This window comes from Phoca vitulina, unplaced genomic scaffold, assembly GCF_004348235.1.
Source record: "Phoca vitulina isolate PV1807 unplaced genomic scaffold, GSC_HSeal_1.0 scaffold20, whole genome shotgun sequence".
Taxonomy (NCBI): domain Eukaryota; kingdom Metazoa; phylum Chordata; class Mammalia; order Carnivora; family Phocidae; genus Phoca; species Phoca vitulina.
In genome coordinates this window covers 16,643,548-16,787,726 of record NW_022589723.1, presented here as the reverse complement: position 1 = coordinate 16,787,726, position 144,179 = coordinate 16,643,548, and the positions used below count along the sequence as shown (strand labels likewise).

The window sequence follows — 144,179 nt, the reverse complement described above, 5'->3', positions numbered from 1 at the left end:
TCTGGGCTGGGAATAAATGGAGCCTAGGTTTCTTCAAGTCTTTTGTTTTAGATTGTGCAGCTGAGTTTACCAAGGCAGGAAGAATATTAGGGACATAGAGTAGGGTGGGGTTTTTTGCATATGTATGTAGATAACGGAAGTGGTAAGACATTTTTTTAATAGTCTTTTATATACTTGGAGAAAATAGCTTATTACATGATATTGTTTGGGTTCCTATGTAAAATGTCCTCATTTACTTTGTTTTTATCTGGCTATAGGTTTTACAAATTACTAGGTTTGTTTAAGGAAACTTTAATTTTAGCTGTAAAAAATAAGAATGATTTTATTTTAAGGGGACTAGGAATAGTTAGGAGATAAGAACTCTAAATTGGAACATGAAAAAATCAATTTCTTTCGTGCACTTGGGTGGCTCAGTTGGTTAAAGGTCCAATTCCTGATTTTGGCTCAGGTCTTGATCTCAGGGTCAAGTTCAGGCCTCGTGTTGGGCTCCATGCTAGGCATGGAACCTACTTCTAAAACAATATCATTTTCTTTTATTTATTTCTTTATTCTAGTATGTATTTGTTGAATTAAGTTGATTTTAGTTACGAAAGGAGATTTCTCTGTCTTTATTTCAAATGGTTTATTACTCAGCATTTGGCCACATTAACTAAAAGATGATTTGGCTAGAGATTCACTTCATAATACTTTAGAAAAATGTTTATAAAGTTAAATTGTTAAGCAACAGTTTAAACTTTTAAAACTCTTAAAGAAAAATTGAGGGAGAGTTTGCCCTAGACATTAATATTTCATCTAAATTAAATTGGTTAAATACATTAAAATGGACTAAAGGGCTGATTTATCAGACCTGTAAAAAGGTAATAGCTATATTTATGTATTTACTGTATCATACAGTTTACTCCAGTGAAACCTCTATATTGGAACTCAGTTTATTTTAATGATAAATTTTGATCCAAGCAAGTGGCTTGTGCTGTCCCACATTTTGTATAAGATTTTTTTAAGTCACTTAAATAGTGGAAGAATGTCTCTTGGTTAAAATATACACATGTGCAAGTGTTTCACTACTTGAATATATTCTCCTATAGTATATTTTGCAATAATGTATTTGGGGTAGGTGAGAAAGTAATGCTTCCTAATTTTATCTTCCTAGTCAGTTGCCAGCAGACTAGAGGAAAATAATTCCTGTTGAAGCACTTGAATCACCTGCCCCTAACATGAAGTTACATTGCGACCCAACAGATGGAAGCACAGCAGAGGGCGTGCAGAATGGCTGATGATATGTCTTACATATAAAGCAGACAGTGGTGCCATATCCAGAAGGTTGGCTTCTTCCTTCTCAGCACCTTTAGCAATCCCCATAGTGCCCTACAGAGTTATTTTAAGAGTAGATACTAGACACCTCAGAGAATTATGAACATAAATCAGCCTTTGGCCTTCTGCAGCAGGGTCCATCACTCTCTCCTTTGTGTGTGTGTCCCATTTGGCACTAATTACCTGCCACTGATATTTTTGCTATATAACTCAGTGGAATTTTAAGGCTAGAGAAAATTTAGAATCAAATGTTCCTTTGCAGAGTTTTAGCAGTTGCTGGTAGCTTTCTAGAAGATAAAAATTAGGAAGCTGCATTTCTGAATAATCTTCAGAGAGAATGTAGTGTCTTATTTCAAAGACAAGGCCATACTCCTCCATATAGTAGTATGCATGAAACCTCATTTCTTAGGGATTAAATGATAAATGCACAATTTAATTTGAAAGTAGCAAGCATTAAACAGTTTTTATATTTGTCAGTTTTTAACAGTGTTAAGATTTTGAGAAGATTTTAATGAACTATATATAAATATAGTATATGACCCCAAAAGAAGATTTATTTAATCTTTGTAAAACCAAAAGCATTAAAAAAGAAATTAATTTTATTTGCAGAAGGATGTGTGTGTTTAACTCTGATTTCTACAACAGAAACTATAATGTAACTTAGATTATTGCATATAAAAATTGAGAAACAGGCATTTTGGATTATCTGAGTTAATACATGACTTCTTCATGTTTGACAAGATTTATACTTTTTCTTTTAGTGCCTATCAGAATAATGACATCACTGAATTTGAAAAGATTCTGAAAACAAATCACAGCAACATCATGGATGACCCTTTCATTAGGGAACACATTGAAGGTATACTCTTTCTGCTGACTGGATTCAGTTACCTTCTGTGCCACCTCAAGCAGTGCTTCTGAATGGAGCTGCATGGAATTAAATCAGTTTTCCTCTGTGTATTGCCAAGTATAGAAATGTTTCTAAATGCTGTCATGGAGTAGGATATTATTTAAGATTATAAAGCTGTTTTAAAGAAATCATTCACCAGTTTCCTGCTATTTATTAACATAATCAAATTCTTATATGATGTCCATTTCATTTAAGGTGGCTGTCTGTCCCTTTTAACTTTTTATTCTAATTTCGATATTGTTGCGTGTTTATTATTGATACTTAGGTTCAAAGTTAATTTTTAGGATTTTGGACAAGTAACAAAAACTTTAAAAATAGTCTGCCCTAGATGACGTGGAGATGCATTACTTTGAAGGGTGGCTAATGTTGTACCAGGAAGTGTGTGAGATTTTTAATAAGTTCTGTTGGATTAACAAAGACAAAAATCATTCCTTGTTCTGGGGCCTCTTTTGTACCTCCAGTGTTCCCACCTGTTTATGGAGCTATTTGAGGGTTTTTAAATGACCATTTGGAACAACTCATTCAAATACTTAAATTCCAGATGCATCAGGAAAACCTGAAGAATACTTTGGAAGTAATGTTCTTCTTTCCCCACCTTCCTTTCTCTTTCATTCAGCAGACATTTTAAAAGTTCTTGTATGAAGCTAGAATGATGGATATAGAAAAATTTAGAAGTCTTATGCATGAACTCCAGTCTAGTTTTTTGTTGTTGTTTTTTATAAGATGCTTGTCTGTGAAGAAATTGGAGAAAATTGCAAGATCATTGTATAAAATATAATACTCTAGATTTTGAGAGAGCATAAAATAAGGGACTTGACTGGCATGAATCAGAGCTTCTTGAAAGATGTTAGCTATAGAGGAGATGATGAGCAGTGTGGAGTATTATTGAGAAGGCAAGAGGATATTTTAGGTAGCATCCCAACATATAAGCAAAATCAGGGAGGTGGGAACAAGAAAAAATTGTGATTAGCAGCCTCTAGTCTTACTGTGCGTCAGTTGGACCCAAATATTTTTAGATCCAGATACCTTATGTCTGGGGCACCTGGCTAGCTCAGTCAGTAGAGCATGTTACTCTTGATCTTGGGGCGATGAGTTCGAGCCCCATGTTGGGCATAGAGCTTACTTAAAAACAAACCAAAAAAACCAAACACGTTATGTCCTTGCCAGGTAGAAAGATTGTGAGAAAATAATTGATATGGTTAATTAATGTGATTTAGAAGTACATAATGTTTCATGCAGATACACAAACTGTTAAATTTATTTTCATTCTTATCTTTCAGAGCTTTTGCGAAACATCAGAACACAAGTGCTCATAAAATTAATTAAGCCTTACACAAGAATACATATTCCTTTTATTTCTAAGGTACTTATATTCATGGATCTTAATATTTATAATTTGTAGTTATAAATGCAGTGTATTTAAAAATTATTTTTGGTAACATTTTTATAATACATTTTCAAAATACAGCATAACTTAGGGCTTTCCTTTTAATGTAAATTATTCTGTGTTTTCTTGGCATAAATTGAGTTAACAGTAAAGAGAAATAAGGAATCATTACATTTCTTTTTAAAGATTCCTTCAGCCTCAAAGAACATTATAGAAGACAGAGTAGTGGCTAAAATATGTAATTGATGTAGTTTTTAACCCAACCACAATAAAATTGTGGTAGGAATATACTTTAAAGGGGCACCTGGGTGGCTCAGTCGTTAAGTGTGTCTGCCTTTGGCTCAGGTCATGATCCCAGGGTCCTGGGATCGAGCCATGCATCGGGCTCCCTGCTCAGCGGGAAACCTGCTTCTCCCTCTCCCACTCACCCTGCTTGTGTTCCTGCTCTCACTATCTCTCTCTCTCTCTCTCTCTCTCTATCAAATAAATAAATAAAATCTTAAAAAAAAAAAAGAGAATATACTTTAAACACTACAAAGTTAAATTTGGTCAGACCTGTGTTCTCAGAAATATTTTGAAGTGATAATGAAATTTGTCTTAAATTTTCTTTTCACTAAATTTCCTTTAAGTGGTGGGAATGAATTTAAAATCAGAATAATTATTCATTATCATAAAGTCTTTAAAGAAGTTAATTACTAGAATTATAATGAGTCTTTTGTCTTAGGAGTTAAACATAGATGTAGCTGATGTGGAGAGCTTGCTGGTGCAGTGCATATTGGATAAGTAAGTACTTGGCCGTTTCTTATCACAAAATGTTTAGTAGGACCATAACATTTGAATAATGGGAACAAAGGTAGCAGTGGAATTCTTGATTTTTCACAAAAAGCACCCTCTGGCTATAATTTTCTATTAAAAGAGATATATATATATGCATGGTGGCTTTTTGTGAATGAGTGAGCATATTAAGCCCTTCATTTCTGAAAAAGTTGTAAATGGTTGTCAGAAAGATTTCTAATTCTGTATGTGACCCATCCAGCTAGAGAATTATTTAATGAATAGTATTTTTTTTGTTTTTAAAGTATAAGGCATGATATGTAATAGTTTTGAAATTACATTTTTCTTAAAAGCTGTATGGTATTTAAAGCTTCACAAGCTTATTTGCTCTTGATTAATCAGGTAAGTCTGTGCCTGTTGATTCTTTTAGTGAAACTGATAAAAGGTAGCTGAAATCAGTTTATGTGTAGAGTTTTAATAAGGCAGTGAATGAAATAAGTAATCCTGAATTCAGTCGCTTAGTGAAGGCAGCAGTTTCTTCTTTTGCATATATTGATACTGTAAATATTTTATGAAACATTAGTCTAAAAGTTACACTCCGTGAAAATGGTTTGTAGACATGTCTTTTATTTATTTGTTTCTAGCACTATTCATGGCCGAATTGATCAAGTCAACCAACTCCTTGAATTGGATCATCAGAAGAGGGGTGGTGCCCGATATACTGCACTAGATAAATGGACCAACCAATTAAATTCTCTCAACCAGGCTGTAGTCAGTAAACTGGCTTAACAGAGAACAAGCTTTCACAGACGTACTTAATGCAACAGTGCAGAGATGTAATCCTTAAAAGAACTGGGAATGGCAAAACTACTGTCGGTTGATGTGTCCTGAAAATTATTGGAGTTATGGCAGAAGTGCTTTTTTTGATCAACTGGTTTGTGTTTTGCTGCTGCATTTATCCCAAGAAAAACAGCTTTAATCTCCAGAAGAAAACCAAAATGCCATGGGATTTATGCTGTATTGACATCTTGCCCTAAACATACAACATCATAGTAATTTGTCATGGGCAACATGACCAGAGAGAAGATTTTTGTCATGATTTTAAATACACTGACATGTTACCGTTGGTTAAATTTAAACATGTTTTACCTGCAGAAATTCTCTCACAAATAACCTGCAATAACTTGAAATGCATACCCTTTTGAACACTTCCTTTTCTCATGTATAAATTAAAATGTTTGCTGCATTTTGCAAAATGTCAATTCTCCAAAAATGTGTCCGTATATTTCTGTACCTGCAGTGTAGTAAAGGTTTAGATGAAACCCCATAATTATAGTGGCATACTGTCACTTAGGTTTCAAGCAGCAAAATAAACAGTGCAGCTCAGAAATTGTAGTTTGGTTCTTGATGTGTTTTTATTACATTTGGGGTTTTCGTTTTGTTTTTTAGTACCTTAGAAATTTCAGATTATTTTATCTTCGGTTAATGATTTTAAAAAGCATGGGAGCAAATAAGTTGGTTATTTGCTTTCAAGTTTTTTAAAGTAGTCTTTATTGATAAAGTAAGGAGAACTAGTTTCTAACAAAACAATTGCATAGTACGTACTTTAAAGTGATGCTTTAAAGGAATAAAATTCTTTTTTTTTTTTCTAAGAATGATATTCCTTTTTAAAAATACTAACTCTCAGAATGTTCACTTTAAACAAATATGCCAGAACATAGACAGCTAAATGAATGTTACCCTGTATAGTGATCATGCTGGAAAATTATTTCCTAATTCCAGCAATCTACCATTGCTCAAAACCTCTTGGGTTTTGCTCTTTTAGAATTGCATCCAAAGCTAATTTAAGTCATACACATTATTAACTTTATGACACACATTGTTTCAGAAAGTATTATCAAGCTTGATTTTTTTTATGGTTACCATCACTTGGCACCAAATGATACCAAGCTTGATTTTTTTATGGGTACCATCACTTGGCACCAAATGACTTTGGACAGTTTCCAAAAATTAATCTATCTTTGAGGTAATAGTAGAAAGTATGCAGCTGGCTTTGAAGGCGATCCCAAAAGAGTTTGAAAGGTATTTTGAGCAGTGGTAGCATAGTTAGGATAATGAACTGTGGCCTTCCAAGGTGACCACCTTAAAGGAGACACAGCTCATTTGAATGTATTGAGTTTTGGATGTATTTGTTTCATTTAAAAAAAAAAAATCACATTATTTTATAGTGTCAGAAGGAAGAACTAAGATTAAGATAATTTCTTTGGTTTTTCTATTGCTTGTTATTATGTAAAAAGAAGTGAGTGGCAGTTCAGAAGGAAGACTGTTGTAACTGAAGAATGACAACCAAGAATTTTTGATCATTAAATCAGATTTTATAAACAGTGGAAGGAGCATGGACTTAAAACAAGGCATGCTTATTCGGTTTTGTCAAAATTTTACAAAAATATGTGATATATATTTATACTAAAACTATATAATCCTTAGATTTAGGAAAGCAATCAGTTAATGTCTTTAGCAGATTAAAGCAGTATTAAATACAGGTGCAACTTGGAAATTGTAGAAAACTGAAAGAAAACGGAAGACAAAATGTCTCTGGTAGGGAATAAAAAAGTTTAAGATATTATAAAATTATGTGTATTTTCTTCTCTTTTACATAAATCATTTGTGAAAAATGTGCTAAATTTTTTTTACAGGAGTGATAATAATTAGGACTTATTTTTCAGTATAAATTGGAGACCCTTTGTTACCCAAATAAAAATGACAAGTTTCTGTGCCTGTATTCAAATATGTATGCATGTGATAACTGTGGGAAGAGGCCCTGCTTAACTCTGAGTTGATGGAATTAGAATTTAAAGGATTTGAATGATGTGATTTAACCTTTACATTCCAACCTTCACAATGTCCAGTTCACCTGTGGTATCTTTGCCCCATGGCAATAGTGCATCTTCCAGTTTCTAGAGGGAAGGCATGCACTTACTATTCTTTAGGAAACTGGGCTAAGCATATAACAGTATCCAAAGTTATACCATAATCTTTAATTTAATGTAACTGTATGTATCATATAGGCTTTGTTTAATATTCCCTAAATATAAGTTTTTTTTTAAAGTTACTTGCCACATTTGTTTTAGGACACAAGTTTTTGATACATCTTAACAGTCTGGTTAACTTAAAGCTATTTTTATTTTTTCCCATTAAACATGTTCTGTGTTCCTGTGCATCTTACAGAGTTGAAATCCTTTTTTGAGATTGCTCATCAAAATATAACTAAATTTAAGGGAAGTAAAAAGATAACTGGCAAATTCTTAGCATTTTGAATTACTGATTAAATCTTTCCTTCTGTGAAAACGATAGTACCAAATAGTGTACATCATATTGTGATGTGTTTATCTCCTTTTTCTTTTACCCCAATCCTGGAAAAACTCACTCCACAGCAAACTCAGCTGCTATTTGAGGGTAATAGATAAATGTCTGCTACAAGAGTTGGATTTCCACTACTCATTCTAGCTCTTAACGTTTTTTTTGTTTTTTGTTTTTAAGTAATGTGTGGGGCTAGAAATCATGACCCTTGAGATCAAGATTTGCATGCTCTACCAATTGAACCAGCCAGGCACCCCTAACATAACTTTTTTTTTTTTTTAAGATGAGATGAATATATATGTACTAAGAATTGTTTTCATTACATGAGTCCCTTTAACTAAAGATTGATAATGTGTCCTTCAAGACTATGGAGGATCTGATCTCACATTGGGGTATAGTTTTAGTGAAGCTTGTTTTAAATGGGCTACACTGTGGGGGGCATAGTACTTTTTTATTACTTTATAATGGTTTGTTACAGACTAAAAAAACAGCTTTTCTTGATATTTAAAGTATCTATGATGGTAAAAAATTTTTTTAATTTTCTCTTTTAATCAGTAGTCTTTATAATTCTTCAGTAAATACAGGTAAGTAAACTCCTTTTGAGGTGGGGATGGGGTGAGGGTATCTAATCAGTACATGAAGCCGATTATGTTGGTAAGAACAATGGTCAGTTTAGTCCATAGGATAAAAATATATTTGCCTAGTAGAGTCCCTCTTACCTTTTTTTTTTTTTTTTTAAGATTTTATTTATTTAATTGAGAGAGAGAGAGAGAGAGCAAGCAGGGGGAGTGGGAGAGAGAAGCAGGCTTCCCGCTGAGCAGGGAGCCCGATGCGGGGCTCGATCCCAGGACCCTGTGATCATGACCTGAGCCGAAGGCAGACATTCAACCGACTGAGCCACCCAGGCGCCCCCCCCTTTTTTTTTTTTTAAAGATTTCATTTGTTTATTTGAGAGAGAATGAGATCGAGAGAGAGAGCATGAGAGACAGCATGGCGGGGGGGGGGGGGGGGGTCAGAGGGAGAAGCAGACTCCCTGCTGAGCAGGGAGCCCGATGCGGGACTCGATCCCAGGACTCCAGGATCATGACCTGAGCCGAAGGCAGTCGCTCAACCAACTGAGCCACCCAGGCGCCCCCCCTCTTACCTGTTTTAAGGGACTCAGAGATAACCACTTTTATTTATTTACCAAGATACCTTTTTAAAAATAACCTGTTTTTAAAATATTTTAATGATTTATATTTAAATAAGTCTGAAAAGTTTTCATTTGATTCAGGTCTTTAATTGAAACTTGTGCTTAAAAAACTAGTAAAGCTAGGAGTTTCATTCTTTATATGGGATTTATAAAATACCCTTTTGAAAAACTGAGATACTTTAGCAAAACACAGAAGGAATTGACTTTTAGCTATTTTGTTTCAAAGAGTTAGTGAATATTATCCAAGTACTTAGAATAAGACACTGGGTGTCAGGTCTCAGAACTTGAAGCTCAAGGACTTCGGTCTTCATTTGTGTGACCAAAATCAAAACTTTCATTTTTTTGGAGGTTTTACTTGTGTTTGCATTAGGTTCCTCTGCACACATATAACAAGAGCATCTCATATTTTGATACAAGTAGGAATCATAAGAACTTCCTTAATGTAGACATCAGAGATTCTTAACTTTTTGAATGCAAGTATATCAGGTTCTATTAATTCAAGATTATTAGATTTTACTGTATCTTCTAGCTAACATGTGCCCTTAATAGAATGGATTAACCAATGATTTAAAAATTGTGTTTACTTCTCTCTTAATCATTCAATGAGATTTGAAAAGGTTTCACTTTGGGAATTCCAAGGTAAGGTAGAATAGTAATGGCATTTGGAGAATTGAAGTTTTATGAAGCTAAGCACCACAAAACTGTCAGTGGTTCTAAATCATTGATTCTGAATATTTCTCAAAAAGCTAAAATTCAGTATCACTTAATTTGCTTTTGAATCTTGAGAAGATTTATTTAATTTAGGTAATGTCCCAAAAGAAACAAATGTGTGGTTCTCTAAATTTTTGCTTCTTTTAGAGTCATGTTATTTTAAACCTGGAATAATTAAAAATTCTGTCAAATCATATGGCCTCAAAGGTAGATGCCAGCTGTACCATAAAACCCTGTGATAGGCAAGAAAAGAATAATCTCTTAGATACTTTCTACTGGAGACAACTTTATTTCCTCTTGGCCAGGTTTTTAAATTTAAACCTTGGTCATGATTTCCACGTTAATGGCTGGCCAGTATTAGTGTGTGCGTGTGTGTGTGTGTGTGTGTACACTTACACATGTGAGTGTATATATAAGTGGGAATACAAAATCTCCCAATCCATCACGATGATTTTTTTTTCCAGTTTCCATTACTTTATCACTTACTTCTGACCCAAACATATTCCATGAAAAGAATTGCCACTGTACCAATAACTTCTTTGTCATGAATGTTTCTCATGGAAGTCAGTGTCCAAGGTTACAAAATAATCTAGAAGAATTAGGTAGTTGGGTTTTTTTTAATTTCTGAAAAAGGGCATTTTAAAATCAATTGATAAGGGTTTTATTGGACATTATCTTAACATGAATTTAGAGATTATAAAAGTAATCTGGAAGTTTTAATCATCCCATTAAGGTTGTCAAAAGTTCTTACGTGCTTACATGATATGGAAAATGCAAAATCGTTTGGTTTTGCCACATTACATAGTTGGTTGCATTACAAGTCTTCTCTGTTCTTTTTTTTTTTTTAAGATTTTATTTGAGAGAAAGCGAGCATGAGCGGGGGTGGAAGGGGAGGGGGAGAAGCTGGCTTCCTGCTGAGCAGAGAGCTTAATGTGGGGCTCCATCCCAGGACCCTGGGATCATAACCTGAGCCAAAGGCAGACACTTAACTGACTGAGCTATCCAGGTGCCCGTGTTTTAACTAGTTCTTAACTAGCATTATAAATGACAAATTCCTTGAGCTCATACTAACTAGGTGATAGAAAACATGTTACTAGAAGTGTGGCAGAGGATGTCTAGCTGTAATTAGAAGTCCCACAAGTTAACGCTGAGAATCGACTATTATGTGCAGGATGGGTCACAAGATGCTTTAAGACTTAGGTACTCAAGGATTTTTGACTGGAAATACACATTCTTTATTGGTAATAAAAGTTACATATTCTACCTCTTAAATATTTACTGTGTAAATACTAGTCTCAGCACAAGACACAGTGGCTTCAAACAGTATATATATTTGAGTAAATAATGTATACTTCTCTGAAATCGCTTTTAAGTGTTTTAAGAATATTTCTCCAAAACTAGTACTGAAAATCTTGCTCACTTTGTTTGAAATTCAGGGTTTAAATATTTTCCACTTTTAAGATTACCTTCTTGTTCTTTGAAGCAGTCATGGAGGAGCTGACCTCTCCTGAACCCTGTTTAATGATCTATCCTGGAACAATTCATGTTGCAAACAAATGTCTCAGGAATTACTCCTTCAATATAAAATTAAACATTTCTAAGCAGGAAATTAAGCCAAGGAAGGAAGTGGAGGAAAAATGTACTCTCCCAAATCCTTGTTATGGTGCTTTAAAATGAACCCTTTAGGGCTGCAACATCTAAGAAAACACTTGTGGGGCGCTTGGGTGGCTCAGTTGTTAAGCCTCTGCCTTCGGCTCAGTTCATGATCCCAGGGTCCTGGGATCCAGCCCCGCGTCAGGCTCCCTGCTCAGCGGGAATCCTGCTTCTCCCTCTCCCACTCCCCCTGCTTGTGTTCCCTCTCTCACTGAGTCTCTCTCTGTCAAATATATAAATAAAATCTTAAAAAAAAACAAAAAACGTGAATTTATTATGTATCCAAAAAATAATGGTCTCAGGTGTAATCTTCAACCTAAGGGAATGGGCCAACCCTAATCTCAAAATATGATAAGGAAATCAGACAGCTTCTGAAAGTCAAAAGAATTTCCGGGCTAAGGCTTGTGGCCAAGGTTCCAATGTAAATTTATAAACCAATCTCCTTTGGCCTTCTAACTTGTGGGAGTCAAGGAAAGGAATTAGGCAGATGAAGTACTTCTCTTTGGGCTACATTTCTAACAGCAGTGGTAGTTGCTATGTTGATAGAATTAGCCCAGGAAGGAACTACCTAAGCAATATATACATCAAAATATCCTGAGTTGTATTTTTGTTTACTTAATAGTTTTATGGTCCAGGGTGCCTGGGTGGCTCAGTTGGTTAAGAGTCTGACTCTTGATCTCAGCTCAAGTCTTGATCTCAGGGTCATGAGTTCAAACCCCCACCCAGAGTGGATCTTACTTTAAAAAAAAAAAAAAGTTTTATGGTCCCAACTCAATTTTTAGAGTAATGAATGGAGGCTTATAGTTTTCTTTGTAGAAACCTATTTTTTTTATTTTTTTTTATTTTTTTTTTTTTTTTTTTTTTTTTTAAAGATTTTATTTATTTATTTGACAGAGAGAGAGATAGCGAGAGCAGGAACACAAGCAGGGGGAGTGGGAGAGGGAGAAGCAGGCTTCCCGCCGAGCAGGGAGCCCGATGTGGGACTCGATCCCAGGACCCTGGGATCATGACCTGAGCCGAAGGCAGACGCCCAACGACTGAGCCACCCAGGCTTTATTTATTTATTTGAGAGAGAGAGAGCATGAGCAGGGGGAGGGGCAGAGGGAGAGCAGACTCCCTGCTGAATAGGGAGCCTGATGCGGGTCGATCCTGACACTCCGGATCATGACCTGAGCTGAAGGTAGACACTTAACTGACTGAGCCACCCAGGTATGCCTGTAGAAACCTATTTTAAGTTTTTTTGTATAATTGATCCACTGTAGGTTACTGGCCTTCAACCAGAGAAGGGTTACCTATCTTAGACCTGTCAAAAGTGACTTCTGAACAAACATAGATTACAGACTGATGTACTTTATTGGATAGGGTAGGATTGATATTTAAAACCTGGTCTTTCCCCCTTCTCATTATTGTTGTCTTCACCAAGAGGCAGGAAATAAATCTGAAAGTGCTAGAATACTAAAAGACTTTCCCTAACCCCTTTATCTTTATTTAACAGGTATTTATTGTATGCCTGCTAAGTCCTAGGGACTATGTGCTATGTCCTAAAATTGAAGAATACCATAAGGCACAAATTATCCCTGTGCTAAAAGAGCTTAGTACCATGGGGAGAAGCAGATAAACAAGATAATTTTTGATAGAGAAAAATTCTGTCAAACAATAAATGAAGGTGGGAGAGGCACCTCTGAGTATGTGAAAGTTGACTTCACACATGAATGAGGAAAAGGAGCTAAAGAAAGAGTAGTCCAGTCAGACATTAAGTCCATCTGAGGTGGAATGGGTATATCAAATTCAGGCAAGGTAGAGTATGCTGTTCAGATGGGAAAGGTGGTCAGGGACTAGATTGTGGGTAGCCTTATATTTTTCAATAATGGGTTGAGATTTTATTCTCAAATTATTGGAAACCATTGGAAATTTAAATTCTGATAAAGTATTTTAAAAGATGATTCTGGCTATTGTGTGGAGAAATTATTATATGAGATAATAGTGTGACCAGGCAGAAGTAAGAACCCATTGCAGAAGTCTATGATAGGTAATAGAGGCTTTTAGATTGGATTTGGAAAAAATCTTTAAAAAAAAATAAAAAATAATAAAAAAATAAAATAGAGTGTTAGTGTTAATTAAAAAAAAAAAAAGAAGAAGTACACAGAATCAGGATAGGCCAACAAGACTTGCTTATGAATTGGAATTGAGGGTTATAAAGGAAAGAGAACAAGGTTCCTAGTTTCTTACTGAGCAACTCGTAGATAGGTGTATTATTAAAAAAAATGGGAAAACTAGGAAAGCCTAATTTTGGCAAAAGAGGCAGACAAAAGACAAAAGACACCAGAGTGGACTAGAAACTTGGAAATAAATAGTAGTATCACAGAAGCTAGGTTATTTTAAAACTGATCAACTGTGAATGTTGCTGAGAGGTTAAATAAGATAAGGGGTGAGACGGCCCTAGGATTTAGCAAGATAGTCTTTGGAGAGGCTAATGCGTGATGGCTATGTTCCAGCTCTTCTGGAGGAACTGTGAGGAACTTCTTTAAACAATCACTGTCCTTTATTTCTTATAAATTGAAGGTTTAAAAAAAGTCTATTTTTTACATCTTCTGAATGTTAAGCTGGAGAACTTAGGAAATTTTGAAAAGAAAAAGCAGACTTCTTACAAAATGTCTCTTCCTTATAAGATATTTAAAACCCATTTTCCCCTTTCCAACACTATATAAGCATTTAATTTAAGTTTTCTCTTTGACACCTATTAACTATGAAATTGTCTCAAATTATGTCCCTACAAAAGCTGTCAAACCTTTCTAGTGTTTATGAAGAATGTATTGGTAATATATGTAAAAAAAAAAAAAAGCCCTTTCAGCTTATCAATTTTCATTATATCTTGGGATAGCAGTATAACTGGATGTTAATGTCACCAAAATCATGAATTCTTGAAATGTTTGGATTTGTCTCCAAGGAACTTGTTCAAATATAAACAACACTGTGACAATTAAGGGTTGGTATTTGAGTAATCTCAAACCGTCAGTGGAACAATATACCTTATCCAGAAATTATTTTATCTGAAGGTTCACATTTGCTTATATACTTGAATGCTCATAAAGCAAGTAGAATAATCAAATTTACAGATTATCATATCTCAGAATTATGGTAGTCATTTTCCACAATTAAAAACCTGGCTGGCTCAGTTGGTAGAGCATGCAACTCTTGATCCAAGGTCATGAGTTCAAGCCCCACACTGGGCATGAAGCCAATTTTTTAAAAAAAATTTTTTAAATAAATAAAAACCAGGAAACAATTGGCAAGTAGGATTCTACTTCTGAGGATAAAATACCTGAACTCTAGGACAGAGGTTGCCATCTTAAAGATGTCTTTTGCAGCTTCCTAGCAGAGAGGAGTATGATAAAGTTGAAAGATCTGAGGAACAGGGGATCTGCATTCTTCAGTTGGCCTTGAATTGAGACCTTCTCACTTAACCTCTCTGAACTCCCAATTTATTTAGTTCAATGAGTCTTTTTAACCTCGGGTATTCAGAATTGAGAAAATCATAATCCGTGGCATATGGTACACTATCATGTCTTTTCGGTCTATTTTCCATGTATTTAGATATGCATATATCTTAAAAATAATTTGCATGTCTATTTTTAATTTCCATAAATGATATAAATTTCATTCTCTTTTATCTATGTTTTCAAATCTAGTTCATTACTACTGTTTTGTCTCTTCTATCTCAAATGTCACAATTTACCTACTCATTTCTCCAGTGATAGACATCTGTATTCCTTCCAAATCTTTACTACATAGATAATTCTATGATGGATATTTTATACCTATATCATTATGGACTTGTGCAAAAATTACTCTGGGTGTATTTCTGGAAATACTGGGTCTTCGGGCTTAATACTTAATTTTGCCAGGTACTGCTGGATTATTCATCAAAATGGCTGCACCACTTATGTTCTAACCAGTAGTACATGAGAGTTCTGGTTTTCTTCTCTCCTTGACAGCCCTTGATAATATCTAACTTTCTAGAATGACATTTTAAAAATCTCTTGATTTTAACTTACATTTTTTAAATTATTAATAAGCTTGAACATCTCTTCATACACTTATTAGCCACTCAGGTTTTCCTTCCTAAGAACTATTTACTCTTCACAATCTGTTATTGGCTTCCTATTTTTTAATGATTTTGGACGTCACTGTATATTCTAGATATTAACTCCTTATCTGTTTTATTTTAGACTTGCAAATATATTCTGAAGCTCTGTCTCTGGTTTCCTTCATTGAATAGAAATCTTTCATTCTGATGTTACATCTATTCATTCCCCATCCCCCCTTCAATCCTAATTTTTCGGATCTTAAGTCCTTTCTTACACTAGTATCACAAAAATTCTCTTTTATAGTTTTATAGTTTCCTCCTTTATATTTAGTTCTCTTTATGGAGCTTATTTTGGTGCATAGTTTGAGATAGGAATCAAGCTTTATTTTTTCTGTGTAATGAGCTAATTTTCCCAGTACCATCTACTAAATCATTATTCTATATTAATTTGTGATGCCACCTTTTTCAGCTACCAAATTTTTACATACACAAGGGTATATTTCTGGATTCTCCAATCTGCCAACTGTTTTATTTGTTTCTTCAACAGTGTCACCTTGTGTTTTTATCACTGAATTGAGTAATGTCTTAATTACAGGAGAATCCCCAACCAATTTGCTGCTCACTTTGAAATTAGTCTTTGTAGACCTTCGTTTTTCTATATCAATTTTGGAATACCTTCGTTGAGTCCCTTAAAGCCCTGTAGAGTTTTAATTGGAATTGCCTGGATTTGGAGATTAATTTAAGTCTCTTTTTATGTCATTTAAGAATGTCTTCAGTTTCCCTATAAAGATCTTGAGCATTCTTTGCTATATCAACTTCTGAATCTTTATAGTTTAATGCTATTTTATTTATAAAATATTTTCTAGTTGGTTATTGTTGGGGTAGAAGAATGATATTAATACTTGCATACTGATTTTTTTTTAATCTGCCAGCCTTATTTATTCTATCAATGGTTGGTCTGCTGATTCACCTGTGTTTTTATGTAGATAATTATATTATCAAGAAAATAATCATATTTTTGTGCATTTCCTTCTATCCCTATACCTCTTATTTCTGTCTTATCTTACTGCATTGCTCAGGCTCTCCAAAAATATATGGAACAGAAGGGATGACAGCTAACCTTCTCATCTCAAAGAAAAAGCGTCTTGAGTTTCTCCATTAGGTATGAGGTTTAGGTTCGGTTTGGGGGAGTCAGCTTTCATTAACTAAAGTTTCCTTCTATTTCTAGTCTCCTAAGAGGCATGTGTATTTTTTTTTTAAATCATAAATAGGTTTTGAGCTTTATTAAATGTTTCTGTACCTAGTAAGATGTACCTAAATCCAGGATTTTTCTCTTTTAGTCCATTCACGGAGTGAATTACACTCATAGGTTTTCTAAAATTAACTCATCCCTACGTTCTGGGATAGATGCCAACTGTAAATTGTATATTCTTTTTCAGTACAGTGTTGGATTTTCTAGCCAACATTTTTTTTTAAGATTTTATTTATTTATTTGACAGAGAGAAACACAGCGAGAGAGGGAACACAAGCAAGGGGAGTGGGAGAGGGAGAAGTAGGCTTCCCGCCAAGCAGGGAGCCCCATGTGGGGCTTGATCCCAGGACCCTGGGATCATGACCTGAGCCGAAGGCAGACGCTTAATGACTGAGCCACCCAGGCGCCCCTAGCCAACATTTTATTTAGAGGTTTTCCATCTATGTTCTGAAGTGAAATTAGCCTATAATTTTCTCTTCTTAGGATATCTTTAATCAGTTTAGTTATCAAGGTTATTTTATATCATAAAATGAATAGGCACATTTCAATTTATTTCTGTTTTTTTAAAACAATATGTATAATAGGATAATCTATTCCTTGGAAGAACTCACTTGCAATGCTGTTTGGACTGAGACTTTTAAGAAATAGTAAGATTTCTAAGTTACTTTTTCAATCTCTTTAATGATTATTCATCTTTTCAAATATGCTGATTCATCTAATCAAATGTTCTGCTTTATCTTATGCTATTTTAGCATTTCATTTGTTTTCAGAAATACATCTATTTTGTCTACATCTTCACATTTATTAGGATATACAGTGATCTTTGAACAACATGAGTTTGAACTGCATGGGCCCACCTATGTGCAGATTTTTTGTTTATAAATCCAGTACAGTATTGTAAATACATCTTCTCTTCCTTATGCTTTTCGTAATAACATTCTCTTCTTTAGCTTACTCTATTGCAAGAATACAGTATATAATACATATAACATACATGATATGTGTTAATTGATTGTTTATGTTATCAAAAAGGCTTCCAGTCAAGAGTAGAGTATTAGTAGTTAAGTTTTTAGGGAGTCAAAAGATATATGCAGATTTTTGACTGTGGTAGGTCAGGCTTGGCACCCTTAACTCCCACATGGCTCAAGGGTCAACTGTAGCTTGTAATTTTCTTTTTTAAATATCCATTATATTTAGCTTATTTTCTCCTTTTTATTCTAATATGTGTTTCTTTTGTCTATCTTATTAGCCTTTTCAAAGTACTAGCTTTTGGTTCATCTTTATTATTGTTTTTATTGTTCTCTCTTTGATGTCTGCCCCAGTATGTATTATTTCCTTTATTTTCTTTTCTTTAAATATCTATTATGACTCTCTTTTATAGCTTCTTGAGTTGAATCATTTTTAAACTTTGTTAAAATTTGCTCAAAACTGTTAACATATAAAGTTTTAGTTGCAAAAAAAAAAAAAAAGTTTTAGTTGCTATTCATTTCCTTTTTTAAGCCAAGAAACTTTAAGCCACACCCCATTCATCAGTGTAGGCTTTGTTTTTAGTTCCCAAACATGGAATATTTCCAACTACCATTTTAATACATTCTATTTAGAGAATATAATCTGGTGATATTGTTTTTCTGAACATACTGAAATTTACTTTGTAGCTTGGTAAAGACACTTTTTGTGATTTTTCCATTTATGCTTTAAAATAATGTATATTCTGGGGGCGCCTGGGTGTCTCAGTTGAGCATCCGACTTGATCTCGGCTTAGGTCTTGATCTCACAATAGTGGGTTTGAGCCCCAACTTGGGCTCCATGCTGGGCATGGGTGGAGTCTACTTTAAAAAAATAAATAACGTATATTCTGTAACATTCTTCTCAAACTATTTGGTCAAGTGTGTTGTTATTTGTTTGATGTATCCATTTCACAGAGGAATTTATTAAAATCTTCAATGATAACTGTTGATTATTTCTTCCTGTAATTCTGTCACTTGTTACTTTATATATTTTAATGCATAACTGTTAGCTGTATATATGTTCGTATAGTGATATCTTGTTGCTTTCACCAGTAAATATTTTTCTCTTTATCACTTACGATCTTTTTCTTTATGGTCTGTTTTGTCTTGTATTACAATCACTCCTTTAGCTTTTGCTGTTGTTGCTTATATTTGCCTGGTATATTTTTCTGTCTTTCATCTTCAACCTTTTCATATTCCTTTTTTTTTTCCTTTGGACAGGTGTTCTTGTAGACAACATATTAACATATTACTGGATTTTAATATCTTAAAATTGAATTGAGGGTCTCTTTTGATGTTTATTTAAAAAATTTTTAAATTAGAGTTATTTTAGACTTGTTTCTGTCATCTATTTTTTTGTATTTTTTTTCTTCAGTAGTTTTATTTTGAAATGATTTTAGATTTATAGAAGAGTTGCAAATATAGTATGGAGAATTCCTATGTCCTCTTCACCCAGCTTCCTCTAATATTAACTTCTTATATTATCATGGTACATTTATGAATTTTAAAAACTTATCTCAGTATCTATTTCTTTTGTCTTTTCATCAACAAAATAAAGTACCTTCACATTTTCCCCCACCTCCCTCTGGCTTATCCCCTTCTGCCCAACCATCATGTTGGAATCCTTTAGAATTTTAGTTTCAGAATACATTTGAACACATTGATCATTGCTTAAACAACAACAACAACAAAAAGTCTTCATTCATTTCTTGCTGAGTACATTTAGAGAGGATCTTGTGTGATAATTATTCCGAGTCCCTGATATGCCTGTGGATATCTTGACTCATTTTTATATATAAATGATAATTTAGCTAAAACGAGGTTCAATTTTTTTTCCCCCTCAAAACTTTAAACACATTATCCTGTTGTCTTTTTGCATCTAGTATTGCCAATAGAGAAATTTGATATGGTCTGACTTTTATTACTTCACAAGTAATCTGGTTATACCTTCTCAAAGTTTCTTTAATGTTATTTTATTTCATTTCAATATGTTTAGGTGAGAGGTTTTTGTCTGTTGTGTTTTTATTATCCATTCTGTTTGGTATTCTTTCAATATAAAGCTTATATCTGTATTTAATTCTAGAAAATTGTCATTACTTCTTGAAAGATCTCTTCCCTAGCATTACTCCTTTCTTTCATCCCTAGAAACCTATTAAATGTGTGTTGACATTTACACTCTTGTCTTTCATGTATTTAACTTTTTTTTTTTAAGACTCATTATTTATTTGAGAGAGAGATCACACGCATGTGCATACAAGCAGAAGGAAGGGGCAGGGGAGAGAGAGAATCTCAAGTAGACACTGCACTGAGTGCAGAGTCCAGTCTCAAAACCCAGAGATCATGACCTGAGCCAAAACCAAGACTCAGACGCTCAAACTATTGAGCCAGGCACCCTCATGCATTTAACTTATTTTCCATTCTTTCCAACTTTTTCTCCTTCCTGATCTATCTGCCTTTATGACCTATATTCAGTTCACTAATTTGTTCTTCAGGTATATTTATTCTATTATGTAACCCATTCACTAAATGCTTTGGACTTATTACTTCTCCTTAGTGTATTGTTTTCCTTTTATCTCTTTGGAAGTTATATACGCTTTTAACATTCTTTTAGTTGTTATTCTAGATTCTTGATTTATCAAATTTTAATGTCTCTATACATTGCAAAGAACTTTGTTGTCTTTTATATAGTCACTATTTTTATTTTCCTGCATATTTACTAATAGTCTTGCTCTTTATTCATTCTTGCATTTCTGACTTTCCATCTGGGATCATTTTTCCTTCAGTCTGCACAGCACTTATTGGTATTTTCTTACTAAAGAAGTAGGTCTAATACTAACTAGAACTGCTGATGATGAATTCTCTTGGTTTTTGTTTATCTGAAAATGTCTTTATTTCATCTTCATTTTTGAAGGATATTTTCACTGGGTATAGAAATCTAAGTTTGCTGTTATTTTCTAATTTTCCTTTCATTGCATTGATCATACTTCACTGTTTTGTGCTTTTTGTTATTTCTTCTCTTCCCAGTTTTATCAGATAAAATTGACATATAACATTATATTAATTTAAGGTGTACAACATAATTATTTGATACATATATATATTGCAAAATGATTACCACAATAACTTTAGTTAACATCTGTCACCTTGCTTAGTTACAATTTTTTTTTGTGATGAGAATTTTAAGATCCACTCTCTTAGCAACTTTCAAATATACAATACAGTATTATTAACTATAGTCACTATGTACGTTAATCCCCAGAATTTAATCATCATATAACTGGAAATTTGTAAATTTTGACCACCTTCCTCCATGTTTAGTGTTTCTACAGAAGAGCCAACTGTCAATTTAATTGTTTTGCCTTTGAAGATTATCAGTCATTTTTCCTTTGGCTGCTTTTATACTGTTCTCTTTGTCTTTGATTTTCTACAGTTTCACTATGATGTTTCTAGATGTAGACTTCTAAAAAAATTATTGCAATTAGCTTTTTTCAGGTCTCTTGTATCTGTGCATTGACATCTTTCACCAGTTTTAGCAGAATATTAACCATTGTCTTTTCAAGTATTTCTTGTACTCTGTTTTCCCTCTCCTTTCCTTCCGAGACTCAAAAAAACCCACAAAAAACAAAACAAAAAAACTATGTTAGACCTTCTCATCTATATCTCTTACCCTAATTTTAATTTGCTCCCCCCCCCCTTTTTTTTTGCCTTCCTACACTTTATTTTGGATATTCTTTTGCCCATTCTCCAAGGTTTTTATTCTCTCTTCAACTGTATGTAATCTATTATTAAAACTAATGTAGTGAGTTGAACAGTATCCTCCTAAAACTCAGGTACACATAGACTGCAGAATGTGACCTATTTGGAAGCAGAATGTAATTAATTAAAGATCTCAACATGAAAATATCCTGGATTTAGGATGGGCCCTAAACCTAATAACTGGGGTCTTTATAAGAGAATGGGGAAGGACATCTGGACACAGACACACAAATAAGAAGGCAATATGAAGACAGAGGCAGACATTGGAATTATGCTGCCACATGCCAAAGAATGCCAAGAGCCACCAAAGGCTAGGAGAAAGACAAAGAAGAATTTTCCCCTAAAGCCTACAGAAAAAGTGTGGCCTTGCTAATACTTTGATTTTGGACTTCTGGCTCCAGAACTATGAGAGAATAAATTTCTGTTGTAAGCTGCCAACTTTATGATAATTTGTTATAGCTGTTCTAGGAAAATAATACACCCATCCATTAAGTTATTCTCTAAGAAGAACTTGGAAGAAATATAGGGCTAGGTTCCTGTGAGCCAATTAATTAACTGATCAATACATTATCTTGTTATATGTGTATTTTGTTTAAAGACACCTTATTTATTCATATTAGTTCATTAGCATTGAACTCATGGCCAATAGCACTAATTCATGCCTGAACAATCCTTACCTAACATACATATTTCCTTGCAAGGCATATTACAGCCTTCTTGCACTTAGGAACACAAGAGAGTACTTCAGCACTGTGCTTCGGGATCATTTTAAATAGGGAAGTCACCATCCAAAAGCACCAAAAGACAAAAAACATGGGAATAAATACATCTCAAAAAGGACACGTTGTCAGGATGAGAGTTAAAACAAGAATGCAGAATATCACTTCATTTAAGCTCAGTTGGAAATGTGCATCTCATGACTCAAATTTTTCACCTCTCTATGCATGTGCGTGTCTAAGAATGACCGTGAAAGCTACAGATAAATTTTAGCAAGCAGGTGAATTCACAAATATGGATGGACTCTGCAAACAATGAGAATCAACTTTAGAACTAAATCCATGTATTCTTTAACCTTCCATTAGGGAACTCAAGGTAAGGAGGGATTTCATATAACTTCAAACGTGAAGCTACAGTACTATACAGGGTTTGAATATTAGTCATTGCAGATAACGGTCTAACATTCTCATCAAATTGACTAAACTTTCTGTGGTTCCTCATAGCCAACTGGTACCAGCAGCCTAAAGCTCCCACTGTAATGTGTCTTCCACATTATGCTGTTTAGACCCAAGTAAAAGGACATCTCTCATTCTTCCTCTGTTTGTTTTTCTCCCTTCCCTGGTAGGTTACTCCCTTACCTCTCCCCTCCCCCCTTTTTTATGCAGGGTCACCAGCTCTTCCTAGCATTCTGACTCTCCAGTGGTACAGACATGGGGCCTGCCATCCCCACCACCATTCTTGCTTGTCTGCTTATAATATGGGGAAAAAAGAAAAAAGCTGAGCAGAAAACCTGGCTTAAATTAAAGTGGAACACCTAATATCAGAATAGTCAAAAATGGAAACTAATCCAAACAGTTCAATCACTTTACTGTGAGTCTTCTACTTGTTTTTTTCTCCAGGTACTTATTGATAATGTATACTTTGTACTTGTGCTACGAGCAAAATCCCGCTAGTTTCATCTGTGTTGTTGACTCTGAATTAATATATTTAAGGGTTTGATATTTATAGTGCCACTATTCTGGGAAATCAGGCATAGAGGAATAGATTGCAAGATGGTTCTGTAAAATACAGAGAGGGTCAGATGAGACTTACAGGTTCACAATGACAGAAAGAAGAGAGATTTTTTTGCTATTTTCTTTTGAATCTCTTTTACAGGAAGTCTTGTCCTCATTCATCCCAAACCATCCTTATAGGAGAGGGTTTAACAGACTCTGTCCTGTGAAGTGAAAGCAGGGGGTTCATGTTGGCCATGTGGTCTCTTTCTGTTAATCTGAACAAAGCAAGGCTTTTTCCTCATAAACTCTTCTCACACTACCCATATATAGGCTCACTATCCATAGAGCAGTTAAAAATGATCACTGTGTGGGTAGAGGAGCTACAAGTTTCTGCTTCATTTTATTTTGTATACTTACTGAAGACATTTGCAGAGAAGATCATAGCTATCTGCTTACCTGAGAAGGATTCTACCAAAAACTGGCATTTTGTCATGTCTTAGCTAAGACTCCTGCTTTTTGGAAGGTTTTTCCCTAAGCTTTAAGAAAGCTTATTCTTACCTGAATTTGGATTTTGTTTGCCATTCAGTTTGGGGACATTTAGGAGGGAGCTTGTGACTTCATTCTCTGGTTTACCCCCCATATACTCTCCCATATCAATTTCTTACCAAGAAATGTAAATTTTTCATTAGTTCAATGTCCATCTTTATATAAAAATGCAGACAAATTAGGTTATAGAAGTCATTTGGCTTTTCTGTCATGATAGTTAAGAGATTGGGTGTGGGTGCAGGATAAAAAGCAAAATACCCAGGCAATGTAGGGACAGGGAATCCATTCCCCTTATGATACAGCTACAGCCCTTAGAATCATTATTCTGACTCAATGAAGGAAAAGTGTTGAGCAAGGCAACCAGGATATATCCAGATGGACAACCAGGTTGAGACAACCAGATGGTGATCCCTATCACCAAGAAGTATGGCTGGAATCTGTGTCAGAAGAGCTTCTTCTGGACTGAACTACGTTGGGTTGCCTCATTTTACTGAAAAAGCTGCAGGTCAGCCTCCCACGTTTAAAGGGTAATCATGGGAGTGCTTGGAGGTAATTCCTAATGGGAACTCCTCGTTCTCAACATGAATTAGGCTGTAAGCAATTGCTGTAATAGCATGGTTACGTGTACACATGCACACATGTACATTTATTTATCTTCATGTTTGTCTTTTATTTTGAAAGACAAATAATTTCAGATGACAATATTTTATCCCTTCTCCCTAAATTATACCTAGAGCATTGAAGCCTACTCTTAGTCTGGCAGCATAAAGTTTTTTCAGTATGCATTTTCATATGGCTCAGGAAATTATTCAGCAAATACTGTATGTTCATTTAAAAATTAAACTCAGGGGTACATAGGGGTATGTGATGAAAAGCAAGAAGATCCTGACCTTAGATATAATTGCTATCAACAGATTATGTTCTGTCCTTCCAGAAATTATCTGTGCATATAAAGGCATATAATTTTTACATAAGTGGGGTCCCAATAATGTTCCACTTGCTTTGTTCCTAATATGTAATTTTAAGCTGATATATAAAAGGCACAGCAAGACAGTGTCCACCACGCTACAGTATGACATTTCGCAGCATTATATTATTTTCTTTTGTTCTTGACTGTGACATAAAGTGCCTGTAAAGTGACCTTTTGTTTTGGTATGTATGGCAGGAACACAGGAGTTTTACAATAAACAATATCTCACAATAATGACTCATTATTTGGAGAAAAAAAAATCGAGCAAATAAATATCTTGGGAAAATGTCATCATGCATCTGGTGGTCAGCAAACTCGGAGTGGGATTCCTGTCTAGTTCTACTGCATTCCATATTCAGTTTCACAAAGAACAGGATTGTGAGAAAACTCATTCTACCAGTGGGATGTTTGATGAAAATTTTTTTGACAGAGATACTCCCACCATTCTAAAGACCTATAAGCTGGTTAGATTTTTTTAAAAAAAGCTCCACAGAAAGCTTAATGTTTATTATTTTTAGCACTGTGAAGGTTTTCTCTTTTGGATATTAAGGGAAAACTTCCACCACTTAATTATTTTAATGCCTACTGTATGCCACACTATGCTGAATGCTTTGTATACATTATTACATTTAATCTGCACAGCAACCTATGAACCTCCAGGCTCCTTTCACTTGGCGAAACATAGGCACATGAAGGCTAAATAATGTGTTCAAAGTCACACCGCCTAGTGGGGAAGCTGAGATTTAGACCTAGGTCAGTCTGACTCCAGAGGCCAGAAGCTAACCTTTATACTACCTGACTTCTCCTCCTCTGCAACACCTCTCACTTCTCTTTCCACACATTGCCCTTGAACTATGAGTACACCCCAGTCAGCATATCCACAGTATTAGCTTAAACAGCATATTGCCTGTTTTACTTTTTATTTATTTCCTTTGAGTCTCCCTTCTGGAAAGTCCTATCCACATTCAACCCAGGCCACTCTAATAGAACGGGGTCAGCAGACATTGTCCATCAAAGTAAAGGCCAGGAGTTCCCCTTGGCCAGATGACCTCTTCATGTAAACCTGAACAAAGATGATAACCTCTACTTTGTATGCCACATATGCCCGTTTATGCACCACTGGTTTTTAGTGTGATATATATCCATGGAGTAGTGGAAAATGTATGTAACTTGGTACCCACAATAGGATGAAGAGAAATTCATCGCATATAGTCATGGATCCTCCCCTGGGCTTCAGCAATCTTGACATTACCCTCTCTCTTAACTGTCACACTCTGGACTCTCCCTCCTACCTACCAGTCTTTTCTCTCACAAACTCATATTTTGCACTCATTCTTTTTCTTCTTCATTTGCATCCTTGAATTACTGTTTCATAGATGAATACAGGTATGTACAAGTGGGTGTGGGTGAGTGAGAATACATATAGTTGAATGTCTGGGTGTATGTGTGTGGATGGGTAAACGGAGTATCTGTATGCCTAGTATACTCTTTGGTATGTGCGCTGGTATATGTTCAATAATAAAATAAATGGGAATAAAGATGCAAAATTCCTTTTCTATAAAAAAATGTGGTAGTAGAACTAGGGAATTCCACTCAGACTCTCTCCTACTGGCCAGCTAACCTCTCTACCTCTTAGTCAAGGCTTGCAATATCCCTTGTCTTGATTCTCACAGTATAGCTTCTAAATTAGTCCCCTAGACTTTTCTCTTTCTGTTCATCCTGGTAGCCAATATCAGATTTGTCTCCCTAAAACTCTCTACTCAAGAACCACATTGCTATGGACTGGATGGTGTCCCTTGCAAATTCACAAGGTGAAGTCCTAATCCCTAATGTTACTGTATTTGGAGATATGACCTTTAAGGAGGTAATTAAAGTAAAATGAGATTATAAAGGTGGGGCCCTAATCCGATAGTACTGGTGTCCTAATAAGAAGAGGAAGAGAGACCTGACCTTTTTCTCTCCAGCCAGCACAGAGGAAAGGTTATGTGAGGCCATAGTAAGAAAATGGCTGCCTACAAGCCAGAAAGAGATTTCTCATCAAGAACCCAATTGGCCAGCACCTTGATATGGCACTTCTATCCTCCAGAAATATGAGAAAATAAATTTCTGTTGTTTAAGTCACCTAGTCTATGGTATTTAGTTATGGCAGCCCAAGCTGACTAATACACTAGGGTAAATCCCTATTTTTCTGACTCCAGTCTCCTTTACATACCCTACCAAATTCAATCCTACCATAATTACTCAGCCTCATCTCCAACCTCTCCCCATTTAGCATTCTCTGTACTAGTCAAATATGGTTCTTCAGTGTTCCCTGAACACCTCGGTCTTCCTCTCTTGCTCTCTCTCTGTCAAATAAATAAATAAAATCTTTAAAAAAAAAAATACAGTCATGTCAGGGGCACCTGGCTGGCTCAGTTGGTAGAACACACAGCTCTTGGTCTCAGGGTCATGAGGTCAAGCCCCAGTTGGTAGAACACACAGCTCTTGGTCTCAGGGTCATGAGGTCAAGCCCCACACTGGGCATAGAGCTTACTTAAAAAAAATTTTTTTTTAAATAAGATAAAACCAGAGAATATCCATTTACAGTCCAATAAAATATATTTTTTAAAAAAATACAACCATGCCAACCAACCACAGCTCACCACCTCCACTGCGACCATCCTGGTTCAAATCCCCATTGTCTCCTGAGAGATTATTCCAGCAGCCTCCTAACTGATCTCCATTCTTTCAGTTTATCCCCAGTCTACTCCTAGCACACTGCCACAGTGATTCTGTTAAAGCACGTCCATTATCTTACTCCTCTGCTCAAAGCCATTCATTAGATTCCCATCTCACTCAGGGCAGAAGACACATTCTTAAAATGGTATGCCAGGCCCTGCCCAGACTGTGCCCCCATTGCCTTTCTGACCTGATCACCTGTGTTCACTTCCTTGCTCACTTCACCCTAGCTGCACTGGTCTCTGCAGTTTCTCCAACTTGCCAGGCACATTCCTCCTCAGGCCACTGTGCTTGCTGTTTCCTGTGCCTGAAACACTCTTCCCTCTGGAAAGCCACACGACTGATGCCTTCCTCTCCTCAGCTCTTTTCTCATAGATACAGGTTCCTCCTGCCATCTGAGAATAGAGTGTTCCCGTGAAACTTCTCATAAGCTGAAATGGCATAATGTGAAGAGTATCCCCACTTCCCGAAACTTCGTTTTATGCCACTTTGTTTTCAAGAAAGACCATTAGTAAGGTAATGGCTCTTCTTTGTAAAAGCAAAAATTCTCTTTGGGGGGCACCTGGGTGCCTCAGTCGGTTGAGCATCTGCCTTCGGCTCAGGTCATGGTCCCAGGGTCCTGGGATCGAGCCCCACGTCAGGCTCCCTGCTCAGCAGGAAGCCTGCTTCTCCCTCTCCCCCGGCTCATGCTCTCTCTCTCTCTCAAGTGAATAAATAAAATCTTTTTTAAAAAATTCTCTTTGGATTTCTTTTGGTTAGTGAAAATAGGCACTAATGTAGGTTTTTTGTAAAAGCAAAGTGGTAGGATGCAAACTTTTGGAAAGTGGGGATACCTGTGTATACTCCCTTCTAAGATGTATGGTCCCTGACCACCCCATTTTATTTTATTTTTTTAAAGATTTTATTTATTTATATATAAAGAGAGAGAGAGCAGAGCATGAGCAAGGGTGGGGAGCAGAGGGAGAGAGAAGCAGACTCCCCACTGAGCATGGAGCCTGATGCAGGGCTCAATCCCAGGACCCCAGGATCATGACCTGAGCTGAAGTCAGACACTTAACCCACTGAACCACCCAGGCACCACCCTGACCACCCTATTTTAATTTGTACATATATACCCAACTCCCTATCCCACTTATTGTCATGTCCTCCCAGAATGTAAGTGCTCTAGAGTGTAGGAATTTTGTCTACTTTCTTCATTGCTATATATCCAGGAACTAGAAGAATGCCTGACACATAGTAAGTCCTCAACAGGAAAATAAATCCCAGAGCCTCTGCCTTCCTTTTCTTGTATGATTTGCTTTTTCTAGTTCATTATCCCAACTCAATTTGTTGAGTCCTCAATTATTCTCTAATATATATTTAGTGTTTTTTAAAGTTTTTATTTAAATTCCAGTTAGTTAACATACAGTATAATATTAGCTTCAGGCATACAATATAGGGATTCAACACTTTCATACAACACTGTGTGCTCATCACAAGTGCACTCCTTAATCCCCATCACCTATTTAACCCATCCTCCCACCCTCCTTCCCTCTAGTAACCATCAGTGTGTTCTCTATAGGTAAGAGTCTGTTTCTTGGTTTGTCTCTCTCTCTCTTTGTTTTCCCTTTGCCCATTTGTTTAAATTCCACATATGAGTGAGATCATATGGTATTTGTCTTTCTCTGACTTATTTCACTTAGCATTATACCCTCTAGATTCATCCATGTCATTGAAAATGGCAAGATTTCATTCTTTTTATTCATTCTTTATATATATATAAATATATATATATATATTTATATATATATATATATATATAGTAGCTCTATTTTTCACTTTTTGAGGAAACTCCATATTATTTTCCAGCAAGGCTGCACCAGTTTGCATTCCCACCAACAGTGTAAGAGGATTCCCCTTTCTCCAATATCTGTTTAGTTTCATCTTCACAGCTAAGTTGTTTTTTGAGGGGAAAGACAACCTAGTATTTCTTTTTTATAATCCACAGAACCTAGCAGAGTGTTGGGCATGTACTCAGCATTTGCACATTATTGATGATTAGATTCTATCTAGAGTGAACCAGAGTCTTTCAAGGTGAGGCTGCCTATTGGACAACCATAAAAAAATTTGCAAAGTGGCCATGCAACTGGGAAAAAGGTATACTTCCTTCTTGAATACACAAATTCTTTATGCTAGAAATTTCCACAGTTCAGAAAAGCCAAGTAGAAAGTTCATTGTTTATTGAGAGCTTAAGGAAATATGGAGGCTACATGAGAATCTTCAGTAATTTCTAAAGTGTATCATGGGAGGGGGGCACCTGGGTGGCTCAGATGGTTAAGTGTCTGCCTTCGGCTCAGGTCATGATCCCAGGGTCCTGGGTTCGAGCCCCAAATCTGGTTCCTGGCTCAGCAGAGAGCCTGCTTCTCCCTCTCCCTCTGCCTCTCTCCCTGCTCATGCTCCCTCTCTCTCTCTCTCTCTCCATATCTCTGTGTCTCAAATGAATAAATAAAATATTTTAAAAAATAAAATAAAATAAAATGTATCATGCGGCAATACAAGTATGGTTATAACTTTTATAATACTACCCCCTCAAGTCACCAGCTAGATCTGCTGAGGAGAATATGGAAGAGCCAAATCTAGGGGCACATCTAAATGCTGAGAGATGGACTTTAAATCCTGGGGTGGAGTTTATAAGAGTCAATGCAGCCACTTTGGAAAACACTTTAGCAGTTTCTCAAAAAGTTAAACATAAAGCTACCATGTGACCCAACATTTCACTCCTAGGTATCTGGAGAAATGAAAACATATGCCCACATAAAGACTTGCACATGAATGCTCATAGCAGCATTATTCATAATAACCTCAAACTGGAAACAACCTAAATGTCCATTAGTTGATGAATAAATAAACATAATATAACATATTTACATAATAAAATACTGAATAATAAAAGGGAACAAACTGATGCATGCTACATGGATGAGCCTCCAAAACATTCTGCTTAATGAAAGAAGCTAGACATGAGAAACAACATCTTGTATAATCCTATTTACATGAAAAGTCCAGGAAAGGCAAATTTATAGATACAAAAAGATTAGTGGATGCTTGGGGCAGAGGGTGGAAATGAGTATTAACTGTCATGGCATGAAGGATCTTATTGGATCTAAAACTGATTTTTGGTGATGACTGTGCCACTTGGTAAAGTTACTAAAAATCATTGAATCGTACACTTGCAATGAATAAATTTATATGTAAAATACACTTCAGTAAAGTTATTTTTAAAAAAGTTTATGTACCCTTTTTCTGATTATAAAAGGAATACAGGGGCGCCTGGATGGCTTAGTCTGTTAAGCATCTGACTTCAGTTCAGGTCATGATCTCAGGGTCCTGGGATGGAGCCTACATCGAGCCCCACATCAGTCTCCACACTCAGCAGGGAGTCTGCTTCTCCCTCTCCTTCTGCTCCTCCCCCCTCAAATAAATAAATAAAATCTTTTAAAAAGTAAAAATAAAAGGATTACATTCTCATTTTACAAAGTACAAAAAAAGTATAGAAAAGAATCAGTAACATTTTGCTTATTTCCCTATGTGTGTTTTACATAATTGAGATTCTTTATATGTAATTTTAAATCCTGATTTTCAACCAGACATTATATTATAAGCATTAACCTCATCATTAAAGGCTTTTAATAAATATCAATATCAATAGCTGAGTAATATTTCTTTTTTTTTTTTTAAAGATTTTTTATTTATTTATTTGAGAGAGAGAGAATGAGAGAGAGCAAGCACATGAGAGGGGGGGAGGGTCAGAGGGAGAAGCAGACTCCCTGCTGAGCAAGGAGCCCGATGCGGGACTCGATCTGGGGACTCCAGGATCATGACCTGAGCCGAAGGCAGTCGCTTAACCAACTGAGCCACCCAGGCGCCCAATAGCTGAGTAATATTTCATCTCGGAGATATATCTTAATTCATTCAACTACCCTCCATTGCTGGATATTTCAGTTTTATAATAACATATGTGAAACATCTTTGTACCAGAAAAGAATCACTAAGGCTTATTTTTTAATCTACTTTATCTCTGGTTCTTAGTAGATCTTACAATTCTTGAATTTGGAAGCAATGACCTTTGAAACACAGGCTTCTTTACCTTTAGTTGATGAGAGAGCCCAGCTTAAGTGCAGATAATCAATCACTCATGATTTCAAAATAGGGTGTGGGTGGCAACAGCTGAAACTTATCAGCTGGGGAGCAGGCCAAGCAGTGCCAGGGGCTGGGACCGGCACCGGGAGGGTGAGGACTCCAGTGGAGCTAGAGATCAGGAGAAAGTCCAAGAACCCCGGCCAGGAGGCCAAGGCACTAAGCAGACACCTAGGTGTCAATGGGTTACCTGGAGTCAGGAGTAAGCTGGGGTCTGGAAGCCAACAGAGACCCAAAGAGAAAGAAGTCATCTTGGGGTGCCTGGCTGGCTCCATTGGCAGAACATGCGGTTCTTGATCTTGGGGTCGTGAGTTTGAGCCACATGTCAAGCATGGACCCTATTTAAAAAAGAAGAAGGAGAAGGAGGAGGAGGAGGAGAAGGAGAAGGAGAAGAAGAAGAAGAAGAAGAAGAAGAAGAAGAAGAAAAGAAGAAGAAGAAGAAGAAAGAAGTCATCAGCTCTCCTGATTCCTGACAGAATTTAAGGTAGATTAAAACACACCACCAGCAATGGAAACCCAGAAGTAAGCCTGGCTCTAGGGCAAAGACTATTTGCTATCTGCTCTCTCACACTGGCCAAAAGTGTGTATGCCTCCGCACTGGAACCTGTTAACTCTCTCACCTGTCCATCATACTGGCCAAAAGGGTGTATGCCTCCACACTGAAACCTGTTAACCCTCCCACCTGTCCAGGGGTAGAAGCAATAGAGTTTCAGGGTATTACTAATGCACCATCTTTGTTTGAAAAACATTATTTTAAATAAATAATTGTAAAACTAATAAAACATGGGAACTCATTTCAAATGCCATGTGGAATAAAGGTATTTACTTTCTCGTCCCTCATAGAAATTGACCATTAATGTTCTAAAATTCACTATGGTGATGGTTACACAAACTCTGTGAATATACCAAAAATCTACTGTACACTTAAATAGGTAAATTCTATGGCATGTTAATTATATCACAGTAAAGTCTGAAATTAAACAAAAAAAGAAAAGGAAGTTGATTATAGTGGGCTCCCTTTAACATCTAGAAGATGGAGCCCATGAACTTTTACCCATTTCGAAATCTCTACCTCGTGTGCTTCCCAATGCACGTAAGGTCTTGCCACTGAGCAGTAATCCCTCTGTGTCATTCCATTGCTTTATCCAGCCCTCAAAGGACCTGGGAGCCCCAACTTGGAGGAATGGTTGTTAAGAAAACTGTCATTTGCTCCTGGGGGGGTTAGCACAGAGCCACCAAAGGCTATGTGAAAACAGAAAAACAAGATATGGAATCCAAATACTATATCATTATAACGACATAGGAAAAACCTATGCAAAGAGAGAAGGTTGAGAAGAAATTAAAATGCTAACAGCAGTGTGAAAGGAAGGTGAGAGTAAAAGTGATCTTTCTCTGATGATCTGCTTTCTGTTTTCTTGCCTATCAGGAGATAATATTCTGTGTTTTTTAATGATGAATTACTCTGGGAAAGACAACACCACCTCTAGTTCTGTTTAAAGAACTTACTCTATGAGACCTGCTTTTTTTTTCTGTGACAAAAGGAGTCCAGGGAAATATGGAAACTCAGAGTTTTGAGTGAGGGCTAAAAGAGGAGAAAAGATGTAAAGAGGGAAGGGGGAGGAAAGAGCACACAAAGTCATCCTTTTTTGTTCTTATTTGGAGTTTTTTTTGTTTTAACCATATGCAAAAATAAAATCAACTTGAGATTATAAACTACATAGGACAACCTGGTTTCTCTTTTCTCATCTTGGCTTCTTCTACTTCAAAATATTTTCTTTGTGAAGATCCCAAATACTGGCTGCTAGTCTCTTCTTAAAGAGATATTCTGTACCAGGTCAGCTGGTATGAATTCAACTGTGTCTTATCTGTCAGGAGAACAGCAAAATAATACAAATGCAAATAATATAAACACAAATAAAAGCCTTTACCCGGACACCATAACTAATTTGATGTGAAGACTGGTGTCACCTAATGCTCCATCTTGTTGGCCATTTGATCCACACTGGGAAAGGTATGGTATGGTGCAAGGTTGTTTATTTGGTTCTCAGGCTGACAGGTAGTTTCAGGTCTACTTAAAAAGAACAGGTGATGGAATGGAAGGGGTCTAGAAAATTACCTAGTTGACCTGTTATTTCTCAAACGAGAAAACTAATGCTCAGAGAAACAATAACCTATCCAAGGGCAGGTCAGTAGCAGATCTGGGATCAGATGTCATATCTCCTACCTTGTGACCCAGTGCCAAGCCTCTCTAAAGAAGGCTTTACAGTACCCTGTCTTCATCTCCCCTTCATGATTCCTTTGAAACAAACCTGATCCGAATCTGGATTTCTCTTCCTAGGGCTGCCTGGATTCAGAGAAGAGCCAGTTTCAGGCCAGATCTGAGCACTTGGGGTTGGATGCTAAGTGCTGGGGGAGTCAGTGCTCAGGTGGATCTGGCTAGTTAAGTAGTCACTGGTTCACTCTTCATTTTAGTCTTCAGGGGACACCACCACCAATTCTCCGCAAAAGTAGCAAATACGAAATGCTAGGTGGTAAGCATAACACTAGATGTTCCAAGGATCCTTGTCAGGTTTATTAATATACACAGACTGTTTATTTCAAAGTCAGGGATGGGGAAGACCCTGGCAAACTCTCTGACAGCTTTGTGTCAGGGTGTGATCCAAAGAAGGAAGCATTAGTCCAGGGAAGACAAAGAGGGCCCGTGTGGTAGCTCGAAGTAGGGTGGTGATGTGCCTGAGGAAGACCAGAAAGGCTCCTGAGAGCCAGGCTGGAAGGTGTGGCCAGGAGTACACTAGCGGAAGAGCCTTCGAAAGAGAAGGTGGCTGGTGCATTAGGAGTCTCCTCGTTCTACTTCCTGTATTCATCAAGCTCAGAGCTGCTAAGTGTTCTACAGCCTCAGCGGTATGTTTTCCAGCACATTTGAAGCGTGTCTTACAGAACATAATCAAAATCAAATTCCAACAACAGCCACAACACAAAAACAAATGTTTTCATTCTGAGAATCAGAAAGGTTGTATTATTCCACTGAAGAGTTTTGCAGATTCTTCCAATCTTTTGCTAAGGTGTAACTAAATATTCATAGATAACTGCTAAATTATGCATGTCTAAACAGAAATTGAAAATTGAAGAGTAATCGTTGAAAAGTATTTTTTTAAAGGGGGTACATGAAATCTCTACTGAAGGTAGAGTTCAAGGGATAAGAGAATATTTCTCTACTGGATTAAAAAAAAAAAACAACGAAGTAACCTTAGAAATTACTTAAGCTAACCCCCTTATTTTATCTTATTTATTTTTTAGTAATCTCTACACTCAACATGGAGTTTGAACTCACAACTCGAGTCACACGTTCTTCCGACTGAGTCAGCCAGGCATGCTAGCCCACTTATTTAAAAAATGCTTTTTTAAAATAAGATTTAGCTTAATCTATTCCTGCAAAAAGTATATTAGTATTGTTTGGTAAAACCCTAAAACATATTCTTCTCAACTTAAAGAAAGATGAAGGTCTAATATTAAAGCCATGATACAGCCTATTTAGAATTAAATGTGTGTCACTGGAAAATTGAATTTCTTTCATTATTCTGACTAACCAAAGTAGTGTTTATAAAGTTTCAAGAAATCATTTCTAATTCATGAGCTTAATCTGATTATTCAAAAATATTTCTGTACAGTATAACATCTGTCACTGTGTAAATTATATTATTAGAATGAAAAAATATGTTTCAGGTATTTTGAAACATGTATATGCAAATATATTTGACTATTTTATGTAATATTAAAAATAAAAATTAAACACTTCTAATGGGTCCACATGAGAAATTTTAAAGACAGATTCAGTAATTTTATCTTTACCATCCTCTTTTGATTATTCATAAACTGGAAAGTAAAGACGACTTCTGCTTTTATAATTCTTAAATGTTTTCCAGTGTATTTGAAAGGCAGGAAGACATAAACTTGGGAGAGGCATCTAATGTCCTGGATCCCAGAATAAATATCTGGATATCCTCACAGAGTGAACTAATTGATGAGAGTAATCCAGTGAAATTTAACAGGGATTGATATAAAATCTTACATTTGAGTTAAAAAAAAAAAAGTTGTATCACTTGGAATTCTTAGCTTAGACAAGATAAGACTTAGGGAGGAGGAAATAGCTGTTTTCAAATAATTTAACACCTATTCAGAGAAAGAGGGATTGGCCTTGTTCCAAAAGTTAGAACTAGACCAGTGGGAGGTGACATGGGGGCTATGATGAAAAATAATTTCTTTCAATTATAACTGAAGGCCAAGTAATGGCTGTCTCAAAATATTTTTGAGTAAGCAAACTCCTGAAAATGGTCTAAGGCTTATTGCTAACATATCACTAAAGTATAACAAACTAAAATCAAAGTATACAGTTAATCTGATAAAAGTCTTAGCCAAAAACCTGGCCAAGCATTTATAATCCTTTTTAAGGTTTTAAGCATTTCTTTTAATATTGAAAAAAATCTGATTTCTATTTATCCACAGTGCTTTGAACTTCAGGCTGTGTGTGGATTATTAAGTAAAAGCCTATATACAGGGAATGCCTGCTGGACTGCAAAAGAATATTTGTTTCACAGCAAAGCCATATTCAGTTTTCTGAATCGAAGAAACCCATGTAAGAAACCAATCAACCCAGAACAGCACATGACACGGTTTAAAATACTTTGTACTAGGGATGGTATTTTTACTGCTGGAAAAACATAACCATGTACATTATCTGTTTGAATTCTTTAAAAACAATGCTTTCCCTCCTGAACATACAGGAAAGAAAAAGTACTACAGTTTTCCTAATACATCCATCCATCTATACATGTGTACATACCTACCTACCTACACACATACATAAATGAAGGAAAAGTAAATTAAAATAAAAGATATAAAGAAGTGAAGTTCTGGAGTCCTTCCATCTAGAGCAATCAGAGATCATCACCACATATTTGTTTTTTTTGTTTTTTTTTTTTTAAAGATTTTTTATTTATTTATTTGACAGAGAGAGACACAGCGAGAGAGGGAACACAAGCAGGGGGAGTGGGAGAGGGAGAAGCAGGCTCCCCGCGGAGCAGGGAGCCCGATGTGGGGCTCGATCCCAGGACCCTGGGATCATGACCCGAGCCGAAGGCAGTCGCCCAACCGACTGAGCCACCCAGGCGCCCCATCACCACATATTTGTATACTCAAAACAAGCAAACAGGATAGAAATTCTGTTGTATATTCAATTATTCTCTTTTTACTTAATGTGATATATATATAATGATTATATATCATTTTTTATACATACATAATGTTATATTCTGGTTAGGCCTTTGACATTTTGTAAAAAGAAAAATTCTTTCCAGTTGCTTTTGGTCTTTACCCTATGGTATTAGGGCATTCCTGACTTAATTCCCATGAGCCACCACTTCAAACAACAAAACCTTAAAGGCATGTGTCCATCCTACTTGAATGCATTGTTTAAAATCACAGACTGAGGATTTTGCAAATTCCTTAAAGTGGAATTTAAGAAAATCTTCAACATTTCATAAGTCATATCCTATTCAATGTCCTATTTTCAGCCTTTTTTTTTTCCCAGAGCAGACAAATTCCCCAGAGTTATGCGGCGTTCCAGAGCATCCTCCTTTTTATTTAATTATTTTGGAGGAAGAAAAGCTTTTTCACAGCACCCCCACAAAATCTGTTACACCAAGCACCACACAGTCACAGAGCATTGAGCCCAACACAATGCCTGTGATTGTAATTCTCCTCAGTTTCTTGTCTCTCCCCATTCTTCAGGCCTGCAGTTTGTACACGTTCTCTCTTCTGAGTGCGGGTTTAACACTAACATACCCAGGAACCACATATTTCGAAGTATGGGAGCATTGTTCCTTCAGCACCCAACTATGGAAGCAGAAGATTAAGTCTTCTCTAATCCCATACGAACTGGCTCTGTTGTGTGAGAAGAAATGAAAGGGCCATGGAGCCAGTAACTGCCAACTACTCTTTAGCCAAAGCCATCGATGTTGGTAACAAACTCTTCAGACACAACTGGCTTAAACCTAGCTACATTCATCCAATGACTTCATTTAAATACCCACACAGGCACACCTGTGGTAAAAAACTTAATCCAGAAGGGACTGCTCCAAATTAGACTTCGTGTGGGGGTTTACAGAAAGTTGTTCTTTGTGTTTGTTTTTGTGGTTTTGGTGAAACACGCTTGAAATACGTTCCCCAGTTGTGCTACCATGGGCTCACGTTCCACCTCATTTCCAACTGCACCGCCATGACACAGAATGTTAGGCCTTGGACCGTCAGTTTGTCCCAGTGCTGACTGAGTGTGATCCCGTTGGTCAACCCGTCACATGTGTCTTGAAGTGAGGTGTCAGCCTCTCACACAGGTCTGAGTGGCTGTGCTTCACCTGAATGAAAGGCCAGTTTCTCACAGATTCAGTGAATCATGTTACTGACCATATCTCTTCACTGCCAGAAAGATCAGAAGCATGTTTGGGGCCCACCGCTAGCAAGTATGTAGAACTTGAAAGCATGTGCATTAACCTCATGGGTAGCTTGGTGTTTTTTTTTTTTTTTTTTACTATATGTCTTTGTTACAACTCTATCATGGGTATTTTTTTTTTTTTTTTAATTATTTGACAGAGAGAGAGAGAAGGCACAAGCAGGGGGAGCAGCAAGCAGAGGGAGAGGGAGAAGCAGACTCCCTGCTGAGCAGGGAGCCTGACACGTGACTCTATCCCAGGACCCCAGGATCATGACCCAAGCTGAAGGCAGACCCCCAACCGACTGAGCCACCCAGGCACCCCTATCATGGGTATTTTATGTTTTTGTCAGTTGCCTAAAATTCTTTCTGGAAGTATAAGTCAATAGATAATTTTAAATCGATTTGTCATTACATACAAAATAGTAAGAGTTCTGATTGATCTCAAAGAAGCATTCTTATTCATGGGCATTTATTTTAAAAATATATAGGCTGCTGCTTTCTGGGAGCTGACAATCTTTGAAAATCCATCATGAATGATCTCCCCCTGCTACCCCTTCTGTGTTTTTTTTGTAGAAGTAGGATTGTCGATAGAAAAGGCAATTGAGAGAGTCTGCATTAAAAGAAAAAAGAACAGTAGACATACAAACTCAAATTCATTTAATTTATTTATAAATATAAACTGTGTATATTTAAAAGAATATACATGTTATTTTATTAAAATAGGATTCTATTATTCTGGGTGAATTGCTAGAATTCTTACTCAAGTTGATAGGAACTAGATGCTAAATAGACTTGACCCGCTATCTAGTAAATAAATTAAAAGTATTAAAATATCTTAAATGCACAGGGGAAAGTAGGCTATGTCCTATATACAAAGTAATCTCAAGTAATTTTCTCTTTTAATTGTCTGGACCTCCATTAATTGTCTGGACTTTTAGAATGTTATTTTGTTTGGTGAGTGGTTTAAGAGTTTAGATTTCCTTTTCGTTAGGAGGTGACTGAGATAATTTAGTGGACAAAGGGGAAGAGAAACCAGGCATTGCTATTTTGATGGTGAAGAGTTCATCAAAATCAGACATTTTTATAACAGAAAAGGAATGTTTTTGAAAGATAATTTACTACAAAAAATATCATTGAAGAGAATGTTTTGTAACCAGATGAACAGAATAGCATTATTGAATATCATCTATAATATTATTTAGAATCTATAAATACTGCCTTGCACGCAAATGTATCCTTAGCCCGTCCTTACTTACATTGATAAGTGGGCTGCAAATTAAATAAATAGGATGACAGTTAGGTGGAGAATAAAATCTCAAGGCGAATCTCAATCTCTCTCCACCTCAGACCCTAGCTCTCTGCTCCTACCTTCAACCTTCTTACTGGCCACCTAGGATGATGAGGCCTGACGGGTTTGAATTTAGAATGAATTAAATGTTGATTCTCACCAGCTGCTTTGGCACTTACTAAAATCTTCTAACTCTTTGGCATCTGGGCTTTATTGGGCAGATGTAGCAGAGCCCAGACTAGAATTTTACTAATCTCAGTGTTTGTTGTTTTCTGTTATTATAACCGATTATTCTTCCGAAGGAAGCAAATCTTGATTTCCCACATTACTGTTCGTTGACAGATCTTGACTCTGGTTTTCTATGATTTCTCTGATCCAATTACTTTAGCTCTTTCCTTCACTTCTTGCTTAAAATCAAAAGCTTTAAATCATTGTGTAAATTGACGTTGTGCAATTTTTTTCCATTTCACAAAATAAATTCTGTTATCTTGTTATCTATTACAAAATTTGCTAAAGGTAAAACAAACATTTCAACAAAGTGCTTGAAAAGCAAAGCTCAGTCTCTTTCATGAATTTTAGTACAATCTAATTTTATTACCAACTATATTTCACTTAAAATCTCAACTGCTATTCCTTTCTCAAGAACCTCCAGCTGTTCTTTCATCTACAGACCCAGCGTTTACTTTTGATAAAAAGGCCACATTCTGTTGGCTCTAATTGCTTTGGCTCAACCCATTAGCTGCATTAACAATAGCCTGATTGTCAGTGAAATTAGCCTTTTATCTGTCACCCTCTCCCCTCCTCCACTTTCTAGCTAAGTATGATGGCAAAGACAGGTTCTGCTGACTTGAAACAAATTATTTCACCTTTTTGAGCCTCAGTTTTCTCCTTAGCAAAAAGAGCATGGTGACACACACATTTTGGGTTGTTGGGCAAAATGGGTCCAATTCCTCCTACAGAGTCAATGCTCAATAAATGTGAATTTCCTTGCTCTCCAGAAAGGAGCGCGTAGGAAACTACAAACACGTATTGGCACACAATGCATGTTTTAGAAGGTCACTCTTCCAAACAACTCCCAAAATTTTGAAGCAAAGAACTTAAGTCCAAATTGAAGCTTGGAAAAAAGTTTTAAATTTGTCCCCTCCTTTAAGGTTAACCTCAACTTAACATTCAAAGGATGATAAATTTATTCTTTTTTTTTTTTTAAAGATTTTATTTACTTATTCATGAGAGACAGAGAGAGAGAGGCAGAGGGAGAAGCAGGCTTCCCGCGGAGCAGGAAGCCTGATGCGGGACTGGATCCCAGGACCCTGGGATCATGACCTGAGCCGAAGACAGATGCTTAACCATCTGAGCCACCCAGGCGCCCCTATAAATTTATTCTTAAAGCATTTTGCATTTCTCCTTTATAGTATTCATTGCGATTGTAATTAAATGCCTTGGGCCCTGGTTGCTTTGGAGCTCAGTCTTGAAGAGAGGAATTGTGCCTGTCTTGGCTACCTCTTTACCCCAGCGGTCACGTTGTAGGTGATCTCAATAAATATTTTAGGAGTCAATGAGTGAGCATCATAGTTTGTGTTCCTTGTTTTTTTAAAATTTTTTAAAGATTTTATTTATTTAGTTGCGAGAGAGAGAGCGCGCACGCGCGTGCATGAGTGGGAGGGAGAGGGAGAAGCAGACTCCCTGTCCACTAGGGGCTCCATCCCAGGACGCAGAGACCACGACCTGACCTGAGCTGAAGGCAGAGGCTTAACCGACGGAGCCACCCAGGAGCCCCAACAGCTTGTTACTTTTAAAGCAGTGCTTCTGAAAGGCTTTGGTGAATCCACTTTGAATCCACTTTTTTCTTTTTCTGAAGACCTATGATGAAATTATCACTAATGCTTTCTCCCCATTTCAGATTGTTCATCACTTGGCACTATCTCATTAAAAGAATCCGTTTTTTGGGCGCCTGGGTGGTTCCGTTGGTTAAGCGACTGCCCTTCGGCTCAGGTCATGATCCCGGGGTCCTGGAATGGAGCCCCACATCGGGCTCCCTGCTCAGCGGGGAGTCTGCTTCTCCCTCTGACCCTCCCCCATCTTGTGCTCTCTCTCTCACTCGCTCGCTCTCAAATAAATAAATAAAATCTTTTTTTAAAAAAAGAATACTTTAAAAAATAAAAAATATTAAAAGAATCCGTTTTTCACTGATATTCTGCTCTCTAAATAAACGCTTTAAGGGTTGGAGGAAATAGACTAAAAGGCAAAGGCTTCTATTTGAAGAAAGGCTATTGTAAAATCATTGTATTAGAGTAAGAATTTTTTGACATGTGAAAAATTGGCCCTTATATTTTTGTAGAGTAATGTTAGATTTTCACCGGTTACAATTTCATAAAAAATGCGCATGGATGGGGGAGGGAGGGAAAAAATGTGCACTAATATTTCCTCAGGACACTCAGTAAGTGTTCTTAAAATATTTTCCTAACAGAGCAAAAAACATATTTTAGATAAATTCCATTCAGCTTCTCTCTTATTCTAAGCATAAAATCTACGCTTGCTACACTATACTTGACACTTTCCATTCATTATTTAACTAAAAATTCATTAGAAAATCTATCTTAAAATCTACCGGTAGAAAAAGGGAAGAATTTAATGAAGCTGGGGACAGAGAATAGAAAGAATGTATCATGGGTTGAATTCTTCAACTGCTTTTTTCCTGGAGGTGGGGGGGCCGAGGGGTGGGAGGCCTTTCTCTAAGAGTTACTGTGATAGGATCTTTTGACAAAAGCAGCTCTTTTTTATTGTTTTTCAGGCCCTTATGGCTTGGGAGGAGGACCTTAGGGATGGAACATACACAGACTAAGCACATGAGCTGGGACTTTTTATATTTCGAAGAAATTTCTGAAGATTCGTGAAACAGTTTGAAAAACACTCCTAAATCTGAATATGAGCAGTTCCCATCTTACCCCAGCCCTTAAAACAAGATTCTCTGGGGACACCTGGGTGGTTCAGTCGTTAAGCCTCTGCCTTCGGCTCAGATCACTCCCCCGGCTTGTGCTCCCTCTCTCACCTTGTCTCTCTGTGTCAAATAAATAAATAAAATCTTAAAAACAAAACAAAACAAAACAAGGTTCTCTGTGTACTTAAGAATTACCTTGGAGTTTGTGAAGGATATACACTCAGCAGGTGTAGGGCTGAGCTTGAGGACAGCATATTCACCACAGGTTATGGGATTCTTATGAAGATGTTCAATAAAGTATGCTTCAAGAAACAGTATTTTAGGAGAGAAGTGGGCAACTGGGTTTCAAATGAGCTCTCCACTCTTCCCGTTTTTCCTTCCCCGTTTTCAATCAGTATCTCAGATTACCTTCCCAGACATTCTCCATCTGCTTTTCACCAGGATCAGCCTATCCAAGGAAGGACCATGAAAGGACGTTGTCCCCAAATCCCATCCGTGTCCTCACCTCTCAGTCCCATCCTGCACTTTCTTTTGTTGCCGACCCACTTGCTTATGACGGTCTCTGAATGGTTCTCTATCCCATTCATTCCTTTGTGTCCACAGGCTCACCATTAATATTTGTCCAGGTATTTTGTCCTGGATGTCTATGGACCCCAATAACTATCTAAGAGTGAGGTCACCACCGAAACCATATCCGTGGAGAACAATGATAGGAAATGAGGTATTGAGCTCAGAGAGGATTTAGATGTGATTTGATAGTTATCACTGAGGGGATGGATGTCTTGGGGAAGTTAGCTTAGACTCATTGTGTGGAGTTCTGCAAGTCTAAGCTAGAAATACTGAGTAAAAGTCATACAAAAGTAGATGTGGGCTGCAGATAAAGAAAAACTTCCTAATAAAGTTGTAGCCGTGCAAAGTTATAAAAATCCAGCCACTGGGGCGCCTGGGTGGCTCAGTTGGTTAAGCGACTGCCTTCGGCTCAGGTCATGATCCTGGAGTCCCTGGATCGAGTCCCGCATCAGGCTCCCTGCTCGGCGAGGAGCCTGCTTCTCCCTCTAACCCTCCCCCCTCTCATGTACTCTCTCTCTCTCATTCTCGCTCTCTCAAATAAATAAATAAATCTTTAAAAAAAAAAAAAAAAAAAAATCCAGCCACTAAGAGTGTTCAAAGGGGGAATGGATAGGTAGTTTCCTACCAGGATTTGGTAAAGGAAAATATTCCATTAGTGAGGATCAGAATTCATTCATTTGTTCCTTTTCCATTTTTTTAAAAAGATTTTAAAAATTTACTTATTTTTGCAAGAGAGAGCGCGTGAGCGTGAGGAGGGGCAGAGGTTAGAAGCAGACTCCCTTCTGAGCAGGGAGCCCGATGCAGGACTCCATGCGGGACTCCATCCCAGGATCCCGGGATCATGACCTGAGCCAACGGCAGATGCTTAACCGACTGAGCCACCCCAGCACCCCGTTTGTTCCTTTTTCGATAAACTTTTATGGAGCACGCACCGTGGGAATGGCACCCCAAAAAGAGGTGATACAAAGAAAAATAAGACATGTTTTATGTTTGGAAGGAGCTCCGAGTCAGAGAATCGGACGTGTGAGCAGATGCACTGCAATATAGCAGACTGAGTGCGACAACACAAGAGTAGACATAGAGTTGCTGCACACAGGCGGGAGCCACTGCAGGCGCGGGAGGGAGCAGGCTTCAGAGATTCTGGCTCTCGCACTCTGAGGGCCCCAGTGGAGGAGTCACAGGCTTTCCCCAACCTGCAAGCCCTGCCCAATCCGCAGGTTTGGGAGCAAAATGTATATTGTAGTTGTTTTAAGCACTAAGTTTTAAGCTGATTTGTTACTAAGCAACAGATAACTAGAAAGAAGATGAAATGAATTAATATGTGTGTAAAGCGCCAGTTGCCTGGCACATACTAATTACTCAATAAATACCAGGTATAGGTCATTATGCTCTTATTACTTATCATTGGTATGGAAGCGATATTATTTAAAAGCATTCTATTTTATGTGTTCAGCTTTGTCATTCTGTTAACTCCCTGCTTACATTTCCTTCCTTTCCACATGCTTTTCCTCTTCTCCACTGCCTTCCCCCAATATCCATGCCCCTCATGGCCACACGGAGCATGACTGCAAGGAACTAAGTAGGTCACATTTGCTATAGGCTCATCCTCACTTGGACCACGACAGTACTCTCCTTTCTGGTCCAGTCACTTTTAGATTATCTCTTCTGATCCATTCTCCTATGCAGAAGCCAGAGAGATTTTTTTTTTCTCTTAAATTCCAATCTAATCATATCACTCTCCTATTTAAAATCTTTTGATGGCTTACCACTGCTCTTAGGACACAGCTCCTAACCCTAGTCATGGCTTTAAGCCCTATATGGTCTGCCCCCCTCTCACCTCCTCAGTCTCATCTTCTTAGCTCACCATGCTCCAGCTAGTCTGACCTGCCTGTACCCACTCTCCTCTCTGCCTTTTGGTCCTGGAACATGCTATTCATTTTGGTCCTTAGGCCCTTTGAATAGCCTTTTGGTTGCATTAACTCCTCCCCGTCTTCAGGTATCACCTTAAGTTGTACTTTCTCAGGGAAGACTCTGTGCTCCATAGCATTTCTTAAACAGTAAATAAATGAAAGTTTGCATAATCATGTTTGTTTAATGTCTGCTTCCACAAAAGCAGGGATGATTTAATTTCTTCACAGCGGCATCTCCAACACCAAGCATATAGGAGGCATGAGTGTCAAACTGACTCACTTCATGGGATATGCTCAGGCACCTCATGTGTGTGTGTGGGGGGTGTACTTTTTTTAAAGAGCAGTTTTAGATTCAGCAAAATTGAGCTGGAAAGTACAGAGTGTTCCCATGTATCTTCTTTCCACACACATGATAGCCTCCCCAGCTATCAACATCCTGTACCACAGCGTACATTCGTTTACAATTGATGAGTCTACATTGATACATCATTATCACCCAAAGTCCATAGTTTTCATTAAGGTCATTCTTGGTGTTGTATACTCTATGGGTTTCCAGAAATATATAATGACATGCATCCATCATACACTACGCACTAGAGTAGTTTCACTGCCCTAAAAATCCTCTGTGCTCTGTCTACTCATCCCTTCATCCTCTCAAATCAGTGGCAACTGCTGATCATTTTCCTGTTTCCATAGCTTTGTCTTTTCCGGAATGTCATTATTCGTTGGAATCCTACAGTATGTCAATCTCCTAGTTTTAACTAACACTTATCTCCTCCTGGGACTTCATGGCAGCAAACTTTTTTCAATGCTAAAGATATCATCTTTGCCTTCAAAAAGTTCATCATTAACTAGTGTGGATTCAGAAGCATAGTAATAATAATAATAATAGCCACAAAGTGTGATAAGCATCATGATAGAGTACTTCAGCAAGGTAAAGTAGCTGTTCTTTGGCAAGGAATATAAAAGAGTAGGTTAATCAAGAAACCTTTCCTGAGGGATGCCTGGATGGCTCAGTCGGGCGACTGTCTGCGGCTCAGGTCATGATCCCGGAGTCCCAGGATTGAGTCCCGCATCCGGCTCCTTGCTTTTGGCGTGGAGTCTGCTTCTCCCTCTGACCCTCCCCCATCTCATGCTCTCTCTCTCTCTCCCAAATAAATAAATAAAATCTTTAAAAAAAAAAGAAAGAAACCTTTCCTGAAGGAGCTGTCACCTCAACTGAAATTGAAACACAAGTAGGATTTAACTAGATATAGACATGTTCAGAAAAGATTTTCCAGTCTACGGCCATACCACCCTGAACGCGCCCGATCTCGTCTGATCTCGGAAGCTAAGCAGGGTCGGGCCTGGTTAGTACTTGGATGGGAGAGGAAAGGTTTTCCAAACAAACCAACCAACACGAGCAAATTACATGGATATTAAAAAATATATAATAAATATTTTTTGTAAAACCAGGAACTGTGCTAAATGCTCCACATTTTTTTAATTGCATTTAACCCTCATAACAATCTTGGCAGGAAAGTACTTTTAACTGAAGCACAGAGGAGTCACTAAGCTGGTAAGGAGCAAGCTGGGATTTGAACTTAGTGACTCCAGGAAAGATGTATTTAGCTGTTGTACTATGAGCAGAATGTTCAGAATCTGCACTAATCAGATACCAGTGTCCTGCTATAGCAGCAGAGTGGCAGACAGGTCAAGAGAAGTGGACAGATTTGAGCGCTACTGAGGACATGGGAGTAAAAGGACTTTGTGACTGACTGAAAGAAGTGAGAAAGAAGAGGAGGCTTTGAGCCGCAAGAGACAGAGGACTCAACCAAAAGTGACATAAACCAGAGGCCAGGCAGCTTGGGAAGGTTTGGAGCTCCAAGGTGTCATTAAGGATCATTCTCAACATGCTGGTGCTGTAGCCCTCATGGTCCCAGAATGTCTGCTGAACTTTCTAGTGTCACAGGCAGACCTGAGTATCCTACCTCTAACCTTTTCTGGGCAAGAGTTCAAGGGGAGCCTTCCCAAATCTCCCCACTACATACTGCATCTCTCACCATTAGAGACTTTACACATGTGGGTGTGGACACCTCAGAGCATCTCCTTCTGCAAATGGCCACCCCTGTTGGGGTCTAGGGATGAGCACTGTCTCATCAGGGGGCAGACAGAAAAGAGGCCCTCTAAAGCTGTGGAGGTGCTTGGGCTGATGAGGATAGGGAATTCAGGGTCCTGGGTACCCAGAGACTCATGCGGAAGGGGGCTGCAGGCTCGAGGGGGTGTGGCCCCTTGGTTCCCCGAACACTACCCCCTGTAGGAAGGGGTGTCGACACACAAGTGCCCAAGGATCTTTCTGTTACATCCTTATCCCACACCTCCAGTCGACTTCTGTTCAGGTCCCTGCACCCAGGTGGAGCCATGTGCTCAAATGTAGCTGCAAAGGGTGCTGGGAAAGAAACTGTTACCTTTCAGCCTCTGCCAATGAAAAGGCAATGAAGAGTAGGAAGCAGAGGGTGAGATGTTAGGAAGGTAGCCAACCATGTCTGCTACAGAAAGTCAGAAGTTTCTTTAAAAATTAAAATTAAAAAGTCCTCTCCTAGGAAAAAAAAATAATAATAATAAAATAAAATTAAATTAAATTAAAACAGACCTACCAGGGGTGCCTGGGTGGCTCAGTTGGTTGAGCGTCTGCCTTAGGCTCAGGTTGTGATCCAACGGTCCTGGGATCGAGCCCCGCATTGGGCTCCCTGCTCAGTGGGGAGCCTGCTTCTCCTTCTCTCCCTGCCCCTCTCCCCTGCTCATGCTCTCTCTCTCTTGCTTGCTCTCTCGATATCTCTCTCTCTCAGATAAATAAATGAAATCCTTAAAAAAATAAAAAAATAAAACCCAGACATGCCCCTCATAGAAACTGAACCAAGAAAAATGAAACCATATGTCCATATGTACATGAATGTTTATACCAGTTTTATTTATAATAGCCCCAAACTGAAAACAACCAAATGGCCATCAACAGGGGAATGAATAAACAAATTATGATCTATCCATAAAATGGCATGTTACTCCCTAATGAAAAGGAATGAACTCTTAATACACATAACACATGGATGAATTTCAAAATAGTTATGCTGAGTGCAAGAAGCCAGATAAAAGGGTCATGCTATATGACCCCATTTCCATAAGATCCTAAAAACCTCAAACTAACCCATAGTGACAGAAAAGCAGATCAGGTAAGTATGTGCATTTTTTGAGGTATGTCTCTTACACCTCAATGAAGCTGTTTTAAAAATAAAGAGACAAGGCTTACGTGTTTTTTTGTTTGGGTAATTATCGGTGGTTCTCACCAAAATGGAGGACCATAAGTTTGGAGGAAGACCGCAAGTTCTATTTGGAACATACTGAGTTTGGGGCAACCACAGAATATCTAAAGGGAGCTGTCACCAAAGTTTTGGAGATGGTCTCTCAGAAGAAGAAGAAGACTGTCTGGGCTGAAGCTGTTACTTTAATAGCTGAAACACGCACCTTGAATTTTGTGATATCAGCCACTCATGCTGAATGATGAAAGAGCCAGCCTAGAGTAGATTGAGAGGGAAGCAAGGAAATATAAAGAGAAAAATAGGCAACTCTTGATAAGTTTGGGTGTTCTGGAAAAGAGAAAAATAAGGCAATTACTAGAGGAGGTGTCTGAACTGAGGGGTATGTGTTTGTTTGATTTTTAATATGGGAGATATTTGAGTTGTGTTTAAAGGCAGAGGGCAAAAATCCAGAAAAGAGGTGCAGTTTGAAGATACAGGAGAGAGAAGAAATGTTTGATGGCATTAAGTGCATTAAAATGTAAGAAGGACTGGGACTCAGAGTGTGCTCTGCTGTACCAAAGGGAACAAGAGACATACATCCAGGAGTCGGTGTGTAGATGGGACAGCCAGCATGTGGCTACTGGGAGAACACCTGCTTATGACTTGAAGAACTTTTTTAAAAAGAGAGAATGATATAATCATCACACTATTCTTTATAAATATATATTCAATATATTCATTATGAGTCCCTATGTACTTACCACCCAGCTTCCATAATTATAAGCTGATGACCCATCTTGTTTTGTTTGTACCCCCACTCTTCAGCTTTCCCATCCTGATGATTTTGAAATACATTTATTTGATATATATAAATATCATATATGTTTTTTAATGTACACACACACACACACACACACATATATATATATACAGTTGACCCTTGAACAACATGGGTTTGAATTGCATGGGTCCACCTATACACGGGTTCTTTTCCTGATAGATATGGTACAACACTATAAATGTTTTTTCTTTTCCTTAGGATTTTCTTAATAACGTTTTCATTTTTCTAGCTTACTTTATTGTAAGTACACAGTATATAATACATAGCACATACAAAATATGTGTCAATCAACTGTTTATGTTATTGGTAAGGCTTCCGGTCAACAGTAACCTATTTAGAGGTAAGTTTTTAGGGACTCAAAAGTTATACACAGAATTTTGACTGTGCTGGGGGTTGGCACCCCTAACCTCCCACATTGTTCAAGGGTCAACCGTCATTACTACGCTATTATTCTTTCTTTGGCTCTTTTCAGTTTATTGAATGAAACTATACCATTATTAAAACTAAATAAGAAGTAACAATAATTCCTTAGTATCTTCCATGATTCAGTTGGTGTAGAACCGGACTGCTGAACCTGCCCACTGATGGGTCAAAGGTAAGGTCTTTCAGAAGAAAGGAACAAAGGAAGACTTGTGCTGACATGCACTCTTGGCTGCTCACTGCGGTATTATCTTGGGCATCTCCCCAAAGCAGACAAGCCCTGGGGCACAAAGTCGGGCCTCAGTTACAGTCCTGGATGGTCCAAAAGTTCAAGGCCCAGAGTTTGACCTATGACAAATCCAGACTCAGCAGCACTTGCTTAATCCTTTCATTCATTAGATACTTACTAAGCACCTACTCTGTGTCAGGCGCTGTTCAAGGCACTGGGCATATGAAAGTAAACAAATCAGACCTAGTCCCCAGCTTCACGGAGTTTCTCACCTACCATAGTGTGCTCCCTGTGCCCTTGGTGGACAATGCATAACTCCCTCCCTTTGTTAGCTTACCTAACATTGTTCTCTTCCGGTTTGTATTTCTTGTTAAACAATATTCTAACACTGAAGGAATTACAAAATTTTTTCATCTAAAATAGCTAGATCTTCTATAAGTATTTTAATTTTTTCATGTATTCTTCTAGTGTATTTTCATATATTAAAATTGGAAGCGACCTAAATGTCCAGGAATATGGAATCATGAAATCCATACAACCATTAAATATGATGAAGTATATTTGTACATGTGTACTTATTGTATATAGTCAAAGTTTGCTTCAGTCAAGGCTTCTCAAAGTTTAGCATGCATCAGAATGACCTGGGGGATCTGCATAATAATAAAATGGGAGAAAATCTGAATTCTGAGGGAAATTAGGGGAGAGAAAAAAGAGGTGGGGAAAAAATAGTGAGAGAAATGGCCGAAGGGACTTTGGAACCAACTAAAATATGCAATTTTAAGTTATTTGCTCTCCTGTCCTGCATTAGAACCTTTTCAATTGTCTCTAAGCATTTGGATATTGCTTTGATCAGTAGTATTTTGGGGAGTGGAGAGATCAGATGTGTCCAATATGGGATGATGTGGTGCAGAAAAGATTCAGTAAGTACGAAGTGTGAGACCCAGGGCAAGGATTGAGAATTCAGCAGAAGCAGGACATCAGAATCAGAAATGACTAGGAGAAACGGAAACCTAAAATTTCCGAGGACAAGGAGAGATGAGGATGGTAGTCACGCACTATTTTTATTTAAATATTATGAAAATGGGTGTGTTCATAATGCTACAGACAATGGTGATACCATCAGCTGCTATCCAGCTTGAGACTGATCTTGAGCAAAGACAACAAGGTCATGTGTGATAATGCATACATGTTGCAAATAATGGGGGCAGACTTATGATTGTAGCAGAGGGCTGAGACAGAACGTAATTAAGAGAACACACTTACTCTTAGAATAGAGTCCCCTCAAAGCTATGAAGAGTTTAAATTGTTAAAGAGTTTAAGAAGAAAATAACTCTTTAATACCAGCAAGGATTTCTGAGTTAATCAATAAATGTCTACTTCCGTACAATAAGGAATGTTATCCTAAGCTGCAATCTGTACCTTAATGCCTCTTGGCATCAATGGCTAAACAGAACACAAGTAATCTAAGGAGAAGTACCCGTGGTAGCAGCACTCTTTATGACAATAAGTTAAGACAGTCTCCAAAGTCAACAACCATTTAACATCCTGAAAAGTATTACCTCGTGTTGTATAAAATCTGCTTTTCCTCTAGCAATACAATGACTCGGCCTTTTGTGGAAGAAAGATGGAGTATAAGGAGTAGCCCTCCAACATCTCCTATGGGGAGAGATACTTTCACATGTGATCCCATGGTACCTTGTGCTTAATTGAGTCACAGCACTTACTACATTGTATTTTAATGTCTGATCATTTGTCTCCTTTTTTTTCTCCCGTGGATTATGGGAAGCTTGAAGTCAGAAAATATGTCTTTCATTAGGCTCTAGCATATTATACACTCTCCTCAGAGGAACTGTTTTTGTAATAAGTGCATCAAGGATTGTATGTACTGCATCATTGCCAAAATCTCCGGATGTTGAGGGCGTCATTTGTCTCAGATACTTGATATGTTAAAATGATTTAGAACTTCCTGAGGTTTTCCCAAGAATCCATTCACTGCTAATTCAAGCATTTCTTTAACAGAGGACAGAATTTGAAATCCTAGAGACCCAGGGTCTCCATCAAGCATTGGAAAATTTCCAAGCTATCAGAGATGATGGGATGATGGGATGGTGATTCTTCGGGGATCTGCAGTTTCATCTTCAATAATAAGTCACTCGAAGTGAAAGAAGCCAGACACAAAAGGCCACATATTATATGATCCCATTTATATGGACTATCCAGAATAGGTAAATCCACAGAGATAGAAAGCAGTTTAGTGGTCACCAGGGGCTGGGGCGGGAGGGAAGGGGAATGACTGCTTAATGGATAGTGGTATCCTTTGGAGGTGTTGAAAATGGTTTGGAACTAGATAGGGGTGATTGTTGCACCATATTGTGAATATACTAAGTGCCACTGAATTGTACTCTTTAATATGGTTAATTTTATGTTATGTAAATTGTACCTCAATTTAAAAAATGTAAGTCACTGGGAGCCTTGAGCGAGGTCAAGCCTTGTATCAAACTTCATTCTCTGAATTTGCAAATAACATGGTGTTAACTAACTGCAGAAACTTAATGAAGGTCTACTTCAATGTTTTCTTTGTATTGGATCTATAGTTCTGAAAAAAACCTCTTTGTCAACAGGTTTTAAAGCTAACGAGGTTACTAGTAATAGTAGCTAACATATATTGTGTGCTTGCTAAGTTCTAGGTACACTTCTAATCTCTTTAAGGGCTTTAACTCATCCAATCCTCACAGTAACACTATGACGTGAATACTGACATTATCCTGATCTGACACTTGTGCAAGTTCACCCACCAGAGCAATGAGTGGCAAATCTTCATTTAAAACTCTGACCTTGGGGCACCTGGGTGGCTCAGTCGGTTAAGCGTCTGCCTTCGGCTCAGGTCATGGTCCCAGGGCCCTGGGATTGAGTCCCACGTCAGGCTCCCTGCTCAGCTGCTCCCCCTGCTTGTGCTCGCTCTTTCTCTCTCTCTGTCAAATAAGTAAATAAAATCTTTTTAAAAATTATTTATTATAGCCTTAACAGGCTCTGCGTACCTCTGTGACTATGCTGCTCTCCTAAGTCTATTCTAATTTGACTGGCCTTCAAATTAGAACTAGTTATTCTTTAAGCTCATCGAGCTCGTTTCTATCTCAGGCCCTTTGCACGTGCTGTTCTTTCTCTCTGAAATATTCTTTCCCCAATGTTTGCATGGTTCACTCCCCTCCTTTCAGTGCTCTGCTTAAAGGTCACTTTTTCAGTGAGGTCTTCCCTGACCAACCTATCTAACATAGCCCTCCTACATATATTATCCTTTTACCAAACTTTAATTTTTTTTAGAGCAGGCATCACTGCTGACATATTTAACTATGTGTTGAGTGAATGAACGGTCTAGCCCTCTTACTGACAGCACTAGAGAGTGAATTTTACCACCTAATATCTAACTTTCTATATAGTAGCATTCCATCTTTTCCCTCTGAATATAGTAGATTTCCCTCAGAACAGACTTTCCTCTGGTGGTAAAACAAATATTTTAATGCTTTGAAACTAAGTCCAAACTTAATCACACCAACATACAATTTCAAGAACACAAAGGTACAAAAACACCAAACTAAGATCTCGGAAGGAGTAAGACTTAACTGCACTGAGTCACTGACTCCCATAGAAAGCAAACATCCTTCCCCTCCAGCAGTGGAATTGCAAGATGTTACACAAGACATACTTCAAAAGTGTCACAGGGTCCTGGGTGGAGTAGGCAGACTCAGAACCGAGTTACACCTTTGAAAGTGCTACGATGCTATCAGCTGCTAATCCTCAGGACCTGACCTCGGTGAGCACAGGAACACTGCATGCTTCGGGCTTAAATGTCCCCCTCACCTCATTTCCCAGGATAACAGCACAGTCATGCGTCACGCTCCAGAGCCAGGGCTAGCAGCTGTTTTAGCATTTTAGCACGGCATGCTTCTGAGCGGAGCATTTACAGAATGAGAAAATGGGCAGAGGAAAAGAAAGTAAAGCATGGAGAGGTGGAGAAGGGAAGGGATGGGGGAGAACGGGGGAGGAAGAGCAGGAGAGAAAACAAGGGAGACTTGATGAGCTGTGGTGGAGATGGGGGCAGGGCAGGTGTGTGTGGGATGCCCCCACCCGCCTCTGGTCCTGTCAACAGCCTTGGGCTTGGCTGGTGCTGCACTGGGGTTTGGTGATGGGCATGCTGAGAAACAGGAAGACTTCATACCATGCCCATCCGTGCGGCCTGAAGCCTCTTTCTGTCCCTGCTTTAGTTATTGCTCTGCTTTCTCCTGTCCTTTCTCTTTCCCTCGCTGCACATTTCCTGTCCCCCTCCTTTCCTCCTCATAAACACACTGGTTTCCCATCTTTTGGAACGGATACATTTACTGCCTGTGAAGGAGACAATAGCTTTTCGTGTGCCCTTGGCAAAATATGTTAACAGACATAAGGACGTCTGAGTTTCTGGAGCAGCCTTGCTGCACCAGCTGCTGTTCTTCTTTGATCCCAGCTGATTGGGTCATCCAAAACCACTTCCTTGTGCCTGATGCGTGAACCTGCCAGAAGGACCTTTCCCCTGAAGCTTCAGTTCCTCTTTCTGTCCCAGTCTGATTGCTCACTAGGTTCAAGGTTATTTTCTACCCCAGGGCATTTGCAGGCTGCAATGAGGACTCAACAGGATGACTCCAGTCACGGCCAGAGTCCAAGCACACATGATGAGATGCAGCATTTAGGAGGCCTTGCCCAGCTCTGCGCCTAAAAGGCCTGAGTTTCAAAGCAAGCTGTTAAGCATCCCCTGCATGCGTCTGTCTCATCAGCAGGAAAAAGTGGTCTCCTTATGTGCAAGCTCCTTTGCTTGCTGTGTTTAAATTCCAGGCCCGCCACGTTCTAATTGTACTGGCTCTTATGGAAGCTAACTAAGATATTATAAATCTCAGTTTCCCCTTCTGGGAAAAAAAAAAAAAAAGACAATAATTCCTACCTCATGTATTGTTGTGAAGATTAAATGAGATACTTTCTGGAAAGGACTCAGTATTGTTTCTGGCACAATCGATGTAGGCATATAGTTACTATTACTACTCCATAAGGGGCCATTGTGGACAGCCTTAACAGATCATTATTTTTGACTGCCAGGGGTTATAGTTCCTATTATTTCTCCTTCAGAGACCTTGACAGGTTCAAAGCCTGTGAAATGTAACCTGTCAGGGCTCAGCACAGCTGGGAATCCAGAGACCTCAAGGCCGGCTGGCAGGTGAATGGCTGGCCTATTACAAGTCCATGTGAAGAAACAGAGAGGGTCAGCCAGAGGCAACAAGACGAGGATTGCTACAATTGTCTTCCTTAAGAGTTGTGCCGGCTCAGATTGTGGAAGGACTAAGGAAGAGGCTAGGGTTTTATAAGCAAGTAAGAGAATAAAAACACTTTGTGTAGTTTCTTGTTGACTTTGGTGTTAATGGGTCTGGCGATGAAATCACTACAGGGACATATTGATGCTTTTAGGATTTTTATACCTCTTTTTTTTTTTTTTTTAAATATTATCACCTTTTTTTCTATCACTAATACTACCTTCCATCCACATGCTGAGATAACGCAGGACCACTATAGTTTGGCAAGGAGATATGGATTTGATATAATTGCCAACATGAAGATTCCAGCTATTTTTTAAAGGGATAGAAATGGTATTTGAGGTCTTATGGAGAAACCCTGTTGTGTTCTAGGGTCAGTGATGGGTCTCTGGACTTCCTAGGTGCATCAGGCTGAGTAAGGCCCCAGAGTGGGGGGTGGGAGGTGGGCAGTGATTTCTTCCTACCTCATTTCTAGAGAGTGGGCTGACACTTGAATGTGCAATAGGCCCGAGAGTCTCCAGGTTACATAAATAAAAACTGTCGTGTAGGTGTTTATGCATATAGATAAGCAGCAACTAGAAAAAAATCCTTCATTTGTTAGAAAGATGAGTTTGTGGGTGATTTTCTTTCTTTTCTATTCTGCTCTTATTGCTATGATGTAATTTATGTAAAATATTTAGAACTCAAGAAAAGGAAAAAAATCAAATTCTCTCCTCTACAACGTATGCTTTTTTTGATGGTTTTCTTTGGCACAGGAATTTTTTCATAGGCTTTACCTCTGCCAGCTTTAGTTATTTAATTCCAGCTTCTTATTTTCCCTTCTGAGACTCATGAGACATGTCTCGCTCAGTCACGCTGGTTGGAAGCCTTAAGGAGAACTGGTAACATATCCAAGGTAAGGAAGAGTTATACATTCATGGGTTGAGCTTCATAAATTCCTGGCTTCAAAAAATCAGGCCCTGCTGATGAAGTAAGCTTTTGCTGGTTCAGAAAGAACATTCCAGAAAGAACCTAGGTTTGGGGAGCTGAGGATATGAGTCACTGACCTGAGAAATCTAGATAGCTTGTTAACAAAAGTTTTTAAAAGCAGGGTGAACAAAACCATTGAGTTGAAGGAGATTTTTCAATTTCAGATTATATAGTACATCCAAATGAAGGGGAAGTGTCAGAGATTTATTGCTTTCACTATCATAAATGAGTATCCTCCGATAAAGATTGAGATTTGGAATAGTTCATGAAAATAATCTGAAGGACATCATAATAAATCTGGGAAGTTATTTCCTGTTTTTAGCCGGCTGAGGCTGAAGACCTGACTGCCATAAACATGAATGTCATGTCTAACTTTTTGTCTGGCTCTCAGAGTCCATTTGTGCAATAAAATCATTCCTCTTCAAGTCACTCTTACCTAAACTAGATTATCCACAAGGCAGTTCATAGTTGTTGATCTTTGGTATGATGGGTCTCCTCATTTGCGAATTAACTTTGGATGTTCTCATCTGTTTTTATTTTACTCATGTGCAACCTGTGTTCTTGTTGGAGCTAGGGGATTTGCCATTTAAATCTACCATTTAATTACCTCTCTTCTTCTGATAAATGTCTGAGTCAGCTACAAAAGCAAGCTCATTCGTTCATTCAACAAACACTGTTGAGTAACATGGTTCTCAAGGAGTGTACGTTCCAAGAAAGGAAATAATTATATAAATAATTACACATAGTACACAAATAATTTAAGGCAGGATGTGGCACAATAAGCTGGAGGAATTTTGAGGAGGATCCTTTTCATCCAGGAAATGGAGGAAATGAGTTTCAAGATGAGAAGGGCATGCTAAACAGGGAGAACCATGTGAGCAAAGTCAGAGAGGTAGGAAAGCACAGAATGTATTGTGGAGTGGGCAGTGAGTTTTCACGGAAGTTTTTAGGCTGAGTAAGGCACCTGCTCAGAGCGTCCATTTGGAATAGCAACCATAATTATTTATCGTGGCTTTGCTATGGGCTAGGCAGTGTTCTAAGCACTGGGACTACCCAGCAGTGGACAAAGCAATCAAACCAAATCCCTGCCCTCATGGAGCTTACATTCTAGTGGAAAACAATGGTCAATAAACAAACAAAACAAATAAAATATATAGCGCTTCAGATGGTGATGATAAATACTATGGAGAAAAAGGTGGAAGGAGGAAGGATTGTGTGCATGCACGCTGTGTTACAGACAGTGGGTGCTCAGGGAAGGCTTCACTCGAAGGTCACATTCCAGCAAAAGCCTGAAGAGAGGGCTTGAGCAGTATGGGGTAACCAGGAGAAGAGGCCCAGGCAGTAGCAGTAGCAAAGACAAAGGCTCCCGGATGGGAATGTGTTTGTAATGTCAGCGGAACAGAAAGGAGGCCAGTTTGTGGCTAGAGCCGAATGAGTAAGGGTGAAGAGTAGAAAATGAGGCCAGAGGTGGGGGCCTGAACACGAGGCTACTCTAAGGATTTTGGCTTTACTCTGAGATGGAAAGCTCCACTGGAGAGTTTGAAGAGAGAAGGGTACAATCTGACTTAAATTTTTATGGCTACTCTGGCTGGGATTATTTGCTTCAGAGACCCTGACTTAATCAGTCTAAGGAAAGGCCTGAGCATCTTAGTTTTAAAGGTGCCCTAGAGAGGCTCCTGGGTGGCTCTGTCGGTGGAGTGTCCGACTCTTGATCTCAGGTCTTGATCTCAGGACTGTGAGTTCAAGCCCCGTGCTGGGTGTGGAGTCTACTTAAAATAAAATAAAATAAAATAAAATAAAATAAAATAAAATAAAATAAAATAAATACAGTGCTCTAGAATGAGAACCTCTTTTAGAGCATGTGTGTTCACACATGCATTACCTTAACTTGAATCTCTCAACAGTCCTGTGCAATGTGTAGATGAGGAAACTGAGGCTCAGAGAGACTTGAAGTGACTTTCAAGGACACACAGCTTCTCAGGTGTACAGTTAAGATTTAAACCCAAGTTGATGATTCTTAGTCTTGTAGTCATCTTTCTGTCATACCACTGATATTATCAATGGGACCCTTTTTTCCTATCAGCTGGCCACTAATATGTAAGAATTTGGATGGGTTTACCTTCTATGCTGAAAACATGCAGATGTTACCTGTGGTGATTTTTCGTTAATACTATCTTTTTTTTTTTTTTTTAAGATTTTATTTATTTATTTGACAGAGAGAGAGATAGCGAGAGCAGGAACACAAGCAGGGGGAGTGGGAGAGGGAGAAGCAGGCTTCCCGCGGAGCAGGGAGCCCGATGTGGGGCTCGATCCCAGGACCCTGGGATCATGACCTGAGCCGAAGGCAGACGCTTAACGACTGAGCCACCCAGGTGCCCTCGTTAATACTATCTTTATGCAACTTTGATCCTATGGTCTGTCACCTTAACCACCTTCTTGCCATTAGAGCATGTTACTCTCTTGCAAAAAAGTGAGATATATACTCAACTTCAGCTGTGTTCTGACCGTGCTATTTGGCCAAAATCTGCTTTTCAGCTTCACCATCATTGCCATTGCTGTAGCCACCATGAAACACAGTATGGAGGCTCCTCAGAAACTTAAAAACAGGACTACATATGATCCAGCAATCCCATTTCTGGATATTCATCCAAAAGAAGTGAAATCATTATCTTGAAAAAAATAGCTACAACCTCATGTTCATTGCAGCATTATTTACAATAGCCAAGACATGGAAACAACCTAAGTGTCCACTGACAGGTGAATGGATTCAAAGGATGTGAGATATCTAGATCTAGATATAGAATGCAATATTATTCAGTCATTGAAAAGAAGGAACTTCTGCTATTTGCAGTAACATTGATGGACTTTTAATGCATTATGCCAAATGAAATAAGTCAGACAGAGAAAGACAAATACCATATGATTTCAATTATATGTGGAATCTAATAAAAACCCAAACTCCTAGATACAGAGAACAGATTGGTGGTTGCCAAAGGTAGAGGGAGGAAGGTGGGCAAAATGGGTAAAGGGGGCAAAAGGTACAAACTTCCAGTTATATGATAAATAAGTCCTGGGGAACGTCAGGGACAGCATGATGACTATAGTTAATAATACTATATTGTATATTTGAAAATTGCTAAGAGGCTAGATCTTAAAAGTGCTCATCGTAAGAAAAAAGTCTGTAACTGTGTGGTGATAAATCTTAACTTACTGTGGTAATCATTTCGCAATATATTTTACACATATCACAATATATCAAATCATTATGCTGTACAACTTAAACTATTACAATGTTATATGTCAATTATATCTTAATTTAAAAAATATTTGTCAAATCCCTATTTCACTTTCTGGCAACCCTAAACTTGATATGGCCACCCATCAAGTGATCTCAAGGGTAAGTATCATATCTAATCAGCATAACAGATAAGTTATAAGAACAAGGTATGCCAGTCAGAGTTATTGTTAACATATGAATATGCACTTTCAAATATAGGTAAGCATTTTGGATGAAATTTGAAATTCTATTAATAGTTTAAATATAGAGTTTAAATTGTAGTATAATAATGGTGGTTGTGAAAGTTAATTTCATATAAAAAGATTATTGAGAGCTTTCAAGGAGTTAAATAAGTAGGGAGATAATTGAAAGTTAATACAATATTTAGAAAGGTTGGCTAGATAAGTTAAGGAAGAAAATTGTCCTTTTGAGCCAAAAATATACATATAACTTAATAATGAAAGGCATGCAGAAATAAACATATGAGAAATTAAAACTCTAAATGAGAGTAACAGTCTTATGTCTACATCTGAAAATATTCACAAAGCATTTTCTTCAATCAGAGCACAAGCTTCAGTTTCTAGAGGGCTTCCATGAAATTGAATAATCTTCATTGGCCAATTCTAGTCCAGGAGTTAAAGCAGATAAAACTTTACCTTAGTTCCTATCAAAAAGGAAGAAAAGCTTAATAACATGTGGCAAAATCACTATTGGAAGTACCCTATACTAGCAGAGCTAGCCAAAAAATATCTTGCTCCTCATCTAAATTTAGTTGAAGTGAGTTTTTATTTAAAATCACAGTGTGCAATATTGCGACTGCAGGAACATGTAGGAAATACAATGCTGGAAAGTTGTGGCTGGATTAGTTCAAACTTCTAAAGTTTGACTGTAACATTTTTAGTAATAAAATTATAATAATTTAATTCTTTTTTTAAAAGATTTTATTTATTTATTTGTCAGAGAGAGAGAGAGAGAAAGAGTGAGAGCACAAGCAGGAGGAGCTGCAGGCAGAGGGAGAAGCAGTCTCCCCGCTGAGCAGGGAGCCCGATGGGGGACTCGATCCCAGGACCCTGGGACCATGACCTGAGCCGAAGGCAGACATTTAACCAACTGAGCCACCCAGCCATCCCTCAATTCTTTTTTTTTTTTTAGATTTTATTTATTTATTTGACAGAGAGAAAGAGAGTGCACAGACAGGGGGGAGTGGGAGAGGGAGAAGCAGGCTCTCTGCTGAGCCGGGATTCCCATGTGGGGCTCCATCCCAGGACACTGAGATCGTGACCTGAGCCGAAGGCAACCGCTTAACAGACTGAGCCACCCAGGCACCCCCTGTCCCTCAATTCTTAAATAAACATTCAAATTTGTCTTTATATCCCAGAAAGTATTAATTTTGACATTTGACTCTAGCATTTAGCCAAAACGTGAATTTGCGTGCACCTCTTCAAAATCCTCCAAATTGCTTTTGAATTTAAAATTACCTTAGCCTATAAATTCCTACATGATCTGGCTTGGTTCTACTCTCATGTTCAGTCCATTGTTCATACCATTCTTCCCCTTCTACCATTCTCTACTCACACCTGTCTTCTCCATTCTGTTACTCTGATGACAAGATTTTTCCCTCCAGGGCCTTGTTTTCCTTGGTATTTCCTTTTAGTACTCATCAGGTCTCAGGTAAGATATCCACATCTTAGAGGTCAACCTATGAAAGTAGTCTGCAATAATCACATTAGCATGTTTTACTTCCTTCACAGCATTCATCTCTACATGAAATTATCTTTTTTATATGCTTATTGTCTATCACCCAGACTAAATTGCAAATTCCACAAGAGCAGTGACTTTGTTCATTGTTGCATTCTCACTACCTAGACTAGTGCCTTGCATAGAACAGGTGCTCAAAAAATATTTGTTAAATCAATGAACATGTAACATGACATTCAATAAGGGCGCTGTTTTGACAGGTGCTCAAAGGACAATGGGTTAGGTGCCAAGTACCCCTACATCCTAAAGTCAGGTGTTAGACTACCATGCAAAATATGCTAAGAAATTGTGGCTTAGCATTATTCATCACTCGTGCCCAGCCCCGAGAGCATGGAGGTGGGGTAGGGGGCTGATGACTCAGGAAGAGTGTTGCTTTGGAGACACTTGACACTTCCCCACTCCGCCCACAGGGAAAAAAGAGATGCTCCCCCTAATCTCAAGCTATGTGAGAGGAGCTTTCAGGGAAACACTTGGAGAACTTGATACATGTTGCCTGGAGTCTGGGGGAATACAGGGACCTGGGATCTGATACTTTCCTAAGAAAACCAGAGGCTGACTAGAGAGAGAGAGAGAGAGAGAGAACACTGGAAACAAGCCACACTTTCACCAACTGTGGAAACATGAGTTTTCCCAGGGGAAAGTATACTGATGTAAGCAATTTACTTTGTTACACACCAAAAATAAGATGAATTAATGAGTTTATGGAGGGATGGATGTGTAGGGAGATTAAGTGATAAAAGAGTATAGCAAAAATGTTCCCAGGGATGGTGGGAGAGTATTATACTTGAAGCCAGTTTAAAAGGGAGTCCAGCTAAGAAGAGTACTTTGCTGAGCACCCAAGGGATCAAGAAGAGGGCTAAACCCCAAAAAGTCCCAAGAGCTGAGGCTAGGGTTGTAAGTGGTTGCCCGGAAGTGCCTTTGTGCATGTCATATATCTGAGACACCCGAGAAGCTCTGCTACCCTCCCTTGCACAATATAAACCTGGGGGAATTGGAAAGCTTAATCAGCGAGTAGTTAAGGTGGAGGAAGTGGAGATGCAAAAGGTAGAAAACAAAATAAAAGTGGCCCATACCACATAACCCACTGCAGTCCTGAAGCAGGACTGGGCTTGGGAAAAGGCAAAGCTTTAACTTGGAATGAAGTTTGTGTGACCTTCATGAGATATCATCCAGGGCAGAATAAAGAGCAGCCCTCAGAGAATTTGAAGACTTAGTGGAGCAAAAATGAAAGAATTTTGTTCTCCTACCCCACTGAATCCTGCTCATTCAGTGAAATGTATATGCCTAACAAAACCCACCCCTGAATTAAAAAATCCTGATTTAATATCATAGCACATGTTCATTTATTCAACAAATATCTAGCGAGCACCTGCTATGTGGCAGGCATTGGTATAGGTAGTAAGATGCAGCAGTGAAGAAGACAAACATCTGATATAAGTAGAGAAGCTTTAAAAACCACTGGGCTTCATGGTAACATTCCATATCTTGATAGAGATTTGGGTTATGTAAGAACATGAGTTTCTTAAAACTAGAGTTCAATATTTATAGTTTTTTCTTTTTGATGTAAAATTTATATGACATGCGTAGCTCTTAAATTATGTTTGCTGAGTTTTGACAAGTGCATGATCATCACAACTCTGCCTCCCTCCATGGTCAGCAGATAATCTTGGCCCCCTACCTCCCCAAGAAAATAGAAGCCATAGACAGGAATTCCTTCAACTTATAAATGTATCTGCAGTCATATCTACCCTTTTTCCCTTTCCTTCCGTTATCATGGACAACACGTACCTACTCCCATCTACGGCCAATTTCTTCTCCTGGTTTTACTTTGTCAGAGGCCTTGCTCTATTGGATTATCCCTCTCATCCTCAACTCTCAAGGAATGAGCTTGTTTAAGTACTGATGCTGGATACTTTTACCCCAGGGTCCTCACATCAGCCATTTTCTTGGAACCACTTTCTTACCTCTTTTCCTTAACTCCTACTCACCCTTCAGCCTTTGCTTAGATGCCATTTACTTACATATGACTTCCCTGACCTTCCATCCCACACTATGGCGGAACCTATTAAACTTCCTTTTTCACGACGTGCAGCTTACCTGTAATTACTTGTTCTATGTATGTCTTGCCCACAAGACAAACATGGTTTCTGCTTTCACAGCGTCGTGTTAACTGCTGTGCCTCCAGTACTTAGCATAGCACCTGGCACATTAAATATTTGTTGCTCAATGAAATGATTAATTAAATTCAATCATCTCATCCATACAAAGTAGTATTTTCAAATGTCTTTTTTTCTTCATATATTTTAATTTTTTACTCTAATTTCTATGTAATCTTTTCTAGGATTGTGTTAAATAAGAATGGCATTGTGACATTGTTGTTCATATAATTTCTTATAATTCTGATCTTAAAATTTAAATGAATATCTTCTACAATGAAGATTCTCAATGAGAACGATTTCATAGTCATAAAAATCCTGTAATTTGGAAAGATCCTTAGAGAGCCTCTATTTCAATTTTCTCAGATTACTCCTTAGAAGCAGGAAGGAGACCAAGAACTGTGATATTTTTATGACTACATTAGTACTGCATTATTATTATCTTTTTACTTAGATCCGGGTGTCTTATAGTTAGAGACCACCAGTGGGGAGACATTCTGAAAATTCAGAATTCTTTTTATCTTTCAATTGTGAAGGAGGATGATCATCTGTTAGTTTACATAACTACTTCATATAAATAGCTTAGCTTTTCTATGCAAACCTAAATTTATTCTGCATTCATTGATAGGGGCTACATTGCATGAATTCTTCATGTATGTAACATTCAGACATACATGTACAATTTAAACAAACACATACATACACACGCACACACATATGCACATAAACACATAAAATTCGAGAATAAAAATATTTTATTTAGTTAAAGCTAAATAAATGAAAGATCTCTGTGTACAAATATAAATGCTGCTCCTTATAAAGTTTCTACTGCCAGCTTTGATGTAAGTCTTGTTAACCCAATATAGCTCCTTTTACCAGGTCAAAGTACAGTATCAATATAAGTACAGTTAGAGGTTTCACAGACCGGCCTCTTCTTGGAATCCAATTCAAACAAAACCAGAATAACAACCTAGACTAAAAGGCAATTCAAGTCTTTACTGATGTCTTCTGAAGCATGACAAAGCAAACTTCTTAAAATTCTCTTTCCCAGCTGTAAATCTCCATTCCAGTCCCTCAAACAGGAGCCACCTCCATTCCCTTCCTTCACTTAAGTATAATTTAGCTTATATAGCTTTTTATTTTTCTTCTTCACCCTGGAGCTGACCAGCAAGCAAGAACTATTCTGGGAAGAGGTACCTGTTGGAAGGTTTGTCTGAGGAGATGCCCAGAGGGAATCAGCCATGCTTACCAAGCGCCCAGTCTCTTTCCTAGAGGAGCTAATGAACTGGATAATATATATAATATAATATATATAATATAATATAATAAAAGGAACAATCAATAAGCACAGGGAGGAAAGCCACATAGCAGAGTACGTAGTTACCTGTTGGTTGGTGTGATACAGACTGAGTTAAATCAGGGATTCTGAGATAGGCGAGATCAGCCTGGAGGTGAGGGTGGAGGTGAGCCTGCGCCTGGACAATGAATTACCTAATCCATAAGCCTTTGTGGAACCTCCTGACTCAGTTTCTCTCCAGTGGCCCTTCTGTGGTATTTTCCTTTATAAACATGACTTCCTTTAGCTAGATAACATAAGGAAGGATCGCTATGTACAGCGGGCAGCTAAAAGCTCTTCCAACATTACTAAGGGATGATTTGGAATAATGAAGTAGTCTCTGAGGTCCCTGAAGACTGGAACCCGGGTGTTCTGTGTCCCAAGTGGCCCGACACTCCTTAGTTTAACAGTCCAAAGGGACAGTTAAGTCCGGCTCAAAGCGCAGAGTGGCTTGGGGCACCTGCTTACAGGAATCTCCACTTGGCCTCAGCCTCCCGGTCAGCCAGCCGAGGCTCCCGCTACCACCTGCTCAGGACTTCTGCTGTCACTCCGCCCACGCCCCTTCTCGGCCCCTCCCCCCTTTCCCTTCCGCGAGCCGCCATTTTCCACTACTCCTGCCGCCTATTTGGGCCCTCCTCGGCTTCCGTCCCAGATGATCCCTCCCCGAGGCTGCCACCGCCTCCTCCTTCTCCCAGGGCTGGAGCCACCCCCTCGGCCAGTGGCGTAGCCGGACTCTGTGTCGGGGCCAGCCAGATAGGGGCGGAGGTCCTGAGCCCTGTCTCGACTCGAGCGGGGGGCCATGGAGAAAGCGGCCCGAGGCGCTTTCCACACCGACTAACGCAGGCCCGTTGCGGCTGCAGGCGCCATGGACCGAGCCCCCACTGACCAGGTACGCGGGCTCGGGCTGGGCCGGCTGGGCCGGCGGCTGGGGGTCGCCGCTTCCTCCGGAGCGGGCCCTGGTCTCTGAGTGTGGGCCTGAACTGTCGGAGCCCTTGGGTTCCTGCGGGAGCTGACTCCCCTCGCCTGAGAGCCTGGCGGCGCCCCACTCCTGCATTGTTCCAGTTGCTGCCTCGGGGGACGGGGGCTTTTCCATCCCTGGTTACCCCCCTCCCCCGGGCTGGGGATTTGTTTTTGCCCCTCCTCTGTGGTTTGGTGTTAGGGGCCAGAGGACTCCCAAGTTGTCAGTGCTTGCCTGAGAGGAGGGTTTATAACTTCCAGCGAGTAACCTCCCGCCCCCTCCCCCCTTTAGTTCTGGAATGTGTTTTCAAGGTGGCAAGGCTTTCGAAGGCTTCTCACCCAGAAAGACTGTCAGAGAATGTGTGATAACTACAGAGCAGGGGGGTTATGGGCTTTTTTGGATCAACGTTCCGTTGAGCAGAGCATGGTTTTTTGCAGTGGTTTTAGGGAGGTGTTTCCTTTAAGGTATGAAATACTATGGGTTTCCCCTGCCTTTCTGTCCAATTATTTTGCAAAAATTAATGTTTTTGAAAAATTGAGTTTATATTTTAAGAATGTGGATCCGAAGTATGAACGCATTTCCGAGACTGTTTTCATATTCAGAGTAGTTCCATTAGTATTCTATTTTGGTTTTAATTGTATTAAATTCTTTATTATCCACGCGAGTAGTTACTGGGAGGCAGGGATGATGAAAATGTAAATAATAATCCAAAATAATTGTTCCACCCCCCCCGCAAAGTGTTAGTATTTTCCATCCTTGAGCCCTCTATGAAACGACTTAAAATTTGATGAAATCGAAGTTTATTCACTATGCGTTCTCTTCAGTTGAAGGCTTTGCTCGGTGTTGAGCTAGGCAAATAGATGAAGGAGAAAAAGACTAGTGATTTGCCTATTTTACAAATAGATAATTAGTATCTGAGGAAATGAGACAAGATTTCAAAATTCCTGTATATATGTATATATGTAGCTAGTCAGAGGCAATTTTGATTTTGAAATCTGGCTCTTTTAGCAGGCAGATTCCTAGTTGTGTATATTTATTTTTTTACAAAAGCTTTAATTAAAAAAAATTATGAGAATATGAATTTGAAAACACAAATGAGTTTTATGAGATAATACGTGGATTTACCAAAGCAAAATTGATCAGAGCCTCTTGGCTTTCTAGTGACCCAGAGTATTCTATATACAGCCTATATCCAATTTAATGAAAAAAAAAATTTTAAGGCATCTATCAGAAATGCCTTTAATTTCAAAGTCTGACAATTGAATAGGAGATTTTCTTGAACAATTTTCTTGTATGTGTGTCACTAATAAAAAGGTTAAACTCAGGTCCTTCATGATGCCAAAACTATAACCAGTAATGCTACCATATGTATACTTATGGTTCCTTTCATCTTAGAGGAAATATAATTAACTATTTAGCATAGCTATTTGTGTGTGGTTATCTTAACAGCAAGTGCTGTGAGCAGATTATTTAAACTAGAGAACCTATTCCTCTTTCATCCTACATCTTTCCGAAGTCCACAACCTATTAAAACCTTGTAGAAATGTAAGGATTGGAAAGAAATCATGAATGTAGGTTTTCCGTTGAAGAATTACTTCCTTTTTTCATTCTGGTACCTCCTGCCTCTTCCTCAGCCTAACCTTAAGTAAGAGAATAATTCTGACCACCCTCTCTTCCCACCTGCTACATACTCACAGGAAACCGAGATACAGAAAAGTGGTGCTGCTTTGCCTTGTTCAGGCTGAAGGCAGTTAATTCAGGGGTCCATGGATGACCTGGAAGGAGTGTGCTTCGTTTTATATTAGCATTTTTCTGGGGCAAGACTCCATTATTTTCATCATATTCTCAAAGGAATCTATCACTGAAAAAAGGCTAAGAACCATTAATTTAATGGTAGATTAGGGGCCAGAACTGAGCTTTCTCCACTTTGTGAAGTTCTTCATTGTTTCCACTATACCACAGAGTAATGTAATGGCTTTTCCAGATTATTTGGAATACACTTTTATATATTTACTAATGAAGTGAATTTAGATAGGTAAAAGTCACTAAAAATATATGTGATATGTGGATTTCCATTTTCCCTCACAAAATGTTTGTTTTTTCATTTTAAATCAGTGTTGTCTTATATTCAGAATTTTGGGGAATGCCTACAGCATTAAAACTTACTCATAATATTGTAGTGATTAGCAATTTATAGAAATTTGATTTTTTTAGAAAACAGTACTTCATACAAACTGTACATTTCATGTTAACCTAATTGAAATCCTTGGAGTATTGCACAAGTGTAACTTAAAAAAAAAAAATCTAAGCATGTTTTGCCTGAAGGTATTCATATTGCTCTTTTAAAAAATAAAATCTTTGATAAAAGGATAAATTGTATGTATGTTGAATTGTATATATGTTGATCAAGATTATAAAAAGTAAGTTACTGGAATACATGCTAGATAATAGTCTTAATTGCAGTAGTGACTATTTGAAAGAATGTTATAACCAAAAGAGGATCTCAGGGGTATTCTCTTTTAGCAAGACTGTATTAAATCAAAACAAGTAATTTAATTTTAATTGCCAGAGTTAGATGTTCTAAGAACAGTTATTACTTGGTATAATGCCTTTTTTTTTGTCCTTGGGGGGGGGAAAGTTGGTGTAAAGGGATGTGAAAAATAAGTCATGGAGTTTATTTGTTCACAAAGGCTTAATGTTTCTATTTTTAGGAAATTTAAGACAGTGTTTTGAGACATTTTTTAAAAATGAACAATAGCCTTAGAAGTGACAAAACACTTGAAGTTTACAGTATCTTTTGTATTATCAACTAATTTAAACATTGGCTTAATTTTTAGAACGTTAACATTAGATAAGTTCATTTAAAGATTTTATTTGTCAGAGAGAGAGAGAGAGCACAGGCAGGGGGAGAAGCAGGCTCCCTGCTGAGCAAGAAGTGGGATGTGGTACTCAATCCCAGGACCCTGGGATCATGGCCTGAGCCGAAGGCAGACGCTTAACCGACTGAGCCACCCAGGCGTCCCTAGATAAGTTCTTTACTTGGCATCAGGGAAATACAAATCAAAACCACAATGTGATACCACCTCACACCAGTCAGAATCGCTAAAATTAACAAGTCAGGAAACAACAGATATTGGTGAGGATGTGGAGAAAGGAGAACCCTACTACAGTGTTGGTGGGAATGCAAGCTGGTGCAGCCTCTCTGGAAAACAGTATGGAGGTTCCTCAAAAAGTTGAAAGTAGAGCTACCCTATGACCCAGCAATTGCACTACTGGGTATTTAGCCCAAAGGTATAACTGTAGTGATCTGAAGAGGCACTTGCACCCCAGTGTTTATAGCAGCAATGTCCACAATAGCCAAACTATGGAAAGAGCCTACATGTCCACTGATAGATGAATGGATAAAGAAGATGTGTAATATGTATATTACACAGCAAAAAATGAAATCTTGGAGCACCTGGGTGGCTCAGTTGGTTAAGCGGCCGCCTTCGACTCAGGTCATGAGGTCATGATCCCGGGGTCCTGGGATCGAGCCCTGCATCGGGCTCCCTGCTCTGCAGGGAGCCTGCTTCTCCCTGTCCCTCTGCCTGCTCCCCCTTCTTGTGCTCTCGCTCTCTCTCTCTGTCAAATAAATAAATTAAATAAATAAAATTTTTAAAAAATGAAATCTTGCCATTTGCAATGACGTGGATGGAACTAGAGGGTTATTATGCTAAGCGAAATAAGTCAATCAGAGAAAGACAGTTATCATACGATCTCATGATATATGGAATTTTAGAAACAAAACAGAAGATCATAGGGGAAGAGAGGAAAAAATAAAACAAGACGAAACCAGAGAGGGAGACAAACTGTAAGAGACTCTTAATCATAGGAAACAAACTGAGGTTTGCTGGAGGGGAGGGGAGTGGAGGAATGGGGTAACTGGGTAGTGGACATTAAGGAGGGGCATGTGATCTAATGAGCACTGGGTATTGTATAAGACTGATGAATCATAGGCCTGTACCTCTGAAACCAATAATATTATATGTTAATTGAATTTAAATAAAAAATATTTATAAAAATAAAAAATATAAAAAAAAAATAAAATAAAAAATAAAATAAAACAATTTACAAAACTATTGATCCACCAGTGTCTTTAACTCTTAGAAAATCAAACATGGAACAAATACATATGACTTCATGCAAAGTGCTGTTCACCGATAAAGATACAAAATCATCTGGCTTATAATTCTTTCCTTTAAATAATTGATAAACTTCAAATGGTATTGCAAGCTAAATATATTCTGAATAAGTTACTATAAAACATTTATTATTCAATAATACTTGTAGTTGGCCTTAATGAATATAAGTAAATGGTTTATCTTAACAGGTTTTAAAAATAATACTTTTGTAATCAAAAAGAAAGTAAAATAACCTTTGGAATTTTGACTTTTTTTTTTTTTTTTTAGATCATTTGGTGGCGAGAGTGTGGGGGGCGGGGCAGAGGGAGAGAGAGGGGAAGCAGACTCCCTGCTGAGCGGGGAGCCCAATGTGGTGCTGGATCCCAGGACCCCAAGACCATGATCTGAGCCAAAACCAAGAGTTGGACGCTCAAGCAACTGAGCCACCCAGCCACCCCGACCTTTGGAAATTTAAAAAGACATTTTTCCTAAGCCCTTGATCAAGAGGAAATAAAAAAGTAGAATTATGGGTTATTGAAAAAGTAATACGTATGAAAACCTATGGGATGTGGCTGAAGCTATACTCTGAGGCAAATGCATAGTCATAAATACTTTCATTATTAAACATTTTAAAAGGTAAATAAAAATCAAGTGTCCAGGGCTAGAAGTTAGCAGGAAAACCCTATCAAAGCAAGAGAGGAAAAGAAATAGAAAACCCAAAATTAATAAATAAGATAATCCAAAAACCAGTATTAAGTTTTAGAAAAGTACCATCAGGTTTTAATAGGATTAGGTGTAATCTATTTTAAGAAAAGAGGAAGAGATTTGAATAGTAAATCAAGTGGGCAGTTTCAGTTAATTATTTTGATTTTTTTTCTCAGTATTTTCTGAAGTCTTGCAAAACTTATATATATAACTACTGCAATTGATTTGTCAAGTGTTTACTTTCAGTATAAGTCATTCCAATCAAAAACAATACAGCCAGCAAGTATCTTTTAAGCATTAGTCATTTTTTCCTTTGGAAGACATTTATTTTTCTTTGGCCATGAGATGTAAAATATCTTAATGTTTGATATATTGTATTATTACCTTAATATACAAAGGATGTAGAGGGTTTCCATGGTCATATTTTTTCTGTAGGTGTGTGGTACATACTGAAATTTCACTGTGGGAGAGTGCCTTATTATGTTCTACTTCAGTTTTGATTTTAAGTGGGTGTTTTTTTCTATTGCTTAATCTGGGAAAATTATTTGCACTCTTCTGGAGATTCTATCCCAGAAGAGTTTAGTGTGCATTTCCTGCTGTTGGGTGCTTCGTAGTAATGTTTGCCCATTTTCCCTAAACCAGTTTAGTACAGCACTCTTTCCAGAACATGTACTCAGTGCATATTTGTTGAATTTATATAGGCTCTCAGTGATCTGAGTGCATTTGTTCAATACGCTCTTTTAAAGAAGGCTTTTATATTTTCATGTTCTGATAAATTCTTGGGTTTTCTAGATTATTCACATCAAAGAAGTTTTATTATTGACATTTGTTTTAATATATGCTAAATTTAAAAGAATGTGAAACTGCTTATGTTTTCTCCCCCCTGGTACAGGTTTCTGGGATTATTATGATTTTTCATTATTTGGAAAATTCTGAAATAATTTCTGAAAGATAAAGATAATTTTACTATGTAGATAGTTTTTTTTAAGCAAATAGTAGTACAGGAATAGTTAGACTTTGTGTAGTTTAGACTTATTTTATATAAAATTTCTGATTCCAAAAAAATAGATATTGTCAAAAGTAGACTAAAAAATTCAAACTAAGGAATATCATTGTATGAAGTAAGTAGTGTAATTTTTTTTATTACGTTTTGTTGTCCACTATGTAGGACATTTTTCTTTGATTTCTATACTAATATAATTGAAATATTGCCAGAATTTGTTACTTAACATATTGTCTATATGGGATTTATTATGTGGAATTTTAAAAATAGTTTGGGATTTATCTTTAGTTTTTAGGCCTGAGAATAGCAGATGCTTCATTTTAATGTATGATACCGAAGGCCCCAAAGTCACAACAAACAACTTTTAAGACCATAGAGAGTTGTAACTGTAGGAGAAAGTTTGCCAGTCTGTTCCTACTAGTGACATCTTCTGTTTGTGCAGCTGTTGACTACAGCAGCTTCTCTTTTTTGCTAAAAACAAAGGATCACTTCAGTGTTTGTGAGTTTTATTGTTGAACTCTGATATCTAGAATTGCACTTAGAATAGAAGTCATTACAAACTTTTATATTTAAGGGCATATACTGTGTATATGTACAGATATCAATTATAAATTATGTATGACACTTTTTTGACAGTGGGCTGCCTAAGTTCATAAAACTCTTACAAAGTAAAATGAAACTAAGTATAAAAACTTGTTGCAACTTTTGACTTGAGCAAGAATTTGAATTTCTTACCAGAGTAATTTATGAGTTGGTACTATTTGGTGGGGAGGTATTAGGAAACTTACTATCTTTAAATTATCTTATTTCTTTATAATTATATTAGTATTGTTTCCTTTTCATATGGAAATTTGATATAATCATATTTCTTGCTAATGCCTTCTAATACAGATCTATAAAACTGTTCAGAGAGTTCTCATATGTTCAGAAGGACTTTTTAGATTTTTCAAAGATATCCTAAAAATTACATTTTCAGTGTAGTTAAAATGTGACTTAAATTTTTCCTCTTTTTATGCCTATGCATGAACTATATAAAGCAAGTTTCCATTATCTGTGCATTATTGTTGAAAATCAGCCTTTTCCCCTCATTTCCTCCTGAGGGAACATTTATTAGATTGATAATTTATATCTTACACAAATAATTTTTGAGTTCTGTTGACTATCGCAGTGAAAATTACTGACTTAGACTATTAGCATTTGAAGGAGGTTTTGCCTTCAGGGTTCAAATTCAAGAAACCAGTTTGAGTTCACAGATACTGTATTCATAAGTGCAAGTACTGTCTCTATTTCATATTCGGTTAATAGTATAAAAGTAGATTTCAAAGTTTAATCAGGTAGGAAGGATATTGAATTAATACTACTATAAATAGTTCAGATTTCTTCTCTCTCCCCACTTTTTTACAAGCATTCTGAATATTTCCAGTGGACTCTTTTTAGAGAATAATTTATCTGAATAAAGGCTATCCTATTGAGCATATCAAGTCTTTATAGATTTTGTCTTTAGATTTTCTTGCATTTGTTACTGATTACCCTTGTGAGAAACATGCCTGACATTTATTCTGGGAACTCTGCCTTGCTCAGAGCTTCCGATAAATGCCATCCTACTGGGTTTGTTGGGCAGAAGTTCTAGTTAGGACTATTGCTTTGAGGTAATTGATTTGAATGATTGAAACATTGGATTGCACTTCACTTACTGGTTTCTTAAAGAAGTGTTTAATATCTTTTTAGATTGTGGTATTTATGTGGTTTTTAACATTCTACCTTTGAAGAATGTGTCTATAGGTTTTTTCTTTTTATAATTAAATTTAAGAAATTTGTTGTTAAATACAGAAGGAAAACTGCATAAAAGCAATGTATAGCTAAATGAATTATGAGGTGAATGCCTTGTAATTATCGCCCAAGTTAGGATATAGAACGTTGTCAGGCACTCAGAAGCTCTCCAGGTACCTCCTCGTGATCACAACTCTCTTTCACATGAGTAATTTCATATGAGTAATTCCTGTCCTGACTTTTATCCCAGATCTTATTTACTTTTCTTTATAGTTTTGTCACCCACATGTGCATCCTAAAATATTTTAGTTTTTTAAATACATCTTTTAAATTTCTGTAGATATTTTGTAAGAAAAAATACAAAATAAACTAAAATGAGAGTACATACTCTGGATTACTTTAGTTTACTCAAGTTGTCTACTGGGAAACTGAAGTACTCCTTTCTTTCTCCTAGTTTAACTGTGAGGCAAAAGTTTCTTGCCCTTATGTTAAGTTTTTTTTTTTTCATTAATCTTGGACATTTTCCTTCCTTTTAACTAAACCATACTAATCTAATTTCCTGAAATGGATAGAAACAGACTATTTTTTAGACTAGTCAAACAAATATAAAGTGAGTATCCTTCAGAACTCTGTTTAATGATTTTCCCTCCTAACAAAATTAGTTAAAAGCATTGTTTTGTCTGAAGAGCTAGATTTCTTACTACCAGCTTTATTTTTGGTCTCAAGTCTGACTTCCTTGTACTCTTGATTGTTTTAACAGCTTTGGTTACGTAAGAAATGATTTCATTAAAATGCAATAACTTCTGATAAGCGTTTCCCTGTTTTATTTGATGGCTTTGCCTAAATAATCATATTTAGTTATTTTAATTTGACATTACTGCTCCTTTGGATGTTTTCTAATACTGAGGAGATCTAATTACTATTTGTAAACACCGACTCTTCCATTGTTAAATTGTGAATTTGTATTAAGTTTTTTGCTCCTTTATTAATAGTGTGTTTTACTATCTCTTTTAAGAATGTCAAGCTCTCAGCTGAGGTAGAGCCATTTATTCCCCAGAAGAAGAATCCTGATACATTTATGATCCCGATGGCACTCCCAAATGATAATGGAAATGTTTCTGGTGTAGAACCAACTCCAATTCCCAGCTACCTGATTACTTGTTATCCATTTGTGCAGGAAAACCAGTCCAATAGGTAATTTGTTTATTATTACTTTCTTTTTTGTGGGGGGTGAGTAGGAAAATACAGAAATTGGCAAGGCATACTTCTTCATTTTTTCCTTTTGTAACTTTTCCTTTTTTTAGGTTTATTTATTATTATTTTTTTGTAATCTCTACAGCCAACATGGGGTTTCAGTTTACAAGCTTGAGATTAAGAGTCCCATGCTCCACCAACTGAGCCAGCCAGGCGCCCCTTCATTTGTAACTTTTAAACATTAGCCATTTCCCTTTTTTAAGAGAAATAAATAAAACCAAATGAGGTAGAAATTTGAAAATTGTTAACGTGGGTTATTTTCTCATTCTTTCTAAGAGGAAATGGAGTTTTTTGGATGTATCTCCTACAATAAGTCATTAAACTTACTTTGAAATAAATTGATACAAGGGAGGAATGAATATTCAGAAAGTGGTGAACGGAAACCCTTTTAACTTCCAGGACAGTCAGGCATAAGAAGAAAATACCAAGGGATAGTTCTTAACATTGAAGTGTTTATGGTAAACATATATTTCGGGACTCTGATTCTAGTTTAAATTTAGCTTCTGTGCTGTAGTCACAGGGTGATTTAGCAAAATGCTTGCAGTTCAGATAATGTGTGACCTGGTGGTTAGGGTGTAACTTGTGATAATCATGATAGCCTTTTTAACCCTGCTTAGACTATCTGAGTGATTAGTACTTTGTTGGTGTAGTTCATGTTACTGCTTTATTAAAAGTACTTTCAGCCTTTTACAAGTAATATCACACATAGAAAATTATATTTCTCTAGCACTCTGGGACAAATGGATGAGGTAGCTGGACTCTAGCCTCTGCTCAACCACCCCGAAGGCAAAGGCAATCAATATTTCTGCACACCTATAAGCCATCATGTGGCACACTAGTGTGCCAAGGCACATTCTTTCAGATATTCTTGATGTAAGAGATATGAGGCCACTAAACTACTGTATGAAATATTAAATATTCAGGTTAATAATCTCTAAAACTCTATAGTTTTGGGGATTGGACAAAGAATAAGGGATCCTTCTCAGTTGAGGTTAGCATTATGTCAAACAATTTTGACCTGTATAGGGCTACATTTGAAGCGACTTAAAAACCAAATTTAATACTATTTTTTTGTATTTGACAAAATGGCCAAGTGTAAAGTACAGTCAATTTTTCTTACCATACTAAATAATCTTTGAGAATTCGCGAGTAAACCAGCCAGCGGATTAAAAGTATTTTTTTTAATTATGGCAGTGAACATTTTTCCATGGTGCTTTGTTATGGGAGTAGTGAGGAAAAGCTCGATGCTCCGGCTCCCCATGGCCACTCATTCTTCTGCAGCAGCCTTCTGTAAGGACTGCTGAGACAGGAAGAATCTCGCTGATGCTTTATAGGAAATGCACTAGAAAAGGCTCTAATGCCGTATTAGATAGGATGGCAATGGACAGGCTTACCTCTTTCTCTTCTTTCCCTTGGACCAGGAACCTGCTTCCATTGCCAAGGAGGGGAGCCAGGAAAAGAGCTTGACTTGGCCAAATGGTTCGGGGAGTATGGGAGAGGAGTAGGAGGCCCTGGGACTGAGCTGAAGAACGAGAGGTGGAGGAATCAAATCACCCATTGTAATGATCACCTTACACAGGGATCACCTTACGCTGCTTTTTGCAGAAGGCCGTCACAGTTGTTAGCATTGGATGGGAACTTTGGACTGCCTTTGTGTGCAGATCCAGCAGCTAGGTGTTTAACTTCTAGGCAGAAGTACCCTGAGGAGGTTGAGGAGAGAGTTGTAAATAAGAATGGTATGTACTTTTAAAATTTTGGAATGCAGTAGAACTATCAGGTTGAATTCCTTTATACTGTCATTTAAGTTGTTATTACATGTATATAATAATCTCTGATTACAGCAAAGAAATTTATAAGGTGATAATTTTATCTCCTTTTTATTATGAAGGCACGGTTCTGTACTTCTTTAAATTAAAATGAATTAAGAGGTTTTGCTTCAGCATTACTTTCAGACTTGTCAATAGATTTGTTCTTTTTTTATTTGATTTTAACAGACAATTTCCGTTATATAACAATGATATACGATGGCAACAGCCCAGTCCAAACCCCGCTGGACCATACCTTGCCTACCCCATTATATCTGCTCAGCCGCCTGTTTCTACAGAGTATACATATTATCAGCTGATGCCAGCACCATGTGCCCAAGTTATGGGATTCTATCATCCTTTTCCTACACCTTACTCCAACACCTTTCAGGCTGCGAATACTGTAAATACTATAACCACAGAGTGCACTGAGCGTCCAAATCAGCTTGGACAGGTCTTCCCATTGTCCAGTCATCGAAGCAGAAACAGTAACAGAGGACCAGTTGTACCAAAAGTAAGTGACTTATTTTGATTGGCTTTTATGTTTGATATTTCTGTTGTTATAATAGTGTAAGTAGTTTGTTACTTGTATTGATTAGCCTTGATGCTGAATTTACTGTAAAACATTTCATTCACTATTATAAAATAATCAAGGGTAGAGCATTTATAAAATAATTTTTCCTGTTTTTTATTGTGCCTTATTCTTAATCGATGATATGATTTACAGTCATATTCAGGTTCCTTCAGAGAGTTTTATTTAATTGTAATACACAAATATTTCCAGATTATTTTAATTTAGTGAAAAAAATCACATAGTGACACCAGTGTTTATAAGTGGTAGTTTGGATCCATGCCAGTGGTGTTGAATGACTAATGCACTTCATATATTTCAGTCTTCAGAAATCAGTAGGAGATATTATGGGGAACAACATCTGTGATTCATTCAATCCCTTCAACCTCATTGTTGCTATTTGTGAATTTTTAGTAGCAATAGCACTTTGTTACTCATGTATTGCTTTACTATATTATATGAACACAGGGTCTCCTAGGGCTGAAGAAAATGAAAGATAAATGTGTGAAACCACTCTTAAGACCAGTCTGTTGACTAAGTAAAAAAAAAAAGGAGACATGAAGGCCTTGAAAACACAAGAGATTTAAGGTTTATTCTACGTAACTATATCTTAACTAAAAGGTTACTTTTATATTGAGGCCTTAATATCAAAGCAAGTAAGAAGAAAAGCCATGTTTCTTCTCAGCACTTTTGAGCTAATGGAAGGTAGAATGATTTCTTAAATGCATCTATGGCTCTATCATCAAGGAGTTGATGATAGAGCCATAGATGATAGAGCCATAGATAGCTTTCCTAGATTCCATTAGCCCAGCTTCTTCAGTGAAAAGTCTTTGCTGTCTTTTGGCATACTTTTTACAAATTAAAATACAAACATGCAGCACAGTTTGCTTTAAAAAGCTATTAGTATTTGTTCATGAAAACACTGGGTCGAGGGAAATTGTTTTGGGACCGCTGGAGAACGTAAAGAAACAAGTATTGGAAGTAAGGTAGTAGTATATAACTTTCAGGTGGTGAAGAAACATGATTTCTCAGAGTGCATTTCCAGCACTTCAGTTTAGGAAGTTAAATTCAGAGTTCTGTTGTATAAATCGCTATTTAAGTGATGAATACTTCTGTTTTAAAAAATGAAGGAAAGGATCAGCTTTTTTATATTTTCTTTCCAAGCTCTAAAGCAGAATTGTTTTTGTACTTTCTTACTATCATGAAAGGAAAATTTATCCCTTGGATAAGCTACTACCCTTTTTGTTACCCTTCTAAATAAAAATTTACAGCCCCTTATATGACATGATTATACTTCTGTCATTTATTAATTATTGATTGAGAAAATATGAAATACAAGTAATAATTTAAAATGAATTAATATTTTATTAGTCATAGTAGTGTTAATAGTTATTTGAAAAATAGTATCAAAATGTGGGTGTATAATACATCATTTAACGTATAATTAAATGCAGATAATGTCATGAATTCCTAACACAGTAGCCCTCTTTCCCCATGGGTTGGAAGCCACTAATTTAGAGCATACATTTAGGTGTGTTTTATAGTAGATATGTATTTAGTACATTGAGTAGGATTTTAAATTATTATTATTATTATTATTTTTTGTGCTTAAATCAGCAACAGCTTTTACAACAGCACATAAAAAGCAAAAGGCCACTGGTGAAAAATGTAGCTACTCAGAAAGAGACAAATGCAGCAGGTCCTGATAATCGATCAAAGATTGTGCTTCTGGTAGATGCTTCACAGCAAACTGGTAAGCAAGAGTGTTTATGTATACATCACTGATTTTTATCTGTTTTCATGTATTGACTTTGTAATTGTAGACTATACCACTTTTCAGGATTCTAGACCTTCATTCTTTAATTTATCCTGCCACTTTGTGAAGTTCTCTAGGAAGGATAAAAGCAGTCCATGTCCATAATGTTCTTCCAACTTGTTTGCTGGCTAATGTGCAGTTTTGAGGAGGGTTTGAGGTGTCCTTATCCCCGTATAGTAGTGGAGCAGTTCAGAAATCAGAGATGGAATATTGCAGACATTGTAAGAATTTGAGGACTCATTTTGGCAGAAATTAAAATTGTATGTTTTTTATAACTAGTTTAAAACCCTTTATAAAATACTCTAATATTGTATAATATCTTTATAGAAAGAACTTGGCAAGTTTTCTGTGCCATATTTTAGCAAAGATCTGAACCAAACCTGTCAGTGGCACCTATATCCTGTCAAGCAAGAAAAATTTTGGACTAGTTGGATATCATTTTGTCCAGAATTTTTTAGAGGACTGTATAAACTTTAAATAAGTAAGCTTTATCCTGATAATAGATAAAAATTAATATTTTCCAGTTTATATCATTAAATTCCAGTTTGTATCTCTGATCTCAGCTTAATAGCTATAGAGTAAGTAACTGTCTCCTCACCCATTGTCATTGGTGCTAGTAAAAAAAATTTTTGTTAATGATCGAAGGCCAAGAATTACATCTGCTCAAACAAAGGCACATTTACTTTTTACCTAACCTCTGTAGTCTCCACTCTGGCTTAAAATAAATTTGATGGTGCAAACTTTCATTTGGGCTGTACCTTTTCTTTTGTGACATCAGTTCAGTTGTTTTTTTACAATTGCTTAGATCCATTAGGAGTAAGAAAGGATCTGGGAATCCGTTAAAAAACAATCTTCTTGCTAGTACAGTCATTGTGTGTAGTTTGTAGCCATAAAGCAGTGAGGTTAATGGACTAACAAATGCTTGGAGAGGCTATAGAAAGAATCTCAATGTAATATATTACAAAGTTTTCTGTTTTGGTTATTCCTAGTCCTAGTGACTTCTACATGCTTTTAAACCCTGGGACTGCTTTTAAAAATCCTTACTTCTTTAGTTTGCTCATTTAGTGACCACAAAGACAATCTTCTGAAGCATAAGAATTAGAAAATGAATAGATGATCCATTAGCAAAACAAAAAGGCAGCCTACTGAATGAGAGAAGATATTCGCAAATGATATATCCAATAGGGGTTAATATCTAAAATATTTACTCAATATCAAAAAACCCAGATAATCCAATTTAAATTGGCCAGAGGACCTGAAGAGACATTTTTCCAAAGAAGACCTACAAATGGCCAGCAGACACATGAAAAGATGCTCAACATCACTAATCATCAGGGAAATACAAATCAAAACCACAACAAAATAATCATCTTACACCTGTTAGTGTGGCTAGAATCAAAAAGACAAGAAATAACAAGTGTTGTGAGGATGGAGGAGAAAAAAGAACCCTCAGAGAGTGGGAATGTAAATTGATGCAGCCACTATGGAAAACAGTGTGGGCATTCCTCAAAAAACTAAAAATAGAAATACCAAATGATCCAATAATTCTACTACTGGGTGTTTTACCCCTCCCCCCCAAAAATGAAAACACTCATTCGAAAAGATATATTCACTCCTATGTTCATTGCGGCATTATTTACAGTAGCCCAGATAAGGAAGCAGTCCCAAGTGTCCATAGGTAAATGAATGGAGAATGGATAAGGAAGATATGCTATGTATATACAATGGAATATTACTCAACCATAAAAAGGATAAAAATCTTGCCATTGGCAACAACATGGATGGATCCAGAAGCTATAATGCTTAGTGAAATAAGTCAGATGGAGAAAGACAAAAAATGTATGATTTCACTTATATGTGGAATCTAAAAAAAAACAAACCCTGCAGAAATAGACCCATAAACACAGAGAACAAAAACTGATGGTTGTCAGAGGGTTGGGGGTAGCTGATGGTAGCTACACTTGTAAGCAAAGCATAATGTATAGGCTCTTTTAGCATCAGTGTGTCGTACACTTGAAACTAATGTAACGTTGTGTGTCAACTATGCTTTAATAGAAGTAAAAAGAAAATGAAAAGTGAAGGTAAAATTTGATTAGAAGATAATATCTTTTATCAGTATCCTTATTCTTTAGTTTGTTTTCAGATACTGAGGATTGTACATTCTATCAATATTTTTGTTTAATTTGTTTTTAATTTCTGAGGATTAATTGGTATCAGTCGCAGGTAGGATGAAATATTAGAACTTAAAGGAATTTGTAACACATTTTTATTCTTGAACACAAGCTTGTATTTAATGAGTTTAACAAGATGATTAGATATAATATACAAAAATTAAGTGCATTTCAGTGTGTTACGAACAAAATTTGAGAAAAGATGCCATTTATAATAGCAACAAAAATATAAGTTTCTGGGAATGAACTTTACAAAAGATGTACAAGACATTTATGCAGAAAATCTTAACTTTATGGTAGGATATTAAAAAAAAAAACAAAACCTAAATATCCTGTTCATATAGGATGATTTGATACTGCAAATGTCATTTTCCCCAAAGTCAGTCTGTAGATTCAGTGCAGTTCTAATCAAAATTTTAACAGGAATTTTATGGGAACTTGATAAACTAATTCTAAAAGGACCATTTGAGAAGAAAAGAGCTTTTTTCCTAAATATCAAGACCTATTAAACTATCTTACTTCCTATAGGCTTTTACAAAAAATGCAGTATATGAAAATTAGAACAGGGGACCCAGAAACAGATTCATATGTATGTGGAAACACATGTGGAAAATAACACAGATAGCATTACAGTTCCCTAATTTACAACCCATGCATTAAGGACAAATGGGAAAACCCGTTTGTAGAAGAAAATACAGGCAGATATCTTTATGACGGCAGGGAGGAAACTATTTCTGAAGTAAATTCTGTCTGTCAAAAGTGAGTGGAAGAATGAGCCAGAAACTTGGAAAAGATTTTTACTATGCCTATCACTGAAAAAGTTTTAGTATGAAGACATAAAAAATTCATACGAATGAATAAAAAAAATGATCCTACCTTGTTCTCAGGCTCTGGGACACACCAGGGGGCTGAAACAGTTTGGCAGGACTATAGGAATCCTTTGACCCAGTTGTCCTTCCCCTGTGAATGTATCTAAAATGGATATATTTCCCTAGAAAGAAAAAGGACTAATTGATGAAAGATCCGAATTGCAGTATCACACTGAAGCTTCCTAATGTTTAGTAACAGGTGACAAGTCAAGAGAAGTGTAGAACATCCACTCAGTGGAATAATATGGAGCCTTCTCACATTATAATTATGGAGAACATATACATAATATTAAATAGCCCGGGGTGCCTGGGTGGCTCAGTCATTAAACGTCTGCGTTCAGCTCAGGTCATGATCCCGGGGTCCTGGGATCGAGCCCCGCGTCGGGTTCCCTGCTCAGCGGGGAGCCTGCTTCTCCCTCTCCAGCTCCCCCTGCTTGTGTTCCCTCTCTCGCTGTCTCTCTCTGTCAAATAAATAAATAAAATCTTAAAAAAAAAAAATAGCCCAACTCAAAATTGTATTAATGCTGTGTAAAAATTATGGGCGGAAATACAGAAAAAGGAAAATTGTTATTTGTTAGGGTAGGAGGACATTATAAGAGTTTTTTTTAATGTCTTTTGATTATAATTTGTGAACTACAAAAATAAGAGACAACTCAGTAGAAAAACATTAGTGGCTAAAACCATCAGAAAAGATACCAAACCTCATTATTAGGCAAGAAAATACAAATTAAAACCCACAATGAGCTATCTTTTTATATCTAACAATTGGCAAAAATTATAGCCTAGCAGACAGTATCAAGTATTTGGTGAATATGTGGATCACTGTGGATATTTATATCTTGCTGTTGGGTTATAAACTGTTTTAAACAGTTTGACTGAAAATGATTTGACATTACCGAGTAAAGTCGACTATGTGTATGCCATAAGGCCAGCAGTATTTATCTTAAAGAAACTTCCACATGCACACATATATGTTCAAATGTCTGTGTAAGAGTGGTTACAGCAGTATTATTTAATAATGCAAAACCCTAGAACAGTCCAAGCATCCCATTAGTGGTACAAAGGATAAATACTGTGTGGTATGTTCATCATACACAGGCATTCTAGATTCCAGTGACATTAATGAATTACAGCTACATGCATCAGAATCTCAAAACTAATGTTGGGGGAATGGGGCAGACTAGGAAGCAAGTCACAAAAGAAAATGGACAGTATAAATTCATTTTTATAAAGCAAAAACTGCAAAATTACATGATTTATGTTTTAGGAATACAAAAATCCATGAAAAAACTATTTTAAAAAGTGAGGAAATGATAAACACAGAATTTCATATGGAGGTAACTTCTGGGGGAGGAAGAGGATGCAGTGGTGGACGGGGTATGCAGTGGACTTCAAAAGGATTAGTGATGTTATTTTTCTTAAATGGGTAATGGTGGTTTGTTTTAATATTTATACAAATATTTTATTCTCTTGTCATAATAAATACATGTCATAAACCAACTTGTCAGGAACATCTTACTTTTTGATGATCTCCAAAAAATTTTTACTTGTTTTCTCCATTTACGAAGTTAGATACCTTCATTTTCTTACGACCTTAATGATAATTTAACAAGAATTTATCAGTTTGGTCCTCACAAAGAGATGTCACACCTTCCTTGCTTTACAGATTTCCCATCAGATATTGCTAACAAATCTCTCTCGGAGAGCTCTGCCACAATGCTCTGGAAGTCCAAAGGCAGGAGGAGAAGAGCGTCCCACCCTACTGCTGAATCCTCTAGTGAGCAGGGGGCTAGTGAAGCCGACATTGACAGTGATAGTGGCTACTGCAGTCCCAAACACAGCAACAACCAGCCTGCAGCAGGGGCTTTGAGAAATCCCGATTCTAGCACCATGAATGTATGTAACGCTGCTTTGATTTCTTTATCGGTCATCTGTGTCAGTATTATTTTGTATCTTCTCTAAAGCTCAAGTATCTATTTTCATTAACAATTCCTATAGTAATAGAATGGATCAAAATGTATTTTGTATATTAATATGAAAAATATATATGGAAAAGTATTTTTCTAGGATTGTAAATAAGTATGCTTCACACTAGACTAAGTTATGAAACATTTTGCAAGGCATATGGTGTTGACTCTTAAGCAGAAAATAATTGTCTTTTTTGTTTTTATTTTTAGCATGTGGAATCATCTATATGTACAGGTACTTATTTTCTGCATAGTGTTTTTGCTATACTTTCTTCTTTGTCCATGTCAGAGTTTTGCTTTTAAGCATGAAGCTTGCTGATACTGCAAAAAAAATCAGAAATCTTCCAAGAGATTCACATTACATTGAAAGTACAGTTGGGCTGATAAAACTTAGAAAATTTCTCAAATGAGAAATTGGGGTATTCTGCAAGATGGCACTTCTATTACTAAGAACTGGAATACCACTTAAAGTCTGTAGAGAAATTTCCAGTTTTACGTGTATAGTGACTGACTTTCAATACACAAAGTTAAGGGATAATTTAGGTTTTGGCATCTTTCATAAATAAATCATATTTTTAAATCTCACTGGTTACAGGTAGTGTAAATTGGTCCAATGTAACTTGCCAGGCAACTCAGAAAAAACCTTGGATGGAAAAAAATCAGACGTTTTCTAGAGGTGGAAGACAGACTGAACAAAGAAATAATTCACAGGTAATTTGAATTAGGTTGGAGAAACTTGAATTATTGTAAATGGTATAGTGGTCTTGAAGGGCAGTGTCCTTAATTTTTAGATGCTGTGACTTTTTCTTATCCATATAAAAAATTTAAAAGCATTTTAATGCCATAAATATTGATTCTTTGAACTTTAGGACTGCGGCCTTGTTCGTGTGTCTTTACTAGACCATAAACACCACAAGCTACGCACTCTGTGCTTGTTGCAGGGCCATAGCGATTGCTGCCTCATGCTGTAACGTAGCCAGACTAGACGGCTTCCTGGTCTTGGGGAACAATATCTAGCTGCCGTACAGCAGAGCAGGTTAACATACTGCCACGGATTCTGAGTAACTCTCTTCCTGCATTGGTCATCTGTGAAATCAGGGAGTCGTTTGTTGATGAGCATTTTTCCTTTTTAGTTTTTAGATGGACTTCCTGGATTCCTTAAATCTAGTTAAGGTACTAAAAGTATCATATGGGGGCGCATGGGTGGCTCAGTTGTTAAGCGGCTGCCTTCGGCTCAGGTCATGATCCCGGGGTCCTGGGATCGAGCCCCGCGTCAGGCTCCCTGCTCAGGGGGGAGCCTGCTTCTCCCTCTCCCACTCCCCCTGCTTGTGTTCCCTCTCTCGCTGTGTCTCTCTCTGTCAAATAAATAATAATAAATAAATAAATAAATAAATAAATAAATAAATAATAAATTTATTTTACCCCCCCAAAAAAGTATCATATGAATAGATCTGTGGATGAACTGAAATAAGAGTAAGTTACTAATGGATTAAATAGACCAAATACTCGCCTGCTCATTTGCTTCCCTGAAATGAAGTATGTTAGATGCACCCTAACATTACTTAGACTGTCAAGAGAACAAGCAGAATAATGTCCTTTCCCCTATGGTTATTGCAAAAATGAGTCGTTGTTTGTGGCAGGCATGTGAGGCAGTCTAGCTTTATTTGATTAGAAACAAAAGAGCTAAAACAAGAATTGTTTATATAGATGAGATAAACAAAATCTACAAAATGTTTAGTTAAGTGCTGAAATTTTATGTTGAAATCATAACTTGTTAGACTTTTGGTATCCGTAGTCCACTGGAGAGGAAGTAATACAGCTAGCTATTGAGCCTCCAAACTGGTGAGGAATAGTAAAATAACAACCAAAAATTATGCAAATACATGTAGTATATTAGGTTTTGTTTATTTTGTATCTCTCTTCATTCCAAAAGAACTGGAGCCAGATGTTGAACAATGTCTTTTCAACTTTTGGTGTGTTGTTATACTTATTCTTAAGTATGTGTTTGATTTGTGATGTGCAGAATCTTTTTTTTTCCTGTTAAGTCAAAATATTTTACCCTTTGCAATTTCTGATTGTTTTTAGGCTTAAAAAGTATTTTAGAAATGAAATATTCACTTGTATTTTCCACTACCTTCTTTTTTTTTTTTTTTTTTTTAAGATTTTATGTATTTATTTGAGAGAGAGATGGGGAGAGAGAGAATGAGTGGGGTGAGGGGCAGAGGGAGAGGGAGAAGCAGGTTATCCGCTAAGCAGGGAGCCCGATGTGGGGCTCGATCCCAGGACCTGAGATCATGACCTGAGCCGAAGGCAGACGCCTAACCAGCTTAAGCCACCCAGGCACCCCTCCGCTACCTTTTTATAGCATAATGTTGCAAGAACTTTTTATCTGAGATTTATTTTGATGCATGATATAATAATGATGTAGATTTTCAGAGTAGTTAACCAGCTGTTCTAAAATTGTAATCCATTCCTTTCTCTCATTTGCTAATTTCTTATGTCTTAGGTGCTGTTTCTGGCCTGTTTTGTTCCATTTATCAGAATTTGGTATCTGTACCATGCTGTTTTACCTGTGATTTTTAATATTTTTACCAGTGTTTTAACACTTGGACAGGTTCTTTCTGTACTCTGTCATAACCTTAATTTTAAACAGTGGACAGAATCTAAAAATTTAAATTTTAAAAAATGGTTTTATTTTGTGAATTGGTTGAAAAATAGAAGGGACGAAAAAGATTATACGATGAAAAAAATCTCATTTTCACCCTGTCTCCCCTTGTCTTCTTTTCCCTATATCTGTCCCACTTTGAGTAGTTTCTTGTATATTTTCCCAGAGTTTCTTCATGTCGTTCTAAGTAAATACAATTATGCATCTTATGTTTTATCCACTCTGTTCTGTGCTCTGCTTTCATCACTTAACAATGTATCTTGGAAGCATTTTCATATTATTACAAGAGGGCTTCCACACTTTTTAAAAATAACTCTTAATGTTTGGAGTATGGATATACTTGTTGATTTCTGTAGTCTTCCTATTAATGGACATTTGAGTTGTTTGTAATTTGTTGCTGTTATAGACATGCTGCAATATCTTTTAGAAATGTGTGTGTATAGCAATAAAGTAAATTCCTAGATAAGGGACCACTGAGTGAAAAGGTAAAGCCACTTCTGTTATTTGATAATATTGGCAGACTATACCATTTAAGTCTCAACAATAATGTGGAGAGTGCCTTTTTCCATATAGCTTCAGAAATCATGTGTTTTCAGAATTTTGGATTTGTGCCAATTAGGTGAAAATGGTTGTTGATATTGTTGAGCATCTTTCCATATACTGTTGAGCATCTTTCCATGTATTTATGGGCTGTTTGTGGTTTTTTGTTAACTTGTCTGATCATATCTTTTGCCCTTTTTTTTTTTTTTTGGTATCTTGATATATTTTTTTTCTTTTTTTGGTGTATTTTTAAAATCAATTTCTCCATCAAGCGCTTACCAGATTTAAAAAAAAATTTAGGGGCCTTTAGTTTATAATATGAATTACAAATATTTTGTTAGACTTTCATTTTTATTTTTGTCTTTGCTCATTATTATTGCCATATACTAGTGCATGTTTTAAATAGCATTAAGTTTATAAGTTGAATTTATTGTTTTTTGTTTTTGTTTTTTAAAGTGGCTTCTGGGTTTTATTTTTTTTTTATTTTTATTTTTTTAAATATTTTATTTATTTATTTGACAGAGAGAGAGATAGCAAGAGCAGGAACACAAGCAGGGGGAGCAGGAGAGGAAGAAGCAGGCTTCCCGCTGAGCAGGGAGCCCGATGTGGGGCTCGATCCCAGCACCCTAGGATCACGACCTGAGCCGAAGGCAGACGCTTAACGACTGAGCCACCCAGGCGCCCCTATTTTTCTTATTTTTTTTATTTTTTTAAAGATTTTATTTATTTATTTGAGAGAGAGAGAGAGAGAATGAGAGAGAGAGAGCATGAGGAGAGGAGGGTCAGAGGGAGAAGCAGACTCCCCGCCGAGCAGGGAGCCTGATGTGGGACCCGATCCCGGGACTCCAGGATCATGACCTGAGCCGAAGGCAGTCGCTTAACCAACTGAGCCACCCAGGCGCCCGGCTTCTGGGTTTTAAATCATAGGAAAGCCCTGTCCTTACTCTAGAGTTACAAAGGATTTGCCTGTTTTCCACTAGGCTGTTTATGTTCTTGTTTTTTTACATTTAATCTTTATTCCATTTGGGTTTGTCTTATGCATGGTGTGAGATATAGTTCCACTTCGTATTTTCCAAGTGGGTACCCAAATCTCCAGCACCATTTATTGAAAAGTCTATCTTTTCACTGATTTGATATTAACCACCTTCATCATCTATTAAATTCCCAGGTATATTGAAATCTATTTTTGGAATTTCTCTTTTGTTCTGTATTAGTCATTAAATTAATCTATCAGTTTAGGGAGGATGGATTACCTTTGTGATGTGGCATCTTTCTATGTAAAAAAGTGTATGTCTTCCTATTTTTGAGTCATCTTTTTAGGAGATAATTGAAATACATGCAAATTTGGTTCTCATGAACTTCGTTGGGACCATTAGTTTGGGGGTTTTAATTTAATCCTGGAGCTTTATGTCTCCCAAGTATAAGAAATCAAGTTCCATTTGTTCTTTTTAATTGTATTAGTGTTTGTAGCAACATTAATGTATGTATAGGAAATGATTTACAACAGGGGTTTTTTTAGATATAATTTTAATGCCTTTGGAGAGCGGGTTTGCATTTACTTTTTTGTCATAGTGACTGTCCACAGAAATGAAGATGTATGCTCAGGAATTATTCTCTTGCTTTTTGGTCATCCCTGTCTTGGGGCTTGTACTCATTTTAGTATTAATAATTTATGTGAATTAAGTTGTTTTTTTTTAATTTACCTAGACATTATAAATTGCATTTGGTTTACCAGTCTTGTATGAGCTTCTTTTCATGAGCCAGTTTTTAAAATATTTTACAAAAATTGCTAAATAGTGAAGTTGAAGTAATTTTACAGAGAGCATTCATATAGCTACCAGTTAGATGCTAGCTAACATTTTACTGAGATTTGTTTCATCATGTGTGTATTCCTCTGTCCATATCACTATCCATGTTTTTGAGCCTATTTTAAAATGAAGTAAATATTTAAAATTAAGAAACTGTTGGGTATCTAGAAAGTTATCTAGTTATAGGAAGTAGCCCCGTTGTCACAGTGCATATTCTAAGGAAGAATTAAATTTGGTGTATGACCATCTTCTCTGGCTTATTGTTCTGCCATGCAGCCTACCTCCCAAAAGAGTATAAAAATTCTATTTCTTAAAAAAAAAAAATCCTGTTTCTTATCAGCAAGTCATTTTAGATCAGTTATTTAGTACGGGAATTGCTAGGTGGTTCCATGTCTTTGTGTGCATAATTTTGATTTCATCATCCAGAGCCTGTGTATCAGCACCTTCCGTTGTAGATCTACTTCAGGTTCTGTTTACTGTTAGAATTTGGTGGTAACTGGTAATGAAGATCATACTTTTCACATCTTCTGGGTGTCCTGGTTAAGAGAGGTGTTTCATGTTAGCTTCATTGGGTATTTAAGAAGAGGATCTTGAAATGTCTCAAGAATCTTGCCCTTATGACAGTCGAACATTTTACAGGTTTGTTAATGGGATAATAATTTACAGATTGGATGAAAATTTTGTTCTAAATCTATTTTCTTGGAAATAAGAGTTTTAATTTTTTACCTTTCTTAGGAGTTTTTTTTTTTTTAATAAAACCACAGATGTTAGAAGACTTATAATAGTTTAATAAAAAGGTAGGGTGCAGTTTCTCCCAGTGATAACATCTTGCAAAACTGCAGTCCAGTGTCACAGCCTAGATATTGACATTGATACAATCAAGATAAGAACAGATCCATCACTGCAGGGATCCCTCATGTTTCCTTTTTATAGCCACATTCTTTTCCTTTCCTGCCCAGCCTCTTGTTAACCCTAGAATCCACTGATCTGTTCCCCCCTTTATATAATTTGTCATTTCAAGAATGTTTTATAAGTGAACTCATACAGTCCTTTCAGGATTGGCTTTCTCACTTTCACGGTTCTCTGGGGATTCGTCCAGATTATTGAATACATCAGTAGTTTGTTCCATTGGGTGGCTGACTATTGTTCTGTAGTAGGGATGTACCGCAGTAAGTTTAACTGTTCTCCCAATCAAGGACATCTGGGTTGTTTCCAGTTTTTGGCTATTACGAGTAAAGCTGGTTAAACGTTCATGTATGAGGTGGGGGAAGGAGGGAAGTAACTTGCATTATCACATTTTTAATTTTCCTTAAAATGATCTTACTTGTCAAATGCTCTTTAACCTTTTATAATAAATTATGCACTTTATGAAAATTCATTGAGTTTTATACTTTTGTGTACTTTTCTGTAAGTATATTATATGTCAGTAAAATGTTCACTTAAATAATGTATTTTTTTCTTTTGGTGCTTACTTAGGTTGGATTCAGATGCCGAGGACATAGTACTTCCTCAGAAAGAAGACAGAATTTGCAAAAGAGACAAGATAATAAGCAATTAAATGCCAGTCAGTCTCATAGAGGCGACTCAAATTCTGAGTCTTTATATTTTGAGGTATTTTTTCAGATTCTATTTGTAAACTATTAGAGTAAATGTTCCCATTAAGAAATTAATTTTCTTACATTCTGATAAGTACTTTTTATGTCTTAACCTGTGACTCTGCTATTAGATTATAAATTATTTAGAAGTATTGATTCATTTTTCTCCTGGATATGTATAGTTAGTCTAATATTAACTTCATTAATGTCTATTTTTATAACTTCCGTCATGAGTATTCATTTTGAGGTAACATGTAGAGGTAGAACTTGATTTTATGTGGGTTTCTCCTAGTATGAAACTTTCTCCCTAATTTTTGTTATTATTGTTTAGTCTCTTTGTCAAGTTTTTTAGGTTTGAATGGTTCAGTCTAGGTAATTTGTGCTGCTAGCCAGGAGAATCTTGGAGAAGAAAAAAGCTATTTTATTTTCTCTAATAGGCAGAAAGTTTGTATACTGCTTGGAATATTTTTATTTATTCATCTAACTGGCTCTTTTTTTTTTTTGGAGGCCTGTTATATGTGTAAGATAAGGTGCTGTGAATGATACATTAAGTGAGTAAACACAGTAGCCTTAGGGAAGTTGCAGTATAGTAATGTAGATGCATACACACCTAGTACTTGCTTGGGTGTGGTTGGAGTTGAAAGGAGGGACAAGTCCCTTTGGGTTTGGAGTAGGGTAGAGGCAATCTTTGGAAAAGACTTTAAAGAATGAGTAGAATTTGGTTGTGTCAGGATAGTGAACATCCCAGGTAACTCATTTGAATAACTCTTTTTTGTTGGAGCATAGTTTCTATAAAATGGGTCAATAGATGGCAATTAAACTGGAAAATGTGCTTGAGGCCAGAGACTAGAGATGAATAATATGTTTGATAAGTTTAGTAATTGACCTAAAGGACTTATGAGTGCATCTCTAAATTATTGAGAACATGTGGCAGATTTATTATTTGCACTTAACCATATAATTGGTTCCCTCTGTATACTTAAAGATATTAGATATAATTTTCACTATAAAGGAGGATATTGGTTAATAAATTGAATAGGATTTTCTTTTAAATTTTTAAACTTTTAACCTTATTTACAGGTATGTGTAGTATTACAGGACAGGGAATATATTTATGAAATTCATATTAAACCATCTGTTGAAAATATTTTCCAGATTATCTGAAATACGATAAAAACCCTGTTATATTTCTTTTCAATTACCTATCCATTTTTAAAATAGAATTAATTAATTAAAATGGACACAAATCCAAAAAATGGACATGTATAGATATGCCACCATTGTTGAATAATGAAATTAACTATGTTGTAGCATGTGAGAAATGAGATTTCCTTTTTAAGGCTGACTTTAGTTTAATATTAGAATTTTAAAAATTATTTCCCCATTTTTCATTACTCTTAAGCATTATAAAACATTTTTCTGAAGAGTTTATTGCTTTGAACTGTTTTTACTTAAAATGTGAAATTATTTCAGGATGAAGATGGATTTCAAGAACTAAATGAGAATGGAAATGCTAAAGATGAGACTATTCAACAGAAACTTTCTTCAAAAGTAGTAAGTGACTCTTTTTAAAAAGATAAGCAAAATATTTGAACATCCTTTGAACTGTGGCTATGTTGAAAAGAAGTATTACAGGTTAGCATAAAGACATGTGGGGCACCATGGTAGAGAAGAAAACCATGTATTTGGTACTTAATATTTATTTGCAACATAGCCAGAGCAAAGACACTTTCCTATAAAATCCATGGTTCTGTTACAGACAGGAAAACACCATTAATTAAAGGATATCATATAGCATACAGTCCATTTCCCCTGTTGTTACAAAACTTTACTTGGGAGTTATTTTGTTTTGAGGCCAAGATCCAGACAAGCGTCACCAATTGCATTAAGCTGTTTGTCTCTCTATTTCCCAGGCTCGAAGGATCCCATCTCACTCTGTTCTTTATGACATTGAATCCTCAAAGATTCCAGTCCAGATACACTGTAAAACATCCCACATTCTGGATTGTCTTTCCTTATGGTTAGACCTTTATGGAATCACTAACAAATGTTTTTGTCTGGTTATCCTAGTTGGATGATTTACCTGAAAACTCACCAATCAATATAGTTCAGACTCCAATTCCCATTACCACCTCAGTTCCTAAACGTGCAAAAAGTCAGAAGAAGAAAGCTCTAGCAGCGGCCCTTGCCACAGCTCAAGAATATTCAGAAATAAGTATGGAGCAAAAAAAACTACAGGTATTTATTCATTTTTATGAACAGATGTAATTGGTAGGTTTGGGGGGGGATGGACAGAAGGAGTGACAAATAAAATCATCATAAATTGCTACATTTTAATGCTATCACAAAAAATAAACGTTCCATTTACCTTGCAGGAAGCTTTATCAAAGGCAGCTGGAAAAAAAAATAAAACCCCTGTGCAGCTAGATTTGGGGGATATGTTAGCAGCTCTGGAAAAACAACAACAAGCGATGAAAGCACGGCAGATTACTAATACCAGACCGCTGGCATATACAGGTGATCTCACTATCTGAGCAATTCGCTGTTTGGTTTTGGTAATAGTTTTTGAATATTGTTAATCTTAATTGCATCTATCGAGAAAATCCAGAGTCTACTCACCAGCTCCTCTCCTGTTACCCTTGTAGCTCGCATCCTTGTACTACACTGTGGTAGCCCACTGTTACCTACTGCAGGCTATCTTAAAAGGAGTATCTTTTAAAAATACAAACAGGATTATATCACTCCACTGCTCCGAACCCTCCAGTAGCTCTTGATCTCACTTGGAGTAAAGCCAGATTCCTAAGGCCAGATCTTAGCTGATCCTATGACCTTTTTGCCCCCATCACCATTCTCTCTGACACACACTGCTGTAGTCAGTCAGCCCCCTCACTGTTCCACAGACACAGCAAGCATGCTCCTAGCTCAGTATCTTTGTGCTTGCTATGTCTTTTCCCTGAAACTCTCTTTCCTCATATACCGGTGTGGATTGTTCTCGTACGTCCTTTAGGTCTCTGTTCACATGTCAGTTGGTGTACATTGTGAAGCAGCTAATGTTTTTCTTCTTCAGAGGTTGAAATAAGAATCACAAGTAATTTGGCTTTATAACTTTTAAATTGGATAATAGGAAACAAAGGAGTTTTGATCAAGAGGTGTGCGCACGTGTGTGTGTGTGTGTGTGAGAGAGAGAGAGAGAGAGAGAGAGAGAGAAAATGATTCGGCTTTCTACTGAAATGTTAATGTATATTTTAGTAAACCTTGTCAAATTTAGAGTTCAGCAGCTCTTATGTGCTCCCTCATTTCTTTCCATAGCCTTTGTTGTAGAGGGAGAGGAATAATATAAAGGAAAGGGAAAGGCACCAACAAAAAGCCCGATGTTAAAAGGCAGAATTGGATATTCTATTTCTTCTGTTTCTATGTAAAGGGTCTGTTGTTTTTAGACAAAAAGATAATTAGCAGTGTATAACTTTAATTCTGTCTGCAAAATGTTTAAATCTATAGCTAGTTACTTGTCCAGTATAAACCTTAGCTTTACTATTAGTAAAAATAATATTGAATGCATAATAAGCTTTTGAGTTGAATGTTGTTGAGTTGGGTTAGAGTGGCAGTTGCATCTCAGTGGAACTGAGAGTTAGCAGTGTTTTGGAGGCAGTATGGCTTCATGGCGACAAGCAGGAGCTTTGGAGTTGAGCTGCCTTGGTTTGAATCCTGTTCTTCCATGTAGTTCCTTGGCAACTTACTTAACTTTGCTGTGCTTCAATTTCCTGACATTAAGATGGAGGTAATGATAGTACCTGCTACAGGGTTATTTTGAGGAGTCAATGAGATGATGCATGTAACCTGGTTAGAAGATTAGAGTCACTCAATAAATGTTAACTCATTACTATGGAGAAGAGATTGTTAACCTGTGATACTTCAGATGGCTTCACTGTTATAACTTTGATTCATTGACTACATGTTGATATATACAATTATAGATATTTATATGGAAAGCATGGTGTGGAATTATAGATTAAGATATTCCTGTGGTCAAAGGTTTATAATCTAGTTGAGGGGAAAGACATACACAAATAACTAATAAAGACCTGTGCCTTAGGAAAGATACCAGCCGAAGTTTTATGAACTTGCAGAAGAAAAGAGTGATTAATGTCAACAGGGAGATTATGGGGAAGACGTTACAAATGCCTTCATGTATGATAACATTTGGACTGGGCTTTGAAAGGAGAGTAGGATTCTTATCAGATGGAAATGAGATTAACCTCTAAACTGCCACCAATGTTTAAGTTGGAAAGCATTGATTACAAAGAAATTGAATTTCTTGGGAAGTCCAAGAAAAGAATGAGACTATTGTAGATATGTGAAAGGATTGTGAGGAATTGATGGGGTTGTTGTTGTTGTTGTTTTTATTTAACTGATGGAATGTGGAAACAGGTCAAAGGTGACTCCATGACTCCAAACTCTCCTAGTTAGAGGATTGTGGTGATTTTGATGATATCAAACAAGGATTATGGAAGAAGAGTTTTGTTGGGAAGAACAGACTCCAGCCCTGTTGTATTTGAAATGCTAGTTAGGGAGATTCTGGTGGTTCCTACTTAACATGTAGTTATGTATGTACATTTTAGGTTAGAAGTCAGTGAGTTTTGTTTTGTTTTTTAAGATTTTTTTTTTTAATTTATTCATTTGAGAGAGAGAGTGCATGAGCAGGGGAGAGAGGCAGAGGGAGAGGGAGAAGCAGACTCCCCACTGAGCAAGGAGCCCGACGTGGGGCTCGATCCCAGGACCCTGGGATCATGACCTGAGCCAAAGGCAGATGCTCAACCGACTGAGCCACCCAGGCGCCCCGAAGTCAGTGAGTTTTAAATAGAATTGGATGTATAGCTGTGGAAGTACATAAGGTTGTCAGGGGAAAGAAAAGTTAGGAAAAATATATTCAGGGATAAAGCCTTGTCGAATGTTCAGACTTAAAGGACAGCAAGAGGAAGAACTAAAAAAATAGGTTTGAGAAAGAGTAAGAAAAATAGGAGAGTGTAATGTCATACAAGGTAAGGACAGAATTTTGAGGAAGAGGATGTGGTCTTTCTTATCAAATGCTGAAAAAAACTAGAATAGAGAATTAGATTTAGCGATTACAAGTTCACGTGTGATCTTGACAATAGTGGTTGTGAGTGCGTGGGTAGGGCAGAGGCCAGATTGTAATGATCTGGGACGTGATAATGAGAAAACAGATTATTTCAGGACCTCTGGGGAAGATGGCGGGGTAGGAGGATCCTAGGCTTACCTCGTTGCTTGGATACAGCTAGATAGCATCCACATCAGTATAAGTAACCAATAAAGCAGACTATTGAGAAGGAAAGGGGAGTGATAGTACCTTAGCTTGAGGGGAAGCCAGTCAGGGAAGGGTTTTGTTGGGTTGTCTGTTTTGGGGTTTTTTTGTTTTTCTTTCTTCTATATACAGGAGATTTTTAGCTTCTTATTGGGAGTTAGGGAAAAGAATCAGGGGTCAAGGAGGACCTTGAAAGATGCAAGGGGAAAGAGACAGAGCAAGATGCTTGAGGAATTAATCCAGAGATGGGATTAAGAGGAGAGGGGGTGATAAACCTTGGACAGGAATTAGGATGCCTACTGCCTCCTTTCAGGTGGCTTATATGTTTATATTGGATAGCGGCTCTCAGGGAAGTAGCAGGAAAGCTTTTTTGCTGCTAGAGTGAGAGGATTGAGATTAGTCTTTGGACCTGTTAAAGGATTGGGGTAGCCACTAGAGGGTGAGGGTATCAATCAGGTATAAAAGAACTACTAAGGTATAAAAGAACTACTAAGAGTGCAGCCAAAGAGGAAAATCATTCTTCACTGGCAGGCTGGAATGAGGGGAGGAGTGACAGACTATGTGTTTTATATAAGGGTGATTCTTATGTAAGATTCAGTAGGAATTAAGGACAGGTGCAAAATTTTGAAATTTCAGAGGTTGAGTGGTTCTGCTTGGAGACCAGTTGCAAGGAATTGCATGCTTGAGGGTTGCTGTGGTGGAGTAGAACTAATAATTTATTTGTCCCTGCTTTGGATTGCTAAATTAGTTAATTGCATTTGGCTTTGTCGTCTTTATCTTATGGAGGCTAAATGGATGCATAAAAGCTGTATCTGATAAACACTGCATGGCCCTGTACTACTCCTACTATTACGATGTCTGTTTTTCCCCACAAGAAGAGGATGTTCTTGTAGGTTTATCATTGGAAATTTTCATAATATGTGGTGTTGGTAATAATAGTAAAACTAATGTTCTTGTTTGTTTTTAGTGGTTACTGCAGCTTCTTTTCACACTAAAGACTCTACTAACAGAAAACCTTTAACCAAAAGTCAGCCCTGTTTGACATCCTTTAGTTCTTTGGACATTACTTCCTCTAAAGCAAAGAAAGGAAAAGAGAAGGAAATTGCAAAACTAAAACGGCCCACAGCACTTAAAAAGGTAAACCAACATCTGGGGATGTTTATCTTACAAGGTAAATAAGGATTTAAATCTGTTTTGCAAAAGTAGTTGTGTTTGAGCCAACAGATTATTATGAGATAGTCATAGGCGTATATCTTTATGATGACTAGTTAATTGGAGGTTGGGGATATCATCAGCATCACGATTCTCTTTCTGTATTGAACAAGGCCCTGGACGATGAATTTCTGTAAGGTTAAAAAAAAAAAAAGTTAAACATTTAGCATCCAAAAAATTGGACCGTAGGAATCAGAAGCCCTGGATTCTGGTACTAAATTATATAGTTTTAGGCAAACCTTTCTTACCCTTATCTTCTTCATCTGTAAGTCGGGATAATATCTGCTCTATTTAATTTAGTATTGTTAGGAGCAGAGTGAGATAATCCATGTCCAAATAATTAAAAACTATAAAATGTAAATTTATTGTAACTGTATGACCTGTTTTTCACACTTTTTAGTTTATCCATTTTTGTGGAAACTCTGTAGTTTGTCAATCAGGATTTAAAGAGGGAAACAGATGTGGTTTGGTATCTGTAGCATTATTAGCATAATTGCCTTCCTTTATTTTGGATATAGTACTTCTTTCAACTACAGTGTCTAAAATTACATTTACTTTTTTGCCAGTCAGTTTCATTGTAGCCAGCTAAACATGTAGCCAACCAAACTCCTCATGTCCATTTGTAAGTGAACTATATCTGTGTAATAGTGAACATTTTTCATCATTCAGTACATCAAAGAGTGATCAGTAATTAAAGACCGGTAATGACTTTTAGGTTATTTTGAAAGAAAGAGAGGAAAAGAAGGGCCGTTTAACTGTGGACCACAGCCTTTTGGGATCTGAGGAACCAGTAGAAATGCACTTAGATTTTATTGATGATTTGCCACAGGAGACTGTTTCCCAGGAAGGTAAGATCACCCCTTTCTCCCTTATCATGGAATGGTCCAGAGTATTTTAATTGATAAGCCATCACTAGTTATTATCCTAATTGCAGGATATGCTCCATATTTTATCTACATTTCTTTATTTTTGAGAGTGGTTTCTTTTGAAGATGCTTTTGTAGGGAGATATTTAAAAGGGGGAAGGAGCAGGTGTTATATAGCAGGTTTGTGACATTTTTGAGGCTTAAGGCCTGGATTTGTGGTAAATACTAATAATTATGGTCTCATCATGCATCCTCTATAACTCATAGTTCTTTTCATTTTGTCTTCCTTTGTATTTAGAATACTACTGGCTATTTTCTTCACAGGACTATTTTTCAATGGATTGCTTTTGTTGATTTTCTTTCTTGCTTTCATGAATTAATACACATACCACAGTGAGTGAGTAGAGAATTACAAAGCCTCTTGTAGTGCAGAATTCATTTGGTCAATAAGCTTCAGTCCCATACAATTTTAGGTAGGACCTCAAGCAAACCTGCACATTCCTTCTGATACTTTTACTACTGTGGAAGAGAGATTTTAAGAGATACCTGCTAGGTCCCTTTTTCTGCTGATATATGTGTATTCCGTTCTGCAACACATTTAGGTCTGTTTTACACATATTAACTGGCACTGTTCCATTGTGTTTAGAAAAGAGTTTGTTTCTAAAGATTGTTCAGTTAGGACATACTTAGTTGGGATTCCCCTTTACTCTCAATTAAATATCCTTTCCTTTGTATTTAGGTTTATCCATTCATTCAGAAATGGATAAATTTCAGCATTCATTCAGGTGTTTATTGAACACCTATCATGTGTACTTTAGTAACTGGGTTGGGGGTGGGAAAGTCAGGAAATGTAACTGGGTTGGGGGTGGGAAGGTCAGGAAATGTAATAAATGTAATAAAGATAAAGAGTGGATTCGTCCTGCTACAAAAAGCTTATCCCGGTAGGGAGACAAGAAGATACATGTGTAACTTTGCTAATTAGTGGACTGGAATACAAATAATAACTCATTTCCTGAGTTTAGCCATTTAGGAAAGAAGCAGCAAATGAAGGAAGTAGTCTGGTCAAGAGATGGTATCTAAAAAATGAGGCTGCCTGAGCACAGAAGCAAAGACCAAATACGAGAGAAACTGGGGTGGTATCTGAAGAAATCAGGAGGGGTGTGGAGAGAATGAGTGAGGTAGAATTCATCATTGCCAGCAGCAATGGGAATTTTTAGACAGTTAAAAGTGAAAAAATAGAGATAAAGGAGTTGGATGATATGATCTGGAAAGAGGTTCAGAAGTTATTACCTTTGTTCTTCAATTTAAATCCTCTAGAATACGTGTTTTATATCGTCTCTTGTGTAGAGACTTATAGACTGTGCTTGTTTTTTAAGAGTATGTTTTAAGAGATAATAGGAAGACTTCATTTTTATAGAATGTGAGAGATGTTTGTGATATAAACAATGCCCAACTTGTTAGCTTCTGGAGAATTTGAAAGTTATACAAAAGACAACTGCCATTCTAAGTAGTGTTATTCAATATATAGTCTTTCAGCATTTGAAGTTTGTAAATTTTTTCCCCTCACCCCACATCTCTACAGATGCTGGACTGAGCATGCCCAGTGATACTTCACTTTCTCCAGCAAGTCAGAACTCTCCATACTGTATGACACCTGTGTCACAAGGCTCTCCGGCTAGTTCTGGGATAGGCAGTCCGATGGCATCTTCAACAATAACCAAAATCCACAGCAAAAGATTTAGAGAGTAAGTTTTAGTCTCATTATCCGAGGTTGAATAGTTTAAGTATCTTGATTGTAGCTCTGAATGCAGTATTGTCATTACATGGTGGGTTGAGCATACGAAACTTCAAAGATACTTAAGTTCTTTCCAATTTTTTTAATACCTAGTTTTATTTAAAGCATTTGGCTTCTGTCAGCTATCAGTGTTCATGTGAAAGTGCTTTATTTTTAAATGAAATCTCTATTTTATTTTTTTTGTTCTGTTTTTTTGGGTTCTTTTGTTTTGTTTATTATTAACATATAATGTATTATTTATTTCAGGGGTACCGGTCTGTGATTCATCAGTCTTACACAGTTCACAGCACTCACCGTAGTACTTTCCCTCCCCAATGTCCATCACCCAGCCACCCCATCCCTCCCACCCCCCTCCACTCCAGCAACCCTCAGTTTGTTTCCTGAGATTAATAAGAGTCTATTATGGTTTGTCACCCTCTCTGGTTTTGTCTTGTTTCATTTTTCCCTCCCTTCCCCTATGATCCTGTCTTGGTTCTCAAATTCCTCATATCAGTGAGATCATATGAAACTTGTCTTTCTCTGATTGACTTACTTTGCTTAGCATAATACCCTCTAGTTCTGTCCACGTCGTTGCAAATGGCAAGATTTCATTCCTTTTGATGGCTGCATAATATTCCATTGTGTATATATATATATATATATATCTATATATATATATATATATATATATACCACATCTTCTTTATCCATTCATCTGTCAGTGGACATCTAGGCTCTTTCCATAGTTTGGCTATTGTGGACATTGCTGCTATAAACATTGGGTTGCATGTGCCCCTTTGGATCACTACATTTGTATCTTTGGAGTAAATACCCAGTAGTGCATTTGCTGGGTCGTAGAGTAGCTCTATTTTCAACTTTTTGAGGAACCTCCATACTGTTTTCCAGAGTGGCTGCACCAGCTTGCATTCCCACCAACAGTGTAGGAGGGCTCCCCTTTCTCCGCATCCTCGCCAACATCTATTGTTTCCTGAGTTGTTAATTTTAGCCATTCTGACTGGTGTGAGGTGATATCTCATTGAGGTTTTTGATTTGTATTTCCCTGATGCCGAATGATGTTGAGCACCTTTTCATGTGTCTGTTGGCCATTTGGATGTCTTCTTTGCAGAAATGTCTGTTCATGTCTTCTGCCCATTTCTTGAATGAATTATTTGTTCTTTGGGTGTTGAGTTTGGTAAGTTCTTTATAGATTTTGGATCTATAGGGATTTTGGATCCCTTTATCTGATATGTCATTTGCAAATATCTTCTCCCATTCTGTTGGTTATCTTTTGGTTTTGTTGACTGTTTCCTTTGCTGTGCAAAAGCTTTTTATCTTGATGAAGTCCCAATAGTTCATTTTTGCCCTTGCTTCCCTTGCCTTTGGCGATGTTTCTAGGAAGAAGTTGCTGTGGCTGAGGTCAAAGAGGTTGCTGCTTGTGTTCTCCTTTAGGATTTTGATGGATTCCTGTCTCACATTTAGGTCTTTCATCTGTTTTGGGTCTATTTTTGTGTGTGGTGTAAGGAAATGGTCCAGCTTCATTCTTCTGCATGTGGCTGTCCAATTTTCCCAACACCATTTGTTGAAGAGACTGTCTTTTTTCCATTGGATATTCTTTTCTGCTTTGTTGAAGGTTAGTTGACCGTAGAGTTGAGGGTCCATTTCTGGGCTCTCTATTCTGTTCCACTGATCTATGTGTCTGTTTTTGTGCCAGTACCATACTGTCTTGATGATGACAGCTTTGTAATAGAGCTTGAAGTCCGGAATTGTGATGCCGCCGGCTTTGCTTTTCTTTTTCAACATTCCTCTGGCTATTCGGGGTGTTTTCTGGTTCCATACAAATTTTTCTTTGAAAAAAGTTGATGGTATTTTGATAGGGATTGCATTAAATGTGTAGATTGTTCTAGGTAGCATAGACATTTTCACAATATTTGTTCTTCCAATCCACGAGCATGGAGCGTTTTTCCATTTCTTTGTGTCTTCCTCAATTTCTTTCATGAGTATTCTATAGTTTTCTGAGTATAGATCCTTTGCCTCTTTGGTTAAATTTATTCCTAGGTATCTTACGGTTTTGGGTGCAATTGTAAATGGGATCGACTCCTTAATTTCTCTTTCTTCTGTCTTGTTGGTGTATAGAAATGCAACTGATTTCTGTGCATTGACTTTATATCCTGCCACTTTACTGAATTCCTTATGAGTTCTAGCAGTTTTGGGGTGGAGTCTTTTGGGTTTTCCACATAAAGTATCATATCATCTGCAAGAAGTGAGAGTTTGACTTCTTCTTTGCTGATTCGGATGCCTTTTATTTCTTTTTGTTGTCTGATTGCTGAGGCTAGGACTTCTAGTACTATGTTGAACAGCAGTGGTGATAGTGGACATCCCTGCCATGTTCCTGACCTTAGGGAAAAGCTCTCAGTTTTTCCCCCTTGAGTATGATATTCGCTGTGGGTTTTTCATAGATGGCTTTTATGATATTGAGGTATGTACCCTCTATCCCTACACTGTGAAGAGTTTTAATCAAGAAAGGATGTCGTACTTTGTCAAATGCTTTTTCTGCGTCTATTGAGAGGATTATATGGCTCTTGTTCTTTCTTTTATTAACGTATTGTATCACATTGATTGATTTGTGGATGTTGAACCAGCCTTGCAGCCCAGGAATAAATCCCATTTGGTTGTGGTGAATAATCCTTTTAATGTATTGTTGGATCCTGTTGGCTAGTATTTTGGTGAGAATTTTTGCATCCATGTTCATCAGGGATATTGGTCTGTAAATCTCCTTTTTGATGGGGTCTTTGTCTGGTTTTGGGATCAAGGTAATGCTGGCCTCATAAAATGAGTTTGGAAGTTTTCCTTCCATTTCTATTTTTTGGAATAGCTTCAGAAGAATAGGTATTAATTCTTCCTTAAATGTTTGGTAGAATTCCCCTGGAAAGCCATCTGGCCCTGGGCTCTTGTTTGTTGGGAGATTTTTGATTACTGCTTCAATTTCCTTAGTGGTTATGGATCTGCTCAGGTTTTCTGTTTCTTCTTGGCTCAGTTTTGGTAGTTCATAGGTCTCTAGGAATGCATCCATTTCTTCCAGATTATCTAATTTGATGGCATATAGTTGCTCATAATATGTTCTTATAATTGTTTGTATTTCTTTGGTGTTGGTTGTGATCATTCATGTTTTATTTATTTGGGTCCTTTTTTCTTTTTGATAAGTCTGGCCAGGGGTTTATCAATCTTATTAATTCTTTCAAAGAACCATCTCCTAGTTTCATTGATCTGTTCTACTGTTCTTTTAGTTTCTATTTCATTGATTTCTGCTCTGATCTTTATTATTTCTCTTCTCCTGCTGGGTTTAGGCTTTATTTGCTGTTCTTTCTCCAGCTCCTTTAGGTGTAGGGTTAGGTTGTATATTTGAGACGAAAGTGCTTTGACTGTAAATACATTCTTTTTATATCAGATGATGTTTATAACTAAATTTGGGATTTGGCCTTACATCCTACATGCACAGTGCCTTAATAAGGGGTTTTTCCTCCTCAAATGCTTTTGCTTTTTTGTTTATATTACTGGCCTTTCAGAAAAAAAAACCCTCTCTAACCAATCTAAAACCCTGTTACATGAAGTGAACCTATTACATAAACCTGCTTGTTTTTCAGCAAGTATTTCTAAGTTTTAAAATGCCTGTCAGTGAATAATACTGAACTAACAGTTATTGCTATGAAGGATTTTAGGATTTTAACATTTGTGCAGATGTTACATTTAAAAATGACACATGAAAGAATCCTGGGGTGAAAGTAAAATTGGTAGGAATCCAAACCATCTTGGTTTGTTCTGTTCCTTTTTTTAATTGAAGTGTAGTGATACACAATATTATATTAGTTTTAGGTGTACTGTGTAGTGATTTGACATTCATATACATTATGAAATGATAATCACGGTAAGTTTTAGTTACCATCTGTCACCATACAAAGTTATTAAAATATTTTTGACTTACTTATTTTATAACTGGAAGTTTATACCTCTTAATCCCCTTCACCTATTTCACCTGTAACCCCACTCCTTCCCATCTGGCAACCACCATTTTTTTCTCTCCATTTATGAGTCTGTTTCTGTTTTGTTCACTTACTTTGTTTTTTAGATTCCACATGTAAGTGAAATCATACGATACTTGTTTTTCTCAGATATATTTCACTTAGCATAATACCCTCTGCGCCCACCCATGTTGTTGCAAATGGCAAGATTTCATTCTTCTTTGTGGCTGAGTAATATGCCACACGCAGTATATAATATTCCACACATAGCCACACCCCCATCTTCTTTATTTATTCATTTATCTGTGGACATTTAGGTTGCTTCCATATCTTGATTTATTATAAACAGTGCTGCAGCGAACATAGTGGTGCATATATCTTTCTGAATTCATGTTTTTGTTTTCTTCAGGTAAATACCAGGAAATGGAATTGCTAGATTGTATGGTAGTTCTATTTTCAGTTTTTTGAGGAACCTCTGTAGTGTTTTCCGTAGTGGCTACACCAGTTTACATTCTCATCAGTAGTACATGAGGGTTCCCTTTTCTCCATGTCCTTGTCAACACTATGTTGAATAAAAGTGGCAAGACTGAACATCTTTGTCTTGTTTCTCTAGTTGAGTATGGTATTAACTGTGGGTTTGTCATATATGGCCATTATTATGTTGAGTTATGTTCCCTGTGTACCTACTTTGTTGAGAATTTTTACGATAAATGGATGTTGAATTTTGTCAAATGTTTTTTCTGCATCTGTTGAGAAGATCATATGATTTTTATCCTTCATTTTGTTAATGTGTATGACGATTAATTTGTGGATATTGAATTATCTCTGCATCCCTGGAATAAATGCCATTTTGATAATGGTGTGTGATCTTTTAACGTATTATTGAATTTAGTTTGCTAATATTTTGTTGAGGATTTTTGCATCTATGTTCATCAGGAATATTGGCCTATAACTTTCTTTTTTTGTAGTGTCTTTGTCTGGTTTTGGTATGAGGGTCTCATAGAATGAATTTGGTAGTGTTCCTTACTTTTATTTTTTGGAATAGTTTGAGAAGAATAGGTATTAACTCTTCTTTAAATGTGTGATAGAGAGGCACCTGGGTGGCTCAGTTGGTTAGGCGTCTGCTTTCAGCTCAGGTCATGATCCCAGGGTCCTGGGATCGATTCCTGCATCGGGCTCCCTGCTCAGCGGGGAGTCTGCTTCTACCTCTCCCTCTCCGCCCAGCTTGTATGCTGTCTCTCTCGTTCACTCTCTCTCTCTCTCAAAGAAATAAAATCTTTAAAAAGAAATTAAAAAAAAATAAATGTGTGATAGATTCATTTGTGAAGCTGTCTGGTCCTGGACTTTTGTTGGGATTTTTTGGATTATTGATTCTATTTTATTACTAGTAAACAGTGTTCAGACTTTCTATTTCTTAATGATTCAGTTTTGGAAGATTGTGTATTTCTAAGAATTTAACCATTTCTTCTCAGTTATCCAGTTTATGGATGTACAATTTTTCGTAGTAGTCTTTTATGGTTCTTTGTATTTCTGTGGTGTCAGTTGTAACTTCTCTTTTATTTCTGATTTTGTTTATTTGGGTCCTCCTTTTTTTTCTTGATGAATCTGGCTTAAAGACTCATTATTGTCCTTTTTTTTTTTTTTTAATTGAAGTATAGTTGACACACAACATTACATTAGTTTCGGGTGTATAACATAATGATTTGACAAATCTGTATGTTACGTTTACCACAAGTATAGCTACCATCTGTCACCATACAATGCTATTACAATATCATTGATTATATTTCCTATTATATTTCCTTTTATCCCCATGACTTATTCATTCCATTACTGAAAGCTTATATTTCCTCTCCTCTTCACCCATTGTGCCCATCTTCCCACCCTTTACCCCTTGGTACCCATCAGTTCATTCTTATGGTTGTTTCTTTCTTTTTTTTTTTAATTTGTTCACTTGTTTTGTTTTATAGATTATACATGTAAGTGAATTTGTATGGTAGTTTTTCTCTGTCTGACTTACTTAGCAAAATACCATCTAGGTCCATATAAATATTATTTATCAGAGTCCGGTTCTTGGTTTCATTGATCTTTTCTGTTGTTTCTTTTTCAGTCTCTATTTTATTTAGTTCCTCTCTGACCTTTATTATTTACTTCCTTCTGCTCCCTTTGGGCCTTCTTCTTTTTTTAGTTCCTTTATGTGTAAGGTTAGATTGTTTATTGGAGATTTTTCTTGTTTCTTAGAGTAGGCCAGTATCACTTTAAACTTCTCTCTTAGAACTGTTTTTGCTGTGTCCCACGGATTTTGGAGGTTGTGTTTCCATTTTCATTTGTCTCAAGATATTTTTTAATTCCTTCTTTGATTTCTTTGACCCATTGGTTGCTTATTTGCATGTTGTTTGGCCTCCTCATGTTTGTGTTTTTTCCAGTTTTTTTTCCCCTTGTAATTGATTTCTGGTTTCATCCCATTGTAGTTGAAAAGATGCTTGATATGATTTCAGTCTTCTTAAATGTATTGAGACTTGTTTGGTGGCCTAACATGTGATCAACCCTGGAGAAGGTTCCATGTGCACTTGAAAGGAATGTGTTTTCTGCTGTTTTGGATGGAGTGTTCTTTTTATTTGTATTATGTCTGTCTGGTCTAGTCTGTTGTTTAAGGCCACTGTTTCCTTACTGATTTTCTCTTTGGATGATCTCTCTATTGATGTAGGTGGGGTGTTATTATGTTACTATCAGTTTCTACCTTTGTGTCTATCAATATTGCTTTGTATATTTAGGTGCTCCTATGTTGGGTATATAGATATTTATAATTGTTATATCCTCTTGTTAGATTGATCCCTTTATCATTATTTAATGTCCTTCTTTGTCTCTTGTACAGTCTTTGTTTTAAAGTCCATTTTGTCTGATGTAACTATTCCTACCCCAGCTTTCTTTTCGTTTCTGTGTGCATGGAATCTTCTTCCACTCTGTATGTGTCTTAGGTCTGAATTTAGTTTTGTTTTTTTTTTTTTTTCTTAGAGAGCATAAGCAGTGGGTGTGTGGTTGGGGGGATGGGGGGAAGCAGAGGGAGAGACGCAGAGATCATGACCTCAGCTGAATCAAGAGGTGGATGCCTAACTGACTGAGCCACCTAGGCACCCCTGAATTGAGTCTCTGATAAGCAGCATTTTGATAGGTCTTGCTTTTTTATCCATTCAACCACCCTGAGTCTTTGATTATAATATTCCTTCCATTTACACTTAAAGTAATTATTGGTAGGTAGTACTTATTGCCATTTGTTTGTTTTCTATTTTTGTAGTTCTCTTTTTTGGTGTTTTTTTCCTTGATCTCTTCCCTTGGGATTTGATGACTTTGTTTAGTGTTATGTTTGGATTCCTTTCTCTTTATTTCCTTTGTATCTATTTAGGTTTTTGGTTTCCTTATCACGAAGTTCATGTATAATATCCTATGTATGTAAGTTAATTTAAGTTGATGATTTCTTAAGTTCACATTCTAAAAGCACTACATTTTTCCCTGCCCTGCAGTGTTTTATGTTTTGACATCCTGCTTTATATCTTTATCTTTGTATCCCTTAACAAAATATTGTAGACATGATTGATTTTACTGTTTTTGTTTTTAACCTTCATACTAACTTTATAAGTGGTTGATCTACACTACCTTTGCAGTATGTTTGCTTTTACCAGTGAGATTTTTTTCCTTTATAATTTTCGTCTAGTTGTGGCTTTTTCTCTTCCACTTAAAGAAGTCCCTTTAACATTTCTTATAAGGCCAGTTTAGTGTTGATGAGCTCCTTTAACTTTTGTCTTTAAACTCTTCATCTCTTCTTCAATTCTGAATGATGATCTTGCCAGGTAAATTTCTTGGTTGTCGGTTTTTTCCTTTCAGTACTTATATGGTGACATTCTCTTCTGCCTGCAAAGTTTCTGTTGAAAGATCAGCTGATAATTTTATGTATGTTCTCTTGTATGTAACTAGTTGCTTTTCTCTTGCTGCTTCTAAGATTATCTCCTTATCTTTAATTTTTGACATCTTAGTTATTACATGTCTTAGTGTAAATCTCTTTGCATTAATCTTGTTTTTGGCTCCCTGTGCTTCCTGGAACTGGATGTCTGTTTTCTTCCCCAGCTTAGGGAAGTTTTCTGCCATTATTTCCTCAAATAAGCTTTCTACTTGTTTCTCTCTTTTTTTCCCCTTATGGGACCCCTATAATGTAAATGTTAGTCTGCTTGATGTTGTCTAAGAGGTCTCTTAAACTATCCTCATTTTTTAAAGTTTTGTCCCCTTGCTATTCAACTTGGGTGACACTCACTACCCTGTCTTCCAGATCACTGATCATTGTTCTGCATCATCTAATGTGCTTTTGATTCCCTCTAGTGTATTATTTTATCTTCTGCTCTGATGAGTTCTTTTTGATAGTTTGTATCTGTTTGTTGCAGTTCTCACTGTGTTCATCCATTCTGCTTGAGTTTGGTCAACATCTTTATGACCATTACTTTGAACTCTTTATTAGGTAGTTTACTTATCTCCATTTCATTTCATTCTTTTCTCAGGTTTTGTCTTGTTCTTTCCTTCAAAACCTATTTCTCTGTCTTCTCATTTTCCCCGACTCTCTTTGTTTTTATGTGTTAGATAGATTAGCTATGTCTCAGAGTCTTGATGGAGTGACCTAATGTAGAAGGCATCCTGTGGGGCCTTGAAGCACAGTCTCCCCTGGTCCCCAGACCCAGGCACTTTGGGGGTGTCCCCCATGTGGACTACATGTGTCCTTCTGTTATGGCTGGGCTGTGACTGCTGGGTTTGCACTGGTGGGTGGGTTTGGCCTCAGATGCAGCTGGCTGAAAGACCCTGCTGTAATGGTTGGGGGCATTTTGGTGGTCGGGGCTGTAGCTGCTTTGGGAGGTATCAGTCTGAGGCTCCCTGCTGCATGGCAGGGCAGGAGCTGCTTTGCAGGGATGCCGATCCCACTCAGGGTCACTTGCTGAGTGTGGTGGGATGGGACTTGTTTTAGAGGGGGCCCTTAAACCTGGCCTGGGCTGCCCACCAAGTCTGGTGGACTGGGAGCTGCTTTGGGGGACTATGGGATCTGGCTGAGACTACCTGCCAGGTGCAGTGGGGTGGGAGCCACTTTGAGGGGGATGCGTACGGGGGCCAGCATTGTTAAGTAGAGTGGGTCTGCGGGGGCATGCTGAGGCAGGGCAAGCGGTATTAGCAAGGTAGAAGAAGAGTGTCAGAAATGGCTCCCACCAGTGCTTCTGTTCCAGGAAAATGTTCCCATAGATCCCTGCCCCTTCTGCACATGCCCTAAAGTTAGCAAATCTTCATGTGTGGCCCAGGCGCTTTTCAAAATGCTGCCTCTATGCTGGGTCTCAGAGCCAGTGAGTTTGTGCCTGTGCCCTTTAAGAGTAGAGTCTCAGTTTCTTTTAGCCCTCTAGCTCTCCTGGAGTTAAGCCCCATAGATTTTCAAAGCCAGCGTTTATGGGGCCTCATCTTCCTGATGCAGGTCCCCAGGGTGGGCATGCTTGATACAGGGTTTGAACCCTTTGCTCCTTAGGAAGGATGGCCTCTGCGTTTGTAATATCCCTCCTGTTTGGGAGTCACTGAGCAGGGGATGTGGGTCCTGACTAGAGCCCTTTTCTGCCTTTCCTACTTGTCTGGTATGGCTTTTTCTATCTTGCGTTGTGGAAGAGCTGTTTTTGCTATTTGTCACATCATTCTCAGAGAGTTGTTCTGTATGATGTTGTAATTTTGGTGTGTCTCTGGGAGATGAGCTTGGGATCTTCCTGTTCTGCCATCTTGATCCTTCTGTCCTGTTCCTTTTCTTTAATACTATTGTTTTTGAGCTAATTCTTTTTGTCTGGATTTGGGAAGTTAATTAAATGTCAGATAATAGATGTGGAGCAAAGGAAACACTTGGGGAGTAACATGTTACATATGTATGAAATAAACAGCTTGAAAGAAAAACAGAATGAAGAAAACTGCATTTTTTATTTTCTATTTTCTAAGTGCAGTCTTTAATTTTGCATACTTTGATAATTTTTCCTCAGTCTTTATCTTTTCTTCTGAAGTAGTGTCACACTTATTTACTTATTTAAACACTACTTATTTAAATATTTTTCACATAAAGAAAAAAATTTTCCAAAACAGTTTTTTTCCACTAAAGAAGGGCAGGCCTAGTATTTTTCTACTATATAATATAATTCAGAAGTGGAAATTTACTTGCCTGGTTAGTCTTAGATTAGAAATTATACCAATTCTCCCTGTTAAGTACCTGTTTATAGTAGAGGTTAAGGATGAGAACTTGAAAAAGAGTATATAGGGAGAAAGTAAACTTGGATGACTTCCTTATCCCTGCAATTAAGTACTTTAGTGGCCTCACTCACTGCCTGTCTGTTGCTCACATTATAGCCATACATGATCTCACAAAGAGCCTCATTCATTTGCTTTGCTTGCTATAAGAGCATGTGACTTTTACCTCAAGGCTTCTTTGATTTTGGCTTTAATTTGATTACTGAGTTCATCCTTCACAGCCATAGATTTTCATTGTTAGAGGAGCCGTTGAGGCCATCTTACCTAACTCCTTATTTTTGTGGTCGAGGAAGCCAATTTCCCAGAGATTGTGACTTGAGTGTGGAGGATGACTTGGTTGGTATGAGGGCATTCAGTTAGCTTCTGGGAAATTATATTTCTTTCCTACGAGAAGGATCATTGGTATTTACTGGAATGAAATAACTTTATATCTTTTTACCAGAAACATTATATCTCTTTTTATCAAATAACAGGCTCACATTTGATTTATATCCTTAATAATTTAATAATTGGGAGTTTGGATAGTACTTATCTGAGGATAATCCAACCTTTCCATAAAAGCCAATCTGTTGTAATTCAGCAAAACTTCTCTTTTTCTAATTCTCAGTAGGATTTAAGAGATTTTAAAGAGTTGATTTTTCAATGAAAACCTCTTATTGGATATTTTTTTTCCCTAACATAATCTTATAATTACAGGAAAGTAAATTAGGTTGGACTTACCTGTTTTGGGTTTCCTTTACAGGTATTGTAATCAGGTTCTTTGTAAAGAGATTGATGAATGTGTGACTCTTCTTCTTCAAGAGCTTGTCAGTTTTCAGGAACGCATCTACCAAAAAGATCCTGTGAGAGCAAAAGCAAGGAGACGGCTGGTTATGGGCCTAAGGGAGGTTACTAAACATATGAAGTTAAATAAGATCAAGTGTGTTATAATTTCTCCAAACTGTGAAAAAATCCAGTCAAAAGGTATGAACATTTTACTTTTGAAGTGTTTTGATATTTATTTAGTATAATTGTGAGATACACAATGAATTTTAAAGTGAAAGCCATATGTCTTTCTTTGCAGAGTTTAGGTATAAAACATAATATTGAACATGAGGAAAGAAAGTGAAATCTTTCATTACCTCAAATTAAGTAATAAAATTGAGATTGGACTGTAAAGAAGTCCTAATCTATGAACACTAGTGAAGGATTTAAGTTGGGCCAACCAAGTGAGCCACTTTGGGTAATTGGAGTAGGCAGATGCAGAGGTATTAGTAGTAGGCATATTCTCCACAGGGGAGAAATACCAATAAAAATAGTAGTATATATCTGTGTTATTGCCACTTGGGCTGAGAGAATAAATATATCAGCCACTATTAGCAATTTTAATTTCTTTTTTAGTGAATGTATTGAAATTTGACCCCCACTATACCAATCCCTATGGAGAGACAAAAACTGGTGTTGAAAAATTTTAAAATTTATTGGGAAGAAAGAAAATACATACATGTGTGTGTGTATATATATATATATCCATACATCATATAAATTCCAATAGGAAAATAAGTAGAATAGCAAAAGTGCCACAAGCATTCATAGAATCCTTTGCTGCTGTGTTTTACGCTTTAGCTGTTGGATGCTAAAATACCTCCATTTATATAAATAAATTAAGACCTCAGCATGTGTTGACTTTCTCAGGTGGCCTGGATGAGGCTCTCTATAATGTTATAGCCATGGCACGGGAACAAGAAATTCCTTTTGTGTTTGCCCTTGGAAGAAAAGCTCTAGGACGCTGTGTGAACAAGCTGGTTCCTGTTAGCGTAGTGGGAATCTTCAACTACTTTGGTGCTGAGGTAAGACCTAAGAGGATACACTCCTTCACTCCCTCTTGTCCTCACCCCCCCGCCAGTACGTTTTCTGTTAACATGTGCCAGTGTTCTTTTAAAGCATTTGAAGAAATGAGATGACTCTCCCAAGAATGAGTGGAAAATTTTTGAGTATTACATTTCCTTTTTTTAGTGCTAAAAACATTTACACAAGTTAATCCTACAGTATTTTGGCTGTAAAGATTTCAGCTCCTGTTTTTCCCACAGTGCTTTTTTCTTCTGGGTTCAATTTTGTAATATATGATAATTATTTAACTGCTAGGTAAAGATACTCGATATTATATGATATAAAATAATTTTCTTCAGTGTATATATTGGCTATATTTTATGCTACTTGGAGTCAAGAGAGAAAAAGATCCTTTAATTAGAGAGGATTTTCTTTTTGAAAATGGAATTCCTAACCAATTGTCAAAATAATTCTGCACTCATGATACCTTTATCTTCCTCTCCTGGTCTGCTAATACAAAGCTTTGCCCATAGGAGCTGATGATAATAAGTAATAATAATAACAATAGGCTGGTAATTAATAATTAGAATAAAAGTTATTTATCTCCAGTAATGCTTAGTAACTCATAACATTTTAAGACTCTTTTATGAAGTTGACTCTGAAGTATTTTGTGACACCATTCATGGACCATTTTACCTCTTCCTAGCCATACTATTTTTATTTATTTAAGTGTGTGTCCTTTCTTATCCAGTTACCATGTTTGCATACCCCCATTTCCATTCAGGTTCTCTCCCAGTACCCATGAAGTTATCTACCCACCTACTTTATGAGTATATACTCAATATTTCTGCTCCCACAGTAGCCTGTGCTGCTTTTCTTGGTTATAGGTATCATACTGCCTTGCTGTAGATTATGTGTTTCTTTCCCTTTAACTATGAATTCCTTGAGGGCAGACCTCTTGTCTTTGTGTCCCTGACACCTTTCACATTACTTGAGCATGAGCAGGTGATAAATGTTTGTTCAGTAAACTGTGTGGTATATGTATACCTGCTTGCTATGTTAAACTATATGTGCGAATTTGGGTGATAAGTACCTCTGTGGGAAAAAAGGGTCATATATAAAGACACCTAATAAAAATTACTCCTTTTTTGTTCACTGTTAGTTTATGGAATAGGAGTGAGATTGAGGTCAGGAAAAGTGGACATGTTTGTTTTTCATTGTATTGACTTCTTACTGAATTATATATACTGGATTATTTGTATGGCTTTATAAAATGCTTGCCAGTTTTGTTTGTCATTGTTTCACTTGTCCTCTACTACTTTGAGATAGGTAAGTTATTGTTTAAACCAAAATATACTCTTAAAATGGGGGTAAAGGAAATAGTGGTATATTATCAAGTGTACCCATTTGCAGTAATGTGGTAGTACACCTAAGTTATTTTTACCATCTGCTAAAAGTAACCTTTGAATTAAACTTTCTCTCCTTACCCTGACATTCAAGGTTTTTATTTCCTGATAGCTTTTCTCTTAAATTTTCTTTTTTTCTCTTCTTACTTATTTTTTTATTCCCAACTATTTCTGTGTTTTATTTATATTGTAAAATGATTGTTAATCTCAATATCACACATCCATATGCCTATTTTCTTTTTGTTGGCTTCACTTAAGTGCATAGTTCGTTAAACGTTGCAAACAAATATTTAGGAAGTCTGTTACATGTAACACATAGAAGCTGTTTTTACCAGAATCCATTATTCCTTCTTTTTAAAAATAAGTAAATCCTGAGTATATTTTGATACTACTAGTAGTGTTAGCATGCTTAAAATCATTGCAGTTGGCAACAGATTTATTGTACCTACTACCTTAATCAGTTTAAACTGAAGCTGGCTAAAGCATGCTACTTATGTTTTTCCTTCTTAAGGACGTATTTTCAGGGACATATTCCATAGCAATATGACACTTTTTGCCATGCTTTCATCCAGTTATGGTTTAAAGTTAAATGAAAGTGCCTTGGTAGGAGGAAAAAAGTTGTACTGTACTTTTCTTCCCATTGTCTGAAAGCATAATTTAATATATAATATTAAACATATTCTTAGGAATGTTCAGGTCTGACATCTGACATTTTTTATTTAATGTGTGGGTGTGTTGCATTGTGATACTAAATTAAGACATTAAACGGAAGTAGAAGGTTGTTCAATTATGATGTAAGAATCACAACAAGTTATTATTTGATTGTCTTTTCTAGTGGCTATGGAAACTTCAGTTTTCTTCGGAGTTTTTTAGAGGTCATAATTGTTGAAGTCCAACTTCAATGCTATATGAATTTTGCCATTTTATTAACATGTGTATAGTCCACCCACCATTTTGCTGGAATTATTAATTGCCATTCATGTTCATTTTGTTTCACTGATGGAGGAACTTCTGATTATTTAGCTCTACATTCTTCGTCAGGCTCTTTATTCTGTTTTTGTAATTTGCATTTGTCCCAATATCTTTGGTTTGTCCTTCTTATAAGTGTCATATTTTCAGCTAGCCATCCCATCACTGACTTCTTTTGATCTTCTTCAAGCTCTTCCAATAAGCGCACATCCAGGGAACTTTTAATTCTTGTGGAGGCTGCCATCTTCTTCTATAAACTTCGATATCACACTGCATACGCTCATTCCCTTATATTCTAATCCATATAAGGATTCTTCACTGCTCCCCAGACAAGCCTTGTACTTTCTTAAGTCTATACCTGTATTTATTGTTTTGCATGTTTGGCTAAGAATGTAGGATCTCCACCCTTCAAAATTGTATCTATTTTTCAAGGCCTATGTCAGAGGTAATAGTACTTTGGAAATTCTTCAGCGATGCTCAGCAGTTAGATTTGATGTTTCTTCCAAAAGCCAAAACATTTTGTACATCTCAAGGCATTTAAAATAAGGTACCTTGAATCATTGGTGTCTCCTATCTTTCAGCCACATGGAAATCTCCTTAAGAGCAGAGTGGTGTTCCAGTGGTCTCTGTACTTGCTGTAGTGCCAGAGACTGAAGGGGGCAGTTGTTGAATTGATAAACTTGGCAGGAACTTTCAGTATATCACAGTTAATGACTAGTATTGAATCAGGAAATTTCCTCAGACTTGTGAGAATTACATAAACAATATCTGTAAGTTACAGAGTATTTTATAATGTTCTGCAGTGTGCATACCATTTGGATTTTGTGCTGATTGAAAGTGTGTCTGATCCTGAAACAGTAGAGAGACTTATTGTCAGTTATAGGAATAAAAAGTATAGCCCCAAAATGGACTAATCAGAATCTCTTTTTAGAGCCTGTTTAATCAGTTGGTAGAGCTCACTGAGGAAGCCAGGAAAGCATATAAAGAGATGGTTGCAGCAATGGAACAAGAGCAGGCGGAGGAAGCCTTGAAGAACGTGAAAAAGGCGCCACACCACATGGGGCACTCTCGGAACCCCTCTGCGGCAAGCGCCATTTCTTTCTGCAGTGTCATTTCTGAACCCATTTCTGAAGTAAATGAAAAGGAATATGGTAAGTTGGTGTATATGGTATATGGTATATATCAGATGTTTTAAACGTTGAAACCATTTAAGTGATTAAAATCATTTTGAAAAGGTACAATACTTGTGACCTATAACTAAGTAAATTCTAGGAAGTTTCATTTTAATACTTTATACTGAATTGTTTAAGTTTTGATTTACTAAGTAAACAAAAGACCTGAATATTATGGAATATAAGCTTATAAAATCTAGACATATGACATTTAAGTTAAATTTGATAGTAGTCAAAAAGAAACAGACTAAAACCCAGCATTTGTGTGTGTTAAAGAACAAAAATTCACCTGAGTAAATGTAAAGATCTAATTGGCTTTCTTAGGTATTTATGCACCGGCGCAACATCCCTTCTAGCAAGTAGTGGGGAGCTCTGAGGAATTGCACAAAATGGAAGGCTTATATAGGAGAGAGGGTGGGGCAAGGAAATTATTAGCAAAAGAAAAGAAAGGATGGTTCCTGGCCAGGTCACCTTCCTTTAGGGAGACAGGCAAGGGGTCTTATTAGTGGATTGTCTCATCTTCCTTTTGGGGGTGGAAAGGGCCCTTGTGACAGATTACCTCATTAGTGCTGACCAGATAGATTTCTGAGGGAGGTTGAAACTGTGATTAGGTTAGATCTTAAGCTCTGGTTTGGTGATTTGGCCTCAGTGATGCCGTTTTGGGCCTGTGGTTTTCTTTTTAACATGTGTAATGTTTAAAATAACATTATTTACTGCACTCTATGTCTTAGGAGTGTCCTTGCCTTTTTTCTACAATACTTTGAACTCTTAAGTTCTCCAGTTTTCATGATGTTTCTGGTTCGCTTCCCCTATTTTTTCTTTTTAAAAATAGGATAGCCACCTCCTTCAGCTTAGCTCCAGTTTCTTCCTTCTTCTTCTTTTTTTTAAAGCTATCTGGGAGTTTATTGAATAGCTTGTTGCCAACTAAAATTTAACATGTAGAAAAATGAGTCCTCATGTTTTCCCTTTTTTTCCTCACACTCCCTTTCCTAGTCTCCCTATCTGTGATTGTAGTTAAATGTTTGGAATGCTTCGACAAAGCTCTAGGACAGAGACAATGAACAAGTTACTCTGGGACTTTAGGAAACTGCAGATCAAGGATAAGTGGTTTTTCTTATTACGATTTTATTTATTTATTTGACAGAGACATAGCGAGAGAGGGAACACAAGCAAGAGGAGTGGGAGAGGGAGAAACAGGCTTCCCGCTGAGCAGGGAGCCTCATGTGGGGCTCGATCCCAGGACCCTGGGGCCATGACCTGAGCCGAAGGCTGACGCTTAACGACTGAGCCACCCAGGCGCCCCAAGGATAAGTGTTACTGGCTTAGAGGCAGACGTTTTTTTGGCTGAAGTGCCACTAGTTGAAAATAAGATAAAGTGCCAACTTTGTAAATGAGATCAGTTCTCTCTATATAATGATAATGCAGATCTCAAAAGCAAACTTCAAGGTAAATTCATAAAGCTGTGGGTTTGAGCACATGAAAAGAAAAGTTATGAAAAGAACCTCTCAAAGACTTAGGAGATGTTTTCAAAAGGCACCAAATATAGTGTTCAAAGATTGAAGCTTTAGCTTTCTCACACACTCTGCGTGGGGGACTGAGAAATAATTGATTAAGTTCTGGGCCTCAGATTTCTCTTTAGTGAAATGAGGAGGGTTCATCTAGGTCATCTATAAGGTTCCACTCAAAGCTAAAATTCTATGAGCTGTTAAATAACAAAATTCAACCAAGTGTATTTGATGATCTAGTTAGCTTTATTGAATGATTCATGAATTGGGCAGCCACCATCTAGCAAGTAGAGAGGCAGTCTGAAGACTTTTACAAAGTGGAAAGTTTTTATGGGGGGGGGTGGCAAGGCAGGCAAGAAAGTTACTAGGAAAAGAAAAAGATTGTTCCAGAGGAGACTGTTGCTAAGGGAAAAACCAAGGGGTCTTATGCAGATTACCTCACCTATCTTTGGAGGATGGAGAGGACCCAGGTGACAGACTCATTGGTGCTGATGGAAAGAAAAATTTCCTGACTGACCAATTAAGGCAGCATTTCTAGGGGAGTTTGAAACTGCAATTGGATTGGGAATTAAGCTCCAGTTTGGGAACTCAGTCTAAGTGACACCATTTTGGACCTGTGGTTGTCTTTTTTTTTTTTTTTTTTAATCTGGTAGAGCTAATGGTTGAATCCTAAGGAAGGATTTAGATGGAATCTTTAAGATTCTGACATGATGAGCTGATTTATGAGGACACCAACAAAATGAGTGGAAGGAATCACAAATAACACTGAGAAGAAAGCATGAAGTCATTCTTTGTGTATCGGATGCATTCAGCAACAAACATAAAACCACTAATGTGGCCTAAGAAATCAGGATATTTAATTATTTCACAATATCCTCAAAGTCCCTAGCTCTTTCCTTCTTTCTGTTCTTCCATTTGCAGTCTGTGGCTTTCTATTCTTGTGCCATCATCTCATGTTCATAAGTAGCTGCTGTGGCTCTGGCATTAGTAGTCAAAAGCAGGAGGTTCAGGCAGTGAGTTCCTTTTATCAGTGAAAGAAACAATTTTCAGAAGACTTCTCCTTTTGTTTCATTTAGCCAGAACTGATCTTGTGACTCCTTTTAGCTGCAAGGGAGACGGGCAAGGGACTATTTGGCAAAGGAGGAATGGGATAACCATTATAGTCTAAGAACTATTTTAATTCATCCTCCAGGACTGGACTCAAGTTCATTCCAAGTTTGGGGGTTCTGTTATCCAGGAAGAAAATGGGGAATGACTGTTGGATAGATAACAAACAGCATCTTCCATGTCATCCTGATGCAGGATTCCTAAAATGTTTTTCTCCCCATAGTTTAAAGGAAAAGCAAAGCTGGGAAAAGAATGCTAATCATTGGCAGAATAGAAAACCTCCTATGATAGTCCAGTCTTACTGTCTTTTATATACCCCTTGTTTTCTTTGCTTATGTTTTCCTTCCACCTGTGCTGAGTCTCAGTTCTATTATACTTATTACATGAAACAAATAGTTTTGAACATAAATTCCAACTAAGTTGTAAGTTCTTTAAGGTAGGAACTTGGCACATAATGGGCACTTGATACATAATAATAGTATCTCACTGAATTCATACTATGTGCTAGGCACTTCTCTAAGCATTTCACATTTATTAATACATTCGATTATGTGAGCAACCCTATGAGATAAGAAATATTGTACTGCAGGGGCACCTGGGTGGCTCAGTTGGTTAAGCATCCTATTCGATTTCAGCTCAGGTCATGATCTCAGGGTCCTGAGATCGAGCCACAGGGCAGGCTCCGTGCTGAATGGGGAGTCTGCTTGAGATTCTCTGTCTCCCTCTCCCCCTCCCACGCCCGCTCTCTCTCTCAAATAAATAAATCTTTTTTAAAAATTAAAAAAAATACTGGGCGCCTGGGTGGCTCAGTCGTTAAGCGTCTGCCTTCAGCTCAGGTCATGATCCCAGGGTCCTGGGATCGAGCCCCGCATCAGGCTCTCTGCTCGGAGGGAAGCCTGCTTCTCCCTCTCCCACTCCCCCTGCTTGTGTTCCCTCTTTCACTGTGTTTCTCTCTGTCAAATAAATAAAATCTTTAAAAAAAAAAAAAATTAAAAAAAATACTGTACTGCATTTCATAGATGAGGAGCCTAAGATGAAGAGAGGTAATTAACTTGTCAGTGCACACACCTGGTAAATCTGACTCTAGAATCTGCATTCTTAGCCAGTGTGATTGTGTTCCCTGTCTGTTGATTGAGTTCTTAATAGGACAGTATAGTAGCTTTTCAGTAATCACTTACGAGGGGAGGACAACCTCATTATGTAGTCCATCCATCCTGAATTTCCTGCTCATTTTCTGCCACTAGTTTGTTCTGTAGTTTCTTGAACTCATTTGCTTGTTCTAAGTATAACTAAAGATAGACAGCTTCTCTGTTTGTACTGACTGAAAGGAGAAATACACATACCTCATCCTCTAAGAAATCTTCTAGTGATTTGAAAGTTTAAAAGACAATTTCACAAAGACCCAATAAACAAGAGAGGAAAGCATAGAAGGGATTAACAAGCAAAGAAGAGCTCTATTGAATAAATTACGCTACAATAAAAATTCAGAAGCAGGGTAGGTTTGAATCAGTACCATTTCTAGGTTTGTTGAGATCTTTGATTCTTCCTTTAACTTGCTTCCTGGTTCCTTCATCAGAAGTGGACTTCTAGAGGTTCTGTTTGGGATTTAGACTGTCCTCCTCCCCATCCCAATCAGATTTCTCCTGTCCCCTAGAGAAAGATGGCACTTTCGTACTCTTCTGTTTCTCCATGTTGTATGCATGTGTTTGTGTGCTCATCAGCTGTTGATCAAGCTTCATCTATTACTTTAAAGTGGGAGCCTAGACCCTCCCTCCCCAGTAGATACGTGACCTTGGTGACTTTTTGATTATTGTGACAAGTCTCTTGATGGCTAATAGCAGAGTCCTTTGCTTCTGCTTTTGAAGTCATATCTCCCTTTACTTTCCCAAGGACCCATGTGGGCTTTTCAGCTCACCTACCCAAGTAGATGAAGGCCTAAGGTTGATTCTGGAGAGAGATCAGCCTGACCTAGTATCCTGACCTCCTTCCTCTTTCCTGTTCGTTGACTCATTGACAAGGGGGAGGTGGAACTCCAAGTGAATTCTTATACTTTTGAAGGAGGATAAAAACTGTTGGAAGGAAATATAAATGTGCGCATAAAATTTAAAAAAAATATATGCCCTTTTAAAGTTTTTTTAGGGGGGGCATAATTAAATATACGTGTGGTATTTTTCATTTAATAGGCTTTTTTGCCTCCAGCACTTACTCTATGCCAACCATAGGGACACAGATGAGCAGGAATGAGGATAAGGAGGGAAGAAGGGGCAGCACAGCAAACACAAAACAAGTGCTTTTGAACTATATATGCCAGAAGTGCTATGGGAATTCACGTGAGTGGAAAGTCAGGAAAGACTTCATAAGGAATTGACATTTAAGGATGGTCATCCAGGATGGGTGGGAGTCTGAAGGGTGAAGGAGGAAAACACATCTCATATGGAAAGAACAGCTTATGCAAAGCAAGGAATTGTAAATAGAAAGGTTATGACTTCTGGGAGCAATGAGAATTCAGACTGACCCCAAGCATAGAGTGCATGGCTGGGGGTTGTAATGAATGGGATGGGAAAGATAGGTGAGGGTCAGATCACAGAGGGCTTTGGCTATGCCAAGCTGAGGTGTTTGGATCTTGTCATAGGGTAATAGAAAGCCCGTTAGACAGTGATGTGACCAATTCACAAAACCAATTAGGAATATATATAGATGTATAGCAAGATAAAGAAGGCTTGAGCTAAGACAGTAGTGACCAAATTTAATAGTTTTTGAGCTAGAAGTGACATATAAGTTCAGTTGAATAAAGTAAGGGAGAAATATAAGGTCAATGAGTACTATAAGTTTTCTTTTGCTTTGAGACTACAAAAATGATAATGTTATTAACTAAGAATGAAAATATAGGAGGAGGAGTAGATTTTTTTTTTCATGAGTAGGAGACTGGAAACAACTTACTTCAAACTTGAAGTAACTGCAGGAAAGAAAGGTTTTTTCCAAACCATGTGCCCTGACTTCAAGTGCCCAAAATATGGTTTTTATCAGTGAATAGTTGATAGGTGACATTCAAGTTGATATATTAGTATGAGTAGACTTGCTTTATCACTACAGCTTGATCATGATACTTACAAACTGTAGGTAGCAGCTATAATGCAAATAGAAGGGGGTGTTATTTTTTTTAAAAGGCAAAAATAAATAAATGGGACTACATCAAACTAAGAAGTTTCTGCACAGCAGAGGGAATCAACAAAATGAAAAGGCAACCTACTGAATGGGAGAAAATACTTGCAAATCATCTGTCTGATAAGGGGTTAATATCCAAAATAGATAAAGAACTCATACAACTGAAAAAAACCAACAATCCAATTAAAAGAGCAGAGGATCCGAATATACATTTTTTCCAAAGAAGACATATAGATGGCCAATATAAAAAGATGTTCAACATCACTAATCATCAGGGAAATGCAAATTGAAACTACAAGATACACCACCTGACACCTGTTAAAATGGCTATTATCAAAAAGACAAAAAATAACAAATGTTAGCAAGGATGTAGAGAAAATGAAATCCTTGTACACTGTGACAGTGTAAATTTGTGCAGGCACTACAGAAAACAGTATGGAGGTTCCTCAAAAAATTAAAAATAGAAATACCATATGATCCAGCAATCCATCTTCTGGGTATATACCCAAAGGACATGAAATTATTACCTCAAAGAAATATCTCTACTCCCATGTTCATTTCATCATCATTCACAGTAGCCAAATTATGGAAACAACCTAAGTGTCCATCAAATGGATGAATGGATAAAGAAGACATAGTGTGTGTGCACACACACGTGTGTGTTGCCAGAGTCTTGGGGAGTGGGTGAAATGAGTGAAGGGTGTCAAAAAGTAGAGACTTGGCTGTTATAAAATAAATAAGTCATGGGGATATAACGTACAACATGGCAATTATAATTAATAATACTGTATTGCATATTTGAAAGTTGCTATGGAGTAGATCTTAAAATCCTCATCAGAAGAAAAAAATTTTTTGGTAACTGTATGCTGACAGATTATTAACTTGATTTATTAAGGCAATCATTTTGCAGTATTTACAAATACCAAATCATTATGTTGTACGCCTGAAACTAGTATAATGTCATATGTCCATTATACCTCAATAATAAAAAAATGAAAAATGAAAGAAAAATACATGAAAAATGAGGGGTAAGAGAGCTGTCCTTTGTCTCCTCATTCCCAGTTTTTTTGTTTTAAACTGACTTTCTGTCATTAAAAATAATTTAGATTATCACCACTGTATTATATAATAACACTTCTTTTTTTGGCTACCAAATTCAGTTGGTGAGCCCAGCTACATGTATTATTAAACAGATTTTCACAAATGTTAGAAATGCATGGATGGCTTCTTTGCTTATTATAAGTGGAAACAAGTCCCATTATAGGCTAAGACAGTTCTCAGATAACTTGCTGTGGGAGCATGAAACAAACACGTCAAATTAGAAGTATTTCTGCTGGACATCTTGGCTCTGCCATCTGTGACTCGTGGATCCTTGGGCCCAGTACACCTCTAGGCCAAAAAAAAAAAAAAGGCAATTCATTGATTCTCATGAATATGGATTTTATGTAAAAGCATTAATGAGCTCCTGTTGTTACAAGATCTTGTGCATTCTGAGGCATAAATACGCTTACTTTTGCCTCCTTGTTTCTTTATCTTAAATGCACATTTTTGAGAATTGTTTTCCTTTTGTAACATTTAAACCAGTACTAGAATAAGTTTTTAGTTTCTCCAACCAGTTGGTGAGCCAACAAATTTCTGTAGTTTGTTCTTCCCTCTTTTAAGAGTTGTATGATTCTGGAACTGTTCTGGTTTTTAAAAAATCTGTTTGATATTTGCAGAAACAAATTGGAGAAACATGGTGGAAACCTCAGATGGGCTGGAAACATCAGAAAATGAGAGAGAGGTTTCCAGTAAGCATAGCACATCTGAAAAGCCCAGGAAACTTCCGTCTGATGCAGCCCCTGTTGGTAAGCAGCCATCATTACTGGCTGCAAGCAGTACTACCTCAGCTGCAAACCCTGGGAGATCAACAGTGAGCGATAAAGAGGAAGTGAAGCCCGATGACCTGGAATGGGCCTCCCAGCAGAGTACAGAGACTGGTTCTTTGGATGGCAGTTGCCGAGATCTGTTAAATTCCTCCATCACCAGCACCACCAGCACTCTTGTCCCTGGCATGCTCGAAGAAGAGGATGATGAAGATGAGGAAGAGGAGGAAGATTATACTCATGAACCCATATCTGTAGAAGTACAGCTCAATAGTAGAATTGAGTCGTGGGTCTCTGAGACCCAGAGAACAATGGAGACTCTTCAGCTTGGAAAAACCCTTAATGGTTCTGAGGAAGACCATGCAGAGCAGAGTGGAGAAGAGGAGGCAGAAGCGCCTGAAGTGCTAGAACCAGGTATAGATGGGGAGGCCTGGACTACTGACCACCAAGGAAGTCAGGAGCAGCAGAAGCCTAGCAGCTGCAGCTCGCTGAACAACGAGCCCTCTGATCTTAGTTATCCGCCCCCAGGTCTGTAACTCAGGAAATGTCCACTGTCTGTCTCCAACTGTGTAAGGGTTGCAGCCATTCTCTTTTATGCTTCATCTCAATGTTTTGCATTGTCCAGTATTTAATATATATATTTAATTTCTGACAAATATTTTTTGTAGCTGTCTTTTACTTGTTTTACTATAATCTGTAGCTTAGCTTTTAATTAGCATCTAAGTGTCTTTCTAAGAGCTGTGTGGAAATTCAGTTGTTTGAGCTTATTTTGTTATGGAAAATAATGATTAAAATAGAAGAAGACTAGGTTTAAAAAAGAAAATAAATTTAAAATGCCTATTTAGAGTCATTTTGAAAGTTAAAGATCGATAGGAGCACTTACCAATGTTTCAAGACTATGCCTCCTTCACTCTAATTTGATCAAAAGTTGTTTGGGCTTCTTTAAAAAAGAACTGGAGGTAGATTTGGAAAACTGAAAAAAAGGCTGAGGGTAGCTAAGCCCACAATTGTTTTGTTTTAAAAATTGATGCGACTTTTCTTTGGTCCAAAAATGTTTATTTTAGAAGCCATTGATCATTGTAATCGATTAAAGTTGGGATAGGCTAAAACAGAGCCTCCAAAACTTAGGCTAGCAAAGCAGTCACCACGGTGTAGTAGAGCTGGCCTTACTTGTGTAAAGTGATAGATGTTGTCTTTAATAGTGAAAAGTCACCCATGATAGGACCTAACAGGTTCTGTCTCATATTTACTTCTTACTTACCTCAGGAATGCTCTTGTACATATTCGTATTTACATAAAGTTAGGCAAATTGTGGCAGGTGATTAACTGTAACCAATTATATGACTGCAGCACTTAACGTGTAAACTATTCCGAAACAGAGTCTTCTACTGGTGTGTTCTCTTGCATGCTTTTGATTTGGGACCCTCTGGATTTGCTATCTGAACTTGATTAGGTATCCGAACTTGTCCTGAGTGAAAAACCATTTCACCTTTTTAAAAAAATACCTATTTTGTCCCTAGCCTTGAGCACCTGCCACATAACACCAACCGTAGTTACTGATAGGAGGTCAGGGAGAAGAACTTTACACAGCTTATAATGTGTATCCTGATAATCAAAAGGCTGGAAAAGGAAGTTTTGAAGAAGCGAGAAAGTTGTTCTAATTGTGCTGAAATTATTAGATGATTTAGAGTACACAGATCTAGGCAGGTATTACTTCTTGATCACTATTTATCCCTGCCCTTCTCTAAGATAATGTATGTACCTGCTTGGGAGAATTTAAACTTACTCAGCTAGAAGTTTTATTTGCTGGTCAATCACCTGGTAGTGATGTCTACAAGTTTATGTAATGTTGGGAGACTTACAGATGACCTGTTTTTCTCTCATCCCTCCAACTCCCCGCCGCCCCCCCCATCCCCAGCCTCCAGTGGACCACACACATGCACCCGCGGCTCCAGCCTTAAGCTCTCAAGCTCCCACAAGCAGGCACAGAACTGAGGAGGGAGGGGTACTTTCCCTGCTCTGGTTTCATGGGGCAGGGCTTTGCCTCACAGAGGCAGGAGAGAAGAATTGGGCAGGTTTTTTACTGAACTCATTGGGACTACTGTGCTAGTTTTGATGTTTTATAATGCTGGCATTTAATACTGGAGAATGAGATTTCTTGGGTGATGATTTAGTTATTTGTGCATAATGGAAGTTTAGGAGCATTGCTGTATAGAAAATGTCAGTCTATCAACTTTATTAGTGTGCTAAAGGGGGACATTATTATCCTGTCCTGTCTAAACTGTTCTCCAGTATAGACTTCTTAGGCACAACGTATTTAGTCTAGTACTTAAAGGAACACAGCATGTAAGGAATGAAGCCTCTGAAATAGTAATCATGGATGTATATGTGGCAGACCTTACTGTGTCTACACATTTGGAAGTGTTAATTGGTTTAAGGAAATGATAGAGATTTTGAACTACTGACAATCTTAAAAGTGAGTTTAAAAACTTTTCATACTTTTTATGGTGTAAATTTCCTTTGCTTGGTGTCAGTGATTCAGATAACTCTTGATCTTGAGGTATTGGCTTTTCAAAGGTTTCTTATATTTTATATCTCTTCTGAATGAGAATTGTCATTTTACATTTTTGACATTTGTATCAAAAGAGAAGTTGAGGAAATCTTCAGAACACCAGTAACTTTTAAATTTATTACTATAGACTTCAGAAGTGTTCGATTATGTGTTCGATAAATGCTCTTGCACGTGCAGGATCTTCTGCCAGCAAACCCAAGGGACCACAGCCTTTTTTATATGAGACAGGTCACTCTAGAGGACTATCCAAAATTTATTAAAGGAAATGCTACTGTGTCGAAAGTATGCTTAAATAAGTATTAATAATGTCCTTATAATTTGTTTCCTTTAGATAAATTCTGGAATTTGTATATTCTATACAGGAGGAGGTGTGAAAATTGGGAAAGTGGTTTTTTTTTTGGTTTTTGTTTTTTGTTTTTTGTTTGGAACTGGGAGTGGGTGGCTCTTCAGAGACCTAATGGTAAGAGTAGGGGTTCATTATCACAAGAAATAAAAACCATAGATATTTTTTTCTTAGTGTGTAGAGGTTGTTTTATGGCAATAATTAATATTAGATTTCTATTTCAGTACATAAGTATATGAATTATATAATATGAATTGCACTCCCAGAACTAGATTTCTGCTTTAGTAGGTTTGTTTGCTGTGAAGATCACTTCTCAAAAGACAAATGTTCATACTAGCTTAATTTTTGGTTTAAATATGTTTGTAAATGATGTAATATATTTCTTTTGACTAAACATGGGAAAAATAATGTGTGTTATACATTGAAAAGTTTTTAAAGGCTTTGATTGGAGGTCATTTTTGCAGAGAGGGTATTTTATATGCTTCCAGTATTTGGAAAAGAATTAGTCAAAAGGAATTCACATAGTTTAAATATTGAAAAATTAATATCCAAATAATGTACTTGTCTGATTTCTTAATAAGCTGGGGGAGGGGGGCTGGGGTGGGGATTGTAATGTGCAAATGAGTAGTGAACTCTACATTCATTTTTCAACTCTTTAACATAAAACTGTTAAATCTTAACACATTGTTACTTTAATATATGTATAAAGAAGTATTACTGTTTGTAAAGCTGCTGTTTGCTTTAAAAAAAAAAAACCTCTGTCATTTAAGTATTTTCTGTACGTTGTGCCAGCAGGTTAAAATATTAACTTATACCATTTAAAAATGTAATCATTTTTTGCTTTTAAAATTTTTCTGTGACATAATTTATTTAAAGACATCTTCCTCCTCCCTTGCCCTTTCCAGCCTTTATACACATCACAGAATAAGCCAAACTGTCTACCTAATCTGAAATCTGAATCCCAATTAATGATAAAAATTTAAACTTTGTTGGCACAACACACCTTAAAAGTATTTGTGTTATTTTGTAATTTAATTTCTAAGTATACCACATGAATTTATAATTTAATGTCTTAATTGTAATGCTCTAATAAAAAACTAGCAAAATTAGTGAATTATATAACATGAAAAGATTTTCATCTTGTTCTTTTGTTGTATGAAGGATAATTGTTATTTCACACTTTAGGAGTAGTAACAGCTTTTTTTGCACTTTGTAAATACTAGTGGAGATTCTTCTGTAACTAATAAAATGATTATTGAAATGTAGTCTATCATTTCAGAATAGGTACTTAAGGGATTCATGACCTGCCCAACATGTAGGATAGGGAAAAAAAGAGAAGTCTAGCTCATCTCATTGCTTAGTGCCCTGATGGGTTTGCCAGAGAAGGTTGTAAAATCTGCAGGAGGAAATTACTAGTAAAAATTTCCATTTGGAAGGGTTGGTGTAATCTGTGGCACAGGCCAAGGCATCTACAGAGACCATCCTGGTGTTAGGAGAAAGCCCCTACAGATTTCTTCTCCTTTTTATGCTAGTTATTCTGTGCCAGGCACTGTTCTAAGCCCTTTCCCAATATTAACTCATTTAATCCTCACTACAGACCTCTGAGGAAATGCTATTTTTCACTTTTAAGGGATGAAACGGTCATGGAGATGTTCAGTAACTTGCCCAAGATCTCACAGCTGGTAAATGGCAGAACTGGGATTCAGACTTAGTCCCACATCAAAGGTCATGCCTGTACTCACTATGCTTTGTTGTGTCTTAGCACAAAATTCTCAGAGTTGCAAACAAAACTGTGTTTCCCTCACCTTCCTCAGGTGTCTTCTGGAATGTGAAGTGTGCCAGGACTGAACTGATTTTCGCAGGGACTGGATTTTATTGAGTCTCACTTAGAGTGGTCCCTTGTCACTATGTCGCAGGGGAATGCAGGGAATCTGAAGAGTAGGCTCATCTGTTAGAAAATAGGATCACTAATTTTCATAATGAAATGGATTTTTGCTGATCACAAAAAGAAAGAAGGAAAAAAAAAAAAGGGAAGCCTCATCAGTTGTATCAGAATATTCCCCTTTTTTGACCACCATTTGTATCATTCCCAATAGTTCTTTTCCTAACAGCGATCAGTTTTTCTTTAACTGACCAGAAGAGGGTGTGCATGACACCTGAAAAGTCAAAGGCTACCCGGTAAAATTAATAAGTATTTAAAATGGGGGGAGAAGGGAGAGAAGTATCCTAAGCAGTGGGCCTTGCCATAAAAGGTGCTTAGTTCTAAGGCTAAGCTCAGAACTCCAGAACCATACATTTCATTTTAGAAAGAGAAGAGAACACAGTCAAGACATTTAGCTCATGTGTTAAGCTGTTAGGTCTTTTGACATTTCTAAATTATCTTGGCAATTCAATATTTTAGCTTGGCTTGGGTTCTTATGTTGCATATGTGAAATAAGGCATGTGGCTAATTGTGTAATAGGTATCTAGGGCAGCCTTGTGGATTGCAGGGCCAAAGCATGCTCAACTAGAGCTTCCGCAGTGCAAGGTTTGGAAAAATCAGACGATGCTTCCATTTTGGACCCAGGCTTGATCCCTGTATTTCTCCTTACCCTACTCCTCCCATTACACTGAGTAATTAGTTGGCAACTCTGTGGCAAGGAGACATTCACTCTTGCAGAAATGGGCTGGATAACTGGCTACAACTCAACTGCTGGTATCCAAGGTTTGGGTCTGGAAGCAGGGTTGGAGCAAGTAAGATACTGAGTTGCATGAAATTTGGAGCTTCTACCTGAGCATCATGTTCTTTGTTCGGTTACTGAGGGACCAAAGATGGTGGAATTGTGAGTTGGTGAGCTGTGGGTTGGAGCCTGGAGTGGTATAGGTTTGAGGAATGAGTGCTTTGTCTCCTTGGCGGTGTCAAGGCTTGGTCGTGGCTTTGGAGGGAAGAGGTTAATAATCACAGCCTTCCTATGGTGGGACTCCGATTTAGGGCAGTGTTGGTTGCAGTCTTACTTACTTGGGTAACAGAGATATGAGTAAAAGTGGTACCTGCTTAGGCGTGCACAGATTCCCTAGGTTGTCTTTGCTTCTCCGTCTCCTCTGTTTACCTGAGTTGGAGCACTTGCATTGTTTTACAAACCCTCAGCTTGAGAATAGGATAATGAATTGATATTTAAGCAGTTATTTTGTTACCTCTGGTTAAAAATGAGAGAAAAGTGTGAAAATTACTGGTTTCTCAATTATAGGAGAAATGTTAGAGGTCATCCTCCCTGTCATTGTTCGTCCGTGCTTTCCCCTTCCTAAAACCAGTGTTGTAAGGCATAGGGTGAATTTCTGACAAATGCACGTTCATCGTGAAGCCTCGGGGGAATCAGGGACAACCCTATCTGAAATTATAACCTCTTCATCATTTTCTTCCTCAAACCTGCTTTTTTTTTTTTTTTCCATTTCCATTTCAACTTCTATAGATTTTATTCATCTTGTCTCTGTCCCCTACTAAGCTCTGTGTGGGCTGAGTCTTTGCATTATTTTCCTGCTTTATCTTCAGTGCCTAGCACAATGCCTGGCACAAAATAGGCACTCGATATATCTTTGTTGAATGAATGAATGAGGAAAGGAAATCAGCATTGGCAATTCAGTCATGCTCAGCAGCATTTACACTCCTACATACTGACTCCTGACTACACCTGTTTTTTTCACATTTGTTCAGAGTTGGGGTTGGAGGAAAAACTAACCTGAATCCCAAATAGAAAAGCCTCACCCTAGACTAGGGGGCTGCTTGAGTTACTCTGTATTTAATGTTCTTTATTGCTTATAGTTGAAAACATGGTAAGTTTAGTAACTACAATTTCCATATAGAGAGAAGTGACACATACACGAGACATTTCTATGAGATTAACCAGGAAGGGGGCAAAAATGCACAAGCAACTGAGTGTATCTATAATGTTTTATTTTTAAGCTGTGTAATCAGTACATGACAGTATGGCATATTATTCTTTATACTCTTATATGCTTATAATTTTATAAGAATAACCAAAAGGGGCGGGTGCCTGGGTGGCTCAGTTGGCTGAACGTCCAACTCGTGATTTCAGCTCAGGTCATGATATCAGGGTCCTGAGATTGAGCCCCATGTCAGGCTCCGCGCTGGCCGTGGAGATTCTCTCTCTCCCTCTCCCCCTCCCCGCCCCCCCCACCTGCTCTCTCTCTCTCCCTCTCTCTCTCAAAAATAAAAATAAAAAATTAAAAAAATTAAAAAAAAAATAACCAAAAGGAATAGGCCAACTAAAACACATCTGTAACTGACTTCCAAACTTGGCACCAAATCTCACTTCAATTCTTGACAAAGAAAATTTAGTGGTAGAAATGGAACTAGAAGTCAGGCTTAAACCCCTATCTTGATTGATGTAGCAAAGAGTTAAGATTTGTTAAGTAGCCAGTAACTACAAATTTTATCTTCTTCCCATGAACTAGAAACTGTCTCCTTTCATCCTTCACCTGGCCTAACCCTCCCCCAGTAATAAGAAATACGTCTCGCACCTGTGCCTCTTCCATCTGCTCTCTAGTTGGAGCAAGGTGCTTTAATCTTCATAGGAAGATTGAAGATTGTGTTGGCAACCCACTTATCTGGTTTCCTTAGCAACCAGAACACAGTGTTTAAAGTGATAGCATCCCTTGCTCAGAATAGAAATTGAGTAAGCCTGATCATGATGCCCTGGTCTGCTCAGGGCTGCTTTACCTCTTCAAAGGCTCTTCTTCATCTGGCTATTCATGGTAGCCAACTTTTAAAAGGATAACTACCTGGAATGTAATCAGTAAGAGCTCTAGATCTATATACATACCTGACTTCACCCTTGCCAGTCACAGTGACCCTTATCTCCAATCCCTGGAAATATTGAGCAACCTGTCTCTTTTAATTCAAGAATTTAAGAAAATTTTTTCATGTCCTTGTAACTTTTGCCGCAATTTAGATATGCTGCCACCAATTTCCATGAAATCTGAGCAGGAATCAAGACGATGAAGTTGCTTAGGCATTTAGGGAAAGCACAAAGCAAAAAAAAAAAAAAAAAAAAGTTTTAAAGGAAATCGTTGTTAAAGAACTATGCTCGGCATCTATTATTTTGTCTGCTTAGTATATCCCTTCTTTGGGGAATGGCTCCACACCCACCCTATTCCACCCTCACCAGGGATATAATCTCTAATTGCAACAGAAGCAGACAGTTAACTGATCCTGAGACCATTGACTGGTCTGGGAATCTTGAGACAGTGAGTCTACCGCTAGGCCAATGGGTCTCTTGGGATTTTTGGATTTGGGACTGAGAGTGGCTCAGTGGTTTCGTGTGCTCGGATGTTAAGATTGGAATCTCCGACCCGCTTGGTGGCCATGAAAAAAAAGTGTTGAACAGGTTTCCTGACTGTCAGATGTTTTAGAACCTCTAATATCCCAATACATTTTGACTCTCCGTAAGGGGAAAGATTTTTTCTATATCAGGCAGCATTTCCCCAATATTTTGTACCATGGAACATGGAGTTCTCCAAATTTACCTGGCCCCAGAGTACTATCTCTGTGCAAAAACTATGAACATCCTGGGGAACTAGTTTTTCATGTAACATGCATTAAACTCTGTTGCTTAGACTGAAGCTTCCATGAGGTTGCGACACACAAGGGATGTGTGGTCTGCTCTGATTTCGACGTTTTCAACTGGGGGTGATTTTCTCCCCAGGGGATATTTGGCAATGCCTGGAAACTTTTTTTTTTTTTTTTGTCATAACTGGAGAGAGTGCTACTCTAGTAAGTCAAGACCAGAGATGCTGCTAAGCATCCTACAATGCCCAGGACGGCACCCCCTCCCACCCCACAGCAAAGGAATTATCTGGCCAAAAATGTCAATAATGCAGAGGTGGAGAAACTGTATGCACTCGATGACAGGATGCTGGATTAAGCCCGTATGGGTTCAGGGCCCCAAGTCGGTGGGCATGTACTCACACAGTGCATTCAAATGCTCTTGACCTCTGTTTCTGGCACCTGTTTAGCTATTCTCTAATGTTCCAGAGTAGACTTAGCCAGACTCATCCAGATCTTTGGGATAAAACAGGCCTTTCCCACCCCCCCTCACTTCCTGGGGAAGAGGCTAAGGAGAATTCACCCACAGCTTCTGATCACATGCCAGTGCTTCCTCCCACGTAGCCCACTTACTTTCTCCCATCACATGAGGAGGCGTGCGAGGAGCAAAAGGGCAGGGAGGCACCTCTGCGAGAGCTGCTGAGTAAATGGTCCAAGAAAAGCCGGAGTCACGTGCTAGCAGAAGGCCTGGAGAATGAGCTGGGCTGGCCCTCACCGTGCAGTTGGCTCAAGCAAGATGGGTGAAGACTGTGTGTTCTACGACACTGGGAAGTGGACTCCAGCTGCCTGCCCTCATGAGCAGTATCCGTGAGGCTGACGCACTGAAGCCTCTGCATGTTCCTCCGGCCACGTCTCAGGGAACAGTCGCCCACAACCAGGATCACTGGACAGGGGCTTAGAAATACTTGCCTGAGTAGCCTCTGTGTTCCTGGGAAGGAGAATGGAGCACAAAGCCCCTGCCTACAATGGATTCACTCTCTTCCTAAAGACATCATCACATCCTGGTTTGCCTGAGGAGTGAGGGGTTCCCCAGATGTGGTACTTCATTTTAAAAACCCAGACAGTCCCAGGTAATCCGGGGAGAGTTGGTCACCCTACTGTTCAAACACATAAGTAAGTCATGAAATGAGGACCCTTGTTATATTTTATTTGAATTAATTGATTGTTGCTGATTATGTGCCCATGGTTGAGTTAGGTACCGTGGCAGAGTTGTGAGAAGTACGTGCAGTCCCCATTCACACATGTTGTGTGCTGAGAATGTATAAACTGCTTGGGACTCAGAACATTTTCCCAAAGAAACCATGTTAAGTGCTGATAATACTTCCAAACTAAACCCCAGGAGCCCTCAAAGATAACTCATGCGGGAGGTGAAATGATAGAAACTGCCCTATACCCATAGGAAACAGTGCTGTTGCAAATGTAGTGTTTCAGCCACACGGGTTGGACACTGCTGTTGTGATCCCCCCTTGTTTCTAGGAGGAAGTGTCTACAACTCAGCATGATAGCTATACGGTCACACTTTCCTGGCCCCTCCTACTAATGCATGCAAATGAACATATACAGATGCATGCATGAGAATACACACACACGCGCGCGCGCGCGCGTGCATGGTCCATTTCTTACCCATGGTCCTACTCCAGAGGGGAAGTGTGAGATTCAAGGTTTCCTTGGTGTCCATCAGGTGGCCCTTTCCCCTCCTGGGGTGTTCACGTCTCAGGAGAGATAGACACCCCCCTATCTGTGGGCTCCAGATGCTGATGACAGGGATGAGGAAACACAGCAGATGCCTCAGTCTCTGAGAGACACAGGGCTGGTGGCGGCATGGGGGTAAGGACAACATAAGCTGAACCCAAGGCAGAGTTTCTAGGACATACGGTCTTTGGTATGGAGAGAACCAAAGAGATGATTCAGTTCAATCCCCTCTTTTACAGATGAGAAAACAGACCCAGGGAAGTGAAGAGACCTGGCCAAGGTCACTTAGACTTCGGGATTGGAAATTTTCCAATCCCCAGGCTCTTGCCCCCTCCACCCTGTGCCTCAGAAACTAGAAAATCCCCTGGAGTTCTCCCCCACCCCAATTCTACTTTTGAAAAGAAGATTCGATAAGGAAAGCTTTGTTATCTGGACAAAAAAAAAAAAACAACTGTGCTTGCTGAGTTGGGGTCATGGAACTCCTGAGGCAGAGATCGCCCAAGTCTGCAGGCCCCCTTACACCACAGATGCTACAGTTTCTCTGCGCCTGGAATCTTCCTCTAACCGAGCAGAAAACAGCAACAGGGCAGTACCACCCACCACCACCAACTTCTACCATCATCACCATGCTTCCCTCCGCCAGCTGGGGAAGGGCTGCCTTGTTCCTGGCCGTCTTCTCGTCTCTGGGGATGTTCTTAAACCCCAAGAGCAAAGAGACCACTCCCTGTGGGGGCGTTACGGTGACTGAAGGGGGAATACAAATGCTTTGCTTAAAGATTTCATCCTGGAGCTTCATGCTGCTCTGGCCACAGGATGTCGGCGAAGCGCCTAAAACTCTTTCCTAAGCAGTTATATCTGCCAAGGCCATGCTGCTCCTTACGAGGTCCCCGGGCTTCCAGAGTGGGTGGATGTGCTCTGGACATACAACTATGACATCCTGAATCCTGATGTATTGCAGGTGCAGGGTTGTACACACCTCATGAAACGCGTCCGCGCTGCTGATCTCATTTGACCCTGTGGGGGACATGGGGCCGCTATTCCTCTACCCACTTTATGGATGAAGAAACTGAAAATAAATCTGATTATTCTTCAGACTTAGTCAGTGGCAAAGATGAGATTAGAGTCCAGGTCTCCTGGATCCAGTATGTTTTCCACCAAAAACATAGCAGTCTTTTTAAAAAACGTCTGATTGTTTTTAAATAGACAATACCTACACATTGTTCAAAATTCAAAAGCTACAAAAAGGCATACAGTGAACCCTAAGTCTCCTCCCTGCTTATAAGCTCCCCTGCTTCCCGAAGCAATGTTCTGTAGACACAGCCTTTCAGAGCTAATCTATGCACATACCGACACTTCATGCATGTATATAAAGAGTATAGATGTGTATGTATGCGTGTGTGTACAATAAGTAAGAGATAGCTTTTATTTGCTTAAGTAGATGTATTTTCTGTGTCTGCATGTGGCGTTGCCTTCCAAGGATCCAGTGATGCTCATGGGGTTAGGAGGAGTGCAGTCTATCTTACAATTAAGCACGTGCTCCCCCAAATCAGGCAGATCTAGGGCAGAGCTGGCTCTGATCACATACATGTCACATAACCTCTCTGAGCTCCCATTTTCTCATCTGACAAATGAACGTACTGGTTCCTAACACATACACGAGGTAGTGTCCGTGACATGTTTAGTATATGACACATGTGTTCGGTAAATGGTGGCTCTTTCCTATGTGCCCTACTTATGTGCCAGATGCTGTCCTGGGTAAAAGAGGAAGGAAGTGAGTGAAACAAGGTGCTTATGACTTAAACCAGGAGAAGGATTCCTTAGCAAACAAATGGCAGTACCTTGGAATGGGCGGGAAGCAGTTTATATAGAGGCTGAGAGCATAGACTCTGGATTCCGATGTTCTGGCTTCAAATCCCGTCTTGAAAGAGTTACTTAACTTGCGCTGAGCTGCCTCATGCATAAAACAGGAATAATAATGTAGACTTATGAGGATTGAGTGTACTTAAAACAGTGCCTGGCACATGATAGACATTCAGTCAAGACTGATTTTGCTAAGTATAATATTGAATTCTGTATCTGAACAAATGCCACAGTAGGAATGCGGAGCCGGTGCCCAGGCAGCTGGGGGAGGGGGTGGAGGGTGAGCATTCCAACAACAGGAGCGCCCTGACTGCACCCCTCTTTGGGATGACCACGTGCCCAGCTCAGTCGTTGGCATTTCACCTGCGCCCTGTCACGGAGTGCTCACGGCCTCCCTGTGAGGGGGGTATCACTCCCTTTGCCCCGAAAGAAACCAAGCCTTAGAGGACTTCTCCCAAGGCAGAGGCAGGAATGGTAACTTCCTTCTCATTCTCCTCTTACCGTCTGGCTCCCCAGAGAGTGGGCTTCCCAGGCCTCATTCACTCCCTGCTCTTCAGCCTGCACTGAGCCCCGCTGTGTCTGAGCCACTGGGCTAGGCCCGGGAAAGAGCAGCAAGATGGCAGCCCCAGCCCCCCGGAGCCTCCATTGCTGTGAGGAGACAGACGGCCAAGCCTAATGTGTATCCCCAGATTCACTCACAGTCATGATAGTGGAAAGAAGGGGAGCATGCCCACCCCAGGCCCAACCTGGTTTGGGAGGATTTGGGGCTTCATCTCTGCTTGCTCTTGCCTCCCCAACATCTAAGTTTTGGCCAGGGTGGCGGGTGGAGGGAAGGGAGGGAGAGACCAGAAGCAGAGGGGGGAGTAATTGGGCACATTATTGAAGGATGGGGGGGACAGTTCCTTTGGCCATCACGGGACGGTCCCCTCGCGGGGCCTTTCACCTCCACCACTGTAATGAGCGCTGGCCGAGGCTGTACCTCTCACACCCAGGCGGCCACGTGGGTGTTGGATTGACAAAATGCCCGAGTACAGCTTCTGCGGCTGTCCCCGTCACTGTTGTTGATACCATCCTTTATATCGTTGATATGGCACCTTCTAGCTTACCCAGCACCTCTACTTACACCCACCATTTCCTTTTAGTTCACAGTAGATTACAATGCGTATGTGCAGTTGGGAGCGTGTGGGGGTAGGGAGGTTGAGAATTGTTCTTCCCTACTGCTCCTCCTCACCCGACCTCCATTTTCTACCTTCTGCAGGAAACGGGGTAGTTACGATTAGCCTTGTTTGATAAGGAAACAGAGGCTGTGAGCATTCAAGCAACTGGCCCAAGGTCGCAGAGCTCATATGCGGCCGAGCCAGGAGTTTGGTTTGTAGGATTCTCCAACTCACTAACGTGGCTGTGAGGCCACACGTTGATCCTTTGTGAGAACCGGCACGGGTTCTGCCCTGCACCCGAAAGCTCTATGTCCTTTACCGGGTAGAACTAGCCTCTGTCCCGGAGCCCAGTAGGCCTGAGGAGATCGTTCTCATTGGCAAGTCTAGATTTTCTCCTTAACTATGTTCTGGGGGCCCTCCACCCACCCCACCTTTGATTCCTGTTCTGAACTGAATTGTGTTCTTATGTTGAAGCCCTAACCCTCAATGTGACTGTATTTGGAGATGGGGCCTTTAAGGAGGTAGTGAAGCTTTAATGAGGCCAGAGGGTGGGGCCCTAGTCTAATAGGATTGGCATCCTTTTAAGAAGAGGAGGAGACACCAGCACATCTTCTCTCTCCACACAAGCAAAAAAGAAAGGCTGCGTGAGGACAGCTGAGAAGGCAGCCATCTGCAAGGCAGGAAGATAGGTCTCCCCAGAAACCAACACTGTCAGCACCTTGATCTTGGACTTCTAGCATCCAGAACTGTGAGAAGATAAAAGTCTGTTGTTTAAAACAGGCCACCCAGTTTGTGGAATTTTGTTATGGCCGTCCAAGTAGAGGACAACAGCTCTCGTGACCTACATCTCTACCCTCCACCTCCACCTTCAGGCCTTGAGTCTGGGCATTTACCCAAGCAGTTCTCTCCAGCACTCTCCCCACTGCCACGGAACTCATTCTCTCTTCCTTCTCAGCTTCTCTGCTCAAATCCTCCCCTTTCAAGTTAACTTGACTCACTTAGCTGCCCTCCGTTATTCTGTTCCTCATTGCTTTTCTCTGGCCCATGAGATAAGAGAATAGTTCTCTTTATAAGAGAAGAGGTGTCTTGGGGCGCCTGCGTGGCTCAGTCAATTAAGCATCTGCCTTTGGCTCAGGTCATGATCCTGGAGTCCTGGGATCAAGCCCCGCGTCAGGCTCCCTGCTCGGTGGGGAGGCTGCTTCTCCTCGTGCTCTCTCTCTCAAATAAATCTTTTTAAAAAAGAGAGAGAAGAGGTGTCTTTACTTCTCTGATTCTCTTACAGTTGCCCATGAGTTATTCAATGTTGGTGGAGCCAAGTGCACATGTGTAGAAGCTGCTGGTTTGGATTCTCGGCTCCATCATCTTCTGGCAGGGGCCTTGATTAAGCCACAGGATTGTTGGAGAGTCAATGAGCATTGCTGTTGTAGGTGATGGTGGTGGTGAAGGTGTTGTTTAAGCAGGCTGCTCGGAGCAGTGCCCTCACTGAGTTGCACCTTGACATCAGGCCGTCGTTGAAGAGCATTATGAAAAACAACCCTACTATCAAACCCACCGTGCTCTTAAAGAGTTGGTGTTCACAAAAGTATGGTGTTTCGTTTTGCAAAATTTCAAAGATTTTTTTAGGTTTTTTTTTTTTTTTTTTAGAGAGAGAACAACACCATAAGGCAGATTACCCTACACCCATTTTACAGATAAGGCAATTGAATAGGGTTAATTGTCCAAAGTCATAGATAGTAGTGGCAAAGTTAGAAATGAAACTCAGGTCTAGGATTCAAAGTTTGCATGTTAGCTCTTTCATTTGCTCGTCTTTCTTAACTATCTCACCTCTCTATGGCAAAAAGTAGGATTACAAAATTTATGTGCAACTCGGGTGTGGCGGGGGGCGGCGCTTGTGAATTGCCTGTCATTACAGCTACTCCTCACTGCTTCAAGCCACTGTAATTATTTAGGTAACTCAGCCAAGAGCAGGTTTTTTTCTGCGTGCCGGCAGAGACCTGGCCCAAGACGGCTGATTGCGTGCCAACTCTAAGAGAAGACGCAGCAAGGCTCCCGGCCAAGAAAGGTAGCCTTTGACCTTCCGCCATTGACCTTGCCTGGGGATCCGTGGGCTGCCGCTGCCAGGCCAGAACACCACGTGGCCTTTCTCTTTTGGGGAAGACGCAGCAGCGTCTGTACTGCGCCGGAGCTGGCTAGGGTCTGGCGGAAAGAAATCTGCTCACCTCCGATCTCTTGTCCCGTTCTCTCCCCCACTCCCAAACAAAGGCAGATTCTTTATTGCATGTGACATGTTTGCCTGTGTCCCCTTCAGGGCCACCGGTTCCAGTAATCTGTACTGGCTCCACCCCCCCCCCCCCCCCCCCCCCCGTTGGCCCTAGCCAGAGGACACAGCTATTGACATAAACACCCCGCCGCCGTCCCAGCTAGCAGGCAAGCACGTTTCTATTTTCATCTGAATTCCCAGCATCTTGGGGAATGAACTTGGCCATTCCTATCGACCAGACCCCCTGAGGAGGGAGGAGAGCCTGCAGGCTCCTCCGTAACCTTCCTTTGACTTGGACTCAGAAGACAAAGGTGAACTTGAGTGCTGCGGGGACACAGCTTCCCTTCATGCTGCCCCCAAGCCCTGGGGCTGCCTCCTCTCCAGCACTGAGGCCCTTTTGTCCCGGCGGGGCACCCACAGCCTGACTGCCCACTCTGTTAAAGCGCGGTCTCGGCTCCCTCTCCCCCTCCCCCCGGGAGTCGCTGTGCCTGGAGAAGAGCTTTGGAGTTTCGCGAATGCACACTGGCCCTTTTCTTCCTCCAGCGCCTGCAGCTTTGATGCTGCGCGCCTGGCAGACTGGCCCTCCGCTGTCTTTTCCAGGGAGGCCGTGCGAAAGCGCAGACGGGGCGCGCTCCGGCGGCCTCCGGGCTGCCCGGGAGAGGGCGAGGCGCGCAGCCCCGGGCGGCTGCTCCCGCTGCTCGGCTCCGAGGGGGGCGCTGCGCCGGCCGCGGAGGATCCCGCCCGTGCCGCCGTTCATCCAGAGAACTGATCACCCAGCTCTCATTGCAGACCTTGAAAACTGGCATCTTCTTTGATCCAGCCATGCTACTTACAGGAACTCATTATGTATTTGCGGATACCCCAAATTTTCCACTCTAATCTTATTATAAAAAATTTCAAACATGCAGAAAAGTTGAAGGAATGGTACAGTGGATACTCATATGCTCATTATCTGGAGCCTGCAATTAGCATTTTGTATGGGAGGATTTAGCTACAAGAACTATCACCGCCCTATAGTGTGTGTGTGTGTGTGTGTGTGTGTGTAGACAGAACCTAAATGCCCCCACCCACTGTTTGTTAAATTATGGAACATTTGCACAGTGGTGCTACATAGCAATTAAAATGACATGGTACGTTTAGGGGCATGGAAAAATGTTGGGTCTTTTGTTTAATGAAAAAAAGGTAGAAAACTGTATGCACAATAACGTGTTATTTTTCGTTTAGAAAAAAGTCTGCCTAGGGAAAAAAGACACGGAGGTTATATATTAAAATGTTAACAGGACTGTGTCTAAATTCGGGTATGAGTGAATTTGATTTTTATCTCTGGCTTCTTTTTATTTCTTTCAATGAAGTACATCTACGTAAAATGAAAAAAGGAATTTAAAATATGCATGGTCAGCTCAAAGAGGCCAATAGGACCCCCTGGGATTATTCCAGCACCCTTTATCCTGACAAAAGTCATGGGGCTGTCCTAGGTCCTCTGCAAACATTGCTGCATAACCCATCCTGGCCAGTTGGAACTCCACCAGTTCCCCCCAGTTTCCCAAATATGAGCACCATGCCCTCCTTTCCTTCTCTGTCCCTGCTGTCCTGCAGCAAACTGGATTCTTCCCTCTCATCACTGACTTTTGGGCCTGGGAGTTTCCCTAGCCACCAAAGAGTTAGGGTCCTATCATGCTATTCACTACCCCTCCCCAACCTGCCTCCCAGAAGTAAAAGTCCCCGGGGGGGGGGGGGGGTGTAATTCCTCTTCTTAAAGAGAAGGCCAGGGCTTAACCCAGAGGTTCCATGCTGCCCATGGGCCCCAAGTTCTTTCTCTGTGAGACGCCCGGCCCCAGTTAGACTCTCAGGGGAGCCACTGTCTTAGTGTGGGTTCTTCAGGAACCTTGAGGACCAGCTGGATCATATTTCCATCACCCTACAAGCAGTGACACTGTATACTACAGTAATAAGAGCTCCCTGTATACATACTTTTAGTTCCCAAAGTAAATCCACACGTTCTCTTACAGTGGTTCCCAGAGCAGGATCAAAAAAATCATTTGGAGAGGGACATAGGGCTGCCAACTTCTATTTTGCCATGTAAAACCACTTAAAAAACTACTTCATAACAAAAAAGACATTTTACCACACACAAAAAATAAGAAGGACAATCTCGAAATTTAAAAAACAACAGTATTGACATTTAACTCTCAAATCTTACTGTGTGGTCCACGTCTCCCATTACATATTTATAAAATTATTATTATTTCTATATAACCTGGAAAATGCCTTTTCACAGACAAACCCTGGTTTGGGAACCATTTCTCCATTGGTTGTGATACTTATAATCTGGTAGGTGAGGAAACTAAGTTGCAGAGACCATCAGCTAAGTAGGTTGAATTAGGATTCAGATTCGAGTCTACCTGTTCCAGAACCCTTGTTCCGGGTTGCATCTGCATCACCAGGTTGCGCTGGTGGGTTTTCCAGGAAATGGTAGACAGAAAATAGGCCCGGTTTGCTTTTTAAAGTCTCGGCTAGACTTGGGTCACCAGAGTAAATCCCGGTGGATCAAATTTTATCTTTCATCCAGAAATCACTGAGCTCATCAGATGGTATTAGGCATGCAGAGCAGTACCACCCTCGTTTCATGATTTGCTCTACTAGCAAAGCTGTATTTATAGCTGGCATCAAAGGGAGGCTCACATATTAGAACTCGGGTCTGCCCTTATACATCTACTGACTGATGCCAGAAATTCCTCCAGTTTGATTGCCTCCACTGATGGGTTTGAAAAAAATCGTTAAACACTTGGGAATAAGGTACAAAGGTGGACAATTTATCCTTTCAGTATTATACCGAAGCATTCAGTAACGGGCTCAATGGGGAATTATTGAATTATCTGGAGGAATGTGGCTCTGTCTGACTCGGCTTTTTACTATTAATTCAGGGCTCAGACTCTGAAGTTACATGTTAACTTGTAGACCTTGTCTAGAATAGAGGCACATAATTTTTGTCCAGTAGAAAAGATAACCCCAAAGGTTATGGTTTTATTGCCTTGTAGAACATTAACCAATTTTGTCTCCAATTTGGCAAACTTACATCATAACACCTTTCCTGGTGGGCTGTACAAAAACCCCTGTTCTTCTAATCCACATTTGAACCAAACTTACCACACTGCTGGTTTGGTCCGTCTTTCATGAGCTGATAAGATCTATTTAAAGGCAGTCAGCACCAACACCACTTTAAAATGTTATCAATCATTTGCCTCAGTGTGAATGAAGAATCTGAGAACAGATTTTGAGAAGTTGAAAGATGTAGTACTTAGGATCTGAGGAAGATGAGGGAGAGGGTGTATCAGGGGAGGGGAAATTAGCCAAACTTCTTAGGACAGTTGTATCAGAATACTTCCATTTTCTCACATATTTCCTTTGTCTTCAAGCAGTGACCAGTAGCATGGCTTGCTAGAAATAGGATTTTCAAGGAATAATGGTGGGGGAAGGGGTTGAAAAGCTAGTTGGGGCTAGCCATGGTAAAGGATTCGAATTTTATCCTGTAAATCATAGGAGTCATTAAAGATTTTAATCCAGGAACTGATACGATCATATGTTTGAATTAGAAAGAAAGATAATCCTGACAAGAGTGTATTGGAGTGTGTGAAGGGAGAGTCTCAGTGAGAGGTGACCAGGGTGTGACCTTTTTGTGAACACATGTGAATGGAAAGTTGAGTATAAAGTCAAAAGGCAATTCAAAGGTAGGATGGACAGATTTGATGAGTGGTCAGATATGGGCTGTGAAGGGAGGGAGGCATCTGAGATGACGGAAAGATGGTGATGGTGACCAAGGGAGCAGTCTGTTATTGACCTGTTGAGTTTGAAGATCAACTAAAATTTTACTCTGGAACTTATAAGCTTGAACTAGAAAGAAAATCTGAGGTTCAGTATTGGTTATGAATAGAAGCCATGGACCTATGTATGATTGTTGAAGAAAATATCGTTGGAGAACGTCTTTACTACCTCACTGGCTAGGGCATGGTGGTGTGGCTCTGCAGAAGGCGTAGCACAGAATGCGTACTCCCTGTTCCCATTTTACTTTGTAAAAATGAAGGCTCAGAACCACAAAGCAGATTTCTTAAGTGTATGCTTCAGAAATGGAAGATTAGACTGGAAAGCCCTCCTAGAGTTAATCCTGCACTTCTGACGAGCACAAATGAAGATATCATTTCTCTGGGGGACTAGAATTAGATGGGGCAAAACTTTTTTCTCATTTATTTACTTATTTATTGAGGTGGCTGTTGTTGTTTTTTTTAATCTCATGGTGCAAAATGCGTCTTTCCCCCAACTCATCGTAAAGGTGTCTGTATTAGTACTGTTGGTTGTGTTGCTGCCATAAAGGAATTTACCACGAATTTAGCTGCTTGAACAACGCAAATTTGTTCTTCTAACTTCCCTTAGATAATTCCATCCTCCGGCTGCCGAAGCTTACATCTGCCCCACATGCAAAATACATTCACCTCCATCCAGGTTCCCCAAAGTCTCAACCTAGGATAGCATCAACTCAAAGTCCCAAATCTCATCGGCTCACAAGGCCCAAGTTTTATCATCTAAATCAGGTATGGGGGAAGCTCTGGGAATGATCCATTCTGGGGCACGATTTCTTTGCATTTGTGGACCCATGACACTAAAAACACAAATTATCTTCTCTCAAAATACAATGGTCGGACAGACTTAGGTTAGCAGTCACAGGCATTCCTGTTCAAAAAGGGAGAAAACTGAAAGCGAAAAAGAGTTATTGGTCTTAAGTCATTTCTAAATCCAGCTGAGACAATTCCGTTAGGTGTCAAGGTGTGGGAATAACCCTTTGTGGCCGTGGCTCCGTCCCCTGGGCTCATGGCTGTCTTCTGAATCATCCTTCCTTTTTCATGAGGGGTAGCATGGATTTGCAGCAGAGCAGTTTTTATAAGCCTGTTTCCTGTGGATAGAATTTTGCTGGTTTGACAGCCTTCTTTCATTTTGGATTTTGTCCATTTCAGTTCAAGCTGGCAGGGTTCTGCTGGTGTGACATTCTCAAGAAACCTCTGGGTCTCCCCGGTGTGTCATGGGGATTTACTCCATTAGACAGAGGCTTATTCATAGACCTTTCCAGGATAATCTCATCTCTATTTTTGGCTTTTGTTGATATGGCTGGGAGAACACACCTTAAGCTCTCTAGTTTGGGGATATTTATGAGGCACACTCTTAATCTAAGAGCCTTTGTGTGACTTTATACTCTGACCAGAATCTTCTGAGGTGTCATACCTTTGGCTTTTTCTGTAGAGCACACATTTCTGACAGTGAATTTTGTGAATATTAGAACCTTTTGATATCCAGATAGTCTGAGGGTTTTCAAAACTACCAAATCCTGGCGGCGGGGAGGGGGTTTAACATTTCTTCCTTCAATTTATTACATTCCTCTCTCATTTTACTAAAAGCAACAAGAAGAAACTAGACCTCACTTTTAATACTTAGCTTGGAAATCTCCGCTAAGTGTTCAATTTTATTATTATTATTATTATTTTATTTTTTATTTTTTATTTTTTTTTTACAAATTCTGCTTTTCACACGACTGCAGGACACAATTCCACTGAGTTTTCTGTCACTGTTTAACAAGGATTATCTTCCCTCCCATTTCCATTTTCCAATAACATGTTTTTCAGTTTGTTCTGTGACCTCCTCCGTAGGACCTTTAATGTCCGTATTTCTACTAAGAGTGCTCTCAGAGAAATTTAGGCTTTTTTGATCAGAATTTGTCCAGCCCCTCCCCATTGCCCAGTCTCTAAGCCCCTCCACATTCTGTACTAGTAGCGCCCTACCCTTGGTGTCAAAATCCATATTAGTTTTCTCTTGCTGCCATAACAGATTACCACCAACTTAGCTTACACGATAGACAGTAGAAATTTATTACCTTACTTCTCTGTATGTTAGAGTAGAAGTCTCACATGGCTCTCACCAGGCTAAAATAAAAGTGTTGGCAGGACTGCATTCTTCTCTGGAGGCTTTAGGGAAGCATCTCTCTCTCTGTCTCTCTGTCTCTCTCTCCTCCTCCTCCTCCTCCTCCCTCCCTCCCTTTCTTCCTTCCTTCCTCCCTGAGCTCTTAACCTATAATCCACAGAAGGAGTCAGTGGAACCTCTGATATGTAGTCAGTTAGTCAGAAGCACAGATGAGAACCCGGGCTTGTTATTGGCGTCAGGAGTGGAGGGAAATCATAACCTGTGGGATCTGATGC

General features: G+C 38.2%; 2 protein-coding genes across 3 annotated transcripts in view; both read left to right on the top strand.

Moving 5' to 3' along the window:
- Positions 1-7,686, top strand: part of COPS2 (COP9 signalosome subunit 2) — a 33,884-nt gene extending 26,198 nt beyond the window's left edge. For both annotated transcript variants that reach the window (XM_032417955.1, XM_032417956.1), the window contains exons 10-13: positions 2,073-2,170; positions 3,502-3,584; positions 4,333-4,391; positions 5,027-7,686. In XM_032417955.1, coding sequence (XP_032273846.1) covers positions 2,073-2,170; positions 3,502-3,584; positions 4,333-4,391; positions 5,027-5,171 — 385 coding nt within the window. In that variant the 3' untranslated portion in view covers positions 5,172-7,686. The remainder of the gene's footprint in view (positions 1-2,072; positions 2,171-3,501; positions 3,585-4,332; positions 4,392-5,026) is intronic.
- Positions 7,687-64,927: 57,241 nt separating this feature from the next.
- Positions 64,928-126,631, top strand: SECISBP2L (SECIS binding protein 2 like). Its single transcript, XM_032417038.1, has 18 exons — positions 64,928-65,198; positions 73,921-74,099; positions 76,154-76,478; positions 78,153-78,288; positions 83,058-83,287; positions 83,569-83,593; positions 83,954-84,069; positions 89,848-89,982; positions 91,440-91,520; positions 92,037-92,204; positions 92,342-92,483; positions 96,254-96,423; positions 97,214-97,346; positions 98,946-99,108; positions 110,199-110,419; positions 111,131-111,285; positions 114,572-114,791; positions 122,308-126,631. The coding sequence occupies exons 1-18, from the start codon at positions 65,175-65,177 to the stop codon at positions 122,988-122,990; spliced, it is 3,306 nt and encodes a 1,101-aa protein (XP_032272929.1). The 5' UTR covers positions 64,928-65,174; the 3' UTR covers positions 122,991-126,631.
- The last annotated feature ends 17,548 nt before the right edge of the window (positions 126,632-144,179 follow it).

What these genes read in the sequence shown, in the direction of transcription:
- SECISBP2L (XM_032417038.1), top strand. Translation starts at nt 65,175, where the DNA reads ATGGACCGAGCCCCCACTGACCAG. An exon ending in ACCGAGCCCCCACTGACCAG is followed by an intron (nt 65,199 to 73,920) that starts GTACGCGGGCTC and finishes ATCTCTTTTAAG; the next exon opens with AATGTCAAGCTCTCAGCTGA. An exon ending in GGAATCATCTATATGTACAG is followed by an intron (nt 83,594 to 83,953) that starts GTACTTATTTTC and finishes CACTGGTTACAG; the next exon opens with GTAGTGTAAATTGGTCCAAT.